This window comes from Gigantopelta aegis, chromosome 6, assembly GCF_016097555.1.
Source record: "Gigantopelta aegis isolate Gae_Host chromosome 6, Gae_host_genome, whole genome shotgun sequence".
Taxonomy (NCBI): domain Eukaryota; kingdom Metazoa; phylum Mollusca; class Gastropoda; order Neomphalida; family Peltospiridae; genus Gigantopelta; species Gigantopelta aegis.
The window spans coordinates 788,280-920,267 of NC_054704.1; the positions used below are offsets into that span (position 1 = coordinate 788,280).

Consider the following 131,988-nt stretch of genomic DNA (forward strand, 5'->3'; position numbering starts at 1 on the left):
TAATGAATAAATTGTAATGAATGTAGTAGGACGAGATGGACAAATTGTAATGAATGTAGTAGGACGAGATGGACAAATTGTAATGAATGTAGTAGGACGAGATGGACAAATTGTAATGAATGTAGTAGGACGAGATGGACAAATTGTAATGAATGTAGTAGGACGAGATGGACAAATTGTAATGAATGTAGTAGGACGAGATGGACAAATTGTAATGAATGTAGTAAGACGAGATGGACAAATTGTAATGAATGTAGTAGGACGAGATGGACAAATTGTAATGAATGTAGTAAGACGAGATGGACAAATTGCAAATTGTAATGAATGTAGTAGGACGAGATGGACAAATTGTAATGAATGTAGTAGGACGAGATGGACAAATTGTAATGAATGTAGTAGGACGAGATGGACAAATTGTAATGAGATGGACAAACAAATTGTAATGAATGTAGTAGGACGAGATGGACAAATGTGAATGAATGTAGTATGAATGGACAAATTGTAATGAATGTAGTAGGACGAGATGGACAAATTGTAATGAATGTAGTAAGACGAGATGGACAAATTGTAATGAATGTAGTAGAAAGACGAGATGGACAAATTGTAATGAATGTAGTAGGACGAGATGGACAAATTGTAATGAATGTAGTAGGACGAGATGGACAAATTGTAATGAATGTAGTAAGACGAGATGGACAAATTGTAATGAATGTAGTAGGACGAGATGGACAAATTGTAATGAATGTAGTAGGACGAGATGGACAAATTGTAATGAATGTAGTAGGACGAGATGGACAAATTGTAATGAATGTAGTAGGACGAGATGGACAAATTGTAATGAATGTAGTAGAACGAGATGGACAAATTGTAATGAATGTAGTAGGACGAGATGGACAAATTGTAATGAATGTAGTAGGACGAGATGGACAAATTGCAAACTGTAATGAATGTAGTAAGACGAGATGGACAAATTGTAATGAATGTAGTAAGACGAGATGGACAAATTGTAATGAATGCAGTAGGACGAGATGGACAAATTGTAATGAATGTAGTAGGACGAGATGGACAAATTGTAATGAATGTAGTAGTAAGACGAGATGGACAAATTGTAATGAATGTAGTAGGACGAGATGGACAAATTGTAATGAATGTAGTAGACGAGATGGACAAATTGTAATGAATGTAGTAGGACGAGATGGACAAATTGTAATGAATGTAGTAGGACGAGATGGACAAATTGCAAATTGTAATGAATGTAGTAAGACGAGATGGACAAATTGTAATGAATGTAGTAGGACGAGATGGACAAATTGTAATGAATGTAGTAAGACGAGATGGACAAATTGTAATGAATGTAGTAGACGAGATGGACAAATTGTAATGAATGTAGTAGTAAGACGAGATGGACAAATTGTAATGAATGTAGTAGTAAGACGAGATGGACAAATTGTAATGAATGTAGTAGGACGAGATGGACAAATTGTAATGAATGTAGTAGGACGAGATGGACAAATTGTAATGAATGTAGTAGACGAGATGGACAAATTGTAATGAATGTAGTAAGACGAGATGGACAAATTGTAATGAATGTAGTGACGAGATGGACAAATTGTAATGAATGTAGTAGACGAGATGGACAAATTGTAATGAATGTAGTAGGACGAGATGGACAAATTGCAAATTGTAATGAATGTAGTAAGACGAGATGGACAAATTGTAATGAATGTAGTAGGACGAGATGGACAAATTGTAATGAATGTAGTAGTGGACAAATTGTAATGAATGTAGTAGGACGAGATGGACAAATTGTAATGAATGTAGTAGGACGAGATGGACAAATTGCAAATGTAATGAATGTAGTAAGACGAGATGGACAAATTGTAATGAATGTAGTAGGACGAGATGGACAAATTGTAATGAATGTAGTAGTGGACAAATTGTAATGAATGTAGTAGACGAGATGGACAAATTGTAATGAATGTAGTATGGACAAATTGTAATGAATGTAGTAAGACGAGATGGACAAATTGTAATGAATGTAGTAAGACGAGATGGACAAATTGTAATGAATGTAGTAGGACGAGATGGACAAATTGTAATGAATGTAGTAGGACGAGATGGACAAATTGCAAATTGTAATGAATGCAGTAGGACGAGATGGACAAATTGTAATGAATGTAGTAGACGAGATGGACAAATGTAATGAATGTAGTAGGACGAGATGGACAAATTGTAATGAATGTAGTAGGACGAGATGGACAAATTGTAATGAATGTAGTACAGAAATTGTAATGAAAGTAGTGTAGTAAGACGAGATGGACAAATTGTAATGAATGTAGTAGGACGAGATGGACAAATTGTAATGAATGTAGTAGGACGAGATGGACAAATTGTAATGAATGTAGTAGTAAGACGAGATGGACAAATTGTAATGAATGTAGTAGGACGAGATGGACAAACTGTAATGAATGTAGTAGTAAGACGAGATGGACAAATTGTAATGAATGTAGTAGGACGAGATGGACAAATTGTAATGAATGTAGTAGGACGAGATGGACAAATTGTAATGAATGTAGTAGGACGAGATGGACAAATTGTAATGAATGTAGTAGACGAGATGGACAAATTGTAATGAATGTAGACAAGATGGACAAATTGTAATGAATGTAGTAGAGACGAGATGGACAAATTGTAATGAATGTAGTAGGACGAGATGGACAAATTGTAATGAATGTAGTAAGACAATGGACAAATTGTAATAATGAATGTGTACAGATGGACAAATTGTAATGAATGTAGTACGAGATGGACAAAAAAAAAAAGAGTAATGAATGTAGTAGGACGAGATGGACAAATTGTAATGTATGTAGTAAGACGAGATGGACAAATTGTAATGAATGTAGTAGATGAATGTAATGTGTAGTAGACGAGATGGACAAATTGTAATGTTTGTAGACTATAACAGTTACAAACTAATCGAGACAATTTGACCGACTTTGCTGATTTCCGTAACCAGTTCATTTGTGTACGCTACAGAAGCCACTATTTAATTAAATTCCTTTTTTTCCGCATAACTATATGAACAGTATAAATGAGTAAGCCTTATCAGACATTGTGATCTATTACCTATCAAAAGTGAACTGTTTCTAATTAATAATAAATTAAATAGGCAAGAGTTTTGATCAGATTGGACAGGTGTCTAAAACTATTGGTGTCACACTATGTGTCACATAATAGAACTGAATGTCAGTGACAGACAAGTGTATAAGACTGGTGTTGTCACACTATGTGCCACATAATACAATTGAATGTCAGTTACAGAAGGGTGTATAAGTGGTGTTGTCACACTATGAGTCACATAATAGAACTGAATGTCAGTTACAGACGGGTGTATAAGACTGGAGTTGTCACACTATGTGCCACATAATACAATTGAATGTCAGTTACAGAAGGGTGTATAAGACTGGCGTTGTCACACTATGTGCCACATAATACAATTGAATGTCAGTTACAGAAGGGTATATAAGACTGGCGTTGTCACACTATGTGCCACATAATACAATTCAATGTCAGTTACAGACGGGTGTATAAGACTGGTGTTGTCACACTATGTACAACATAATACAATTGAATGTCAGTTACAGACGGGTGTATAAGACTGGTGTTGTCACACTATATGCCACATAATAGAACTGAATGTCAGTTACAGACGGGTGTATAAGACTGGTGTTGTCACACTATATGCCACATAATACAATTGGTCAGTTACAGAGACGGGTGTATAAGACTGGTGTTGTCACACTATATGCCACATAATACAATTGAATGTCAGTTACATAGACGGGTGTATAAGTGGTGTTGTCACACTATGTGCCACATAATACAATTGAATGTCAGTTACAAACGGGTGTATAAGACTGGTGTTGTCACTTTATGCCACATAATACAATTGAATGTCAGTTACAGACGGGTGTATAAGACTGGTGTTGTCACACTATGTGTCACATAATACAATTGAATGTCAGTTACAGGCGGGTGTATAAGACTGGTGTTGTCACACTATGTCCCACATAATACAATTGAATGTCAGTTACAGACGGATGTATAAGACTGGTGTTGTCACACTATGTGTCACATATTACAATTGAATGTCAGTTACAGACGAGTGTATAAGACTGGTGTTGTCACACTATATGCCACATAATACAATTGAATGTCAGTTACAGACGGGTGTATAAGACTGGTGTTGTCACACTATGTGTCACATAATACAATTGAATGTCAGTTACAGAGATGGGTGTATAAGACTGGTGTTGTCACACTATGTGTCACATAATACAATTAAATGTCAGTTACAGAGACGGGTGTATAAGACTGGTGTTGTCACACTATGTGCCACATAATACAATTGAATGTCAGTTACAGAGACGGGTGTATAAGACTGGTGTTGTCACACTATGTGCCACATAATACAATTGAATGTCAGTTACAGAGACGGGTGTATAAGACTGGTGTTGTCACACTATGTGCCACATAATACAATTGAATGTCAGTTACAGACGGGTGTATAAGACTGGTGTTGTCACACTATGTGCCACATAATACAATTGAATGTCAGTTACAGAGACGGGTGTATAAGACTGGTGTTGTCACACTATGTGCCACATAATACAATTGAATGTCAGTTACAGAGACGGGTGTATAAGACTGGTGTTGTCACACTATGTGCCACATAATACAATTGAATGTCAGTTACAGACGGGTGTATAAGACTGGTGTTGTCACACTATGTGCCACATAATACAATTGAATGTCAGTTACAGAGACGGGTGTATAAGACTGGTGTTGTCACACTATGTGCCACATAATACAATTGAATGTCAGTTACAGACGGGTGTATAAGACTGGTGTTGTCACACTATGTGCCACATAATACAATTGAATGTCAGTTACAGACGGGTGTATAAGACTGGTGTTGTCACACTATGTGCCACATAATACAATTGAATGTCAGTTACAGACGGGTGTATAAGACTGGTGTTGTCACACTATGTGCCACATAATACAATTGAATGTCAGTTACAGACGGGTGTATAAGACTGGTGTTGTCACACTATGTGCCACATAATACAATTGAATGTCAGTTACAGACGGGTGTATAAGACTGGTGTTGTCACACTATGTGCCACATAATACAATTGAATGTCAGTTACAGAGACGGGTGTATAAGACTGGTGTTGTCACACTATGTGCCACATAATACAATTGAATGTCAGTTACAGACGGGTGTATAAGACTGGTGTTGTCACACTATGTGCCACATAATACAATTGAATGTCAGTTACAGACGGGTGTATAAGACTGGTGTTGTCACACTATGTGCCACATAATACAATTGAATGTCAGTTACAGACGGGTGTATAAGACTGGTGTTGTCACACTATGTGCCACATAATACAATTGAATGTCAGTTACAGGCGGGTGTATAAGACTGGTGTTGTCACACTATGTGTCACATAATACAATTGAATGTCAGTTACAGGCGGGTGTATAAGACTGGTGTTGTCACACTATGTGCCACATAATACAATTGAATGTCAGTTACAGGCGGGTGTATAAGACTGGTGTTGTCACACTATGTGCCACATAATACAATTGAATGTCAGTTACAGACGGGTGTATAAGACTGGTGTTGTCACACTATGTGCCACATAATACAATTGAATGTCAGTTACAGACGGGTGTATAAGACTGGTGTTGTCACACTATGTGCCACATAATACAATTGAATGTCAGTTACAGGCGGGTGTATAAGACTGGTGTTGTCACACTATGTGCCACATAATACAATTGAATGTCAGTTACAGGCGGGTGTATAAGACTGGTGTTGTCACACTATGTGCCACATAATACAATTGAATGTCAGTTACAGGCGGGTGTATAAGACTGGTGTTGTCACACTATGTGCCACATAATACAATTGAATGTCAGTTACAGGCGGGTGTATAAGACTGGTGTTGTCACACTATGTGCCACAGAATATAATTTAATGTAAGGAAGGAAATGTTTTATGTAACAACGCACTCAACACATTTTATTTACGGTTATAATATGGCATCAGACATATGGTTAAGGACCACACAGATATAGAGAGGAAACACACTGTCGCCGCTTCATAGGCTACTCTTTTTGATTTGATTTCAACTTATTTTCGTGGTTATATCCAATTAAGCTTCAAGCATGCTGTTCTGGGCACACACCTCAGCTATCTGGGTTGTCTGTCCAGGACAGTGGGTTAGTTGTTTAGTGGTTAGTGAGAGAGAAGAGGGTGTAGTGGCATTAAGCCCTTAAGAACTCGCTGTACCTACCAGCCTGCAGTCCAATGGCTTAGCCACTGCACCACCGAGGCCAGTACTCTTTTTGATTAGCAGCAAGGGATCTTTTAAATGCACCATCCCACAGACAGGATAGTACATACCATGGCCTTTGTTACACCAGTTAAATGAGTTAACGTAAGGAAAGACAGATATAATACATTACTCACCTTTTTACCAGAAGCCTTCTCAAATGCTGTGATCATTTCTAGAACTGAATATCCTTTACCTGTTCCCAGATTAAAAATCTAAAAAGACAATAAACAACAAAAATATACATACTAAATGGCCCAAAAAGGCATTTATTAGTTGAAACTATTTTTAAATCACTCAGGTACATAATTGTTGATACTTTGGTTTATAACTGAATTATCACTACTCAGCCGTAAATGAGAAGAAAAACAACTTAGTTCAACAGTGGATCCATAACGGGGTCACAAGGTTTGTTTTTTCACCTTGAGAATCAGAGAATCACAAGGTAATGTTACGGTTGTGGGGGTGGGTCGTGTGACTCTCCCCCCCCCCCCCCCCAGCCTGTTTGAAGTGCCTTTTTAATAACCTTTTTACTTAGTTTATCATCCACAAAAAATATAGTAAAGGGAGAAACTCACGAACTGTCAACCAATCACATATAATGTGATTTACCAATTACAACATCTCATATCGGAACACTTCGCTTTATGTCGTTACATGTACTTTGGCATTTGCTGACAAAAGTTACCCAACTCAGTGAAGGCCTGGAACTTAGTAGCGCATACCAGTGGTCTAAGCAACACTGTTGCTAGTCCATAGCAATGACAGGTCAAGTAAGTGGTGCACATACCTAAGTGGGATGGGGTCATAAGCAGATTTTTGTGGTTAATAAATAGAGCACAATGAAAAGTAAACACACACTGTGTGCCTCGAGTGGGAGGGGTTCTGTTGCATGGACAGCAGTGTTGTCACTTAGTGCCCAGCAGCGTGGAGCTTGCATGTATACCACACCACAGAATTAAAACCAATCCATGTGGAGTGCCCAGCAGCGTGGAGTTTGTACACCACACCACAGAATTAAAACCAATCCATGTAGAGTACCCAGCAGCGTGGAGTTTGTACACCACACCACAGAATTAAAACCAATCCATGTGGAGTGCCCAGCAGCGTGGAGTTTGTACACCACACCACAGAATTAAAACCAATCCATGTAGAGTACCCAGCAGCGTGGAGTTTGTACACCACACCACAGAATTAAAACCAATCCATGTGGAATAAGAAAACAAACAGCTTAAATGAAGAAAAGCACTGTAAAATGATTTAATGGTATGCATACATTTCTCATTCCAGCCAGCGTACCACAACTGGTATATCAAAAGGCTGTGGTATGTCTGTGAGATGGTGCATATAAAAGATCCCTTGCTACTAATGGACAAATGTAGTGGGTTTTCTCTCTCAAAATTACCAAATATTTGACATCCAATAGCTGATGATTAATAAATCAATGTGCTCTAGTGGTGTCATTAAACAAAAAAACTTTACAAACTTTGGTATGCATACTAATAGTACTGTATTATCTTTAGTTGCAATGTATATTTGACATTAATATTAACTAAAATGTCCAAGCCACTCAAGTGAACCAAGTAAAGTCAGTCTGAATCTTTATCATCATTTATAAGCACTTTAATAAATTACCGTAACAACTAGTTTGGTTATTTATTCTCATGTAATTTGTTTGAAATTGATATTCTAAATATGCGACAGTCTGGCACATGTATAGTCATGTAAGTTTTATGACACAAAATGTTCCAGAACAGTAGCACACACTCATCCACAATTCCTGCCGTTCTGCACACGGCACTGGTCGGAAATAATAATGGAACAACACTGATCAACACTGATCTTGATAATGGCTGCTTCAGTCTTTTCTTTTATGCATAAAATATACCTGGGAATTTTAAGTTCAAAAAGTGGTTTTCGGCAAGTGTTTTCGATTGACAACAATGGCTGTTTTACCAACAAGTTAAATAAAAAAATATTGGGATATGACTCATAGTTCGTTTCCAAAAAGCAAGTCTGGTCAATAGAACTACTGGACAGCTGGCCACAAATGTGCCTAAGTAAACTTCACTTTATCGATTTATTACCTAATTTTAATCAACATTAACTGATCTAAAATATCATAAAAATTAGAAAACCCCACAAAGATTATACTTACCAATTCACATATGAACAGTATTTTATGATTTATAAAAATTTAAAGTAAAAATATGTGAGTAAAAGTTATAAATTTGTACCCATCTCAACATGATTTTTGTCAAAAATTAATCAAATAATTAGGTTAATAACAGTAAAATGTCTTTAGGATTATGTGTTCAGTGATAACAATATTACAGTACCTTGTATCCACAGTCTTCACTCATCTTTTTAATGGCTGCAACATGACCGTGCGCAAGGTCAACCACATGAATATAATCACGAACTCCTACAAATACAACCATACGAAAATCAAACAAATTATAGGAAGGAAATTGTAACAAAAGTACAGATAAAAGAGAAAATCAAACAAATTATAGGAAGGAAATTGTAACAAAAGTACAGATAAAAGAGAAAATCATGAACATGATGTGTTATTTTTGATAACACATAATTGTTTACACACGTACGCATGTTAACAATTTCAAGACATACAACTGGCTACTTGTAGGTAATGACCAGGTCACCAATGCCATACATCCAATAAGAAAACAGCATGGTGGAAATCGATTACATTGTGGCATAAAGTTAACCTGGCAATCATGTGTCTGTGACTCGTAAGTCAGCTACAAGGAAGCAAGGAAATTATTTAATGATGCACTCAACACATTTTATTTACATTATTTGGCATCAGACATGGTTAAGGACCACACAGATATTGAGAGAGGTAACCCGCTGTCGCCACTTCATGGACGACTCTTTTCAATTAGCAGCAAGGTATCTTTTATATGCACCATCCCACAGACAGGATAGTACATACCACTGCCTTTGTTACACCAGTTGTGGAGCACTGGCTGGAATGAGAAATAGCCCAATAGGTCCACTGATGGGGATCGATCCTAGACGGACCACGCATCAAGCAAACGCTTTACCACTGGGCTACGTCCCTCCCAGTCAGCTACAAGTGCAAAGGGTTGTAAATATCTTTTAGTCGATAAAGATGTTAATATTGGCTTAAAACCTGGTTTCTGAGGATATGTAAGAAATAGAATGATACATTCGTGTTTGTTAGATACCATTTATCTCACAACTCGTTGTTTAAGAGATCGAATGCTGGTATTATTATACTCGTTGTGAGATCAAATGCTGGTATTATTATACTCGTGAGATCGAATGCTGGTTTTATTATACTCGTGAGATCAAATGCTTGTATTATTATACTCGTTGTGACATCGAATGCTGGTATTATTATACTCGTGAGATCGAATGCTGGTATTATTATACTCGTGAGATCGAATGCTGGTATTATTATACTCGTTGTGACATCGAATGCTGGTATTATTATACTTGTGAGATCGAATGCTGGTATTATTATACTCATTGTGAGATCAAATGCTGGTATTATTATACTCGTGAAATCGAATGCTGGTATTATTATACTCGTGAGATCGAATGCTGGTAATATTATACTCGTAAGATCGAATGCTGGTATTATTATACTCGTGAGATCGAATGCTGGTATTATTATACTTGTGAGATCGAATGCTGGTATTATTATACTCGTTGTGAGATCGAATGCTGGTATTATTATACATGTGAGATCAAATGCTGGTATTATTATACTTGTGAGATCGAATGCTGGTATTATTATACTTGTGAGATCAAATGCTGGTATTATTATACTTGTGAGATCGAATGCTGGTATTATTATACTCGTTGTGAGATCGAATGCTGGTATTATTATACTTGTGAGATCGAACGCTGGTATTATTATACTTGTGAGATCGAATGCTGGTATTATTATACTCGTTGTGAGATCGAATGCTGGTATTATTATACTCGTTGTGAGATCGAATGCTGGTATTATTATACTTGTGAGATCGAATGCTGGTATTATTATACTCATTGTGAGATCAAATGCTGGTATTATTATACTCATTGTGAGATCGAATGCTGGTATTATTATACTTGTGAGATCGAATGCTGGTATTATTATACTCGTGAGATCAAATGCTGGTATTATTATATTTATGAGATCAAATGCTGGTATTATTATACTCATTGTGAGATCAAATGCTGGTATTATTATACTCATTGTGAGATCAAATGCTGGTATTATTATACTCGTGAGATCAAATGCTGGCATTATTATACTTGTTGTGAGATCAAATGCTGGTATTATTATACTTGTGAGATCGAATGCTGGTATTATTATACTCATTGTGAGATCAAATGCTGGTATTATTATACTCGTGAGATCAAATGCTGGCATTATTATACTTGTTGTGAGATCAAATGCTGGTATTATTATACTCGTGAGATCAAATGCTGGCATTATTATACTTGTTGTGAGATCAAATGCTGGTATTATTATACTTGTGAGATCGAATGCTGGTATTATTATTATACTCGTGAGATCGAATGCTGGTATTATTATACTTGTGAGATCGAATGCTGGTATTATTATACTCGTGAGATCGAATGCTGGTATTATTATACTCGTGAGATCGAATGCTGGTATTATTATACTCGTTGTGAGATCAAATGCTGGTATTATTATACTCGTTGTGAGATCAAATGCTGGTATTATTATACTTGTGAGATCGAATGCTGGTATTATTATACTTGTGAGATCAAATGCTGGTATTATTATACTCGTTGTGAGATCAAATGCTGGTATTATTATACTTGTGAGATCAAATGATGGTATTATTATACTTGTGAGATCGAATGCTGGTATTATTATACTCGTTGTGAGATCAAATGCTGATATTATTATACTTGTGAGATCGAATGCTGGTATTATTATACTCATGAGATCGAATGCTGGTATTATTATACTCGTGAGATCGAATGCTGGTATTATTATACTCGTGAGATCGAATGCTGGTATTATTATACTCGTGAGATCGAATGCTGGTATTATTATACTCGTTGTGAGATCGAATGCTGGTATTATTATACTCGTGAGATCGAATGCTGGTTTTATTATACTCGTGAGATCGAATACTGGTATTATTATACTCGTTATGAGATCGAATGCTGGTATTATTATATTAAGCACCATTGCTGCTCTTACATTGTGGTGGTATCAGAGGTAGGAACAGTAACCATTGTGGTGGTATCAGAGATAGGAACAGTAACCATTGTGGTGGTATCAGAGGTAGGAACAGTGTCCATTGTGGTGGTATCAGAGGAAGGAACAGTGACCATTGTGATGGTATCAGAGGTAGGAACAGTGACCATTGTGGTGGTATCAGAGGTAGGAACAGTGACCATTGTGATGGTATCAGAGATAGGAACAGTGACCATTGTGATGGTATCAGAGGTAGGAACAGTGACCATGTGTTGGTATCAGAGGTAGGAACAGTGACCCGTGTGGTGGTATCAGAGGAAGGGACAGTGACCATTGTGGTGGTATCAGAGGTAGAAACAGTGACCATGTGGTGGTATCAGAGGTAGGAACAGTGACCATGTGGTGGTATCAGAGGTAGGAACAGTGCCCATGTGGTGGTATCAGAGGTAGGAACAGTGACCATGTGGTCGTATCAGAGGTAGGAACAGTGACCATGTTGTGGTATCAGAGGAAGGAACAATAACTAGTGTGGTGGTATCAGAGCTAGGAACAGTGACCATGTGGTGGTATCAGAGGAAGGAATAGTGACCATTGTGGTGGTATCAGATAAACAGTAACCATTGTGGTGGTATCGGAGGAACAGTGATCATTGTGGTGGTATCAGAGGAACAATAACTATTGTGGTGGTATCAGAGGAAGGAATAGTAACTATTGTGGTGGTATCAGAGGAAGGAACAGTGACCATGTGGTGGTATCAGAGGTAGGAACAGTAACCATTGTGGTGGTATCAGTGGTAGGAACAGTGACTATGTGGTGGTATCAGAGGAAGGAACAGTGACCATGTGGTGGTATCAGAGGTAGGAACAGTAACCATTGTGGTGGTATCAGAGGTTGGAACAGTGACCATGTGGTGGTATCAGAGGAAGGAACAGTGACCATTGTGGTGGTATCAGAGGAAGGGACAGTGACCATGTGGTGGTATCAGAGGTAGGAACAGTGACTATGTGGTGGTATCAGAGGTAGGAACAGTAACAATTGTGGTGGTATCAGAGGTAGGAACAGTAACCATTGTGGTGGTATCAGAGGTAGGAACAGTGACCATGTGGTGGTATCAGAGGAGGAACAGTGACCATTGTGGTGGTATCAGAGGAAGGGACAGTGACCATGTGGTGGTATCAGACGTAGGAACAGTGACCATGTGGTGGTATCAGAGGAAGGAACAGTGACCATTGTGGTGGTATCAGAGGTAGGAACAGTGACCATGTGGTGGTATCAGAGGAGGAACAGTGACCATTGTGGTGGTATCAGAGGAAGGGACAGTGACCATGTGGTGGTATCAGAGGAAGGGACAGTGACCATGTGGTGGTATCAGAGGAAGGAACAGTGACCATGTGGTGGTATTAGAGGAAGGAACAGTGACCATTGTGGTGGTATCAGAGGAAGGAACAGTCACCATTGTGGTGGTATCAGAGGTAGGAACAGTGACCATGTGGTGGTATCAGAGGTGCTATCAAGATATTACCTGTCCCGTCACGCGTGTCGTAATCCGTGCCATACACAATAACTTCCTTCTGCCGTCCAACAGCCACTTGTGAAATATAGGGCATCAGGTTGTTAGGAACACTTTGTGGGTCTTCGCCAATACGACCTGATGAGTGGGCACCCACTGGGTTGAAATAACGCAGGACTACGACGTTCCATGACTGAAATCAACACGTACACAGATCATTGTTAACACAGTGACACAGTAATACACTGATAACAAGTAACAGACGTACACAGATCATTGTTAACACCGTGACACAGTCATACACAGAGAACAAGTGACAGATGTATAGAGATCATTGTTAACAGTGACACAGTAATACACAGAGAACAAGTAACAGACGTACACAGATCATTGTTAACAGTCACACAGTGATACACAGAGAACAAGTATCAGACATACACAGATCATTGTTAACACAGTGACACAGTAATACACAGAGAACAAGTGACAGATGTACACAGATCATTGTTAACACAGTGACACAGTAATACACAGAGAACAAGTATCAGACGTACACAGATCATTGTTAACACAGTGACACAGTAATACACAAAGAACAAGTAACAGATGTACACAGATCATTGTTAACACAGTGACATAGTAATACACAGAGAACAAGTGACAGATGTACACAGATCATTGTTAACACCGTGACATAGTCATACACACAAAACAAGTAACAGACGTACACAGATCATTGTTAACACAGTGACACAGTCATACACAGAGAACAAGTAAGGGCAATTCCACGGTAACGGAATTACGAGTTGGAGAGATATTTCAGGCATTAAACTCAGCTAGTCCACATAAGAAAAATTAGCATAATGGTGTAACTATGTAATACACTAGTACTGCACTAGTGCTTGTCATGGGCAGAAGTGAGACTCCCTACTGCAAGGTGTAGTGCATGAGTACTTAATTAAAGTTTGGTAACGGAATTACGTAAAAACGGACACCATTTTTACGGGCACCGCAAAACATCAACAAACTCTGTGAAGTATGATGAAATAATTATTTATCTTCATGATGGAATGATGACCTAATGACTTGTGATTAACAAAATAGAAATTATATTACATATTATCTTTTCATAATTTTGTTGTACAACATTGAATGCCGGTAACGGAATTACACAGTTCGGTAACGGAATTACCGCTCTGAATTTACTTTTGAAAAACAATATTTATTTACTTTAAATTTGATTTGTAAATATGTTGCATAATTTTATGAGTTAAATAATAATTCAGTATACTTGTTTTAAGCATTCATATTAATATTTCAAATGATAACTAGTTTCAATATCAGTAACATGTACACGTACATGTATATGAGTGGAGATTTAAACTAGCACTAAACATAGTATTACATAGTAAATGTTTAAAATGTTTGACAACAATTGAAAAAAATTCTTGAACATTGACATTGTTAATAACAAAGAGAATGACACCAGGTCAGAGGAACACAGGCCAATTAAAATTATATAATCTGACCGTCAAACATCTAGATTGTATTATGGTAAGTGAAAGATGTTATGCCTAATAATAAAATTCCTCATCTATCTGAGGTTATGGTAACATACATGACAACATTCAAAACACCAGTATTTTCTTTTTTGGCCAACCAAACATGCCATCTTTCCATTTTAAGAATTTTACTCAGATTAGATTTCCTTGTGAAACAGCATTAACACTATAAAACGGTTGCTTTCTTTTTGTCCATTATATACATTTAAAAGCATAATGTTGGTAATTAGAATGATACTTTCCATTTTCTGGATATCCTGTTATTTAAATATAAATTATTAAATACAGTCAATAATTGCCTTTGGATAAAGTAAAATTAAAGTTTGCTTCAAGTAAATATGTTATGTTACATTTCCACTTTCTGGACCCTATATATATGTTTAAAGATATGTATAGAGCTTGAAATAGTGGCCTGTAAAAAGTGAAAAGAAGTCTATTTTTAAATCTTGCAAGTGAAATAAACATTCACCTGCTAAAATTAACTAAAAATTGCGTCATTTTTCAAAAAACAGATGTACATATGATCATCTCATCTTCTATATTTAGTTGAGGTCTAGCTCATAATTCTGTTACATTTTAATTTTATAATGCTCTAAGTAGTTTAAGAGGTCTTAATTTTCCACACATTGTCCCAAACCCTACATTCATGTTGTGTTGTCTTACTTCCAGCAGGCCATTTTTGTTTCACAGCGGGCCATATTTCTTTTAGCCTGCTATTTAAAAAAAATAATAATGGCAGGCCATATTTTACTTCATATTTCGAGCCCCGATATAATTCTAGTAGGTTTCGATTATAACTTGAATTTTGTCATGGATTTGCAGAAGTTTAGTCATCATAATGAAGCTTTTAAGTAGTAGTGTTTGGTTAAAGTGTATCAGATTTCCTTAATTTCTATATTGTTAATGGATGACATTTATATTTGCTATGGGAGTTCCGCAAATGCATTTGGAGCCACTACTAGTACTATTACCATATGGATTTTTAAAAAAGATTTTGTACATCTTCCTATTGTTACATCACTTGATGTACTGGTATATATGGATAAGAGTGTAGCATTTTAGTACTGTGTAGGTATATTAAAGTGTTTCTTAACAATATATACCAAAGACGGTAACGGAATTACAAACCTATGGTAACGGAATTACATATGTTTAGAGCTATATAATTTTACTAATAATGTATGAATTTGAAAGTAAATGTGTCTGATTATGTTAATTAAAATATACTCAGATAATATGAGTCGATTCCTTGATTACATATAAATGAATAATACAATCTAACTTTTTGTTTGTTTTCGGTAACGGAATTACAAACTGATTCTGTTTTCTAATTTCTCCTAAATGTAAAAAAAAAATATTTTTCATTAAAGTGGATTATGAAGTGTAGTACTTTGTTAGTGGTAAAACAAAAACACTAATAAAAATAATATTACCTTCAATTACATGGCTGCTGTACATAAATTCATAGTGTGTATTATGGAAGTGTCATATTTTTAGTGTGACGGTATCCTCATAAAATAGCTAAAGTCAAACACATTCATTTATTTTACAATATTTTACTTATCAGATTTGGATTCTCCAGACATTTTTACATTAAAAACAATCTTAATATATAAGGAATAACATGATTTGATTTTTTCACTCCATGTCCACTTTAGCGTGGAATTGCCCGTAACAGACGTACACAGATCATTGTTAACACCGTGACATAGTAATACACAGAGAACAAGTGACAGATGTACACAGATCATTGTTAACACCGTGACATAGTCATACACAGAGAACAAGTGACAGATGTACACAGATCATTGTCAACACAGTGACACAGTAATACACAGAGAACAAGTGACAGACGTACACAGATCATTGTTAACACCGTGACATAGTCATACACAGAGAACAAGTAACAGACGTACACAGATCATTGTTAACACCGTGACATAGTCATACACAGAGAACAAGTAACAGACGTACACAGATCATTGTTAACACCGTGACACAGTCATACACAGAGAACAAGTAACAGACGTACACAGATCATTGTTAACACCGTGACATAGTCATACACAGAGAACAAGTAACAGATGTACACAGATCATTGTTAACACCGTGACATAGTAATACACAGAGAACAAGTGACAGATGTACACAGATCATTGTTAACACCGTGACATAGTCATACACAGAGAACAAGTAACAGACGTACACAGATCATTGTTAACACAGTGACACAGTAATATACAGAGAACAAGTAACAGACGTACACAGATAATTTTTAACAGTCACACAGTGATACATAGAGAACAAGTATCAGACGTACACAGATCATTGTTAACACCGTTACACAGTGATAAATAGAGAACAAGTATCAGACGTACACAGATCATTGTTAACACAGTGACACAGTAATACACAGAGAACAAGTAACAGATGTACACAGATCATTGTTAACACAGTGACACAGTAATACAGAGAACAAGTATCAGACGTACACAGATCATTGTTAACACCGTGACATAGTAATACACAGAGAACAAGTAACAGACGTACACAGATCATTGTTAACACAGTGACACAGTCATACACAGAGAACAAGTATCAGACGTACACAGATCATTGTTAACACCGTGACATAGTATTACACAGAGAACAAGTAACAGACGTACACAGATCATTGTTAACACCGTGACATAGTCATACACAGAGAACAAGTAACAGACGTACACAGATCATTGTTAACACCGTGACACAGTCATACACAGAGAACAAGTAACAGACGTACACAGATCATTGTTAACACCGTGACATAGTATTACACAGAGAACAAGTAACAGACGTACACAGATCATTGTTAACACCGTGACACAGTCATACACAGAGAACAAGTAACAGACGTACACAGATCATTGTTAACACCGTGACATAGTATTACACAGAGAACAAGTGACAGATGTACACAGATCATTGTTAACACCGTGACATAGTCATACACAGAAAACAAGTAACAGATGTACACAGATCATTGTTAACACAGTGACACAGTAATACAAAGAGAACAAGTAACAGACGTACACAGATCATTGTTAACACCGTGACATAGTCATACACAGAGAACAAGTGACAGACGTACACAGATCATTGTTAACACCGTGACATAGTCATACACAGAGAACAAGTGACAGACGTACACAGATCATTGTTAACACCGTGACATAGTCATACACAGAGAACAAGTAACAGACGTACACAGATCATTGTTAACACCGTGACATAGTCATACACAGAGAACAAGTAACAGACGTACACAGATCATTGTTAACACCGTGACACAGTCATACACAGAGAACAAGTAACAGACGTACACAGATCATTGTTAACACCGTGACATAGTATTACACAGAGAACAAGTGACAGACGTACACAGATCATTGTTAACACCGTGACATAGTATTACACAGAGAACAAGTGACAGACGTACACAGATCATTGTTAACACCGTGACATAGTATTACACAGAGAACAAGTGACAGATGTACACAGATCATTGTTAACACCGTGACATAGTCATACACAGAAAACAAGTAACAGATGTACACAGATCATTGTTAACACAGTGACACAGTAATACAAAGAGAACAAGTAACAGACGTACACAGATCATTGTTAACAGTCACACAGTGATACATAGAGAACAAGTATCAGACATACACAGATCATTGTTAACACAGTGACATAGTAATACACAGAGAACAAGTGACAGATGTACACAGATCATTGTTAACAGTCACATAGTGATACATAGAGAAAAAGTGACACTAACAGACATACACAGATCATTGTTAACACAGTGACACAGTCATACACAGAGAACAAGTAACAGACGTACACAGATCATTGTTAACACAGTGACAGTAATATACAGATAACAAGTAACAGACATACACAGATCATTGTTAAATCAGTGACACAGTATACACAGATAACAAATAACAGACGTACACAGATCATTGTTAACAGTCACACAGTGATACATAGAGAACAAGTAACAGACGTACACAGATCATTGTTAACACAGTGACACAGTAATACACAGATAACAAGTAACAGACGTGCACAGATCATTGTTAACAGTCACACAGTGATACATAGAGAACAAGTGACACAGATCATTTTTAACACCGTGACACAGTCGTACACAGAGAACAAGTAACAGACTACACAGATCATTGTTAATACAGTGACACAGTAATACACAGATAACAAGTAACAGACGTACACAGATCACTGTTAACAGTCACACAGTGATACACAGAGAACAAGTGACACTAATAGACATACACAGATCATTGTTAACACAGTGACACAGTCATACACAGAGAACAAGTAACAGACGTACACAGATCATTGTTAACACTGTGACACAGTCATACACAGAGAACAAGTGACAAACATACACAGATCATTGTTAACAGTTGCACAGTAATACACAGAACAAGTAACAGACATAGTGTTCTCAGCAGGGTGCAAATAAGTAATACCCACACCCGTCCCCCTCCCTGACATTCTAGTAATGTCATTACAATGGAGGTCAGGGGCACGTTTTCCCTCCCTAACATTCTAGTAATGTCATTACAATGGAGGTCAGGGGCACGTTCTCCCTCCCTAACATTTTAGTAATATCAATACAATGGAGGCCATGGGCACGTTCCCCCTCCCTAACATTCTAGTAATGTCATTACAATGGAGGCCATGGGCACGTTCTCCCTCCCTAACATTCTAGTAATGTCATTACAATGGAGGCCATGGGCACGTTCTCCCTCCCTAACATTCTAGTAATGTCATTACAATGGAGGCCAGGGGCACGTTCCCCCTCCCTAACATTCTAGTAATGTCATTACAATGGAGGCCAGGGGCACGTTCTCCCTCCCTAACATTCTAGTAATGTCATTACAATGGAGGCCATGGGCACGTTCCCCCTCCCTAACATTCTAGTAATGTCATTACAATGGAGGCCAGGGGCACGTTCTCCCTCCCTAACATTCTAGTAATGTCATTAAAATGGAGGCCAGGGGCACGTTCTCCCTCCCTAACATTCTAGTAATGTCATTACAATGGAGGCCATGGGCACGTTCCCCCTCCCTAACATTCTAGTAATGTCATTACAATGGAGGCCAGGGGCACGTTCTCCCTCCCTAACATTCTAGTAATGTCATTACAATGGAGGCCATGGGCACGTTCCCCCTCCCTAACATTCTAGTAATGTCATTACAATGGAGGTCAGGGGCACGTTCTCCCTCCCTAACATTCTAGTAATGTCATTACAATGGAGGCCATGGGCACGTTCCCCCTCCCTAACATTCTAGTAATGTCATTACAATGGAGGCCAGGGGCACGTTCTCCCTCCCTAACATTCTAGTAATGTCATTACAATGGAGGTCAGGGGCACGTTCTCCCTCCCTAACATTCTAGTAATGTCATTACAATGGAGTCCATGGGCACGTTCCCCCTCCCTAACATTCTAGTAATGTCATTACAATGGAGGCCATGGGCACGTTCCCCCTCCCTAACATTTTAGTAATGTCATTACAATGGAGGTCAGGGGCACGTTCTCCCTCCCTAACATTCTAGTAATGTCATTACAATGGAGGCCATGGGCACGTTAAACGAAATGACGACTTTGGGAACCAGTCAAATTAGATTGCAAAATGTTCAACGAAAAACAGCTAACTGTAAACAAAATTGCTAAGTCGGGAACCAGTCAAATAATTCGCAAACGTTAGTGAAATGTTTGCTGACTGAATGTGGGGCTTCTATCCTCAAACGAACAGGAAATCACATGATGTTTTTTCACACAAAACAGAATTATATTTAAAGTATTTCATAAGATAAACTGCAGAGAAATATGTATTAGAATTTAGTTACACATCCGGAATGAATAACAACTAAAATTCAATAATAATTATTTTCACTTGAATAAACCGTTGAACAGGTTTTCATTGTGCCACATTACCGATGAAAAACAAGGAAACTATTACATTTATTAATTTAAAATAATAATTAAAAAAATCAACAATCCGATAATGTCGAATAACTAATATGATATACCAATCAAATAAATTATTTTTATCGACCAAAGCATCCCGAGTTGGGCATTCGAAACTCCTCGGTATGGTGAATATTTACGGGATATGAGACCTCCAATTTGGTGAGCCTCTTTCAAAATTTTGACACTTTGATTGCATTCTGAACTACAGACCTAGGGATAGAATTTAGTCCATGGACAGTTTCATAATGATACACACCAAGTCAGACAGAACAATACAGACACACATGACAGTGAAGGCTAACCAAGATACACACCAAGACAGACAGAATAATACAGACACACATAACAGTTAAAACTAACACAGTTACACACCAAGTCAGACAGAATAATACACACACATGACAGTGAAAACTAACAATTACACACCAAGACAGACAGAATAATACAGACACACATAACAGTTAAAACTAACACAGTTACACACCAAGTCAGACAGAATAATACACACACATGACAGTGAAAACTAACACAGTTACACACCAAGACAGACAGAATAATACAGACACACATAACAGTGAAACCTAACACAGATACACACCAAGTCAGACAGAATAATACAGACACACACAAGCCCAAGGTTGTGGGGCTTATTTTGAGGTTGGGTAGTAATGCTAAAGAGTGTACTTCCTGAACTGTGTGTATGTAACACGGGGGCTGGATCTAGCTCAGTGGGTAGAGCTCCCACTTGACGTGCCTGAACTGTGTGTATGTAACGGGGGCTGGATCTAGCTCAGTGGGTAGAGCTCCCACTTGACGTGCCTGAACTGTGTGTATGTAACGGGGGCTGGATCTAGCTCAGTGGGTAGAGCTCCCACTTGACGTGCCTGAACTGTGTGTATGTAACGGGGGCTGGATCTAGCTCAGTGGGTAGAGCTCCCACTTGACGTGCCTGAACTGTGTGTATGTAACGGGGGCTGGATCTAGCTCAGTGGGTAGAGCTCCCACTTGACGTGCCTGAACTGTGTGTATGTAACGGGGGCTGGATCTAGCTCAGTGGGTAGAGCTCCCACTTGACGTGCCTGAACTGTGTGTATGTAACGGGGGCTGGATCTAGCTCAGTGGGTAGAGCTCCCACTTGACGTGCCTGAACTGTGTGTATGTAACGGGGGCTGGATCTAGCTCAGTGGGTAGAGCTCCCACTTGACGTGCCTGAACTGTGTGTATGTAACGGGGGCTGGATCTAGCTCAGTGGGTAGAGCTCCCACTTGACGTGCCTGAACTGTGTGTATGTAACGGGGGCTGGATCTAGCTCAGTGGGTAGAGCTCCCACTTGACGTGCCTGAACTGTGTGTATGTAACGGGGGCTGGATCTAGCTCAGTGGGTAGAGCTCCCACTTGACGTGCCTGAACTGTGTGTATGTAACGGGGGCTGGATCTAGCTCAGTGGGTAGAGCTCCCACTTGACGTGCCTGAACTGTGTGTATGTAACGGGGGCTGGATCTAGCTCAGTGGGTAGAGCTCCCACTTGACGTGCCTGAACTGTGTGTATGTAACGGGGGCTGGATCTAGCTCAGTGGGTAGAGCTCCCACTTGACGTGCCTGAACTGTGTGTATGTAACGGGGGCTGGATCTAGCTCAGTGGGTAGAGCTCCCACTTGACGTGCCTGAACTGTGTGTATGTAACGGGGGCTGGATCTAGCTCAGTGGGTAGAGCTCCCACTTGACGTGCCTGAACTGTGTGTATGTAACGGGGGCTGGATCTAGCTCAGTGGGTAGAGCTCCCACTTGACGTGCCTGAACTGTGTGTATGTAACGGGGGCTGGATCTAGCTCAGTGGGTAGAGCTCCCACTTGACGTGCCTGAACTGTGTGTATGTAACGGGGGCTGGATCTAGCTCAGTGGGTAGAGCTCCCACTTGACGTGCCTGAACTGTGTGTATGTAACACGGGGGCTGGATCTAGCTCAGTGGGTAGAGCTCCCACTTGACGTGCCTGAACTGTGTGTATGTAACGGGGGCTGGATCTAGCTCAGTGGGTAGAGCTCCCACTTGACGTGCCTGAACTGTGTGTATGTAACGGGGGCTGGATCTAGCTCAGTGGGTAGAGCTCCCACTTGACGTGCCTGAACTGTGTGTATGTAACGGGGGCTGGATCTAGCTCAGTGGGTAGAGCTCCCACTTGACGTGCCTGAACTGTGTGTATGTAACACGGGGGCTGGATCTAGCTCAGTGGGTAGAGCTCCCACTTGACGTGCCTGAACTGTGTGTATGTAACACGGGGGCTGGATCTAGCTCAGTGGGTAGAGCTCCCACTTGACGTGCCTGAACTGTGTGTATGTAACGGGGGCTGGATCTAGCTCAGTGGGTAGAGCTCCCACTTGACGTGCCTGAACTGTGTGTATGTAACGGGGGCTGGATCTAGCTCAGTGGGTAGAGCTCCCACTTGACGTGCCTGAACTGTAAGATCAAACCATCTTTCCACCAGTCCCAATCAGAACCCCATGACTGCTATTTCGAAGGCCATGGTATGTGCTGTCCTGTCCGTGGAAAGGTGCATGTGAAAGACTGTTGCTGCTAATGGAAAATTGGGTTTCCTCTAGGACTACTTGTCAAACAGTATCAAATGTTGGATATCCAATAGCCAATAAATTAATGTGCTCTAGTGGTGCTGTTAAACAAAACTTTAAAATAGAAATACAGTACTGCTGTGATTAAGTGTATTTCCAAGGGTTTGAAAATGACTGTGTTATAGCTGGTGGGAGAAAGTCTCACTGGATTTGCTGTGCATATATCTTTAAGGATTTCTTCTATGAAGTGCTTCGTTTTGCCATATGGGTTGCAGCATTTTCCTGTTGGGTGTTTTTCATCATACGGCAGATACTGTGGAGTCCCATACACAGTGGCAGAACTAGAGAAGACCATGTTACAAACACTGTGTTCTTTCATCAACTGCAAAACAATGAGAAAACATGTTACAAACACTGTGCTCTCTCATCAACTGTAAAACAATGAGAAAAACATGTTACAAACACTGTGCTCTTTCATCAACTGTAAAACAATGAGAAAAACATGTTACAAACACTGTGCTCTTTCATCAACTGTAAAACAATGAGAAAAACATGTTACATACACTGTGCTCTTTCATCAACTGTAAAACAATGAGAAAAACATGTTACAAACACTGCTCTTTCATCAACTGAAAACAATGTGAAAACATGTTACAAACACTGTGCTCTTTCATCAACTGTAAAACAATGTGAAAACATGTTACCAACACTGTTCTTTCATCAACTGCAAAACAATGAGAAAAACATGTTAGAAACACTGTGCTCTTTCATCAACTGTAAAACAATGAGAAAAACATGATACAAACACTGTGCTCTTTCATCAACTGTAAAACATTGAGAAAACATGTTACAACGATACTGTCTTTTCCAATTTGCTAACTCATCACCAATGTAACTCAGTTAAACCCACTGGAATTGGTAAAGAAAAAACCCTACTGTCTTTTCCAATTTGCTAACTCATCACCAATGTAACTCAGTTAAAACCTTACTGTCTTTTCCAATTTGCTAACTCATCACCAATGTACCTAAGTTAAAACCATTGAATTAGTAAAAGAAAAACCCTACTGTCTTTTCCAATTTGCTAGCTCATCACCAATGTAACTCAGTTAAAACCAGCTGGAATTAGTAAAGGAAAAATGATACTGTCTTTTCCAATTTTCTAACTCATCACCAATGTAACTAAGTTAAAACCAGATGGAATTAGTAAAGGAAAAACGATACTGTCTTTTCCAATTTGCTAACTCATCACCAATGTAACTCAGTTAAAACCAGCTGGAATTAGTAAAGGAAAAACCCTACTGTCTTTTCCAGTTTGCTAACTCATCAACAATGTAACTCAATTTATACCAGCTGGAATTAGTAAATGAAAAACCCTACTGTCTTTTCCAATTTGCTAACTCATCAACAATGTAACTCAGTTAAAACCAGCTGGAATTAGTAAAGGAAACTCATCAACAATGTAACTCAGTTAAAACCAGCTGGAATTAGTAAAGGAAAAACGATACTGTCTTTTCCAGTTTGCTAACTCATCAACAATGTAACTCAGTTTATACCAGCTGGAATTAGTAAAGGAAAAACCCTACTGTCTTTTCCAATTTGCTAACTCATCAACAATGTAACTTAGTTAAAACCAGCTGGAATTGGTAAAGGAAAAACCATACTGTCTTTTCCAATTTGCTAACTCATCAACAATGTAACTCAGTTAAAACCAGCTGGAATTAGTAACGGAAAACCCTATTGTCTTTTCCAATTTGCTAACTCATCACCAATGTAACTCAGTTAAAACCAGCTGGAATTAGTACTGTAACAGAAAAACCTTACTGTCTTTTCCAATTTGCTAACTCATCAACAATGTAACTCAGTTAAAACCAGCTGGAATTAGTAAAGGAAAAACCCTACTGTCTTTTCCAATTTGCTAACTCATCAACAATGTAACTAAGTTAAAACCAGATGGAATTAGTAAAGGAAAAACCCTACTGTCTTTTCCAATTTGCTAACTCATCACCAATGTAACTCAGTTAAAACCAGCTGGAATTGGTAAAAGAAAAACCCTACTGTCTTTTCCAATTTGCTAACTCATCACCAATGTAACTCAGTTAAAACCAGCTGGAATTAGTAAAGGAAAAACGATACTGTCTTTTCCAATTTGCTAACTCATCAACAATGTACCTAAGTTAAAACCAGCTGGAATTAGTAAAGGAAAACCCCTACTGTCTTTTCCAGTTTGCTAACTCATCAACAACGTAACTCAGTTAAAACCAGCTGGAATTAGTAAAGGAAAAATTATACTGTCTTTTCCAATTTGCTAACTCATCACCAACGTAACTCAGTTAAAACCAGCTGGAATTAGTAAAGGAAAAACGATACTGTCTTTTCCAATTTGCTAACTCATCAACAATGTAACTCAGTTAAAACCATTGAATTAGTACAAGAAAAACCCTACTGTCTTTTCCAATTTGCTAGCTCATCACCAATGTAACTCAGTTAAAACCAGCTGGAATTGGTAAAGGAAAAACCCTACTGTCTTTTCCAATTTGCTAACTCATCAACAATGTAACTCAGTTAAAACCAGCTGGAATTAGTAACAGAAAAACCCTACTGTCTTTTCCAATTTGCTAACTCATTACCAATGTAACTCAGTTAAAACCACCAAATATATATGTCCGTAAACTGGAAAACACAATTTCATTATCCCTTAACCTTCTGACTACTGCATACGAGATATCTTGCCAGATGACATACTGTACACTGTATACAGTACATTCCACAATTCATATTTCCTGCCGTTTTTCACATGACACTTACTGGAAGCTATTTATTAACAGGAAACAAAAGACAACTCAGCTTTCTGTGTCTTTAGATTTATGTTTATCAAAGGAAAATACCTTGGAATTTTGAGTTGAAAAAGTGGTTTTCAGGATCGATAGCTCGAGTAGGTTTACTGTTCTCCAGTATAAGCTATACTGACATACCTCGAGTAGGTTTACTGTTCTCCAGTATAAGCTATACTGACATACTTCGAGTATGTTTACTGTTCTCTAGCATAAGCTACACTGACATACCTCAAGTAGATTTACTGTTCTCTAGTATAAGCTATACTGACATACATAGAGTATGTTTACTGTTCTCTAGCATAAGCTATACTGACATACTTCGAGTACATTTACTGTTCTCTAGCATAAGCTACACTGACATACCTCAAGTAGATTTACTGTTCTCTAGTATAAGCTATACTGACATACATAGAGTATGTTTACTGTTCTCTAGCATAAGCTATACTGACATACCTTGAGTAGGTTCACTGTTCTCTAGTACAAGATATACTGACATACCTCAAATAAGTTTACTGTTCTCTAGTATAAGCTATACTGACATACCTCGAATAGGTTTACTGTTCTCCAGTATAAGCTATACTGACATACCTCAAATAGGTTTACTGTTCTCTCATATAAGTTATACTGACATACGTCGAGTAGGTTTACTATTTTTAGTATAAGCTATACTGACATATCTCGAGTGGGTTTACTGTTCTCTAGTATAAGCTATACTGACATACCTCGAGTAGGTTGATTGTTCCACAGACATTGGTCCTGTAGTAAAGCAAAGGTTCCAGACAGGATTCGCCAACAGCTTTGAGACCCGCGAAGTGCACAACAGCATGAAACTGGTGCTGAGGGTAAAACAGAATCAGATTTAGACAATCAAGATAGCATGTAACGTGGATTATATGATTACTATATAACATAAACACTGTACCTGTCATATCAACACTGTACAGGTAATATGAACACTTACCTGTCATATCAACACTATACAGGTAATATGAACACTTACCTGTCATATCAACACTATACAGGTAATATGAACACTTACCTGTCATATCAACACTATACAGGTAATATGAACACTTACCTGTCATATCAACACTATACAGGTAATATGAACACTTACATATATGAACTGTAAATGTAACATGAACACTGTGCCTGTCATATCAACACTTTACAGGTAATATGAACACTTACCTGTCATATCAACACTATACAGGTAATATGAACACTTACATATATGAACTGTAAATGTAACAAACACTGTACCTGTCATATCAACACTATACAGGTAATATGAACACTGTACCTGTCATATCAACACTATACAGGTAATATGAACACTTACCTGTCATATCAACACTGTACAGGTAATATGAACACTTACATATATGAACTGAATGAATGAATGAATGTTTAACGACACCCCAGCACGAAAAATACATCGGCTATTGGGTGTCAAACTATGGTAAATGTAAACACAATGTGATGATCAACATCAATATAAAAATTCAACAGTTAAATAAAAACACAGTGTAAAGGACTGTGTAAAAATACAAATATCACAGATAGATATAATTAAAATTTAGAATAAAATTCAGTATCGTGTAAAAACTGCAATAAAAGTTCTGGATGGAAACAAAATGATTCCATCACATTTTTTTGTCCAAATAAATCTTTTTGAGTTGCTGACAACTGCTTACACTCCACCAAAATGTGTCGCAGATTCAGAAGACACTGACAGTGCTCACACTGAGGTGGAAAGAAAGAAAGAAATGTTTTATTTAACGACGCACTCAACACATTTTTATTTACGGTTATATGGCATTAGACATATGGTTAAGGACCACACAGATTGTGCGAGGAAACCCGCTGTCGCCACCACATGGGCTACTCTTTCCGATTAGCAGCAAGGGATCTTTTATTTGCGCTTCCCACGGGCAGGATAGCACAAACCATGGCCTTTGTTGAACCAGATATGGATCACTGGTCTGTGCAAGTGGTTTACACCTACCCATTGAGCCTTGCGGAGCACTCACTTAGGGTTTCACACTGAGGTGGAGGATCTTTTTTTAAGATAAATGAATGGGTCAAGTAAGTATGACCGATGCGGGCACGACACAAGACTATTTCATCCTTCCTGCACTGTCTATAGGAGGACTGCCACTCTCCCAAGTCTGGCTTGATAGCATGAAGCTTGTTTGCAATCTCACCGTCCCAATCACGTTGCCAAGTCGAAAAGATAAATTGGTTAATATTAAGTTTAAAATCAGTATAAGGTACACCAACCCTGGCATGAGGCAAATCCAAAGCAGACTTGGCAGCAAAATCTGCCTTTTCATTACCCCTGATGCCAACATGGCTGGGCACCCAACAAAATACAATATGTTTATTGGCAATAGATAAAAAGACACACTTTCGTATCACCATCCCAATTAAGGGATGGTCCAGCTTCATATTTCGTAAAGCTTGAAGACACGAAAGTGAGTCTGTAAAAATAATAAATATGGATGCACTAGAATCCTTTAGTTCTTCCAAGGGTTTAATGACTGCCCAAACTTCAGCACTAAAAATCGATGCTGAGTCAGGCAGTCTCATGGAAAGTATTGTGTCTGATGGAAAAACTGTAGCACAAGCCACAGAATTTCCATCCCGTGATCCATCTGTATACACAGGAATGTAATCACGGTACTTGTCTTGAATTTCCATGAAAAACTGTTTATAAATAACAACATCTGTGCTATCTTTCTTCAGATGCGCCAGATCAAACACAATTTTAGGTGGTGTAATACACCAGGGTGGTAAAACAAACTATGAAGGAGTTTCCAAAGTGTCAGTTAAATCAATGTTGGAAAGCGACAAAAAGCGCTTAATGCAAAGACCAAATGTATGAATAGCATTTAGCCTTGCATCAAACAACTTCATATATTTGTTATCAAACACCGCATCATGTGCTGGATGTTTTGGTAAAGGTTTAATCTTGGCAGCATACTGCAGAGAAAGCTTGGCATGTCTAGCACCCAAACAAGGTTCGTGTCAAGCTGTCTACAGGAGATGTTCTAAACGCACCAAGACAAAGCCTAAGTCCCTGATTGTGTATAGGATCTAGCATCTGCAAGTACGACTTGCATGCCGACCCATACACAATGCATCCATAATCAAGTTTAGACCTCACAAGAGATCTATACAGACGGAGCATAACCTTGCGGTCTGCTCCCCATTCCGTATTACCAATAACTTTTAAAATATTAAGAGCTTTTAAGCCCTTCTTTTTAACATATTTAAGATGGGGCACAAAAGATAATTTCCTGTCAAATATAACCCCCAGAAATTTGGTCTCCTCCACAACTGGAATTGGATTTTTGTCCAGAAACAACTGTGGATTTAAGTGGAGACCTCTTGTCACGGGGATCCTATAATACCCGTAACTGAATGAAACACGATTGTCCAAATATCTCTCCTAACTGTATATCTATTAGATCTCTCTGTAACGGGCGGTTATACCCGCTGGCTCGTCTAGGTGTGATCAGAGATAAGATCTTATATAAAGTATATATTATAATAGCACGTTTAGTTCACTAGAAAACACAACAAAAACACAATACACTTTGGAATCTGTATTAACCTACGCAGACCAATGTACTGCCGCAGTAGTTAGTTAACAACAACAAATAATAACAACCCAGAACTGATCACTTAATTAGTTAATCTCTAGGTGTCTAGTTTACACAATATGCTAATCACTTCACCGTGACACAACACCCACACGTGTGATAATTGAGAAACGCTTCCAGGAGAACTTAATTAATAAGGGAATTACAACTCTATTCCTAACTGGTTAATTTTTAATTAACCCTAACTACTCATTCAATAACCTTGTAATACAGAATTAATACTGGTACCTATCACAATAAAGACAATAACCTACAGTTTACCTAGGTCCTCTAGGATGACTGGTTAAGCTTTTTATAATTATTTAGGACAGTGAGCCTACAGATTACTGCGTCAGATGACCGGCAGCACCGTCTAAATAATATTGGTATAATACAGTATTAAAATATTTAAAGTCACATCAATCACATCAAGGTTATACAACAGAGCAGAAATGATATTTACCAAGTCCTAACGGACTAACGTTCCCACTGGAAGCCTTCCTATGTTTCTCCCCGATATCTCTAAAACCCTAGCTATTTATTCAAAACTCTCAGAGACAGCGAATATCGCCTGGGGGTACAAGGCGGTACCTCACGTATCATGTGGATTTTCCACAGCCACCACGCCGGCATATTTTTCTCTGATCGTCAGACTGGCTGTCGCCATTCCGCGAGCAATCCCCTGGTCATAAACAGCACTAGCGGAGTTATTACGTAACTACTGGCCACATGGCCTCCACACCTGCGCTAGGTGTGTATTAGAGAAGCTCGACGACCGTCGCGCAAAGGTATCACGTAACAAGTTGCCCATCTGGGCTAAGTGCATTTGGAACTGCACACGGCCTTCTAACACAATTAATATCGCCACAGGCGAAAAGAAATTAAGAGCATGTACCGTCACACCTCTTTTCTGGCAGATATGCATACAAACCGTTTTTGCCTTTGAGAATCTAAAGCCATTGTCAGTTGCCCATTGATGACATTTATTCAAACAAAGCTGCAACTTATGTTCAGTGATACTCATATTGGACGATCTATAGCAAATCTGAAAATCATCGACATATAACGAGCAATCGACACCAGGTGTTAAACACTGGGTGATGTTGTTAATTTTCACAGAAAATAGAGTTACAGACAGGATACTACCTTGAGGTACACCCATCTCCTGTGGGTGAATGTCGGACAAAGTCGACCCCACTCGGGACTTTAAAAGATCTATCTCTTAAAAATTGAGATATAAAAACAGGAAGGCGAGCTCTAAGGCCCATGCCATGGAGGTCGTTTAAAATCCCATACTTCCACATGGTATCGTAAGCTTTCTCTAAATCAAAAAACACTGAAAACAAGTGCTGATTGTGGATGAAAGCTTCCCTACAAAACGTTTCAAATTGAACAAGATGATCAACCGTGCTACGTCTAGATCTGAACCCACATTGCACGTTAGTAAGCAATTTGTGGGATTCAAGATACCAGACAAGTCTACGATTGATCATTCGTTCCATGGTTTTACAAATGCAGCTTGTCAAAGCGATAGGGCGATAACTAGTAGGATTGGTTGGATCCTTACCAGGCTTGGCAATAGGAATGATAATAGCTTTCCTCCAATCAGAAGGAAAGTCTCAAAAAATCCAGATGCTATTAAAAATATTCAAAAGAACCATCAAATGCTTTAATAACTGATAATGAATTTCATCTGGTCCTACTGAAGTATCATGGGCTCTACGAACAGCATCCTGCAATTCCTCCACAGAGAAACGCCTGTTGTAAACTTCAGCATTTTCAGATGAGAAATTAATGGACTGCTTTTCAGCTTTGGTTCTGACAGATGTAAAAGCATCTGTACTGAAAGCAGAAGATGAGTTATGAGAAAAATTGTCTGTCAATGCATTGGCAATGTCACGATGAACTGTATTACTGGATTCTTTACCTTTGATTTTACGGATCCTATTCCAGACAGATCTTACTGATGTTTGTGAATTCAACTTGGAGACAAAAGTTCTCCAAGATGATTTCTTACTCTGTCTAATCTCTCTTCTGACCCGTAGCCCTAGCAATACGAAATGCATCCAGGTTGTCTGCTGTAGGTTCACGTTTGAACCGCTCAAGCAACCCGTTTCGCTCTTTGAATGCATCCTTACATGTATCATTAAACCATGGTTTATTGAAACACTTTGGCACTGCCGAAGTCTTAGGAATAGTTTCATCTGCAATGTCCTTCAAGATGGAAGTGAACAAAGACATGGGATCATCAGCATCAGTAATGGCAAATTGTTGCAGACGAGTGCTGCACAGATGCTGAAACTGACCCCAATTGGCTGCTGCACAGATGCTGAAACTGACCCCAATTAGCCTTCGCCAACTTCCACCATTGAACCCTTTCAAGTGATGGTGGTCCATCATTCTCCAAAATAATGGGAAAGTGGTCACTACCACAAGGGTCTGAACCAACTTTCCAGGAGAAATCAAGAAAAAGTGTAGGACTACGAAGGGTTAAATCTATAGAAGTGAAAGAACCGTTTGCAGAATGAAAATATGTATGACTTTTATCATTAATTAAAAGCAAGTCATTTTTGAGAATTAAGTCTTCCAATTGTTTACCTCTAATATTTACATCCTCGCATCCCCGCAAAGTGTGGTGACCATTAAAATCTCCCATAATAATAAAGGGAGTAGGAAGCTGGTTAATGAGATCTTGAAGATTTTGAGGAGGTAAATAAACTGAACACAGAGTTATAGTTTAATGAGCCGTGACCTTTACAGCCACAGCTTGTAAATTTGTAGTTAATGCTACTATACTCCGAGGAATGTTTTTATTAACAAGAATGGAAACACCCCCAGATGCTCTAGTTTCAGTTTCATGAAACTTATGATAGAGGTTAAATCGTCTCATGGTAATATGATCAGTGTCCTTCAAGAAAGTTTCCTGAAGACACACTGCAAGAGGATTATGTTTTTGAATTAAAAGATTTAATTCATTAAAATTGGGCCTAAGCCCACGGCAGTTCCACTGAATGACTGAATTAGTCATTGAGAGGAAGTATGGGAGTTAGTATGGGAGTTAATTTGGACTTTCCCTTGTGTTTTGAAGATGGTACCTGTACTTGTGGAAGATCAATGGACATATAATCCATCCCATCTTCATCATCAGGAACCAAAGCACTAAAGGAGTTGCTGACTGGGATGGCATGCATCTCAATCTTCTTCATACGTCCAGAATATTTAGTTTTGGATGACTTTGCATCTTTGCTTGACTGAGGTCGGCTACTGGTGCCTGGTGCCCCAGAAGTTGACCTACTTGGCAGATCTATTGATCCCAAAGATGCTTGTGTCATTTTATTGGATTCTTTTTGTTTCTGAGCAGCCTTTGCTACCTGCTTTTCAGTTTTCTCAATATCTGACAGCTTTTTATATTTAGTCTCGTCACAGTGCCAGGTAATGTCAGTACTGGTTGCAACACTTGTCATGGAAACCCGTACTGCTGCAGCATATGACTTCCCTGCTGCAACAACTGGCGTGGATGTTTCCACAAATTTCCTGCCCTCCTGGAATGACAAGGACTTTTCAACCTTGACCTGCTGAACCTTCTTTTCTGCTTTCCATTTTGCACATTCTCGCGAATATGCAAAATGGTGTCCCTTACAGTTTATGCACATGATCTCATTTTGACATGTTTTGCTGTCATGGTCTAGCTGACCACAATGCGCGCATGTCAGGTGGTTTCTACATGCAGTCTGACCATGACCAAACTTTTGGCACTTAAAACAGCGCAAAGGGTAAGCGCAAAGGGTTTGGAATGTAAGGTTCAACAGGGATGCTGAGATACCCAGCCCTGATTGACTGAGGAAGTGTTGGCTTGTTAAAAGATAAGATAAAGGTATTTGTAGGAACCAACTCATTATTCCTATGAACCATTATCCTCTTTACAAATGTCATGCCTTGTGATGATAAATTCTCAAGGATCTCATCATCACGAACTCCCTGCAAATCACGAGATCTAATCACTCCCTTAGAAGAATTAAGGGAGGCATGAGCTGTCACTGTGATAGGCACATTACTTAAAATACTTGACTTTAATAAACATTTAGAATGGCTTTCTGTCAAGCATTCAACAAGCAAAGTCCCATTTCTTAATTTTTTAACAGTCTTGGGCTCACCAGCCAAGCCCCTTCTGAACAGCACACGGTGAAAGTTTGCTCAAGGCTCCATCAACAGTTGAACTGATAACCAAGAACCTCGGCCAGGATTCAGAAGATGTAACTCTGGACTTCTTATTAAAACTATTGTTCTTGGATTCTTCATCCGATGATGAAGAATCCGCAACTTCGGTAAGGGTCCCATCAACAGGTTGAGAATGGTTTGTAGCCATATTAAGAGTTCAAATGGTTCATCAACCATGGCCCCACCCACCACGGAGTCCAACAAGGGGACATGATGCTGCGGATAACCAGCAGACACTCATGCCAAGGATACATGGTTGATATACTCAGGCAAGAAAAAATTAATCACCTGATTGACCCTGGCCACCACCCCAAGAGCAACAAATACAAAAAGTAATTAAAACAATGTTTGTTCTTGATTACTATAAACAAAACAAAGGTTGCATGCTCTCAAGCTTGGCATGACCAGCCGATTGATCAGGTCGGGCCTCCCTGACCACCCGTCTATATGAATTCCAGGCCAAAGTGATGTATTGTCAGAAGTCATACCCGCAGATATGCCCCAACTCAACCACCAGGATCCCATCATCCATTTTCACAGGTTGCACCTCACGGCCAACAAGGTGCCCCTAAAGGGGAATTGTGCTGTATTGGCCATGTTACACCCCTGCACCACGGTGAGGTTACAGCATGCGCAGGGGATATATGAACTGTTAATGTCACATGAACACTGTACCTGTCATATCAACACTGTACAGGTAATATGAACACTAACATATATGAACTGTAAATGTAACATGAACACTGTACCTGTCATATCAACACTGTACAGGTAATATGAACACTTACGTATATGAACTGTAAATGTAACATGAACACTGTACCTGTCATATCAACATTGTACAGGTAATATGAACACTTACATATATGAACTGTAAATGTAACATGTACACTGCATGTAGTATGAACACTGTACATATAATATGAACACTGCATGCACTATGAACACTGCATGTACTATGAACGCTGTATGTAATTTGATCACTGTACATATATGATGATCAAAAAATAAATTGCAAGTAAAATATTTCTAACACATGGGAGTTCCACTGTTACATGACACAGCCCTATGTGTAGATGACACCCGTGGCTATTTTTGGAGTGGATAAATGATACAGCTGTGGCTGCTTTTCGAGTGTGTAGATGACAAAAACTGTGGCCAATTTTTTAATGTGTAGATGACACAGGTGTGCTTTTTTTTGAGTATGTAGATGCCACAACCATAGCTGTTTTTCAAGTGTGTAGATGACAAAGCTGTGGCTGTTCTTTTAGTGTAGATGATATAGCCTACCTTGGAGAAGACATCAGCCAGCGCCGGCTTGTCGAGAATATCAATCTGATACGACGTGATCGTCTGCCCCGTGATCTGCTCGGCACGCCGGATACTCTCTGTAACACACAGGTCAACTTGTAGTCAACATTACAACACACGGGTCAACCTGTAGTCAACATTACAACACATGGGTCAACTTGTAGTCAACATTACAACAAATGGGTCAACTTGTAGTCAACATTACAACACATGGGTCAACTTGTAGTCAACATTACAAGACCAGGGTTGAAAATTAACATGAAAACCACGGTCACCAGCAGGGCCAGTTCAAGAAAAATCTTACTGGCCCTTCTCAAATTCAACTAGCCCTCCAATTATCACATTGGAATTTAACTGCACAGGTAAAATTAAAACTAGAGTATTTTTTGTTGAATAATAACCGTTTGCGTTAAAAAAAACCCAATGAATTGACGTTTAACTTTATAATGAATAAAGTAAACATTTATATAAAAACATGTTGTTAAATTTTAAAGCCGCACACCCTAGTTCCATCCAGCGAAAATAAATTATAATTTGGTTAATCTACAAACCTGTAACACACTTAGATCACGTTTTTATTAAATGGGAGTGAAAAAGCAGGTTTTATATCGATAAATACCATGGGAATCCCCATGTCCCAATTGCTTGAAATAATTTTGAAAGTTAGTATTCTGATGTCACCGGTAGAAGCACAACAATGCCTACGTCACGACAAATTTCACAGACTTGGGGTGCGTTCGTTTCACCTCTCCTGGACATGTTCCAACTGTTCTGTCCTGGTTGTATCCCCTCTCCAGATATCGTAAGACTTAGCAAAATTATTGGTTTTAAGGGTTTGTAACGTTTTGTATTGAGACACTTACTTGTCTGAACTTTATTGTTACTGAAAATGTTCACGAACTGTGAAGAAAAATCTCACAAATGAACAACAACAAATCGGATGTTGATTGCACGAACCGTGCACGAGAAAACAAACCGAACCAAAATGATAACAGTCACGTGATATACCAACGTCTGTGACATTAAAAATAGATTGGACCTCGCTTGCTTAATGGTTTTTTCTCGACAACACGTTTTGTGAAAAAATGCAAAAAATGCATTTCGTGGTTTTACAAACATCAGGATTACCAAAAAGCACTTCAGGTGAATGGAAATGTGTATTCTAAATAATAAAATGTAAGTAAAGTGCAATTTTATTTGTGAAAAATGGGGTTTAATAGCGAAAAACAACGCCGTAATGGTTAACAAATAAACGTAACTAGGGTGTGTCCCTTTAAACCCATACCAACTCAAAAAAAAAAAAAAAAAAAAAAAAAAAAAAAAAAAAAAAATCAGTATAAATAAATGTTTCTTTACAAAGTACCATTAAATTAAACATTAAATCTCATTTACAATACAGGGTAAAAGGTAATGCAGTGGAAACAGACTAAATGTAGAAATGTGCATGCTTTAGTAAACTAGTTTGGGAGTGGCAGTCCTCTTTGTGTCAATGCAAGAGGGATGGAATAAACTTTGTGGTGATACAAGAGGGGTGAAATTCCCAGCAAATGATTTCCTCGGGAGTGGCTTTTCTCCTAGAGATCCATGGAATCATCCAGTTTTGCCAAATGCCCATTCGACTCTGCTTTGTGCAGATATATGGCCCTGGTCATGTATTATGGTTGTGTCATTCAGATTATCTTGGATGTTCCATCAATTGCCTTAAAATCTGTATCACAATAAAAAGTTAACCTATGCAGTTTGATGGTAATTTGTAAAGAATTTTTATTTTAATTTACACTGTACTTTTACCCCCAATAAAATGTTATTCAACCCAGCAAGACATGGGTCAACTTGTAGTCAACATTACAACATATGGGTCAACTTGTAGTTGACATTACAATATGTGTACTAAATTAACTCTTACAAAAATAACTTGTTTACTCCATACCACACAGTATCCCAGTTTACTCCATACCACACAGTCTCCCAGTTTATTCCATACCACACAGTTGCCCAGTTTACTCCATACCACACAGTCTCCCAGTTTACTCCATACCACACAGTCTCCCAGCTTACTCCATACCATACAGTCTCCCAGCTTACTCCATACCACACAGTCTCCCAGTGTACTCCATACCAGTCTCCCAGTGTACTCCATACCACAGTCTCCCAGCTTACTCCATACCAGTCTCCCAGTTTACTCCATACCACAGTCTCCCAGTTTACTCTATACCACACAGTCTCCCAGTTTACTCCATACCATAGTCTCCCAGTTTACTCCATACCAGTCTCCCAGTTTACCCCATACCAGTCTCCCAGTTTACTCCATACAAGTCTCCCAGTGTACCCCATACCACACAGTCTCCCAGTTTACTCCATACCACAGTCTCCCAGTTTACTCCATACTACACAGTCTCCCAGTTTACTCCATACCAGTCTCCCAGTTTACCCCATACCACACAGTCTCCCAGTTTACTCCATACAAGTCTCCCAGTTTACCCCATACCAGTCTCCCAGTTTACTCCATACCAGTCTCCTAGTTTACTCCATACTACACAGTCTCCCAGTTTACTCCATACCACAGTCTCCCAGTTTACTCCATACAACACAGTCTCCCAGTTTACTCCATACAACAGTCTCCCAGTTTACCCCATATCACACAGTCTCCCAGTTTACTCCATACCATAGTCTCCCAGTTTTCTCCATACCACACAGTCTCCCAGTTTACTCCATACCAGTCTCCCAGTTTACTCCATACCACAGTATCCCAGTTTATTCCATACCATACAGTGTCCCAGTTTACTCCATACAACAGTCTCCCAGTGTACCCCATACCACACAGTCTCCCAGTTTACTCCATACCAGTCTCCCAGTTTACTCCATACTACAGTCTCCCAGTTTACTCCATACCACAGTCTCCCAGTTTACTCCATACAACAGTCTCCCAGTTTACCCCATACCACAGTCTCCCAGTTTACTCCATACCACAGTCTCCCAGTTTACTCCATACTACACAGTCTCCCAGTTTACTCCATACCACAGTCTCCGAGTTTACTCCATACAACAGTCTCCCAGTTTACCCATACCACACAGTCTCCCAGTTTACTCCATACCAGTCTCCCAGTTTACTCCATACCACAGTATCCCAGTTTATTCCATACCATACAGTGTCCCAGTTTACTCCATACCAGTCTCTCAGTTTACTCTATACCATACAGTATCCCAGTTTACTCCATACCACAGTATCCCAGTTTACTCCATACAACAGTCTCCCAGTTTACTCCATGCCATAGTCTCCCAGTTTTCTCCATACCACACAGTCTCCCAGTTTACTCCATACCAGTCTCCCAGTTTACTCCATACCACAGTATCCCAGTTTATTCCATACCATACAGTGTCCCAGTTTACTCCATACCAGTCTCTCAGTTTACTCTATACCATACAGTATCCCAGTTTACTCCATACCACAGTATCCCAGTTTACTCCATACCATAGTCTCCCAGTTTACTCCATACCACACAGTCTCCCAGTTTACTCCATACCACACAGTCTCCCAGTTTACTCCATACCACACAGTATCCCAGTTTACTCCATACCATACACTGTCCCAGTTTACCCTGTACTGTCCCATACAATATCCCACTTTACCTGTATTATACAACGTCCCAGTTTATGCATATCATAGTGTGCCAGTTTTCCCCATACAATACAGTGTCCCAGTTTACCCTGTACCATAGTGTCCCAGTTTACCCTGTACCATAGTCTCAGTTTACCCCGTACAATAGTGTCCCAGTTCACCCTGTACCATAGTGTCCAAGTTTACCCTGTACCATAGTGTCCCAGTTTACCCAGTACCAGTGTCCCAGTTTTCCCCATACCATACAATGTCCCAGTTTACCCTGTACCATAGTGTCACAGTTTACCCCATCCCATACAGTGTCCCAGTTTACCCCGTACCATACATTGTGACAGGTTACCCCATACCATACAGTGTCCCAGTTTACTCCGTACCATACAGTGTCCCAGTTTACCCCATACCATACAGTGTCCCAGTTTACCATGTACCATAATGTCCCAGTTTTCCCCATACCATACAGTGTCCCAGTTTACCCCGTACCATACAGTGTCCCAGTTTACCCCGTACCATACAGTGTCCCAGTTTACCATGTACCATACAGTGTCCCAGTTTACCCTGTACCATACAGTGTCACAGTTTACCCCATCCCATACAGTGTCCCAGTTTATTCTGTCCGATACAATGTCCCAGTTTATGCGTACCGTACAGTCTCCCAGTTTACCCTGTACTATACCATGTCCCAGTTTACCCCGTACCAGTGTCCCAGTTTACCCCATACCATACAGTGTCCCAGTTTACCCCGTACCATACATTGTGACAGGTTACCCCATACCATACAGTGTCCCAGTTTACCCCGTACTATAGTGTCCCAGTTTACCCCGTACCATACATTGTGACAGGTTACCCCGTACCATACAGTGTCCCAGTTTACCCGGTACCATACAGTGTCCCAGTTTACCCCATTCCATACAGTGTCCCAGTTTATTCTGTCCGATACAATGTCCCAGTTTATGCATACCGTACAATGTCCCAGTTTATGCGTACCGTACAGTCTCCCAGTTTACCCTGTACTATACCATGTCCTAGTTTACCCCGTACCATACATTGTCCCAGTTTACCCCATCCCATACAGTGTCCCAGTTTACCCCATCCCATACAGTGTCCCAGTTTATTCTGTCCCATACAATGTCCCAGTTTATGCGTACCATACAGTGTCCCAGTTTACCCTGTACCATACACTGTGATAGGTTACCCCATACCATACATTGTCCCAGTTTACCCCATACCATAGTTTCCCAGTTTAACCCGTACCATACATTGTGACAGGTTACTCCATACCATACAGTGTCCCAGTTTATCCCGTACCAGTGTCCCAGTTTACCCCGTACCATACAGTGTCCCAGTTTACCCCGTACCATACAGTGTCCCAGTTTTCCCCATACCATAGTGTCCCAGTTTACCCTGTACCATACAGTGTCCCAGTTTACCCTGTACCATAGTGTCACAGTTTACCCCATCCCATACAGTGTCCCAGTTTACCCCGTACCATACATTGTGACAGGTTACCCCATACCATATAGTGTCCCAGTTTACTCCGTACCATACAGTGTCCCAGTTTACCCCATACCATACAGTGTCCCAGTTTACCATGTACCATAATGTCCCAGTTTTCCCCATACCATACAGTGTCCCAGTTTACCCCGTACCATACAGTGTCCCAGTTTACCCCGTACCATACAGTGTCCCAGTTTACCATGTACCATACAGTGTCCCAGTTTACCCTGTACCATACAGTGTCACAGTTTACCCCATCCCATACAGTGTCCCAGTTTATTCTGTCCGATACAATGTCCCAGTTTATGCGTACCGTACAGTCTCCCAGTTTACCCTGTACTATACCATGTCCCAGTTTACCCCGTACCATACATTGTGACAGGTTACCCCATACCATACAGTGTCCCAGTTTACCCCGTACTATAGTGTCCCAGTTTACCCCGTACCATACATTGTGACAGGTTACCCCATACCATACAGTGTCCCAGTTTATCCCGTACCATAGTGTCCCAGTTTACCCTGTACCATACAGTGTCCCAGTTTACCCCGTACTATAGTGTCCCAGTTTACCCCGTACCATACATTGTGACAGGTTACCCCATACCATACAGTGTCCCAGTTTATCCCGTACCATAGTGTCCCAGTTTACCCTGTACCATACAGTGTCCCAGTTTACTCCGTACGATAGTGTCCCAGTTTACCCCGTACCATACAGTGTCCCAGTTTACCATGTACCATAGTGTCCCAGTTTTCCCCATACCATACAGTCCCAGTTTACCCCGTACCATACAGTGTCCCAGTTTACCCGGTACCATACAGTGTCCCAGTTTACCATGTACCATACAGTGTCCCAGTTTACCCTGTACCATACAGTGTCACAGTTTACCCCATCCCATACAGTGTCCCAGTTTATTCTGTCCGATACAATGTCCCAGTTTATGCGTACCGTACAGTCTCCCAGTTTACCCTGTACTATACCATGTCCCAGTTTACCCCGTACCAGTGTCCCAGTTTACCCCATACCATACAGTGTCCCAGTTTACCCCGTACCATACAGTGTCCCAGTTTACCCCGTACCATACAGTGTCCCAGTTTACCCCGTACCATAGTGTCCCAGTTTACCCTGTACCATAGTGTCTCAGTTTACTCCGTACAATAGTGTCCCAGTTTACCCTGTACCATAGTGTCCCAGTTTACCCTGTACCATAGTGTCCCAGTTTACCCCGTACCAGTGTCCCAGTTTTCCCCATACCATAGTGTCCCAGTTTACCCCATCCCATACAGTGTCCCAGTTTATTCTGTTCGATACAATGTCCCAATTTATGTGTACCGTACAGTCTCCCAGTTTACCCTGTACTATACCATGTCCCAGTTTACCCCATCCCATACAGTGTCCCAGTTTACCCCATCCCATAGTGTCCCAGTTTATTCTGTCCCATACAATGTCCCAGTTTATGCGTACCATACAGTGTCCCAGTTTACCCTGTACTATACCATGTCCCAATTTACCCCGTACCAGTGTCCCAGTTTAGCCCGTACCATACAGTGTCCCAGTTTTCGCCATACCAGTGTCCCATTTTACCCCATACCATACAGTGTCCCAGTTTACCCCATCCCATACAGTGTCCCAGTTTACCCCATCCCATACAGTGTCCCAGTTTATTCTGTCCCATACATACAATGTCCCAGTTTATACATACCATACAATGTCCCAGTTTACCCTGTACTATACCATGTCCCAATTTACCCCTTACCATAGTGTCTCAGTTTACCCCGTACCATACAGTGTCCCAGTTTATCCCGTACCATACAGTGTCCCAGTTTACCCCATACCATACAGTGTCCCAATTTACCCCTTACCATAGTGTCTCAGTTTATCCCGTACCATAGTGTCTCAGTTTACCCCATACCATACAGTGTCCCAATTTACCTCTTACCATAGTGTCTCAGTTTACCCCGTACCATACAGTGTCCCAGTTTATCCCATACCATACAGTGTCCCAGTTTACCCGGTACCATACAGTGTCCCAGTTTACCCCATTCCATACAGTGTCCCAGTTTATTCTGTCCGATACAATGTCCCAGTTTATGCATACCGTACAATGTCCCAGTTTATGCGTACCGTACAGTCTCCCAGTTTACCCTGTACTATACCATGTCCTAGTTTACCCCGTACCATACATTGTCCCAGTTTACCCCATCCCATACAGTGTCCCAGTTTACCCCATCCCATACAGTGTCCCACTTTATTCTGTCCCATACAATGTCCCAGTTTATGCGTACCATACAGTGTCCCAGTTTACCCTGTACCATACACTGTGTTAGGTTACCCCATACCATACATTGTCCCAGTTTACCCCATACCATAGTGTCCCAGTTTAACCCGTACCATACATTGTGACAGGTTACCCCATACCATACAGTGTCCCAGTTTATCCCGTACCATAGTGTCCCAGTTTACCCCGTACCATACAGTGTCCCAGTTTACCCCGTACCATATAGTGTCCCAGTTTACCATGTACCATACAGTGTCCCAGTTTACCCTGTACCATACAGTGTCCCAGTTTACCCTGTACCATAGTGTCACAGTTTACCCCATCCCATACAGTGTCCCAGTTTATTCTGTCCTATACAATGTCCCAGTTTATGCGTACCGTACAGTCTCCCAGTTTACCCTGTACTATACCATGTCCCAGTTTACCCCGTACCATACAGTGTCCCAGTTTACACCATCCCATAGTGTCCCAGTTTACCCCATCCCATACAGTGTCCCAATTTATTGTCCCATACAATGTCCCAGTTTATGCGTACCATACAATGTCCCAGTTTACCCTGTACTATACGATGTCCCAGTTTACCCCGTACCATACAGTGTCCCAGTTTACCCTGTACCATACAGTGTCCCAGTTTACCCCGTACCATACATTGTGACAGTTTATCACGTACCATACAGTGTCCCAGTACCATACACTGACAGGTTACCTCATATATTAATCTTACCCATGCTGGCATTGACCAGATTGTCAACAACCACAATGGAGAAACCTGCGTTTATTAGTTCCACAACGGAGTGACTGCCGACATAGCCCGAGCCTCCTGTGACCAGAATACACTTCTCACCCGGCATCTCAGACATTCTGTAAAACAGTGGTAATGTTTTAAACATCACTTACACAGAACACATATACTACATAGACTGAGCCTCCTGTGACCAGACTACACTTCTCACCATAGGTGGGTCAATATACCACCTAAATTAATGTTTTTTTTATTAATTTTAATGAGGAATTCCTGGTCCAGCAAAGGACACCTGGCCATGTGCGAGGCTTAACTGTTGAAAATGAGGTCAAGTACACATGGCAAGTACGCTAACTGATGCAGGGCCTCGTTCCATGAAGCGATCTTAGCGTTAAGATCATTAAGATCTGTACTTAAGTACAGAATACATAATGTTACATTTAAAACCTCAAGGTAACACACTGGAAACAGTGAAATATAGCAAAATAAGGCAGTGGCGGCTATTTCTTTTAATATTACAATTTTTTGCTTGCCTGCGCTCCATTTATGTCCAACTTTTAATATGTTGTTCAGTATGTCTGAAAGTACAAAAAATAATAATAAAACGTTTTGTTACAATTTTTTGGATGTATGGGTATGGGTATTTTGGCACTATACTGACCTGCCTACCAGGCATCTCGGAAAATCTGTAAAACAGTGGTTATGTTTTAAACATCACTTACACAGAACACATATACTACATAGACTGAGCCTCCTGTGAATATAATGTACTACCTTTTAGGCATCCAAGACATTCTATACCGATGGAAAAAACAAACACTTTTTTTTTTTCTGTGGTAAATATTTCAAATGTTTTATTGATGATTATTTCATTGTTTGGATTTTTAGGTTATATCTTCATTACTGAATACATTTTGACAAGTTTCAATGTTATCACAGTCGGTGTCTGCATGGATAACATTGAAATGTGGGTAGCCTTTACCATTTCCTGATTCAAATCAATAACGTGCTGCAGTCGCTGCTCTAACTCTCCTTACCATTGACCCAATCAAGTTTCATGTTGTTTATGGTCCTTTGTGGGATGTTATTCCACTCATGAAGAAGGGCCCGCGTGAGCTGAGCGACGTTGTTTAGGACGTTGACGCACTTCCTGACCCTCCTGTCCAGTTCAAATGCTCGATTGGGTTCAAATCTGCACTGTATGGTAGCCAATCGAGAACTGGGACATTGTTTTGGTTGAGGAAGTTAAGACAAACCCTCGCAATGTGCGGCCTCACATTATCCTGCTGCAACCTAAGGTTACAAGCATGGATAAGTGGTAGGACATGAGGCCTGATGACTTGATCCCAATATCTTACGGTTGTAAGATTGCTCTGGATGACCACGAGACGTGTTTTCATGCCATGAGATATCCCCCCCCCTGCCAACCATAATACACCCTCCCCCAAATCTGTTGTTGTCCATCTGACCTGAAAAGCGAAAACTGAGACTTGTCAGTGAATAACACACGACGTCTCCAGTGGACCAAGTAAAACTGATTTGGTGCATGTGCACGCAGCCATTGCAATTGATGTTGATGTCGCCTTGGTGCAAGTTGTAGATCAATGTAGGGACATTGTGGCCTTGAGTTGAACTCCCACAACCGATTGCTAACCGTTCATGGACACACTGGGCGACCATGAGTTGAACTCCCACAACCGATTGCTAACCGTTCATGGACACACTGGGCGACCATGAGTTGAACTCCCACAACCGATTGCTAATCGTTCATGGACACACTGGGCGACCATGAGTTGAACTCCCACAACCAATTGCTAACCGTTCATGGACACACTGGGCTACCATGAGCTGAACTCCCACAACCGATTGCTAACCGTTCCTGGACACCCTGGGCGACCATGAGTTGAACTCCTACAACCGATTGCTAACCGTTCCTGGACACACTGGGCGACCATGAGTTGAACTCCCACAACCCGATTGCTAACCATTCCTGGACACACTGGGCGACCACGAGTTGAACTCGCACAACCCGATTGCTAACCATTCCTGGACACACTGGGCGACCATGAGTTGAACTCCCACAACCGATTGCTAACCGTTCCTGGACACCCTGGGCGACCATGAGTTGAACTCGCACAACCCGATTGCTACAACACACTGGGCGATGAGTTGAACTACAACCGATTGCTAACCGTTCCTGGACACACTGGGCGACCATGAGTTGAACTCCCACAACCGATTGCTAACCGTTCCTGGACACCCTGGGCGACCATGAGTTGAACTCCCACAACCCGATTGCTAACCGTTCCTGGACACACTGGGCGACCATGAGTTGAACTCCCACAACCGATTGCTAACCGTTCCTGGACACCCTGGGCGACCATGAGTTGAACTCCCACAACCGATTGCTAACCGTTCATGGACACACTGGGAGACCATGAGTTGAACTCCCACAACCGATTGCTAACCGTTCCTGGACACACTGGGAGACCATGAGTTGAACTCCCACAACCGATTGCTAACCGTTCCTGGACACACTGGGCGACCATGAGTTGAACTCCCACAAAACCGATTGCTAACCGTTCCTGGACACCCTGGGCGACCATGAGTTGAACTCCTACAACCGATTGCTAACCGTTCCTGGACACACTGGGCGACCATGAGTTGAACTCCCACAACCCGATTGCTAACCATTCCTGGACACACTGGGCGACCATGAGTTGAACTCGCACAACCCGATTGCTAACCATTCCTGGACACACTGGGCGACCATGAGTTGAACTCCCACAACCGATTGCTAACCGTTCCTGGACACCCTGGGCGACCATGAGTTGAACTCCCACAACCGATTGCTAACCGTTCCTGGACACACTGGGCGACCATGAGTTGAACTCCCACAACCGATTGCTAACCGTTCATGGACACCCTGGGCGACCATGAGTTGAACTCCCACAACCGATTGCTAACCGTTCATGGACACCCTGGGCGACCATGAGTGCCTACAACCTGACTGTGGCTCTGAGACGCACAAATGAACAAGCTATCATTAACTCATGTACCCCAAATTGCTGTGTGACGTGATGTTGCGATTGCCCCTGTATAATTAGAGCAATAGCCGTACCCCTATCAACTTGTAACAATCGCAGCGTTTTGCTTTTCAATCATGTTGAATTGAAATAATGTGCACTCGATGCACGCTTTCTTGACTAATTGGTAAAAAGCATCGCACATGCTCACGATTGACCCAATTTTCTTTAGACAGTACAATGAGATAACTATGTGTCAAATGTTACTACATTTGGTATACAGATAAAAAAGTTCCGTCAGTATATAAAGCTGGGTCATGTTTAAAATGGTCAACTGTAAATAAACAGCACGAATTTGTCGTTGCACCCGCACCATGTTTTTTTTATTTTTTATTACTGATGCATTCCATCCTAGCTAACTAAGGTAAGTCAACTAGGGTTCCAGAAGCAAAGACATGCAGGAAAACCGATACCCAACTATCCAGATAGCCTGAAGACAAACCATGTAAGCCTACTAAAATCCTATAGTTAGGGGGCGGGAATCAAAATTCTTCAAACTAAGTACTTAGATCGGTGCATATATGTATACAATTGCTACTTGCCACTGTTAGTTTCGTTTGATTGCATTGGTAATAAAGTTAAGTATGCCAAGCACTAGGCTTTTAAACCAATACCTACACTATAAGGGTTTAACCCTTCAAATTAGATAGCTAGGCTAGTTTAACTCCCCCTCCGTCATTGTATTCAATGCTATACAAGGACGGAGGGGGATGGGTGGTCATGAATGACCGTTGAACTCACTAGAATAGGTACAACCTTAACACAAAACTAGGATTCACACACAGACTACACGCTCACTGCATCAGTACATAGGGTGCACTGACTAATGATAACAATGCACCCGCCCCCATTTAATGGTCCAGCACATACTCTAATAAGGAACCGGACAAAAGAATACCGTTCCGAGTACACAATTGCAATGCACCCGGGGGAAGCTGAACAAAAGAATATCGGCCTCCCACCCAAACCCCCAATACTTGCTGCTGGTAATAACTTGGTACTCGGTGATGCCTCGACCAGAAGCAGTCAGGCCCTTTATAAGGGCCCTATGGGCAACCTAAGGAGACACCACAGCATCATAAAGGTTTAAAATTAACGAGCTACTCCGATTCACTAATATCAAAACCTATATTAGCTCGGCCATTTACCTTTCGACCGACCGTTCAAAATTGCGCTAAATTCCCTCAATCAAAATTGCGCACCCTTTTCTCTGGCATTTAACTGCTCCATTCAAATTCCATAGCACCACCACCACCCCCACCCGCAGGCGGTCCCTCCTCTCCCCTCCCCCCACCTTTCCTGTCATGGACGGAGGAGCCGGCCAAGGCCGGCTTTTGTGCCCATGACAGGCGTGCGCTACAACAGCTTGTTCTGAATGTGCACGTAAAACCCTATGACATGACATGACATAAAATGGTCACCTACCCAAAACAACAGTACTACATAGACTGAGCTCTTTGTTTCCAGCAGAGATGGGACTAATCCACACAACATTCAGTAAAAATGTGTTCTCTTTAATAACTGTGTGTTTTATACAGCAGTAGGCCCACTAGTCTATGTGTTATACAGTAGACCCACTAGTCAGTGTGTTTTATACAGCAGTAGACCCACTAGTCTGTGTTTTATACAGCAGTAGGCCCACTAGTCAGTGTGTTTTATACAGCGGTAGGCCCACTAGTCAGTGTGTTTTATACAACAGTAGGCCCACTAGTCAGTGTGTTTTATACAGCAGTAGGCCCACTAGTCAGTGGGTTTTATACAGCAGTAGGCCCAGTAGTCGGTGCGTTTTATACAGCAGTAGACCCACTAGTCGGTGCGTTTTATACAGCAGTAGGCCCACTAGTCGGTGCGTTTTATACAGCAGTAGACCCACTAGTCAGTGTGTTTTATACAGCAGTAGGCCCACTAGTCAGTGTGTTTTATACAACAGTAGGTCCACTAGTCAGTGCGTTTATACAGCAGTAGACCCACTAGTCAGTGGGTTTTATACAGCAGTAGACCCAGTAGTCAGTGGGTTTTATACAGCAGTAGACCCACTAGTCAGTGTGTTTTATACAGCAGTAGACCCACTAGTCAGTGTGTTTTATACAGCAGTAGACCCACTAGTCAGTGCGTTTATACAGCAGTTCACCCACTAGTCAGTGCGTTTATACAGCAGTTCACCCACTAGTCAGTGTGTTTTATACAGCAGTAGACCCACTAGTCGGTGCGTTTATACAGCAGAAGACCCACTAGTCAGTGTGTTTATACAGCAGTAGGCCCACTAGTCAGTGTGTTTTATACAGCAGTTCACCCACTAGTCAGTGCGTTTATACAGCAGTAGGCTGACTAGTTAGTGTATTTTATACAGCAGTAGGCCCACTAGTCAGTGTGTTTTATACAGCAGTAGACCCACTAGTCAGTGCGTTTTATACAGCAGTAGGCCCACTAGTCAGTGTGTTTTATACAGCAGTAGACCCACTAGTCAGTGTGTTTTATACAGCAGTAGGCCCACTAGTCAGTGTGTTTTATACAGCAGTAGACCCACTAGTCAGTGTGTTTTATACAGCAGTAGGCCCACTAGTCAGTGTGTTTTATACAGCAGTAGGCCCACTAGTCAGTGTGTTTTATACAGCATTAGACCCACTAGTCGGTGAGTTTTATACAGCAGTAGACCCACTAGTCGGTGCGTTTTATACAGCAGTAGACCCACTAGTCAGTGTGTTTTATACAGCAGTAGACCCACTAGTTAGCATGTTTTATACAGCAGTAGACCCACTAGTCAGTGCATTTTATACAACAGTAGGCCCACTAGTCGGTGTGTTTTATACAGCAGTAGACCCACTAGTCGGTGTGTTTTATACAGCAGTAGACCCACTAGTTAGCGTGTTTTATACAGCAGTAGGCCCACTAGTCAGTGCATTTTATACAACAGTAGGCCCGCTAGTCAGTGCGTTTATACAGCAGTAGGCCCACTAGTCTGTGCGTTTTATACAGCAGTAGACCCACTAGTCTGTGCATTTTACACAGCAGTAGACCCACTAGTCTGTGCGTTTTACACAGCAGTAGACCCACTAGTCAGTGCGTTTTATATAGCAGTAGGCCCACTTGTCAGTGCGTTTTATACAGAAGTAGACCCACTAGTCAGTGTGTTTTATACAGCAGTAGGCTGACTAGTGAGTGTATTTTATACAGCAGTGGGCCCACTAGTCAGTGTGTTTTATACAGCAGTAGACCCACTAGTCGGTGCATTTTATACAGCAGTTCACCCACTAGTCGGTGAGTTTTATACAGCAGTAGGCCCACTAGTCGGTGAGTTTTATACAGCAGTAGACCCACTAGTCAGTGTGTTTTATACAGCAGTAGACCCACTAGTCAGTGCATTTTATACAGCAGTAGACCCACTAGTCAGTGTGTTTTATAGAGCAGTAGACCCACTAGTCAGTGTGTTTTATACAGCAGTAGACCCACTAGTCAGTGCGTTTTATACAGCAGTAGACCCACTAGTCAGTGCATTTTATACAGCAGTAGACCCACTAGTCAGTGTGTTTTATAGAGCAGTAGACCCACTAGTTTGTGTGTTTTATACAGCAGAAGACCCACTAGTTAGTAAATATTTGTATTGCTTTTCTGTTATACGTTTTTACTTTATTGTTTGTCCTAATGTGCACAACTATTGATTACTCCAGGATACACAGGCCTCACGCCAGCGGGCCAAGTGAGCCAAAACTTCGCCTTCATCAACTTGACTTCGCCATGACATTAACTTTAAAGTGACATCAGTGTCGCCTTGTAAAAACAGTGACCACTGGCATTGTACACAGTTGCGAATGAATGGTGAAGGACTTTAGAAATATCTATCATAGATACTAATTAAGTGTTGAGTGTGTAAGCATTCGAAGGAACACTGACATCACGAAATCATATTCATCTAGACCGGACCACATCTGTGACCGACACTAAAAGTAAACTGCACTACTGACTGTTGAAGCGTATAACATCTAGTAATTCTATTGTTTATTTGTATAATGTTGTATCTAATTCTTAAAAAAAGTTTAATATGCTCAATGAAAACTTATTCATAAGCCACTCATTTTGCAATAGTAATGTTAATACTGTCTCTTGATCACAACATTTTCGTGACCCATAGCTACATTGTAAATGCCCGGCTATAAGCTTTGATTTTTGGTTTCACTTAAAGAGTTACTTATTAGTGCCATTTTATTAATGCTGGTTGTTTGTTTGTTATTAATAAGTATTATACTAGGTAAATACCAGTGGGTCATTTTGTTTTGATTGTAACCTTTCTTAGAGAACAACTGTTATGACTGTGCTTTATTAGGTCTAATACAATTTTGTTAGGATACTAAATAACTTTAAAAAATCACTAAAAAACCAAACAACAACAACAACAACAACATTCATACAATCTTTACTCTGCATGACAATGGAAATCACTATTGGCCAACAGGAGGAGGGATTTGTCTGTTTCACACGAGGGCGCCACACAAAAACAACAGAGTAATATTAACCCACATTAGGGCGTCCCTATAAGAAATATAACAATGTCGTAATTGTTATTAAAATACACTTATAGTCTGTGAGCAAGATATTTGCAGATTGACCTGTTCATCAAAATATACGCCTTTGGCTCGATCATTCGACTGGAAGAAAAAATATTTTCTAAAGTGCCTTTTTGTTTGGGTATTAATTCTGTTCATTTCTAATGTGTATTACATTTTCATTGATTACACATTATTTGTTGGTGACTAGTTCTACATACTTTCTCATAACAAGTAAATGCAACACACAAATAAAGATGGCGAAATTATTTGTATTGCATTAATTTTTTTAAAAATGAAAAACATCGTCTCCCTTCTTCTAACAACTTCTCCCTCTCTAAATAAGTGAGGAGAAATAAAAATCTTTAAACAAGAAGAATCAAAGACATGTCCTTTGTTAATTGACATAATATATAACAGAAATATTTATCTTTCAAGCCAACTTTTATCCATAATATTTACATATGTTACTCGTGTGTACGTCCAACACCAAAATATAACATTTTTTTAATCTCTACTTCTAACTGGTTGTAAATTGTTACTAACTGAAATGCAATGTTAATTTTATATGGTTGATTAAAAAATTTAAAAACAATTACTGAATATGTAACAATTGCCATTCTACTGTGGTGCTGTTATAGTGTATGTCTGACACCATAAAGCATGTTTATTTTTTCCAAGTTTGAAGCAAAGTACCGGTATTGATATTTATGCAATACCAGTGTGATATTAGGGGACAATTTTTATAACTAGAGCCAATCAGTATGCTGGTCTACTTGATAACTTGCTTCGCATTTATGATGGTGTCTAAAATTATGGGGGTTTTAGATTATCTTTATTATTGCATCCCACATTTGGAATAAAATCCTTTGTAATGACAGATTTTGTCAGAGTTTGTATATTTTTTTTCAACAACATTGAGACCGTTCTAGATCAATAAGGTAATGCTGATTTGACATAGATGTCAGAGTTGTTTGTAACTGGTAGTGGTAGGTCAAATGACATGCTACAAAATGTTGAGGGAGGGAGACTGGTTGGGTAATTGTTGAATTACAAATGCCACATGAATGTCAATACCCCAACCAACACTGTCGTTTGAACTAATTGTAGGCCTATGTTTAACAAGTTATTTAAAACATAATAATAATAATATGAGGGATCTAATTCTGTCAGTAGTGCACACGTGCGATGCTTGGGTCATAGTTCTAATTAAACCACCTCCTCAGAACCAGTGGGTTTTCCCCATCCCAACTATCCTAATGCTCTTGTTGTACATAATAATGAAATTCAAGACAAGCCGATTCCTACACATTCATCAAACCATATAACACTGAAAAGGTATCTATAATTGTGTGCATCAAATTATCTGAATAGTACATACTGAAATTAAAAAATCAAATGGTTAATTTTTGCAACATATGTCTCTACATTTACATGTACCAATTACTTCATAAATTAATAATGCTAAGTTTTCACTTGCTTAAGCATTTTGAGGTGTGCAATTTTGCACTCGCCATTTTTTTTCAAAAAGCCAAGAACTGAAAGTTGACCAACCAACACACAATGATATATGGTAACCAAGCTTTTCCTTCTTGTTTTCTTTCTTTCTTTCTTTCTTTCCTTTTTTTTTTTTTTTTTTTTGCTTTTTTGGTTTTTAAAGGTAGGGTCAGCTCCAACAAGAGCCTTATGTGTTGGAAAGATGCATACCCGGACCACCAACACATACTGACACTTTAGCAAATTAAAAACGCGTAATTTTAGAGTTAATAAAAAAACATGATTATTCCTGCTAACTGGGGGCAGCCATTTTGTTTCGTTTTTGTGACGTCCGGTGGGATAGCTTGGGGCGAAGTGACGTCAGCTCCTGACCATCTCCTATATGTACAGTGTAAACAAAAGCAGTAATTTTCGACACGGCGCTTCTCTTTGATCAACCTGACTTGTAAAACAGCATAAATGACGCAATAATATAATAAACTATTTAACTAAATATATTTATATGAATATTGTATGGGAACAATTTGTTTATTTTTTTTCACAACATTTGACAATTCAATAAATTAGGATTTTTATGCATTTATTAAATTTTAATGATAAAAACACTTAATTTAATTAAAACAAATAAATGTAATTGGTTTCATAAACAAGCAGTGTTTCATTAGTAGTATTTGGTTGTATAGGCCTACATGTCATTTATTAGTAGTTGAAGTGAACTGGACAAAAAGTCATGTCCTGGCTCATACTGAAATTTTAAAAAGTAAATATTACATCATAAAGAATAATTGTTTAGTAAATTGTTATATGACATTCAGAAATAGACTGGATATTATGTTAAACAGTGTATTTCAACAAGCAAACATTCTACCAGGAGAGCAGAGTTTTGGAATCGAATGCAGTGTTAAAAAGGTTATGTCCATTTTCGTCACGTCCTGGCTAATTTGACTGTTTACTTTTTAAGTCAAATGATACGCCTTGGCTTAAAACATTACCATGGAATGGCCCTTTCTGTCATCTGTACTTATTTTCAAAAGCTTTACAAGTCTACAAATAAGGGGGGGGGGGGGGGGGGGTCAACTCAGTACGAATAAGATTTAGGACGAACCAACCCCGAGTGAACGGGACTAAGGGCGAAACAATGTACGTTACGTAGGGTTCGAAATGGTTTCAGGGCGAAACGACACGGATTGTTTTTCACACCCCAACTCTCAATCTAACCCATAATCCTGGCCCAATACTTTAAAGTAGAGGGGACCGTTTTTGTTTAATTATTTTTTATTAATAAATGTTGTTTATACCAACCTGTGGTCAGTGTAGATATCGAGAGAGAATTAATAATAAAAAAAACGTGTTAAGATTTTCAGGGAGGAAGTAGCATAACTTGGTTACTAGTCGTTTCGTACCCAAACCCGTTCGTACCATACCGTTTCGTAACCACTAGCATACCAGTTCCTAATGTCATACATTACACCTAACATTAATATATTTTTTAAATACACAATTATAATTTTATATTACAAACATATTGTAACATTTAGCAAAAAATGTGTTGTAATAATCACTCAGTATCTTTTATAAGCATTAAATGAGCAATTATGTGTTGTGCTTATTTGTATGATCAAATTTGTATGATCAAATTTTATGATCATACAAAAAGGGAAAAGCCCCACAACTACTAAACTCTACCTAGATAACAATACAATTTCTCAAACAAATGCATACACGTATCTGGGTTGCACTATAAACTCCGCTGGAAACTTTACTGAAACTAAAACTGTACTCGGTAATAAGGGATCAAAAGCACTGTTCAGATTACACCAAGCTTTCTCGGGTGTCAATCCACCCCCACATATATATAATCAACTGTTTGATACACTAATTAAACCTATTCTACTCTATAACTCGGAAGTATGGGGCACGGAACTGCATGGCAAACTAAAGAAACACAACCAATACAAATTCTTTGACATATTAGAGTCTGAACCCTTCGAAAAATTACATATAAAATTCTGTAAAATTAATCTTCAAGTCCCACGAAACAGTGTTAACATTGCCTGCAGGAGTGAACTGGGGCGCTACCCACTTATAAATAGCATACATACAAATATTTGTAAATATTTTATGTACCTAGAAAATGTAGAAGAATCAAGATCTATATTATATGATGCAGTATCCTGTAGCAAAGAGCTACAAACACAACACAACATAGGCTGGCATGCCTGTTTACAAGATATGCTTGATAATAACAACATTGACATAAGTCTATTAACTAACGCTAAAATTCACCCAAAATCAAACTCTAGCTACGCTAACAAAATCCTTGATGACAGATATTACGAACACTTTAAAATCAAGCTACAGAACTCTGAAAAGCTGCAAATATTTAAACATATTAAAAACAAATATGAAATGGCAAATTACTTGAAATATATAAAAAAAAAATACCAATTTTAGACAAGCTCTCACAAAACTACGTTTATGTGCTCACAGACTGGAAATCGAGGTAGGACGTTATAGGAATATCCATAGAAATGACCGTATATGCCGGCTGTGCCAAAAAGAACCAGAAGATGAGATTCATTTTTTGACTCGGTGTCCAATAAATATGCATTTAAGAAAAATACTATACTATAAAGTCGGTCAAATATGTTCTGAGTTCACATTTCTGTCTGAACTGGAAAAATGTGTTTTCCTTCTTGACGGCCCAGAACAAGTAACTCCAACTGTTGGACAATTCTGTTATGAAATGTTCAACCATAGGCAAAATGAACTTACCAGACCCTCTACTACAACTTGAATATACACGTATACTCACTCAGTGACACTGCACACATTTACGTGTACATGTCGTATAACTATTACACGTATATACTCATTGTCATCATTATTATTACTATGTGTCTGATCTTACCATTTTATATTCTAATTATGTATGTTGTCCAATGTATACCATGCCATGTTTATATGATTCATATATAAATAAATGATTTGATTTGATTTGGCATCACTGAAGCATGCCGTTTCGTAACCAAAAAGCATACCTTTTCGTAGCCAAAGAGCAATTCTTTTGTCATAAACCCATTTAATATTTGATTGTATTAACCCGTGTAATAACGGTATGCAAATTTCATGTCATATGCAAAGTTAAAAGTTCATAATGCTACTTTCACCTGTCAATAATTGAAGGACTCGGTGCTAAATAGGGAATAAGTCACATTTTGAAAGTTTTGAGAAATATACCAACATATAAGTTTTTATTAATTTCACATTTACCTTTACCATAAATACAATTGTATGAATGTACTGGGTTTCAATATCTCTATATATAATTATATAATTATGTTAATATTACTATGTTTGTAATTATTAAAATGCAGTTGGCTTGGATTTTTGTTGTTTTGTTTTTCATTAAGTAACATGTACAAATGTGGATACGAACTGGTATGCCGATGTTCCTCTGGTTACGAACTGGTATGCTTTTGGGTACGAACTGGTATGCTTTTGGGTACGAACCGGTATGGTACGAAACGGTATGGTTACGAAACGACCTGATACCGCATAACTTGACTGTTACTCATCAATATTCAATATAAAAATACAGTCTATTAAGAACGACTAACTTCCGGTAAAATTCTGTGGTTTGGTTTTTTTTTTTACTTGAAAAAACAAATAAGTTTAAGTGTTGTCGAAATGGGATGCGATGGAGGGACAATCCCAACAAGAGATGAGTTAGTGAGGACTAGAAAAAAGCCAGAAAAAGTAAGTTGCTGTTAAGAAGGGGAGCAGGTCAACGTCCCTAACTGCTTTGCTTTATCATAGTTTATGTTTCAAACTCCGTTCGGTTTGTCTGATGCGCATTTTGCGCAGTAATTTTCTGTTAATATGTGAGGTTTTTCTTCACCGTTTGGGGGGGAAATATGCCCCCGGTCCCCCTAGCACATTTAAAAAAATATTTGTTAGAATTAAAAGTCCGAACCAAATTCAAGAAATTGTTAACAACGAAAGTCCAAACCAAATTGTTAACAACTACAATATGAATAAATTGCTCTCCTACCTCTTTATTTTTCGTTAGATTTTACCCACATTTTGTGCAGACAGAAATCTTGAAAAAACCATTACAATGACACAGATTCCACTTACTAGACCTATGATAACTATGTCACCTATATCAACTTCGGCTTGCGGTGAACTCCAGGGCTCGAAATGCAGTGTTAGTACATGCACCGGTGCATGCTGATTTTTGCGTGTGCATGTAACTTTTAAAACTGGGTGCACGCGGTGCATGCTAATATTTTTCAAGTACTGTGTATTGCGTATACTAGTATCCTGTTGTCTACCAGATTAAGTTGTTGAATTTTTCGTATGCATTTCGTAATCTGTTCGCCACATTAAAACGATAACTTTTATCTTATGGGCGCATCCATTTCGTATCCCATAATCCTACTTACAACAATGGTTGTTCGGTCATTTCCGTGAAATATATTTGCGAAAATTGCCGGCAATATCTCGGTTATATCCGTGAACAGTATTAGGGAAGGTGGTCGAGACCGACTTTGGGGTATCCACGCGCATAACACAGTTGTCGTCACTGACAAATTGAACTCCGCCAGATCTGTGATCAATACAAAGTACCGTAACTGCCTTGAACATTTTCGACCTCAGATATGAGCACTTGATCAGATGATTGCGAATGTGCAGTGCGTTATTCGCGTAGTTGACTCGAAGTCAGCCAGTGATTATTTCAATCGCAACTTCTCGTCGAATTCCGTAGGCTAATTTATATTATACCAACAGATCTTATCGAGTGAAAAAAGTTGATAACTTGCTTAATACAAAACACAACTATTCGTACGTTTTTGTAATAGGCCTATCATAGATTTCTGTAAGGCGTTTACGATGGGTAAAATTTTCAAATTTGATCAAGAATCAGTAATAAATGCAGTTGTATAACGTTCCGGTACTGTTAATAAATACATATAGGTATTGCCGAATAATTCTGAATACGGAATAGCTTCGTATAAAAAAAAATCAACACTCTAATCAAGGTAATTAAAATAGTATTTTCCTCATTGTTAACAGGATTTACCATATTTTTGGAGCATGCAGAATTTTAATGGTGCATGTAACTTTTTTTTCAGCATGCACCTGGTGCATGTAGATTTTTTTCTTTCATTTCTAGCCCTGAACTCGTATGGAAAACGTACTCGTATGGGGGATAATGCAGTGTAGTCGTATGGAAATCCACAAGTGAACTCGTATGGAAGATAAACTTGTATGTGGGAAAATGAAGTGAACTCGTATGGAAATTACAAACTGATATATATCCATAACTGTATAACAACTTGTTTGTAGTTGTTATGCAGAATTCGACAAATCCGCTAGCCCAACGTCCATGGCTAGTGGTTTTTAAGTTCGGGCTGGTAAGAAACGCAAAACATGCATGCATTGTTTACGGTTTCTGTTGCAGGAAATAAGTCTAATGACATGCGTGTTTTAATTATAGGTGACTGCCGTTGACGCACAAACTGCGGTTAACACGCAAATAGTTGACTGATGGGGACATAAATAAGAAGCATGTATACAAAACAAGTGTCAAAATACACATTTAAGAGAAATATCAAAGTTAGTATATCTGCATATCCATACATCCCCATACAAGTTCACCGTTATTTTTTCCATACGAGTTCGTTTTCCATACAAGTTTTCCGTTCATACAAGTTAGTTTCCATACGAGTTCACCGCATCCCTCAACTTCGCTGAGATCGCATAGGGTAAAAAGCATGTAATTTTGTGCCGGCTGCCATTTTGACTTTTTATGGAATACTCTCCAAGAGGAGTGAAAGGATATGACTTAATCTAACAATGTCATAACATGTTACGATATTAAAGCAAACATGATGACGTCATATCATTTTTAAAATTTGTTTTATTTAAAGATACCACTAGAGAACATTAATGTTATATTAATTATGTCACATACTTTGGAAGCTTTCACCCATCTTGAAGAGTATGCCATAAAATAGCAAAATGGCAAACAGCAGAAAACTGCATGTATTTTGGCCTATGCGATCTCAGCGAGGTCGATACTGGTGACATTGTTACAGTCTCACATGTGGAATCGGTGTCACTGTAATGGGTTTTTTCACAACTAGTGTCTGGACAAAATTTGGGGGAAATGTAATTGTAATTAAAGGTACGATAGTAATTTATTGTAGTTTTTAACAATTTGGTTCGGACTTTAAGGCAACGGCCACAGCACTGTCGTAGGAAGGTGCTAAAAGGTTGTTGAGCATTGTGGTGGGGGCGCACACATATATCTAAATACATATATAAATGTATAAAAAAACATCGCTGCTGCTACAAAGTGTGTGTGTGGGGGCTATAAAGATTAACCTCGAATGCATGTGCAAGCACAAGCCAAGCTTAATCGGGCTAATGCATTACGCCTATAGTGAGCTCTGAACGGTTCCGAGCAATTTTGCTCGGAACGGAATTGCTGTCAAAATAACGACTACCATCATGTTTTCCCACCCTATTCATGTATTGTCATCTATTTCGAGCTCATGGAGACCAAGAAAAACGATCTTCACTTTGAATTAAAGGAAAATGGTCAGACTGTGTGGGTTTTTTTTTAAAACATGCGGTTATTCAGGCCTTTCCCCAGGATTTGTTTTAAGGCACTTACATATTTAGCATCATTATAACACAAAAATCAAGCCAAAAGAAGTGGGGTAGCGAGTTGAAAACAGTTAAGTGATTGCCTTCAATCCATCAAATCATGTTGGGGTTGTTTTGGGGGGGGGGGGGGGGGGGGGGGGGGGGGGATTTTTTCTAAAAACCCCATCAATTCCCCACCCCCAACAACTTCATAATTTTCGTCATGTTGTTGTTGATTTCAGCGTCGTGTTAAATGCTAGTTGTGATTTCTGCTTGTAAAATACCTAAGCTAAGAATGCTGACTTCACAGTATATTCCATTTATAAAAAAAACTACCAAAAACCCCCAAAAACGTTAATAAAATAAAATTTTACTTTTTTTAAAAAATCCAGCTAACTTATTAAATGTCATCTCACAGTTTAACAAATATATATCTAGCATTATCTAACAAATATGATTATTGTAAACTAATTCAGTGTACGTTTAACTGCAATTTGTATAAATACTGCATATGTACATTTCCCGCGATCGCGATCTCAGTGCGTGCTCTCGACCATAGGTACAAAATTAACAAAGACAAAGGAAATAACGAAACTGCAGTTCACTGATGCAAACAACTATTGTTTTTCTACACATTTACATCAGGATTTACTCCTGTGTAATCGTATTGTTCATGTCCGCAACGATATCTCTTGACACGTGGGTGTCAGCTGACTCTGAAGCGTGATGTATATTACGCTGAGAGCTTTCCTCAGTTCAGCCAACGAACGTTCTTCCTAACGTTCGCGAACTACTTGATTGGTGTCCGTCGTGTCCATTTGGTTTAACGTGAAGTGCACAAAACGGTGTAGCGAACGTTTTGTTTCCGCTCAGTCTGGTTGAACTCAGCCCTTGGGATAGCCGACATGTCGTTCGGCCCTGAACTGGCATGTGTATTCAAATTGACATGCATTGTCGGTTTGTTTTTATTACTTTGGTTCAAAGACTTTACAAAATTAAAATAGCAAGTTACATATCTACCAGACATTGAATTGCTGTCATACATGTCGAATGCATGCCGTTAAAATTAATAACCTTGATTATTAAAATTAGCAAACATAAGCCATACGCTGTATTCTGGATAACACTGTTTCTCGTTGCCGGTCGCGAGATCGCTATTATGCTAATTGAATATTTGGTATTATTATGTTTGAGGTGTCGAATAGATTATGTAACCGTTTGTTCACATCAGAAGATAGAAAATGGCTCAGCCAAAATTTTAGCCACTTGCAAATTTTATTAGCCATTTTTTTGGTCAATCCGTGACCGTTCATTTTAGCAAATAACAACGTAGTTACGGTTTCGATATGGTAAATATATACCAGGATTAATGGTGACATGTTTTACTCAAGAATTTCACCTTCAAAGATGTTTATTCAATTAATAGGTATTTTCTTTGATTTGTCTTGATGCGTAATTCCCAAGCATACAGACATTACAACAAGCAGTTATCTGGCGGATTAGTAGTAGCCAATCACCTGTACCACATGACCAGCACAAGCCCGCCGACAATTAAAACGGTGCAATTAATGGACCTCAAAGTGAACATCTAAAGAATTGCAGAGATACCAAATGGAAGTGTGATAATGTGTGGTGAATGACGTTACGGATCACAGCTCCATTGTTTTGTATACATGTTACAAATTAAGCCGACACGGTCCTGCAGTTAAGGCGCTTACCAGACATGAAGGCGCTTACTTGGCTGGCTAAGGGAGCACTGGCCGTGTCGGCTTATCGCTCTAGGGAAACCCCTGGTTATTGTTATCTGCCTTATTGGAGGGAAATAAAACTCGGAACACACTTGTATGTGGAAAAGGATTGGTGAAGCAAAATTGTTCGAAACCATTGAGAGCTCACTATAGGCGTAATGCGTTAGCCCGATAAACCTTGGCTTGTGCTTGCACATGCATTCAAGGTTAATCTTGATGAACTAGTAGGGGGGTATATGCCCCCCTTGCCCCGCACCTTCCCACTTCCTGTGTCAGTGTATTCGACCACTTAAGCAACAAAGGATCATAACATTTGTTTTTCTTCGTACATACTTACTGGCAATGTTATTCATGAAATATGCCATCTAGAGTAGATTTGAGTGCCATAACGAACAGTATCAGGGCATAAAATTTGGCACGAACGATTTTGTCGTTCGTCTGTCAGTTATGCAAAACCAATATCGACACGAACGACAGATCGTTCGTGCAAAAACTATAATCGCTTGTCAGAAAATGTAAACTGACGTGTTTTGGCTAATATATATAACTAATTTTGGAATAAAATAATAAGAGAATGGGCCTAGCATTACAGGTGTGAGAAAAAAACAATGTATCCATTTGGACTCGACATCGCGGTCAATTACAAAGTCGGCACTGTCATTAGGAGTGTCAGTAACATTTAGTAACATAGTCACACGTTCCCTTTGATCATTTCGCTACGTGCGGAAAACAATATGCGGTTTGGAAATTAAAGCGGTTTATGAGTATTTATTAAACGTTACGCTAAAACTGAGCTCATGAAAGGAGCATTGAACAGCGGTTTAAGATACATTGTTGATTATATATATATATATATATATTTTAAAGGTATGTACAGAACCTCACATGTATACGTTATTTTCGCTTCCTATTTATTGCACATGTTTATTGTGAGCAAGAACATACCTTGTAAATATTCTTGCGCACAATAAACTCGTGCAATAAATAGGAAGCGAAAAAAACGTATGTGAAGTTCTCTATATTTATTTACTTTTTAACACCTGTGTAGTTACGTTGAAATATATGCATTAATTCTGAAACATGTATTGTAATGAAAACAAGTACAACCCTTGCTAAATCATTTTATTAAAATATGACATACAGGCTGGCGGGGGTGGGGTATTGGGGTCGGACGAACTGGTGGTGCAAAAACAAAATAAAAAAAGGTCCACTTGGTTCATATATGAAACACACACACACACACACACACACACACACACCCCCCCCCCCCCCAGGTCCAGATCACGCTATGCCCCTGACATACACAGCGAAGAAAATAGTACGTTTAATAAGGGACTTTAAAATAACGAAGTGGAAATTAGAACATGATGAAACACTGAACTTCGCAGAACTTCGGGTCTTTCCGTTCAGATCCGGGAAATCCCCGTTTCGTTCAGACTATTGTTTTGGCGCCAACAAGTACTCTGTAACAGAACCGATGGGGTAGTGTGCAGAAATGTAAATGGCAGCTTTCAAGTTAGTCCCAGCATACCAAATAATAATAATAATTTAGTATTTATGATAAGAATTTGGAGAAAAGCTACGGAAGTCGCCCATCTTAGATTCTCATTTGATTACCGTCGCTGGTTAACTTTTTCATTTGTATCTGAACCACTGGAAAAAATCATTCGTGCAAACACTAAAACCACACGAACGACATATCGGTTGTCTGAATTGTATGCCCTGAGTATGCAGTATTCGACTAGATGACCCAGTATTCGACCACTTTCTAATTAACTAATAAAACTACAGTTTGAAGTTTAGTTTATAATAAATACAACATATATATAGGGTGTATACTACCAAATCAAATCCCATAGACGACAATAGTAACATATGTGGCTAAAACTCCTACCTGCAACGTATCAACCGACATAAACGCCACGGATATAAATACTACCACCCCTCACACTTAAAGTGAATCAGAAAAAAATGGGGGTCAAGCTGCTCATTTCTGAGATAACGGGTAGCGTCTATGACTACCCTAGATCCGCACAAAATTCGAGTTCTTTTTTTTACAGGTACCCCATACATGTTTCAAGCACAAGGCTACTTGACACATTGGTACTAGATGAAATAAAATTGCATTTTTTTTTAACCCAGATAAAACTATTATTTTTCACAACCAACACACTCACATTTATAACCAATCACAGGACTTGTGGTGTTCACTTCTCTATCAAAAGTTGGGTGCACCTCGAACTTTGACCCAGCCGGAAGTTATTTGGTCTAGTACTACCTATATATCAAACAACTAAATCCAAAAACTGTTTTTAACAACTGTAACACATGTTCATGCATTTACGGACACACATGCATGCTTGTATATACACACACACACACACACACACACACACACACACACACACACACACACACACACACACACACACACTTTCTGATGAACAGTCTCTTTGGTCCTATCTCAATTTACAGATAATATATTAAACTGAAAATAAAGAAAATCTAATTTAATTTGCCATTTTTAACAGCACCAAAAGACATAAAAGTAGTACATTTGTGGTTCCTGGGAGTTTATTTTGCAAATGTATACTGAAACTTTTCTATTGTTCGAATACTGGGGCAATTCTCTCAGTCAGATGTCTTTATTTGAGCATGTGGTCTCGTGAACAAAATTATAATGACTGAGGTCACATTACATTGCCAGCTCTGATTATAAATAAAAATATTAAATACATTTTCAAGGATTTCCAATGGATTAAAAATATTGCAAATTCTCACGGAATTTTGGATGGTGTAACAGCATGCTATAAAGATGGCCGATGTTCATATTATCTCTATAGCCGATGAAAATATACTTACGTTCATTTACATGGTTATCGTCTGCTATTGCATTTCCGGAAGTAAGAATGTTTATCCTGTTGCATATATTCAGAATACTCTGAAAAAATCTATATACTGTTCAGTGTAAACGAGCATAGAAATTAACTAAACATATTGGTCGAATACTGGGATCAATGCCCTACGATAAATTACTCTTCTACCTTTAATTACTGTTAGATTTCCCCCACTTTTTGTCCAAACATAAATTGTGAAAAAACATTTACAGTGACATTGATTCCACACACAAGACTTTAACGATGTCACCAATCAGGGCTCACACTGGAAAGAATGTTTGGTTTAGCCAATTTTCAGATATAGTATAGACTATAGTACATGTATCTCCTTGAAGATTATTAAAATGTGGTTGATTTAAGGAATATTTTATGAGCCAAAGACTAAATGTTGTAGGCACTTTGTATAAAAATTAGCAATTGGCTAATTTGTCCATGTACAGGAGCCCTGACCAATATCGACTTCAGTGAGATTGCATAGGGCAAAATACATGCAATTTTTCAACGTCAACTATAATCGTATAGTTAATTAATAAAACAGTTAAATGTGACGGCTATTATATATAATGGGCGCAGCCATTTTGTATCATCCCAGTGAATACGCCATCCGGTGAGCTGGTGGTTACGTAATTTACCTAACGTGTCACGTCAGGAATTAATCGTCAAACTGAAGAAACAAAACATGCCTGATTTTTGCGGATGCATCACAATATTCTGTAATAATAGTCATCCCAGTAAGCCAGCAACAATTATATATTATTTTTAATACAAAATAAACCACCATTGTCTAAGTGTTGTAATAACTGTATTATGTTTTGTACATAAATTAACCCACGTACTGAAATAATAATCAGTGTTTTCTTAATTAATTGGTCTTTTCTTTCCGTGGCATGTACCTGTAGTTCCTGATTGGCAGGACACACTAAAAAGACGTACCTCTTTTATTAAGATCACAGGGTATTGTGTGTTAACCACACGGACACCCCTCTAATTGTAATCGATCAGCCGTCCTGCTCTATTACTGTAAGTAATTCTGTAAAACCCACCGGACGTCACAAAAACGGAACAAAATGGCTGCCCCCAGCTAGCAGGAATAATCAATGTTTTTTTATTAACTCTAAAATTACGCGTTTTTCATTTGTTAAAGTGTCAGTATGTGTTGGTGGTCCAGGTATGCATCTTTCCAACACATAAATCTCTTTTTTGAGTTTACTCTACCTTTAATATGGAATTTATCGACAACCACACATCATTTCCAGTTGTTTGGAGTTATTTTTCTTGAATATTGGTCATTCAGAAATTATCTGGATGTTCCGCTTCAAAACCTATACCGCATCAAAAGGTTAGAATAGTTTACACAAATAAACTAATGGAAAAAAAAAGAAGCTTGAACAGAGGTGCAGAAAGGCCACTTAATTTGACTAATGATGTTTGTTATTTGTGGTTTCAGAAAGACAGGACTGCGGAATTGGACGCCAAATGGAAACACTGTGCTCTGAGTCAGGAGCCTCTTGTGCCTCCCATCATGGCTTGTGAACTCGGCAGGTGAGTTTCACATACAACTTACCGTCATTGTGCCTCCCATCATGGCTTGTGAACTCGGCAGGTGAGTTTCACATACAACTTACTGTCATTGTGCCCCCCATCATGGCTTGTGAACTCGGCAGGTGAGTTTCACATACAACTTACCGTCATTGTGCCTCCCATCATGGCTTGTGAACTCGGCAGGTGAGTTTCACATACAACTTACTGTCATTGTGCCGCTCATCATGGCTTCTGAACTCGGCAGGGGGGTTTCACATACAACTTACCGTCATTGTGCCGCCCATCATGGCTTGTGAACTCGGCAGATGAGTTTCACATACAACTTACCGTCATTGTGCCGCCCATCATGGCTTGTGAACTCGGCAGGTGAGTTTCACATACAACTTACCGTCATTGTGCCGCCCATCATGGCTTGTGAACTCGGCAGATGAGTTTCACATACAACTTACCGTCATTGTGCCGCTCATCATGGCTTGTGAACTCGGCAGGTGAGTTTCACATACAACTTACTGTCATTGTGCCGCCCATCATGGCTTGTGAACTCGGCAGGTGAGTTTCACATACAACTTACCGTCATTGTGCCGCCCATCATGGCTTGTGAACTCGGCAGATGAGTTTCACATACAACTTACCGTCATTGTGCCGCCCATCATGGCTTGTGAACTCGGCAGGTGAGTTTCACATACAACTTACTGTCATTGTGCCGCTCATCATGGCTTGTGAACTCAGCAGGTGAGTTTCACATACAACTTACCATCAACATCGGAGAGTAAAGACCAATATGTGTTCTTTTGAACTTTAGAAAATTCATAATTCTTAAAAGTGTCCAAATATTTTTTTTTATTTAAAGTCAAAGGCTCAGGTGACCTATTGTGATCCAGTTTCACTTTCTTCTCCAAAACTTCAAAATTCACTTGCCCAATTTTAACTGTTGATAAAATGAAAAGCAGTAAATAAAATAATTTTAATTGTAGTTTGCGAAACTGATATAACTGAGATTGTGTCTGATCCTTTTGTCAGTTTACACCACTGATGGGTTAATTAGGCATGCTTTATTGTTTGTCTAGAAAAACATGTACGCTAAAAATATTTATCAGTTTACAGTAAAGTTACCTGTATTTATTACATGTGAATGGGAACTCTTTCCCCCCCCCCCCCCCCCGCGATATAAACATAATTGTTAGCAAAAATTGTATTACAGCTTATACTGTCACTCACAGATTACTAATAAAATTGTATTATAGCTTATACTGTTGCTCACAGATGACTAATAAAATTGTATTATAGCTTATACTGTCGCTCACAGATTACTAATAAAATTGTATTGTTGCTTATACTCACAGATTACTAATAAAATTGTATTACAGCTTATACTCACAGATTACTAATAAAATTGTATTGTAGCTTATACTCACAGATTACTAATAAAATTGTATTACAGCTTATACTCACAGATTACTAATAAAATTGTATTGTAGCTTATACTCACAGATTACTAATAAAATTGTATTACAGCTTATACTGTCGCTCACAGATTACTAATAAAATTGTATTACAGCTTATACTGTCGCTCACAGATTACTAATAAAATTGTATTATGGCTTATACTGTCACTCACAGATTACTAATAAAATTGTATTACAGCTTATACTCACAGATTACTAATAAAATTGTATTACAGCTTATACTGTCGCTCACAGATTACTAATAAAATTGTATTATAGCTTATACTGTCACTCACAGATTACTAATAAAATTGTATTACAGCTTATACTGTCGCTCACAGATTACTAATAAAATTGTATTATGGCTTATACTGTCGCTCACAGATTACTAATAAAATTGTATTATGGCTTATACTGTCACTCACAGATTACTAATAAAATTGTATTACAGCTTATACTGTCACTCACAGATTACTAATAAAATTGTATTATAGCTTATACTGTTGCTCACAGATGACTAATAAAATTGTATTATAGCTTATACTGTCACTCACAGATTACTAATAAAATTGTATTACAGCTTATACTCACAGATTACTAATAAAATTGTATTACAGCTTATACTGTCACTCACAGATTACTAATAAAATTGTATTATAGCTTATACTGTCACTCACAGATTACTAATAAAATTGTATTATAGCTTATACTTACAGATTACTAATAAAATTGTATTACAGCTTATACTGTCACTCACAGATTACTAATACAATTGTATTATGGCTTATATTGTCACTCACAGATTACTAATAAAATTGTATTATAGCTTATACTCACAGATTACTAATAAAATTGTATTACAGCTTATACTGTCACTCACATATTACTAATAAAATTGTATTGTAGCTTATACTCACAGATTACTAATAAAATTGTATTACAACTTATACTGTCACTCACAGATTACTAATAAAATTGTGTTACAGCTTATACTCACAGAGTACTACTACTACTAAAATTGTATTACAGCTTATACTCACAGAGTACTAATACAATTGTATTACAGCTTATACTCACAGAGTACTAATAAAATTGTATTACAGCTTATACTCACAGAGTAGTACTACTACTAAAATTGTATTACAGCTTATACTCACAGAGTACTAATACAATTGTATTACAGCTTATACTCACAGAGTACTACTACTACTAAAATTTTATTACAGTACTAATAAAATTTTATTACAGCTTATACTCACAGAGTACTAATACAATTGTATTACAGCTTATACTCACAGATTACTAATAAAATTGTATTACAGCTTATACTGTCACTCACAGATTACTAATAAAATTGTATTACAGCTTATACTGTCACTCACAGATTACTAATAAAATTGTATTATAGCTTATACTGTCACTCACAGATTACTAATAAAATTGTATTACAGCTTATACTCACAGATTACTAATAAAATTGTATTACAGCTTATACTGTCACAGATTACTAATAAAATTGTATTACAGCTTATACTGTCACTCACAGATTACTAATAAAATTGTATTACAGCTTATACTCACAGATTACTAATAAAATTGTATTATAGCTTATACTGTCACTCACAGATTACAAATAAAATTGTATTACAGCTTATACTCACAGATTACTAATAAAATTGTATTACAGCTTATACTGTCACAGATTACTAATAAAATTGTATTACAGCTTATACTGTCACTCACAGATTACTAATAAAATTGTATTACAGCTTATACTCACAGATTACTAATAAAATTGTATTACAGCTTATACTGTCGCTCACAGATTACTAATGAAATTGTATTATAGCTTATACTGTCACTCACAGATTACTAATAAAATTGTATTACAGCTTATACTGTCGCTCACAGATTACTAATAAAATTGTATTATAGCTTATACTGTCGCTCACAGATTACTAATAAAATTGTATTACAGCTTATACTGTCGCTCACAGATTACTAATAAAATTGTATTACAGCTTATACTGTCGCTCACAGATTACTAATAAAATTGTATTACAGCTTATACTGTCGCTCACAGATTACTAATAAAATTGTATTATAGCTTATACTGTCGCTCACAGATTACTAATAAAATTGTATTATAGCTTATACTGTCACTCACAGATTACTAATAAAATTGTATTACAGCTTATACTCACAGATTACTAATAAAATTGTATTACAGCTTATACTGTCACAGATTACTAATAAAATTGTATTACAGCTTATACTCACAGATTACTAATAAAATTATATTACAGCTTATACTGTCACTCACAGATTACTAATACAATTGTATTATGGCTTATACTGTCAGTCACAGATTACTAATAAAATTGTATTATAGCTTATACTCACAGATTACTAATAAAATTGTATTACAGCTTATACTGTCACTCACATATTACTAATAAAATTGTATTGTAGCTTATACTCACAGATTACTAATAAAATTGTATTACAACTTATACTGTCACTCACAGATTACTAATAAAATTGTGTTACAGCTTATACTCACAGAGTACTACTACTACTAAAATTGTATTACAGCTTATACTCACAGAGTACTAATACAATTGTATTACAGCTTATACTCACAGAGTACTACTACTACTAAAATTGTATTACAGTACTAATAAAATTGTATTACAGCTTATACTCACAGAGTACTAACAAAATTGTATTACGGCTTATAATCTCACTCACAGAGTACTAATAAAATTGTATTACAGCTTATACTCACAGAGTACTACTACTACTAAAATTTTATTACAGTACTAATAAAATTGTATTACAGCTTATACTCACAGAGTACTACTACTACTAAAATTGTATTACAGCTTATACTCACAGAGTACTAATACAATTGTATTACAGCTTATACTCACAGAGTACTACTACTACTAAAATTTTATTACAGTACTAATAAAATTGTATTACAGCTTATACTCACAGAGTACTAATACAATTGTATTACAGCTTATACTCAGAGTACTACTACTACTAAAATTGTATTACAGTACTAATACAATTGTATTACAGCTTATACTCACAGAGTACTAACAAAATTGTATTACGGCTTATAATCTCACTCACAGAGTACTAATAAAATTGTATTACAGCTTATATGAGTAGTTCATAGATTACTAATAAAATTGTATTATAGCTTATGCTCATAGATTAATATTATATACTGAGTCAAATTAAAAACTTTACAAACGTTACATCTTGGCTAATTGGCAAATATGACAGAAAAACGAGTTAAATAAGGTATTTCTTTTATTGTATGACGTCCAAAGAAAGAATAGGAATAAATGTTGAGTGAAAAATCTGTTTGATGCGCCCACAGCATTTGTCAAAACCACAAACAGTCAAAATGGTCATTCACTAGCAGGATCATCTGATGAAATCACAGGTTCAGTAGTGCACATGCCCTCCATGCGTACCTACAACTGCAAGGCAATGCCTCCTCATTGACTGCCTGATGCATGTAAAGACTGCATTAGGGATAAGATGCCATTGTTCCACTAATGCAGCATCAAGTTCCTGCAGGGTCTGTGGAGGGTTCCCGAGAGTGCGCAAGCATTTTCTCAGCACATCCCAGACGTGCTTGATGGGATTCAGGTCGGACATTGATGTCCGCGTTCCTCAGGTAATCTCTTACAAGTCAAGATGGTCATGTGGGGTCTGGCTTTGTCATGCTGAAAGGTCAGGCCTGGACCATGAGCTGCCATGAAGGGCACAAGTTCCTGGGCCAGCACTTGGTCGTGGTATGCAGCAGCGTTGAGGTTGCCATGGATGACAAGAGGTCGAGACTGTCCATTTCCACAGAAAGCGCCCCAAACCATTACACTTCTGCCTCCGAATCTGTCAACTTCGCTGACACAACACTGAGCATGACATTCACCATGTCATCTCCAAACCCTCTGCCTGCCATCGGCAAATCGCAGTGTGAATCTTGATTCATCGCTAAACACGACTATTCCATTCCCACTGAGTCCATCGCAAGTGGCGTTGTGTCCACCGTTGACATCGATGAAATTGGGTCAAAATGGGTCTTAACATATGAGCGCTGTGTGTGGAGGTGAGTGCTTCGCAGCCGATTTCGGATCGTTTGCAAAACAGTGGCACGTGCAAAACCACTTTTGCCTCAATGGTGCTGTGCACATGCTATGGATCGGGTCACGTGGGCTGTGATGGGCTTCAAATGGAGTGTAGACATTGCCATTACAATATTTATTCCTGAAAAATACCTGCTTTCAACACTCATTAACTTTATTCAAATTTTAAATTGTGAAGTTTTTAATTTGAATCAGTATAGTAATAAAATGAGAAACAGAATTGGAGCCAGTGTTTTTAATATATTAAAATTTTATTTGAAATGAAGTATCATTCAGGGTACAAAGATAAAAATGTTTTTAAACAGCCCATTGTGGGTTTCTTAACAGGCCCTTTAATGATTTTAGCAGGCCCAACCAAGATGTAACATGCCCCGGTATCAAAACAGCCACATATTACAGGGTGTGTTTGTATATATAGTCTACACACCTGCAAACAGTCTTCACAATCATATCCCATTTTATAAGTTTCAAATAAATAAAATATATAGCAGGTCAAGATCGTGCCTAATGTTTATTTCAAAAAGCCATGATAAAATGCAGTCATGATCATCTATAATAGTCTGTCCCAGTACATCATTTCTATTTGGCTTGGCATAAGAAGAAACAGAATGTGTTTTGAGATTTAAAAACAAACAAAAACAAAACAGAAAAAACCCTGGTATTTTTGTGGTTAAAAAAAAAAAAAAATGTTTTCATTAGCTTGGAATACTTTATAGTTATTTCCTGTTGTTAGGATATTTTCGTACCAAAATGTTGTGTTTATTACAATTTTATTTATTTGAAAATCGATTATTATTAAAAAAAATTACTGCACACAAAAATAGTTGTTTTTTTATTTATTTATTTTCTCTCTGTTTCCTCCCCCCCCCCCCCCCCCCCCCAAACTTTAATTATTTACTAAAAAACTTTAACCCCAAAACAATGTTAATGGAGGATGGGAAAGATTATAAATAATAAGCCTTTGAATGACTGGTTGTTACCAGTCGACATCATCATCATCAATATCGACCTCACTGCAATTGTCCACTTCCCTGTGGTAAGACTTGATTTGGACGCCTCATTTTTTAACCATAATTCCATGGCAGGTATTGGCTCAAATCCACAGTTGTCATCAGGTCAGACAGAGATGAGGATTTATGATTGATTTGCCAATCTATCAGCAGAGAATGCAGGCAGAGTGAGTCATAGATCTATCAGTGTCGATCGATTCACACACTGGATGCAGGCAGAGTGAGTCATAGATTTATCAGTGTCGATCGATTCACATAGGATGCAGGCTGGAAGGCATAGATCTATCAGTGTCACTCGATTCACACAGAAGATGCAGGCAGAGTGAGGTGTAGATCTATTAGTGTCAATCGATTCACACAGAAGATGCAGGCAGTGAGGCATAGATCTATCAGTGTCGATAGATTCACACACAGGATGCAGGCAGAGTGACGCATAGATCTATCAGTGTCGATTGATTCACACAGAAGATGCAGGCAGAGGGAGGCATAGATCTATCAGTGTCGATAGATTCACACAGGATGCAGGCTGGAAGGCATAGATCTATCAGTGTCACTCGATTCACACAGAAGATGCAGGCAGAGTGAGGTGTAGATCTATTAGTGTCAATCGATTCACACAGAAGATGCAGGCAGTGAGGCATAGATCTATCAGTGTCGATAGATTCACACACAGTATGCAGGCAGAGTGAGGCATAGATCTATCAGTGTCGATAGATTCACACACAGTATGCAGGTAGAGTAAGGCATAGATCTGTCTGTCTCAATTCACACACAGGATGCAGGCATAGCGTGGCATAGATCTATCACTGATAATCAGTGTCACTCGATTCACACAGAAGGTGCAGGCAGAGTGAGGCATAGATATATCAGTGTCGATAGATTCACATGCAGGATGCAGGCAGAGTGAGGCATAGATCTATCAGTGTCGATAGATTCACATGCAGGATGCAGGCAGAGTGAGTCATAGATCTATCAGTGTCGATAGATTCACACACAGGATGCAGGCAGAGTGAGGCATAGATCTATCAGTGTCGATAGATTCACATGCAGGATGCAGGCAGAGTGAGGCATAGATCTATCAGTGTCGATAGATTCACATGCAGGATGCAGGCAGAGTGAGTCATAGATCTATCAGTGTCGATAGATTCACATGCAGGATGCAGGCAGAGTGAGTCATAGATCTATCAGTGTCGATAGATTCACACACAGGATGCAGGCAGAGTGAGGCATAGATCTATCAGTGTCGATAGATTCACACGCAGGATGCAGGCAGAGTGAGTCATAGATCTATCAGTGTCGATAGATTCACACACAGGATGCAGGCAGAGTGAGGCATAGATCTATCAGTGTCGATCGATTCACACAGAAGATGCAGGCAGAGCGTGGCATATATCTATCACTGATAATCAGTGTCACTCGATTCACACAGGTGCAGGCAGAGTGAGGCATAGATATATCAGTGTCAATCAATTCAAACGCAGGATGCAGGCAGAGCGTGGCATAGATCTATCGGTGTTGATCGATTCACACAGAAGATGCAGGCAGAGTGAGGCATAGATCTATCAGTGTCGATCAATTCACACACAGGATGCAGGCAGAGCAAGGTATAGATCTATGTGTCGATAGATTCACACACAGGATGCAGGCAGAGCGAGGCATAGATCTATCAGTGTCGATCGATTCACACAGAAGATGCAGGCAGAGTGAGTCATAGATCTATCAGTGTCGATAGATTCACACATGTGATGCAGGCAGAGCGTGGCATAGATCTATTGATGTTGATCGATTCACACAGAAGATGCAGGCAGAGTGAGGCATAGATCTATTGATGTTGATCGATTCACACAGAAGATGCAGGCAGAGTGAGGCATAGATCTATCAGTGTCGCTCGATTCATACAGAAGATATAGGCAAAGTGAGTCATAGATCTATCGGTGTCACTCGATTCACACAGAAGATGCAGGCAGAGTTAGGCATAGATCTATCAGTGTCGATCGATTCACACACAAGATGCAGGCAGAGTGAGGCATAGATCTGTCCGTATCGATAGATTCACTTCAGAATACTATATAAATCAGTCATCTGTGTTTCACTTCAGACTATAATATAATCAGTCATCTGTGTTTCACTTGAGACTATAATATAATCAATGATCTGTGTTTCACTTCAGACTATAATATAATCAGTGATCTGTGTTTCACTTGAGACTATAATATAATCAATGAACTGTGTTTCACTTCAGACTATAATATAATCAATGAACTGTGTTTCACTTCAGACTATAATATACTGATGGAAAGAAATAAGGGAACACATCAAATTGTAGACCAAATTTAATTCACAACTAGCGTAGTAATGTCTGTATTTCATACCAAGTTGTAATGTGGGATTGAATGTATGTAGTGTTGAATGTGCTGCCCATATCTTCCTAGTCAACTTCTGACAATATGAATTGATTTTTGATGTAGTCATTATTTTTTGTTGCTATCTGTGTGATCCTTTATTTCTTTCCATCAGTATATAATCAGTGATCTGTGTTTCACTTCAGACTATAATATAATCAGTGATCTGTGTTTCACCTCAGAATATAATATAATCAATGAAATGTGTTTCACTTCAGACTATAATATAATCATTGAACTTTCACTTCAGACTATAATATAATCAATGATCTGTGTTTTACTTCAGACTATAATATAATCAATGATCTGTGTTTTACTTCAGACTATAATATAATCAGTGATCTGTGTTTCACTTCAGACTATAATATAATCAGTGATCTGTGTTTCACCTCAGAATATAATATAATCAATGAAATGTGTTTCACTTCAGACTATAATATAATCATTGAACTGTTTCACTTCAGACTATAATATAATCAATGATCTGTGTTTTACTTCAGACTATAATATAATCAGTGATCTGTGTTTCACTTCAGACTATAATATAATCAGTGATCTGTGTTTCACCTCAGAATATAATATAATCAATGAAATGTGTTTCACTTCAGACTATAATATAATCATTGAACTGTTTCACTTCAGACTATAATATAATCAATGATCTGTGTTTTACTTCAGACTATAATATAATCAGTGATCTGTGTTTCACTTCAGACTATAATATAATCAGTGATCTGTGTTTCACCTCAGAATATAATATAATCAATGAAATGTGTTTCACTTCAGACTATAATATAATCATTGAACTGTTTCACTTCAGACTATAATATAATCAATGATCTGTGTTTTACTTCAGACTATAATATAATCAGTGATCTGTGTTTCACTTCAGACTATAATATAATCAATGATCTGTGTTTTACTTCAGACTATAATATAATCAGTGATCTGTGTTTCACTTCAGACTATAATATAATCATTGAACTGTTTCACTTCAGACTATAATATAATCAATGATCTGTGTTTCACTTCAGACTATAATATAATCAGTGATCTGAGTTTTACTTCAGACTATAATATAATCAATGATCTGAGTTTCACTTCAGACTATAATATAATCAGTGATCTGTGTTTTACTTCAGACTATAATATAATCAGTGATCTGAGTTTTACTTCAGACTATAATATAATCAGTGATCTGAGTTTCAGACTATACAACAAGGAGTCAACTCTTGAGTTGCTGTTGGACAGAACTAAATTTGACTGTGCTGCGAGTTTCGACCATCTCAAAAGTCTAAAGGTTTGAACAATCTTTCATTTTCTATTAAATACAATACTTCCCAATGATTTTATAATGATTAACCAATCATTAAAAGATGATTTTATGTTATCAATCAGTTGTGATCATTTGTATTTCAATATCATTGTGATAGAGCAGTCACCATATTGCCATATTGCCCTGCTAACACGTTTGATTGTCTGGTGTGCACAGCTTGCCCTGTATATATATATCTATTTATCATATAATATCTTACATTTTCAGTGCAATCAAAGTATGTGATATTTTTCAGATCACATACTTTAAGAATTTGATAACTTTGCAAATTAGATGTAAATTAGTCGAGGTCTCGACACTAGGTTTATTGACATTTAAACAAACGTACTTGGGTGACACTCCATGATTGAAGTATGCATTCATAGTCATCAAATAAAAACATTTCAATGGCAATTTGACCCTGAAAGCTGTCCAGCATTCAGAAAACAAAAAACGTTAGACATAACTTTATTTTGATGTAAGGACATCCAAAATGCCAGAGGCTCGCATAATACAATTTTTATTCCTAATATATGATATTGACGATACCGAAAAACACTCTGGTAATAACCTCTATATATCGATGTCACAGTTTTGATATTTTGAAATCATTGAATTTTACAACTCTGTAGTAATACAATCATGAAATATTTATACCTAATTAAGTGTGTTTTACCAGCAAGCCTTAATGGCCTATCATTATTATATATTTGCATATACAGTGGTATTATCATTAATTTGACCGAATGTGAGGTATATAACTATTATATGATGAAAGTTCGCCTGTTGGACCTAGTGTGACATTTGACCGATTTCCACATAGCTAATATGTCATTTCCTATTAAATGCATTTTACATATGTTTATATTCAAGCTAATTAAAATTAGCTCCACTGGTTAATAACTAGTTATGATTAGTTATTACTGGAACTCATACTCAGATATCTCATCTTGTACCAAGGTGATAGTCTGATTAGTTATTACTGGAACTCATGCTCAGATATCTAGTACCAGGCTGATAGTTTGATTAGTTATTACTGGAACTCATGCTCAGATATCTCATCTTGTACCAGGCTCATAGTTATGATTAGTTATTACTGGAACTCATTCTCAGATATCTCATCTTGTACCAGGCTGATAGTTATGATTAGTTATTACTGGAACTCATGCTCAGATATCTCATCTTGTATCAGGCTGATAGTTATGATTAGTTATTACTGGAACTCATGCTCAGATATCTCATCTTGTACCAGGCTCATAGTTTGATTTGTTATTACTGGAACTGATGCTCAGATATCTCATCTTGTACCAGACTGATAGTTTGATTAGTTATTACTGGAACTCATGCTCAGATATCTCATCTTGTACCAGGCTAATAGTTATGATTAGTTATTACTGGAACTCATTCTCAGATATCTCATCTTGTACCAGGCTCATAGTTTGATTAGTTATTACTGGAACTCATGCTCAGATATCTCATCTTGTATCAGGCTGATAGTTATGATTAGTTATTACTGGAACTCATGCTCAGATATCTCATCTTGTACCAGGCTCATAGTTTGATTTGTTATTACTGGAACTGATGCTCAGATATCTCATCTTGTACCAGACTGATAGTTTGATTAGTTATTACTGGAACTCATGCTCAGATATCTCATCTTGTACCAGGCTCATAGTTTGATTAGTTATTACTGGAACTCATTCTCAGATATCTCATCTTGTACCAGGCTGATAGTTTGATTAGTTATTACTGGAACTCATTCTCAGATATGTCATCTTGTACCAGGCTGATAGTTTTATTGCTGGAACTCATGCTCAGATATCTCGTCATGTACCAGTCTCATAGTTTGGTTAGTTATTACTGGAACTCATGTTCAGATATCTAGTACCAGGCTGATAGTTTTATTAGTTATTACTGGAACTCATGCTCAGATATCTCATCTTGTACCAGACTGATAGTTTGATTAGTTATTACTGGAACTCGTGCGCAGATATCTCATCTTGTACCAGACTGATAGTTTGATTAGTTATTACTGGAACTCGTGCGCAGATATCTCATCTTGTACCAGGCTCATAGTTTGATTAGTTATTACTGGAACTCATACTCAGATATCTCATCTTGAACCAGGCTCATAGTTTGATTAGTTTTTACTGGAACTCATGCTCAGATATCTTATCTTGTACCAGACTGACAGTTTGATTAGTTATTACTGGAACTCATGCTCAGATATCTTGTGCCAGGCTGATAGTTTGAATAGTTATTACTGGAACTCATGCTCATAGTTTGATTAGTTATTACTGGAACTCATGCTCAGATATCTCATCTTGTACCAGGCTGATAGTTTGATTAGTTATTAATTCTGGAACTCACGCTCAGATATCTTATCTTGTACCAGACTGATAGTTTGATTAGTTATTAATACTGGAACTCATGCTCAGATATCTCATCTTGTATCAGGCTGATAGTTTGATTAGTTATTACTTGAACTCATGCTCAGATATCTCATCTTGTACCAGACTGATCGTTTGATTAGTTATTACTGGAACTCATGCTCAGATGTCTCATATTGTACCAGGCTGATAGTTTGATTAGTTATTAATACTGGAACTCACGCTCAGATATCTTATCTTGTACCAGACTGATAGTTTGATTAGTTATTAATACTGGAACTCATGCTCAGATATCTCATGTTGTACCAGGCTCATAGTTTGATTAGTTATTACTGGAACTCATGCTCAGATATCTCATCTTGTACCAGACTGATAGTTTGATTAGTTATTACTGGAACTCGTTCTCAGATATCTCATCTTGTACCAGGCTCATAGTTTGATTAGTTATTAATTGAACTCATGCTCATCTAGTACCAGACTGATAGTTTGATTAGTTATTACTGGAACTCATGCTCAGATATCTCATCTTGTACCAGGCTCATAGTTTGATTAGTTATTACTGGAACTCATGCTCAGATATCTCATCTTGTACCAGGCTCATAGTTTGATTAAGTGCTCTTTTCTGTAGGATCTTCGACAACTGAATTTGACTACTAACCGTGGATACACAGGAGGAAAAGCAGAAATGGGGAATTGCTACATCGATACTCAGACTTCTGTGTATATTTGTCCAGTTGCTGGTCTTGAAATGAACGGTACATACAAGTGAGTAATAACCATCAAGCTCGGCATCTGCCAGGTTTTAAGCTGCAAATCACCATAGAAGTCATTTGAGATCTCAAAGTAGACAAAATCAAACCTAATCACAATTTAAAACCATTTAAAGCAGTAAACGTTAACTCATGGTAATTTTTCCTTGCAGTGAAAAAGCAATTTTAACCGTATAACTACTGCAGGTGGTATAGCAGTGCATTTACTAATTCACATTTCCCGCTGTTTTACACATTTGATTGGCCAGAAATAACATTCATGAAATAGCCTTGATTGACACTAAATTAGCCATTCTATTTTTTCTGTGAGAAACACATGGGATTTTTTATTTATTTTTTATTATTATTATATACATGTATATATATTTATAGGATATTAAACAAGCTTCCATTTCATATCATGTTTATGTCCCAAGTGAAATAATTTTCAGTTGTCACCAGCTTTAGTGAGTAAACGAAAATTATTTCACGAGGGACATAAACATGATACGAAATGGTAGCGAGTTTAATATCCTATTTATTACCCATAATCGATCTTAATTTATATCACTCGTTTGAATGACGTTCCTTTAAGGTTGTATGTAGTGCACCAATTGATGACGTCATCATGTGACGTTTTAGTATGACTGATATGTACCAAGATATTTTTAACCACACGGGTAATAAATGTGTTTGTGTGTGTGTGTATGTATGTATTTATTTTATACACACACACACACACACACACACACACACACACACACACACACACACACACACACACACACACACACACACACAGACACACACACACACACACACACACACACACACACACACAGATACAGACACACACATACACACACACAGACACACACACAGACAGACACACACACACACACACACACAGAGACACACACAGAGAGACACACACAGACACACACACACACACACACACATTTATATACAAGGCTGGCTCTGGCACTTGCCAAATTCAAAAAGAACAATTGGCAAATTTTATTTTAATTTGGCAAAATAATTTCATGAAATAATTGATATTTTGTTAAAAAATAACTGGGTTTCTGCAATTTTTTAAGTTTAGAAAAAAAAGAAATGTTTTTTTTAACAACACACTCAACACATTTTATTTACGGTTATATGGCGTCAAACATATGGTTAAGGACTACACAGATAATGAGAAAGGAAACCCGCTGTCACCACTTCATGGGCTACTCTTTTCGATTAGCAGCAAGGGATCTTTTATATGCACCATCGCACAGACAGGTTAGTACATACCACAACCTTTTATATACCAGTCGTGGTGCACTGGCTGGAACTAATGGGCCCACAGACGGGGATCGATCCTAGATCGATCGCACAGTGAGTGAGCGCTGTACCACTGGGCTACAGTTAAGCAAAATTTTCTACTGACCCAGAGCTAGCCCTTCGTTTTTGGTTCTAGGGTTGCAGTGTATTTGATTCTTCCGAGTTCAAGCCAACACGATTCTGCTGTGTGTGTGTGTGTATATATATATATACTCTTCAAAAGAAGAAACGCAAAACCACATTGTCGTAACATTTGGAGAATTTATTTAATTATTGAATGGTGAGTCCGATAATTACCAAATGTTGCAGGATTGTTCACAATTCACTCTAGTCCATTGTGAGTAAGTGATAGGACACACCACCAAGGTCAAGGTCATCTGGAGTCAATACCGGGTGTGGCCTCCGCGTGTGTTGACAACTGCCTGGCACCGCCTGCCCATTGAAGCAACCAGAGTATGGATGACGTCCCGGGGGATGGTGGCCCACTCGGCCTGCAAGGCTGCTGCCAGCTCGGGCAGGGTCTGGGGCTGTGGTTGTCGCTGTCGGAGGCGTCGGTCCAACTCGTCCCATAGATGCTCAATTGGGTTCAAATCCGGTGATATCGATGGCCAAGGAAGGACATTAATGTTGTTGTTCTGTAGGAAAGCCGTTGTGAGACGTGCTGTGTGAGGCCTGGCGTTGTCATGTTGGAACACTGCGTTGGCGTTGGCCATAACTGGAACGATGTGTGGCCGGAGGATCTGGTCAATGTAGCCCTGTGCATTCAGGTTGCCCTGCACGTGGACCAGGTCAGTTCTGCCAGTGTGTGAGATGGCTGCCCACACCATGACACTACCCCCGCCAAATCTGTCCACTTCCTGCACGCAGTTTGCCGCATAACGTTCACCACGACGCCTATACACGCGACATCTTCCATCATGACGTCGGAGCAGAAATCGGGACTCGTCACTGAACCACACCTGTCTCCATCGCAGTTGAGGCCATTGTCGATGAATCTGGCACCACTGCAGTCGGAGTCGACGGTGTTGTGGTGTTAAGATGACACCTCGAACTGGACGTCTGGCACGAATTCCTACCTCACGTAGGCGGTTCCGTACGGTCTGGTCGGATATCCTGCGCAAACCTGGTATTGCTGCGGCTGTGGAGGTGGCAGTAGTCAATCGTTCCCGAAGGTGGCGTACCCGGATGTAGCGGTCCTGCCCGGGGGTAGTGACCCGTGGTCGACCGGATCTAGGGAGGTCACGTGTTGATCCATGTTGCTGGTAACAGTCCCACAGTCTGGAGATGGTGCTTGGGGACACATGGAATGCCCTGGCAACGGCCGTTCTGGATTCGCCTGCGTCTAGTCGGCCGATGGCATTGTTTCTCTGCGGTTCACTGAGACGTGGCATGTCCTGGATTGTCAACTGTCGGCCAGATACAGAGGCCAGGCAAGCGAACACCCTGCACTTTTATACTGTCGGTGTTCATGTTGCACGTGCAGACAACGCACGTGCAGTGTGACATGGTTTGCACGTGGCTGCGTTTTTGCGAATATTCACATTTTGGAACTTTATTGTACAGTAGCTGCGTTTTATCGAATGTAACCGTGGGAATGTGTTTGGGACATGCAATGACCTTATATTCACAAAGCATGAACCGGTAGGAAACATAAAATCGGAGTTATAACCCATTTGTACCCTTTTGCATTTCTTTTTTTGAAGAGTATATATAGTCTAAGCAGGGTTGTCAAAAATCACAGACTCTGTTTGTGTGTGTGTATATAGAGGTTATTACCAGAGTGTTTTTCGGTATCGTCAATATCATATATTAGGAATAAAAATTGTATTATGCGAGCCTTATTTGATGACTATGAATGCATATTTCAATCATGGAGTGTCACACAAGTACGTTTGCTTAAATGTCAATAAACCTAGTGCCGAGACCTCGACTAATTTACATCTAATTTGCAAAGTTATCAAATTCTTAAAGTATGTGATCTGAAAAATATCACATACTTTGAAAATGTAAGATATTATATGATAAATATATATATTTATATAGTGTGATATATCACAGATAGGGTAATCATAATGAGTAATATGTTTTCATGTTATCCTAATCGATTACATCGCTAATATAATCGTAATCAGCGATTACTTTCATGATTAGTCATAATTATTTACTAAACTTAGATATTTTTAGCATCAACTCCAGTAACAGTGCCTGTAGTTAGAAGCAGTACACGTCTATCAGTAGAACTGATCTCCCACTGTCTACTACTCTCATAGTAGAACTATCATTTGCCTTGAGAAACAGGAGATAATAATGACTGGATTATCAAATAAATGTAAACCAGGGGATGAAGCCACACATTCACATAGTGGCATCTGTCTTGTTTACTTTTACTATAAAACCACTTGATACAATACATTGTTCTAGCTAGCTACCCCATTTTTGATTCCTAATTCATTGCCGTAAAAATAAAAAATATTTTTTAATAATAAAACGTTTTTCTCAATGTATATACAGCATTATCACGAGTCTGAATTCAACTAGGAAATACTTGACAATACCTCTTTTTGTCACAGTTGTGAAAGTTCACCAATAGTACCATGACAAGATTTCTTTTCTTTTGTTAAACCCTGTTCTCACTTGAACGATTTTCTACGCGAATTCCGTGCGACCACCAAATCGTACAGGGCGTGCGGGAGTCGCACGGCAGTATGTTGATGATTCGCACACGTTGTAGGAGTGTCGTGTGTATTTCAGACATGTCGCATGCCGGTGAGACATTTTTCAAATGTTTAAAATTATTGTACGGCTGTCTCTAGGTTCGCACAGTTCGCATTGGTTGCATAGAGGTTGCAAAGCAGTCGCATGGCAGTATGATAGGTCGCACGGGAGTCGTAAGTGAGTCTTAAGGGAGCCGAGATGTGCGACTCCCAGCGGACCCCCTGCGACTCCCGTGCGACATCCATCAGACTTCCGTGCAACTGTCGTGAAACCTGTGCAAATCTCATGCGAGCGTATGCGAGCCCGGTGCAGAAAGGCAGTCGCATGGCAGTTGCACAAGTGAGACTGCGCGGGGGGGGGGAACCCTAGGTAATTCGTATGGGAATCGCACGGCTGTACAATCTTTTAGTCACACCGCAGTTGTACGAAAAATCGTTCAAGTGAGAACTGGGCTTTAGTGGTTACGAATGCAGACAGGCAGCCAGCCAGCCAGTCGTATTAAGCTTGATTCTATGGGCAATCATCCTCCCACTGTCACAGACACAACCACAAATAACATTAACTAATTAAGCAAACACCCAGTTGAAAGTAGTCCATCAACATAAACCTTTGTTTATTTTCCCTTAAAATAATTTACAATATAAACACTTTTGATAAAAATTCCCGGAAGCTGATTTTAATGGATGTTCTATGAAATGTGGCGCTTCTAATGACACCAAATTGAACACCCAGACCATGATACTTGTAATATTCACCGATACAAGTGGATCATTATAATATGACACAAAGCAAACTAGCAGCACTGTTTAATTGATGGATGGATGGATGGATGGATGGATGTGTAATTTAATAAAAGCATGACTGCTAAAACTTGTTAAAGGAGACCGGACACCAAAAGACATGTAGTGTGTAATGGATTAAGTTAGCGTCAAAGACCGCATTACTCTAACGCCTGGCTCGCTGCGAGGCACCGGTCAGCTGCGCATCTTAGGTTTGGGGTAAAAACAGAAGTGGGCGGGATTATGCATAGATCTGAACGAAAACGAGGCAATATGTCATCGGTGAGAGTTACCAAGCAATACCGGTACACGTGTTGATTCTTTGGTTGTGCCTTTTAGTCGTCTTTTTTTTTTTGTCTCCAGGTTTATCGGAAATTTAATTTACAAGATAATTAGTGTTATTATATACTGTCGACGTAATTATATAATGGTTAACTGCGCAGTGTTTAACTGAAACAGTAACAGCAATGCATCCCAAGAAACGGCCAACATCATGGTTTCGATTTCCAAAAAACCCCGAAAGTTGTTTTAAAACATGGACGCATTTTTGTCGTCGAACAGGCTTTACACCAACTAAATACAGCAGGTTATGGTACATTTACAATGTGAAAATTAAAACAAGTATGTACTTAAGATATACATTAAATAAAGGTATTGCAATTTGTTCACATACGAATATTTAAACTTCACATTTATTTACCTATAATTACCAAATTAATTTTCACCGACAGCCCATAACGACTCCATACTAACGTCTCTTGATCTAGTTGGTTTGTTAACTTCATAACGAAACACCTTCAAAACGTGAATTATTACATTAGTTAACAATGTTTATCGTCAGTTCAGTATATTGTCATTAAAATTAAAATTCTAAAACTTTGGCAGGAACAACATATGTACTCTGGCCAGAAGGAATGATGGTTAAATAATTTTAAAGCTAGTGTCGATTATTAAAGCATAATAAAATTATACTTTTCAATGCTTTCTGTATGTCATATTAAAAATACTCTACACCAAATAATTATTTTAATACCTACCATTTCAAACCTATAACCACCCAATATATTCCTTTGAATATATTTAGTTTTTACAAGCCCGTGGGGGGGGGGGGAGGGAGTGGGCATTGACGGACTGAGTATAAACTCTACATCAGATTTTGGTTACAATGGCAAAAATTAATGTGATAAAGAAAAGCTCACAAGTGGGGGGGCACACCCCCCCCCCCCCCCCCCCAGTTCCTACAGGCCTGTTTTATTACGTACCCTCAAATTATTTTCTGGCAGAAAACCTGGTACCTTTGGCAGAGGTTGAAACAATTGGTCGTCTAATTTTCGACTGTTACCATAAAATAATATAATTAATCACTTTTGGCATCTAGCAATTTAAAGCAAAATTAACAATAGTTACCACATGGAATAAGCATCATATATTATTATGTTTTACCTGTAATATATTTTCATCAGGACTTCCTTCTTCTTCCATGAATGATTAAAGAAAATAACACTGGACATATTGTAATTATTTTTATTTTATTCCAATATATAACAAATATGTTTTATGTTGGTTTGAAATCATGATTAGAAAATCCTAAAGATAAAAGGAACTGGTTCCTAACTGCACCCTCTACATATTATTTACATTTGTATAGACCTGTAGGAACGATATTTGAAGTGGGGGGGGGGGGGGGGGTGAGAGGGGAATACAGTCTCTAGTGAGGGATACAAACTAGATTTTTTTATGTTTATATCATTTTTATTTATGCAAAGTAGTGAAAATGTAAAACATACATTTTTATCCTAGAGTGTGTGATGGAGAACGACCCCCTAGGCCCGCCCCTCCCCAGTTCCTACGGGCCTGTTGTATTTTATATTAATAAATGCAGACTACATAATAATATTGTCGATAAGACATATTAGTTGTAAAGTGATTGTCAGTATGTGGCAACAGTATATTTTCCAACATTTCTGTGTTTCTGTACCCGGCTGTGGAAAATTTCTGCAGTCTGGTAACACATTTTCTTAATAATAAAAAATACACGGTTTAACCAAACACATTAAAACTTGGAGGGTAACTAGTTAAGAGAACAAAGTTTTTTGTTAAATTATTATATCTTGATTTGCGAAATCAGCCTCTGGAATATCCACTGACGTGTCATATTTACATGTATGCTGAACAAGATTTATGATGAAATATTACATTTTGTGTGCTTTTCTTCTAATTAGGTCCATTTGCTTCAGTTTACATTAAAAATGTCATAAAAAATGATGTTTTAAAAAATGCTTGTATGCTAGTCTATGTGTGGCTTCCTCGTCTCCGTCGGCAGTTGATTCATCCGAATTTTCGTCTAAGACATTTCCAGGATTAGGGACAAAGTCTCTGATACGTGGTTCAAACTGATACGGTTTGATGCCATTAGCACAAACTGGACACAATTCTTCGTCACTCGAATCGCTAAGTTCGTCCATGCTGCTTGGATAGTTTCTTCAGTTTTCCTCTCATCGATGACGTCACGGGTCTAGATCATCAGTTGTCGACAGTTTCCGGCAAACATCGAAGATCGGCGAAAAAAAAAACCCAACCAAGACTGGCACGCTTAACTTAGTCAATAAGGGCAGCGCTGTAGTTGCGTGTTGTGGTTTATGACGGCAAACAATTCATTACGCCGTATATATGATTTGGTGTCCGGTCTCCTTTAATAAAATCGATTGATTAATAAGTCATTTTTTAAAGTATCAACAATTAAATTCAATCAGCAACATAAGCGCGACTCGTGAGATATGATTGCAAACTTCACTCGATGAGATATAAATCCTATTTGACAAAAACCATGAAATATCTTCTATTTATTGATCATGATGTGATATAAATCCTATTTGACAAAATCCATGAAATATCCTCTATTTATTGATCATGATGAGATATAAATCCTATTTGACAAAAACCATGAAATATCCTCTATTTATTGATCATGATGTGATATAAATCCTATTTGACAAAAAAATGAAATATCCTCTATTTATTGATCATGATGTGAAATAAATCCTATTTGACAAAAACCATGAAATATCCTCTATTTATTGATCATGATGTGATATAAATCCTATTTGACAAAAACCATGAAATATCCTCTATTTATTGATCATGATGTGATATAAATCCTATTTGACAAAAAACATGAAATATCCTCTATTTATTTATAATGAAATATCCTCCATTTATTTACCATGAAATATCCTCTATTTATTTACCATGAAATATCCTCCCATTTATTTACCATGAAATATCCTCCATTTATTTACCATGAAATATCCTCTATTTATTTACCATGAAATATCCTCCATTTATTTACCATGAAATATCCTCCATTTATTTACCATGAAATATCCTCCATTTATTTACCATGAAATATCCTCCATTTATTTACCATGAAATATCCTCTATTTATTTACCATGAAATATCCTCTATTTATTTACCATGAAATATCCTCCATTTATTTACCATGAAATATCCTCCATTTATTTACCATGAAATATCCTCTATTTATTTACCATGAAATATCCTCCATTTATTTACCATGAAATATCCTCTATTTATTTATGATGTGATGCAGGGCTGCAGAAATGGAAATGTTTCACTAGCCCGCCCGATCAGAACCAACTAAATTTTACTAGGCCACCAGCCTATAGAACAATATATTATTGGTTATCAAATTCCAATATACATATACATATACATATACATATACATATACACAGTCAGACCTCGTTACAACAACCATATTCGCCCCTTGGTCACTTTGTCGTTGTATTGAAATTGCCAGTGTATTGAATTGTCATGAGTTTAATATCTCCATTGCCAAAATAACAAAAAATACTAATTAATATTAACTGATGACTGAATAGCATTTAAATAAGTAATGCATTGCAATTATTATTAAAAACAACAAATACACATACATACATTAAATATGTTTTAAAAAACATCATTAAATATATTAAGCAAGGCGCATTCACTGTCAGTCTAATCAAGACATCTACGATTGGTACCTGTTTCGTTTACAAAATATCATGAAAATAGAAGATTTTATTGTTCGCAGTTAATCCTTTAATTGATTAACTAAAGGCTTATTTGCAAAAGCAATATATGTCTACAGATTTCGCAGACATTGGTAGTTCGGACAGCATGTGACACAGTCAGCTCACTACAAAATCACGGATTCTAAGTGGCTGTGTGTGTACTGCCAACGTGCTACGGTATCTGTGATTATGGTATCTGTGATTATGTAATGTCGTTGTAAAGAGGTGTTTTCAGACATCGGATGCACGTTTGTTCCTAATTTGCTCTGTCGGTGTTGGAAGGTGTGGATTCCGATGTAATAAACAGAATAACACTGCTGTACATTTGTTTCCGACAATTTATGGTCAGATGGTGTAAATGTCGTAGTAACGACAGTCGTTGACTGTATGTGTGTGTGTATATAAGAATTGTTTCTCATTTTTTTGGAATTTATCGATGTATAAAAGTCACAAATGGTATAAAATCGCGTAGCGTAGCGAAGCAAAGCAATTTTATACTACATTTGTGACTTTTATACATCGATAAATTCCTAAAAAAAATGAGAAACAATTTTTATAATTACAAACAGTACAAGAAGTGTACCTTAAAAATAATTTCTTTCGTTCTTACCGTCAACCATGTTCTGTAAATAAGTGTAGGAATACATGTATACATACTATTGGATGTTTTGGGGGTATTATATATTGTAATTTTTTTTTTTTTATAACAGAATATCTCATCCAGTTTCCCTTATTTTTTTAATCGAGAAAACAGGTCACTTCCTTGTTCTATTTTTAAAACGAACACCGAACTGGGTCATTGGGCTTCTTGCCCATCCAGCTAAAAATAGTTCCAATCGATCTTGGTCTTCCGTGATGACGTATTTTTATGAGGTTTATGGAAGGATAACGCTTGGTTTTTTAGTGACGTCAGCCAATCAGAATACAGTAAATCGTATAAATTCGGAAAGTTTGTAATTATATATATATATATATATACACACACTACTCAAAAGAAGTTAAGGGTCAAAGGAACTTTTTGATAATTTTTGGAAGTATGTTTTTTTTTAGGCCAGATAGGGTTAGAATATTAACCTTTGTGTTGTCATTTGGACTAAAGACATCACATTATTAAGGGGCATGCAATCATTGCCCTTATCTTTAGAAACTTTTTAAGTTAACCCAGATTTCCTTTTCATGGATTTGAAGCAAAAACATAGTCAGACTAAACTGACAACCTGCCTCGATACACACACTGTGGCACCTAATGCACCATTTGTACGTGCTTAGCATGAGTGTAATTCAATGCATGCCAATTTTAGCAATAAAAGGGATGAGCATTTTCCTTTCATCATCACTTTAAATTTGAAGATGGTTTGACGACAACTCAGTTTGCAAGACAGGGGAAGGGCCATTGGCTGGCTACAAGATGGACACACTCAAAGATCTGTGGCTCACCGTCTAAATGTAAGCCAAAGTGTTATCGGTAGACTCGGGCAGAGGTTCAGGATGACTAATTCTATTCAGAATCGCTCCCGTTCTGGAAGACCACGATCAATAACAGCACGAGAAGACCGTTTCCTGATGATAACGGCATTGCGACAGCGTTTTGTGACCCCACGGCGTCTTCATGATCAACCCAGAGCTGCTACAGGCAACAATGTGTCTGACCAGACCATTAGGAATCGTTTGTGAGACCAAGGTTTGCGATGTCGGCGTCCTGTAGTCCGACCACAGCTACTTGCCCGTCACAGAAGGGCTCGCCTTGATTGGTGCAGACGTCATATCCGGTGGAACCGTGGGCAATGGGCAGAGACATTATTCACAGATGAGTCACGGTACTTGCTCCAGTTCAATGATGGCCGGGCTCGTGTTTACCGTTGTCAAGGAGAAAGATTTGCTGATGTTAACATTGTTCAACATCTACCATTTGGAGGAGGAAGTGTAATGGTGTGGGCGGGCATATCCATGAATCACAGAACCCCTCTGCAGTGTTTCTGCCAGAAAGAAATTTTTGGGTATGGCGCTATGAAATTGAATGCAGCCTCAGTCAACAGGGGGTAAGGGGGGCCTCCCCAACAAAGAAAATGGGTTACATTTAGGGTTAGGGTTAAGAAAATCATACAATAATGAATAAGAATCATTAATTTTGTCAAAATGTTAACTTTAAAAAATTATAATTCGGGTATGGCACCATACCCGTTTTTCCCTCTGGCAGAAACCCTGCTCTGTACATCATTAATAGAAATTTGACTGGTCAGCGTTATCTCAACGAGATTGTTCAACCTTTTGTAATTCCACTTCTGCAGCGGATTGGACTAGGAGCTTGGTTCCAGGACGACAACGCAAGACCTCATCGTACCAGGGTGGTGACCGACTTCCTGCAGCAGCAGAACGTTCAGCACATGGATTGGCCTGCATATTCACCAGACTTGTCACCCACTGAGTTGCGTGGGATGAACTAGGGTGGCGAGTTCGATCACATCACGTCCCTGCTGTCAACCTCCAGCAACTGGCTCAGTAATTAGTTGCAGAATGGCAAGCGATTCCTCAACGTTATTTCCAACGCCTGGTTAACAGCATCAGGCCTTTCCCCAGGATTTTTTTAAGGCGCTTACATATTTAGCATCATTATAACACAAAAATCAAGCCAAAAGAAGTGGGGTAGTGAGTTGAAAACAGTTAAGTGTTTGTCTTCAATCCATCAAATCATGTTGGGGTTGTTTTTGTGTGGGAGGAGGGGGGGGGGGGGGGGCTTTTTTCTAAAAAAAAACCCATCAATTCCCCACCCCCAACAACTTAATAATTTGCGTCATGTTGTTGTTGATTTCAGCGTCGTGTTAAATGCTTGTTGTGATTTCTGCTTGTAAAATACCTAAGCTAAGAATGCTGACTTCACAGTATATTTCATTTATAAAAAAAACTACCAAAAAACCCCCAAAACGTTAATAAAATAAAATTTTACTTTAAAAACAAAATCCAGCTAACTTATTAAATGTCATCTCACAGTTTAACAAATATATATCTAGCATTATCTAACAAATATGATTATTGTAAACTAATTCAGTGTACGTTTAACTGCAATTTGTATAAATACTGCATGCACATTTCCCGCGATCGCGATCTCAGTGCGTGCTCTCGACCATAGGTACAAAATTAACAAAGACAAAGGAAATAACGAAACTGCAGTTAGGTATTCATTGATGCAAACAACTATTGTTTTTCTACACATTTACATCAAGATTTACTCCTGTGTAATCGTATTGTTCATGTCCGCAACGATATCTCTTGACACGTGGGTGTCAGCTGACTCTGAGGCGTGACGTATATTACGCCGAGAGCTTTCCTCAGTTCAGCCAACAAACGTTTTTCCTAACGTTCGCGAACTACTTGATTGGTGTCCGTCGTGTCCATTTGGTTTAACGTGAAGCGCACAAAACAGTGTAGCGAACGTTTTGTTTCCGCTAGGTCTGGCCCTTGGGATAGCCGACATGTCATTCAGCCCTGAACTGGCATGTGTATTCAAATTGACATGCATTGTCGGTTTGTTTTTATTACTTTGGTTCAAAGACTTTACAAAATTAAAATAGCAAGTTACATATCTTCCAGACATTGAATCGCCGTCACATTGCTGTCATACATGTCGAATGCATGCGTTAAAATTAATAACCATGATTATTAAAATTAGCAAACATAAGGCATACGCTGTATTCTGGATAACACCGTTTCTCGTTACCGGTCGCCAGATCGCTATTATGCTAATTGAATATTTGGTATTATTATGTTTGAGGTGTCGAATAGATTATGTAACCGTTTGTTCACATCAGAAGATAGAAAATGACGTTACGGATCACAGCTCCATTGTTTTGTATACATGTTACAAATTAAGCCGACATGGTCCTGCAGTTAAGGCGCTTACCAGACATGAAGGCGCTTACTTGGCTGGCTAAGGGAGCACGGGCCGTGTCGGCTTATCGCTCTAGGGAAACCCCTGAGCATGTGCCAGCGTTGTCAAGAATGTGTGAATGCTAATGGTGGCTACACCAGTTACTGATGCTTCTACTACATGTGTGAACATCATTTTTGGGGGTGCATGACTTTCTCCATCTGGGTAGTAAACTAGTTTCCAAGCAAAGGTTTTTTGTTTTGTGTTTTCTGTTCTTGAGACATCAAATAAATAATTTGTCATTAGTCGTCACAATTTTAGCATAAATATTATTAGCTTATTTTTATTTGCACAAATATTTTTGACCCTTAACTTCTTTTGAGTAGTATATATAATTTTGTATGTATATATATATATATAATTTATGTACAGTCAATCTTCAATAACTCCGCCTTCGATCTCTCGAAAACTTTGATCTCTCAATCAGAAGCGACGGTGCCGGCCGAGGTTGCTATACAAACTAGTAATAATGGCCTTCGAAAACTCAAACTTCGAAAACTCTATAAACTCAATCTCTCAACCTAATTGTTTGGTCCCACCATAAAGATTTAATAGAGTATGCACCTCTAAAACTCGACTCATGTGGATTGATCAAACTGTCGTTGCTGATTTTAAAGACGAATGTATTGTCAATCATGTCAGTCAGGCGAAGCGGACATGTCTCTGGTGGTCTTGGCTGTCGAGGATTAAGATGCAGAATAACAGATCGCCGACTAAACGGAACGAAATGATCCTGTTTGGTTGTCAGTGTTCGTACATGGCAGAGATGCCAACAGCTGGGGTGGTGGGATGTGATGGGGTGGGATAGGATGTGATGGGGTGTGGTGGGATGGGATAGGGTGTGGTGGGATGGGATGGGGTGGTGGGGTGGCATGGGATGGGGTGTGGTGGGATGGGATGGGGTGGCATAGGATGGGATGGGGTGTGGTGGGATGGGATGGGGTGGGATGGGATGGGGTGTGGTGGGATGGGGTGGCATGGGATGGGGTGTGGTGGGATGGGATGGGGTGGCATAGGATGGATGGGGTGGCATAGGATGAGGTGTGATGGGATGGGGTGGCGTGGGATGGGATGAGGTGGCATAGGATGAGGTGTGGTGGTGTTTTGAAAAGCACAAATGTGTGAATATTGTGAAGCATCCTGTCGCCATGTTTGTACTGAAAACCCCAATCTGTGTTTGTTGTCAAAATGATGTGTTACACAGTTTGTTTGTTTTTGCAGGTTTTGCTTTCCGTGGTCATGTGGATGTGTTATATCAGAACGGGCTTTGAAAGAAGTTCCCACTGAAGTTTGTCACACGGTATTTCTTTATAGTAAACACATCTCAATAGCACATAGATTTAAGGAATATGTTGGCTGAGTTTTAAAAAATATTTAAAAAAAATTGAAGGTAAATTTGGGAATTAACTATTCTTAATGTTGATTTAACGTTTTGGCATTCAAATAGTGCCTACAAGATAAGGAATGATGGGATCTTTTATTACAGTGCACTATAAAACAGGATTACATGGGTTGTTGTGTTACAGTGCACTATAAAACAGGATTACATGGGTTGTTTTGTTACAGTGCACTATAAAACAGGATGTCATTTGTTGTTTTGGTCCAGTGCGCTATAAAACAGGATTACATGGGTTGTTTTGTTACAGTGCACTATAAAACAGGATGTCATGGGTCGTTTTGGTTCAGTGCACTATAAAACAGGATCTTATGGGTTGTTTTGTTCCAGTGCTCTACAAAACAGGATCTTATGGGTTGTTTTGGTTCAGTGCACTATAAAACAGGATCTTATGGCTTGTTTTGGTTCAGTGCACTATAAAACAGGATTACATGGGTTGTTTTGGTTCAGTGCACTATAAAACAGGATTACATGGGTTGTTTTGTTACAGTGCACTATAAAACAGGATGTCATGGGTTGTTTTGTTACAGTGCACTATAAAACAGGATGTCATGGGTTGTTTGTTACTGTTCACTATAAAACAGGATTACATGGGTTGTTTTGTTACAGTGCACTATAAAACAGGATTACATAGGTTGTTTTGTTACAGTGCACTATAAAACAGGATCTTGTGGGTTGTTTTGGTTCAGTGCACTATAAAACAAGATGTCATGGGTTGTTTTGGTTCAGTGCACTATAAAACAGGATTACATGGGTCGTTTTGGTTCAGTGCACAATAAAACAGGATCTTATGGGTTGTTTTGGTTCAGTGCACTATAAAACAGGATCTTATGGGTTGTTTTGGTTCAGTGCACTATAAAACAGGATTACATGGGTTGTTTTGGTTCAGTGCACTATAAAACAGGATTACATGAGTTGTTTTGTTAGTGCACTATAAAACAGGATGTCATGGGTTTTGTTACGTGCAATATAAAACAGGATTACATGGGTTTTGTTACAGTCCACTATAAAACAGGATGTCATGGGTTGTTTTGTTACAGTGCACTATAAAACAGGATTACATGGATTGTTTTGTTTCAGTGAACTATAAAACAGGATGTCATGGGTCGTTTTGTTACAGTGCACTATAAAACAGGATTTTATGGGTTGTTTTGTTACAGTGCACTATAAAACAGGATGACATGGGTTGTTTTGTTACAGTGCACTATAAAACAGGATGGCATGGGTTGTTTTGTTACAGTGCACTATAAAACAGGATTGCATGGGTTGTTTTGTTACAGTGCACTATAAAACAGGATTACATGGGTTGTTTGGTTACAGTGCACTATGAAACAGGATGTCATGGGTTGTTTTGTTACAGTGCACTATAAAACAAGATGACATGGGTTGTTTTATTACAGTACACTATAAAACAGGATCTTATGGGTTGTTTTGTTACAGTGCACTATAAAACAGGATGACATTGGTTGTTTTGTTACAGTGGTGAAAAATTCATACAGGATGACATTGGTTGTTTTGTTACAGTGTGGTGAAAAATTCATACAGGATGACATTGCTTGTTTTACAGTGTGGTGAAAAATTCATGCAGGATGACATTATCGTTCTGAATCCCCCAGAGGAAGATCTCGACACTGTGAGACTCCAGATGGAGGCCAGAAGACTCCGACTTAAGCGTGACAAGGTTGGTATTATTTTACTTGTTTACAAACACAACTACTCTGGTGTTATTTTACTTGTTTACAAACCCAACACAACTACTCTGGTGTTATTTTACTTGTTTACAAACACAACACAACTACTCTGGTATTATTTTACTTGTTTACAAACACAACACATCTACTCTGGTGTTATTTTACTTGTTTACAAACACAACTACTCTGGTGTTATTTTACTTGTTTACAAACACAACACAACTACTCTGGTGTTATTTTACTTGTTTACAAACACAACACAACTACTCTGGTGTTATTTTACTTGTTTACAAACACAACCAAACTACTCTGGTGTCATTTTACTTGTTTACAAACACAACACAACTACTCTGGTGTCATTTTACTTGTTTACAAACACAACACAACTACTCTGGTGTTATTTTACTTGTTTACAAACACAACACAACTACTCTGGTGTTATTTTACTTGTTTACAAACACAACACATCTACTCTGGTATTATTTTACTTGTTTACAAACACAACTACTCTGGTGTTATTTTACTTGTTTACAAACACAACACAACTACTCTGATATTATTTTACTTGTTTACAAACACAACTACTCTGGTATCATTTTACTTGTTTACAAACACAACACAACTACTCTGGTGTTAATTTTACTTGTTTACAAACACAACACAACTACTCTGGTGTTATTTTACTTGTTTACAAACACAACACAACTACTCTGGTATTATTTTACTTGTTTACAAACACAACTACTCTGGTATCATTTTACTTGTTTACAAACACAACACAACTACTCTGGTGTTATTTTACTTGTTTACAAACACAACACAACTACTCTGGTGTTATTTTACTTGTTTACAAACACAACTACTCTGGTATCATTTTACTTGTTTACAAACACAACACAACTACTCTAGTGTTATTTTACTTGTTTACAAACACAACACAACTACTCTGGTATTATTTTACTTGTTTACAAACACAACACAACTACTCTGGTATTATTTTACTTGTTTACAAACACAACACAACTACTCTGGTATTATTTTACTTGTTTACAAACACAACTACTCTGTTATCATTTTACTTGTTTACAAACACAACACAACTACTCTGGTGTTATTTTACTTGTTTACAAACACAACACAACTACTCTGGTGTTATTTTACTTGTTTACAAACACAACACAACTACTCTGGTGTTATTTTACTTGTTTACAAACACAACACATCTACTCTGGTATTATTTTACTTGTTTACAAACACAACTACTCTGGTGTTATTTTACTTGTTTACAAACACAACACAACTACTCTGGTGTCATTTTACTTGTTTACAAACACAACACAACTACTCTGTTGTCATTTTACTTGTTTACAAACACAACTACTCTGGTATCATTTTACTTGTTTACAAACACAACACAACTATTCTGGTGTCATTTTACTTGTTTACAAACACAACTACTCTGGTGTCATTTTACTTGTTTATAAACACAACTACTTCAGTATTATTTTAGTTGTTTACCAAAATATTATAGACCACTAACATTGCTATGTTGCATCTCTAAACTATTCACCACAATTTTAAATAACCAATTAAATGCTTTTATTGAAGAAAATAATATAGTGAATGAATCTCAGACTGCTTTCTGAAAAGGCTACTCTGCCACCGACCATCTATTTAATATACATTCCCTTATCGAAATTTTAAAGACAAGGAAAAAAAATAATTATGTTGTGCTTTTGTACATTTCTAAAAAGCTTTTGATCTAATTTCTAGAACTTGTCTCTGGCAGAAATTGTTAGAAAATAAAATAAAAGGAAAATTCTTTAAAATAATTTATCAAATATTTCAAGGAATAAAGTAATGTATTTGTACAAAAAACAAAACCTAAGACCTATTTCCATGCAACATGGGTGTCCGACAAGGAGACACTTTGTCGCCAGTCCTGTTTTCTCTTTATTTAAGTGATCTACATAATTACTTAAAAAGCCGAGCTTGTACTGGGGTATCCCTGGATACAGATGAAACGTTCTCTGAAACAGCTCGTCACTTTTTATGTTTATTATATGCTAACGATACTACTCTTGTCGCATCAAACACCTCTGACTTACAACAATTCCTAAATGTCTTTTCACAATGCATCAAACACCTCTGACTTAAACAATTCCTAAATGTCTTTTCACAATACATCAAACACCTCTGACTTACAACAATTCCTAAATGTCTTTTCACAATATTGCATCAAACACCTCTGACTTACAACAATTCCTAAATGTCTTTTCACAATACATCAAACACCTCTGACTTACAACAATTCCTAAATGTCTTTTCACAATATTGCATCAAACACCTCTGACTTACAACAATTCCTAAATGTCTTTTCACAATATTGCATCAAACACCTCTGACTTAAACAATTCCTCTGACTTACAACAATTCCTGAATGTCTTTTCACAATATTGCATCAAACACCTCTGACTTACAACAATTCCTGAATGTCTTTTCACAATATTGCATCAAACACCTCTGACTTACAACAATTCCTGAATGTCTTTTCACAATATTGCATCAAACACCTCTGACTTACAACAATTCCTGAATGTCTTTTCACAATATTGCATCAAACACCTCTGACTTACAACAATTCCTGAATGTCTTTTCACAATATTGCATCAAACACCTCTGACTTACAACAATTCCTGAATGTCTTTTCACAATATTGCATCAAACACCTCTGACTTACAACAATTCCTGAATGTCTTTTCACAATACTGCATCAAACACCTCTGACTTACAACAATTCCTGAATGTCTTTTCACAATACTGCATCAAACACCTCTGACTTACAACAATTCCTGAATGTCTTTTCACAATACATCAAACACCTCTGACTTACAACAATTCCTGAATGTCTTTTCACAATATTGCATCAAACACCTCTGACTTACAACAATTCCTGAATGTCTTTTCACAATACTGCATCAAACACCTCTGACTTACAACAATTCCTGAATGTCTTTTCACAATACTGCATCAAACACCTCTGACTTACAACAATTCCTGAATGTCTTTTCACAATATTGCATCAAACACCTCTGACAACAATTCCTGAATGTTTTTTCACAATATTGCAATAAACTACTCTGATGTTATTTGGGGACACAGCCCAGTGGTACAGCGCTCGCTTGGTGCACAGTCGGTTTGGGATCGATCCCCGTCAGTGGGCCCATTGGGCTATTTCTCGCTCCAGCCAGTGCACCACGATGGTACATCAAAGGCCGTGGTATGTGCTATCCTGTCTATGGGATGGTGCATATAAAAGATCCCTTGCTGCTAATCGAAAAGAGTAGCCCATGAAGTGGCGACAGCAGGTTTCCTCCCTCTATATCTTTGTGGTCCTTAACCATATGTCCGACGCCATATAACTGTAAATAAAATGTGTCGAGTTCGTCGTTAAATAAAACATTTCCTTCCTGATGTTATTTTATTTATTTATTAACACAATCACGGTGATGTTATCAGCAAAACCACTAACATAATTTAACAAACACTACCCAGTATAATGAATAAAGCTAACCAGTATAATGAATAATCACTACCCAGTATAATGAATAAAGCTAACCAGTATAATGAGTTACTCAGTAACTTCAAGTTAGTATTTTCTCGTATATGTATAACGGCCAGAGTATCGATCAGATTTAAACAGACCTAGATCAGCTGAAGAAGGTAAAATTCATACAGAAAACTACTGACCAGCTTCTGTTCTTCCATTACTCTCAAAACATAGAGCTAAGTGAAAGCTAGGGTTACATTATAGTAAAATTGTTAACTTTGAGCTATACTGTTTAAATATATTATTTTGTATTCCTGATAAAAAGTGTGCTTTCATGTTAGCGCCACAAAGCCACTTACAAAATACCTGCGCCAAATGTTCCAAACTTTATTAAAAAACAAGGATAACCATGTTATTCATATATGACATCATTCTGGATCATTTTCAATATACATATACTTCACAGCCAGGGGTAGGGGAAAATAAAATTGTCAATCGGTCCCACTTGATGTCATCATTACATAATGGAATAAATAATATAAAAAAAGGAATAAAAGTTATGAATTTTAATTCCCATATATGTATAAAAAGTACGAGTATTCAGTACTTTGTCCTGAAAATTAATAAAAGATGGCATCGTTGAAGCATTTGACAGCCTGAGCTAGCACGTTTAGACAAAGAGATTAATAACGTCATCGCTGATTGGATGAAATTTTACCTCTACTGGCCCCAGAGATAACCAGTACATGTAGCTGTTCTGCTTACTCCCACTTGTTAACAAAAAAGGTGGAAACCTTTTGTTAATTCTAAAATCCTTTATAATTATTGGATACACTACATTGAACAGTCAACAATAAATACATTTATAGATTATTTCAGTATATTTTATGCTATTTCAAGCAGTTTGTATTGCACAAAAGCCTCTTGCTTTGGACTAGGACACTCAACCCGACAGAGCTCCGTACACAGGTGTTGACAGGTATTGATTTTAACTAGCTGCAAACTCTGGGTCCTTTGTTTTTAATTGGAATGTAATACCTTGATGGCTCTCTTACCAAGAATGGTGTTATTGTTAACATCTGTTTAATCTCTTGACTGGCTCAGCGACTTTGACAAATGTCTAGCCTAGTGGCAGTGGATTGACACTACTGTAGGTCCGACTTCAGTGACTGGCGATATATACTTAGGCAGACTTTAAAATCACAGATGTCTGAAACACCAGCCATATTGACCACTATTTATTTATTATTTTAAATCATGTACAAGATACCGATGTCAAGGCAGGCTAGTCCACTTGACGGATAGGAATTTGTTCCAGTAATAGAAATGGACAAGTGCTTCGGTCTGACAAGAATGACAAAAGTGGGACCAGCAAACACACAATTTAAAAAAAAAAAAATTGGTCTCAGAGATCGAGAATCAGTCCCAGACCGTGAAAAAAGGGCGTTTCCCCACCCATGTTCACAGCTGCATTGGGTGAAAAATCACAAAAAGTTTCATCACAATTCAAGGGAGTTAACTCTGTGGTCCTTATAACATGACCATGTAACATAATTACTTTGTTAAACTTCACTAGGAAGTAATGTTTATGTTTTTCTTTTAGAAATTGCGAAAAGCTCAAAAACACACGATAGCAGACATCATCATTGACAGTGTGGCTGAAGGTAGGAAACAACGTTCATACAGTTCTTTTCTGAAGTATCACGTACCTGATATATGTAGTATCACATATCTAAGATATATAGTATCACATACCTAATATATGTAGTATCATATATTTAATATATGTAGTATCACATACCTAATATATGAAGTATCACATACCTAATATATGTAGTATCAAATATCTAATATATGTAGTATCACATATCTAATATATGTAGTATCACATACCTAATATATGTAATATTACATAACTAATATATGTAGTAGCAAATACCTAATATATGTAGTATCACATACCTAATATATGTAGTATCAAATATCTAATATATGTAGTAGCACATACCTAATATATGTAGTAGCACATACCTAATATATGAAGTATCAAATATCTAATATATGTAGTAGCACATACCTAATATATGTAGTAGCACATACCTAATATATGAAGTATCAAATATCTAATATATGTAGTATCACATACCTAATATATGTAGTATCAAATACCTAATATATGTAGTATCACATAACTAATATATCTAGTAGCAAATACCTAATATATGTAGTAGCACATACCTAATATATGTAGTAGCACATACCTAATATATGAAGTAACAAATATGTAGGCGCATATACATGATATATGTAGTATCACATACCTAATATATGTAGTATCAAATATCTAATATATGTAGTATCACAAATATCTAATATATGTAGTATCACATACCTAATATATGTAGTATCAAATACCTAATATATGTAGTATGACATACCTAATATATGTAGTAGCACATACCTAATATATGAAGTATCAAATATTTAATATATGTAGTAGCACATTCCTGTCACAGGGATCCTATAATACCCGTAACTGAATAAAACACGATTATCCAAATATCTCTCCTAACTGTATATCTGTTAGATCTCTCTGTAATGGGCAGTTCAATACCCGCGTGTGGCTCGTCTAGGTATGATCAGAGATACGATCTATATAAAGTATATGTAATATAGCACGTTTAGTTCACTAGAAAACACAACAAAAACAATACACTTTGGAATCTGTATTAACCTACGCTAACAAATGTACTGCTGCAGTAGTTAATTAACAACAACAAATAATAACAACCCAGAACTGATCACTTAATTAGTTAATCTCTAGGTGTCTAGTTTACACAATATGCTAATCACTTCACCGTGACACAACACCCACACGTGTGATAATTGAGAAACGCTTCCAGGGGAACTTAATTAATAAAGGAATTACAACTCTATTCCTAACTGGTTAATTTTTAATTAACCCTTACTACTCGTTCAGTAACGTGTGATAATTGAGAAACGCTGCCAGGGGAACTTAATTAATAAAGGAATTACAACTCTATTCCTAACTGGTTAATTTTTAATTAACCCTTACTACTCCTTCAGTAACGTGTGATAATTGAGAAACGCTGCCAGGGGAACTTAATTAATAAAGGAATTACAACTCTGTTCCTAACTGGTTAATTTTTAATTAACCCTTAACTACTCATTCAGTAACCTTGTAACACAGAATTAATACTGGTACCTATCACAATAAAGACAATAACCTACAGTTTACCTAGGTCCTCTAGGATGACTGGCTAAGCTTTAATAATTATTTAGACAGTGAGCCTACAGTTTACTGCGTCAGATGACCGGCAGCACCGTCTAAATAATATTGGTATAATACAGTATTAAAATATTTAAAGTCACATAAATCACATCAAGGTTATACACAGAGCAGAAAATATATAATTACCAGTCCGGACGGACAGCGATCCCTGGAAGCCTTCCTATGTTTCTCCCCGATATCTCTAAAACCCTAGCTATTTATTATAAAATCCCAGACTGGTCCAGAGACAGCACGCAAAACCGAATCTTATGATGTGTATATTTCCATAGTAACCAGGCGGTATTTTTTTTTACAAGCCTAGACTTACTGTCGCCTAGTTCGCCAAATATACCCCGATCGTACCGAACTAGCTGAGGTATTACGTAACTACTGGCCACATGGCCTGCGCATCTGGTCCGGGTGTGTATTGGAAAGTACAGCTCGACGACCGTCACGCAGAGGTATTACGTAACAAGGTCCACCTGGGCTTAAGTGCATATTGAGACTGCACACGGCCCTCAAAAACAATTAATATCGCCACAGGCGAAAACAAAATTAAGAGCATGTTCCGTCACACATACCTAATATATGAAGTATCAAATATCTAATATATGTAGTATCACATACCTAATATATGTAGTATCAAATATCTAATATATGTAGTATCACATATTTAATATATGTAGTAGCACATACCTAATATATGAAGTATCACATACCTAATATATGTTGTATCAAATATCTAATATATGTAGTATCGCATATCTAATATATGTAGTAGCACATACCTAATATATGTAGTATCTAATATATCACATACCTAATATAATATGTAGTATCACATACCTACCGTATTTTCCCGTGTATTATGCACACTTTTTTTCCAGAAAATACAGGTTGAAAATGGGGGTGCGCACTGTACATAGCAATAGAAAAAAATTCTTTTGAAAATGTCCAGCGATCACCCATGAAAAATCGTCGATCGGTAGTTTACGGTACTTTACAGGTTATTGACAGTGTTCATTACAATGAAACGCCAAAACCCTCTTAAAAATCGCTTTTCACTTGTGATGGTTGTAATAAATGCAAAATAAATCTACAAAAGTATCCATGCCTCTCCAAAAAGTGCACAAAAATGACAAAACTGGACCGTAAATATTTTTAATTTCCATGAGATTTAATTCGCCATTTCCGGCAAACCGGAAATATACCACACTATTATAAATTTAGAAATCTCGCGTATTCACGTTAGCCACGAGAACGAAATGTAATATGCTATATTTTTGTTTTCATATATTTATTAGTCATTTACAGTGTACGGGGTATATAACTTTGTTTTGATTTATGCATGTGTGAGTCTGTGACATGTAAGTACGCAAGTACTAGCCTTTGTTTAATGTGACATGTAGGTCTATGTACTCAAATACCTAACTTGAGTTTTGTTTCTTGGTTTCTTGAATATACCGCTTCTTTCGCTTTTCCGAAGTTTTCGTTAATTTTGGTGACGGGGAAAGTGGTACATCTTGCATTCACTGTCGATTTTGTGGTTTGAAAAAACGGTGCGCATTATATTTTGGTTCATGTTTTTTTTCTTGGAATAAACGTTCAAAGTGGGGGGTGCGCATTATACACCGGTGCGCATAATACATGGGAAAATACGGTAATATAATATATAGTATCAAATACCTAATATATGTAGTATCAAATATCTAATATATCACATACCTAATATAATATGTAGTATCACATACCTAATATAATATGTAGTATCAAATGCCTAATATATGTAGTATCACATACCTAATATATGTAATATCACATATCTAATATATGTAGTATCCATACCTAATATATGTAGTATCCATACCTAATATATGTAGTATCACATGTCTAATATATGTAGTATTTAATATATGTAGTATCACATATCTAATATATGTAGTATCACATACCTAATATATGTAGTATCAAATGCCTAATATATGTAGTATCACATACCTAATATATGTAATATCACATATCTAATATATGTAGTATCCATACCTAATATATGTAGTATCACATGTCTAATATATGTAGTATTTAATATATGTAGTATCACATATCTAATATATGTAGTATCACATACCTAATATATGTAATATCACATATCTAATATATGTAGTATCCATACCTAATATATGTAGTATCACATGTCTAATATATGTAGTATTTAATATATGTAGTATCACATATCTAATATATGTAGTATCACATACCTAATATATGTAGTATCAAATATCTAATATATCACATACATAATATAATATGTAGTATCACATGATTAATATATGTAGTATCAAATATCTAATATATCACATACGTAATATAATATGTAGTATCACATGATTAATATATGTAGTATCACATGATTAATATATGTAGTATCACATACCTAATATATCACATACGTAATATAATATGTAGTATCACATGATTAATATATGTAGTATCACATGATTAATATATGTAGTATCACATACCTAATATATCACATACGTAATATAATATGTAGTATCACATGATTAATATATGTAGTATCACATGATTAATATATGTAGTATCACATACCTAATATATCACATACGTAATATAATATGTAGTATCACATGATTAATATATGTAGTATCACATGATTAATATATGTAGTATCACATGATTAATATATGTAGTATCACATACCTAATATATCACATACGTAATATAATATGTAGTATCACATGATTAATATATGTAGTATCAAATATCTAATATATCACATACGTAATATAATATGTAGTATCACATGATTAATATATGTAGTATCACATGATTAATATATGTAGTATCAAATATCTAATATATCACATACGTAATATAATATGTAGTATCACATGATTAATATATGTAGTATCAAATATCTAATATATCACATACGTAATATAATATGTAGTATCACATGATTAATATATGTAGTATCACATGATTAATATATGTAGTATCAAATATCTAATATATCACATACGTAATATAATATGTAGTATCACATGATTAATATATGTAGTATCACATGATTAATATATGTAGTATCACATGATTAATATATGTAGTATCACATGATTAATATATGTAGTATCACATGATTAATATATGTAGTATCAAATATCTAAGGGCTCTTTTCACAAAAAGGGGCAAATAATGGTAAAGAATTTTTAAAAATATAAAATATTGTTGTTCATGTCTTCAATAGTAAAACCGGCCTCGGTGATGTCATGGTTAGGCCATCGGTCTACAGGCTGGTAGGTACTGGGTTCGGATCCCAGTCGAGGCATGGGATTTTTAATCCAGATACCGACTCCAAACCCTGAGTGAGTGCTCCGCAAGGCTCAATGGGTAGGTGTAAACCACTTGCACCGACCAGTGCTCCATAACTGGTTCAACAAAGGCCATGGTTTGTGCTATCCTGCCTGTGGGAAGTGCAATTAAAAGATCCTTTGCTGTTAATTGGAAAGAGTAGCCCATGAAGTGGCGACAGCAGGTCTCCTCTCAAAATCTGTGTGGTCTTTAACCATATGTCTGACGTCATATAACCGTAAATAAAATGTGTTGAGTGCGTCGTTAAATAAAACATTTCTTTCTTTCTTTCAATAGTAAAATCTAAAGCAAATATGTTCAATGGTACATAATTTCAAGTACCAAAATTAGAGATGTGTAAATTTTTTAAATCGCTATGGAAGTTAAACTTGATCTGTAACAGTACATGATATAGCTATATACAAAATTCGATCTCAATATCTTCAGGCATTGAAAAACAAAGTCTGGAAAGCAAATTTTTATATCTCCTAAGTTCGAAAGGGCCATAACTCTGTAAAACAAATTAACAAATTGCCATGAAAGTGAACACATTTTTGTAACAGAACGTGATAAAGATACACACACAATTTTAACTCAATATCTTGAGGCATTGGGAGATAAGTCCGGAAAACAAATTTCTGTATCTCCTAAGTTCAAGGGCCATAACTCTGTCCAAATTGGATAAATCGTCATGAAAGTCAAACTTGATCGGTAATAGTATATGGTAAAGCTATATACCAAACTGTAGCGCAATAAATCGAGGCATTGTGAAAAAAGCCATCTGAAAAACTATGTGGGATGGACAGGCACACACAGACAGAGGGACGGACAAGGTTGGACTGGTAGGGGACTAATAAATCAATGTGCTCTAGTGGTGTCACTAAACAAACAAACGTTAATTTTTTATGGCTTGAAAAGTACCCGTTGGGTTGGGGGAATATCTGCAAAACGTTGTCTTTCTTGAAAGAGATATTTTTATTGATTGTTGTCAAGCTTAGAGTATGTTAGTCAGAATATCTGCAAAACATTGTCTTTCTTGAAATATATTTTTATTGATTGTTGTGAAGCTTAGAGGATGTTAGTCAGAATATCTGCAAAATGTTGTCTTTCTTGAAATATATATTTTTTCATTGTTGTCAAGCTTAGAGGATGTTAGTCAGAATATCTGCAAAACATTGTCTTTCTTGAAATATATTTTTATTGATTGTTGTCAAGCTTAGAGGATGTTAGTCAGAATATCTGCAAAATGTTGTCTTTCTTGAAATATATTTTTATTGATTGTTGTCAAGCTTAGAGGATGTTAGTCAGAATATCTGCAAAACGTTGTCTTTCTTGAAAGAGATATTTTTATTGATTGTTGTCAAGCTTAGAGGATGTTAGTCAGAATATCTGCAAAACGTTGTCTTTCTTGAAATATATTTTTATTGATTGTTGTGAAGCTTAGAGGATGTTAGTCAGAATATCTGCAAAATGTTGTCTTTCTTGAAATATATTTTTATTGATTGTTGTCAAGCTTAGAGGATGTTAGTCAGAATATCTGCAAAATGTTGTCTTTCTTGAAATATATTTTTATTGATTGTTGTCAAGCTTAGAGGATGTTAGAATATCTGCAAAACATTGTCTTTCTTGAAATATATTTTTTTTCATTGTTGTCAAGCTTAGAGGATGTTAGTCAGAATATCTGCAAAACATTGTCTTTCTTGAAATATATTTTTATTGATTGTTGTCAAGCTTAGAGGATGTTAGTCAGAATATCTGCAAAATGTTGTCTTTCTTGAAATATATTTTTATTGATTGTTGTCAAGCTTAGAGGATGTTAGTCAGAATATCTGCAAAACGTTGTCTTTCTTGAAAGAGATATTTTTATTGATTGTTGTCAAGCTTAGAGGATGTTAGTCAGAATATCTGCAAAATGTTGTCTTTCTTGAAATATATTTTTATTGATTGTTGTCAAGCTTAGAGGATGTTAGTCAGAATATCTGCAAAATGTTGTCTTTCTTGAAATATATTTTTATTGATTGTTGTCAAGCTTAGAGGATGTTAGAATATCTGCAAAACATTGTCTTTCTTGAAATATATTTTTATTGATTGTTGTCTTCCCTATTAGAGATATTCCATTTTAGATATTCAAGCATTTGAAGGATTCATCCTTAAACAGTCATCCATTAACTGATCTTGTTCACCTGTTTTACTATTCATTAAAAAGTCCCCATTTGATGCATTTAAAAACTATAAATATAATGGAACCAGGAAACAGTTTGTGTTTTAAAAACTTTGATGAGTGATAGTGATCAGTTGAAAATTGAGTAGCAACTACTATTTATTAACATTTTAGAATTGTATAGTATCTCTGGAATTCCCTGAAAACATTGTTTTAAAGTAAAAAAAAAAATTAGTTTGAGATTACTTTGAATGTCTTTTTTCAGTGATTCTGGTGACAGTTTGGGACACTGTCACGTGTGTTATTTTCTGTCACATGTGTTACTTTCTGTCACGTGTGTTACCACCAACTCAGACTCGATTCCAGTGAGACTGAATAATTATCTTTTATTTTAGACTGGTGCAGGTAGACCATCTTTCCATCTATGAACACATTTTGACATCAACTTGTTATCTGCACACTTCACAGAGATTTTTTAATGAAATCCATGACCCTTCAAAACTTTATCCAATTTAACGTCACGTGTGTTACTGACGCTTTTGGGACTTTCCTGCCCAACCCGTCACCAGTGTCTAATATGTTGAGGATATTTAACAAGTTTAGCCAGTATACGTTATCATAAAGCACACAAGAGCACCTTGATATATCACAGTTATTCAGTAGAGGCTGATAGATATGTCTGAATGTCACGTGATACTGTGGAATTGCACAAACGTGGGCATAACATGTTTTACTCTTTAATGGAAATACAAAGTATATATAAAATAAATTTAAAACGTATAACTTATATTTAACAATTTTGTTACAAAGTTAATCTTTCTGAGTGGCATTAAACTTAAAGCAATGTTTGTCTGGATTGTGTTTTAGATGGACCTACGACCAGCAAACGAGTTCGATTCACACAATCAGCAGGGCAGAAAAACAAGCTTGTTACCGGAACATCAGCAAGTCGGCCAAATGGAATGGACACAAGACTGGAGCATAAGTCAAAACCAACTAATGGGAAGGCGGAGGACAAATCTACAAAGTCAACAGGAATCCAAGAAGATCCTACAACAAGTACAGTGTACAAATCACTGTTCACTTCATCCGATAAGGCGAAGAACCAGCAAAAAGCTCACTGGGTGACATTCAACCCAATGTATTACTGAGGTTATTTACAACTCAACCCAGTGTATTACTGAGGTTATTTACAACTCAACCCTGTGTATTACTGAGGTTATTTACAACTCAACCCAGTGTATTACTGAGGTTATTTACAACTAAACCCTGTGTGTTACTGAGGTTATTTACAACTCAACCCTGTGTTACTGAGGTTGATTACAACTCAACCCACTGTTACTGAGGTTATTTGTAACAGTATGTAATGTAATTAAACCTCACTGTAATCCACTGTTACTGAGGTTATTTGTAACAGTATGTAATATAATTAAACCTCACTGTAATCCACTGTGTTACTGAGGTTATTTGTAACAGTATGTAATATAATTAAACCTCACTATAATCCAGTTACTACTGAGGTTATTTGTAACAGTATGTAATATAATTAAACCTCACTGGATAACTGAGGTTATTTGTAACGGTATGTAATATAATTAAACTTCACTAATTCACTGTTACTACTGAGGTTATTTGTAACGGTATGTAATATAATTAAACCTCACTAATCCACTGTTACTACTGAGGTTATTTGTAACGGTATGTAATATAATTAAACTTTACTAATCCACTTTTACTACTGAGGTTATTTGTAACAGTATGTAATATAATTAAACCTCACTAATCCACTGTTTCTACTGAGGTTATTTGTAACAGTATGTAATATAATTAAACCTCACTAATTCACTGTTACTACTGAGGTTATTTGTAACAGTATGTAATAATTTGTAACAGTATGTAATATAATTAAACCTCACTAATCCACTGTTTCTACTGAGGTTATTTGTAATAGTATGTAATATAATTAAACCTCACTAATTCCGTGTTACTACTGAGGTTATTTGTAACAGTATATATTATAATTAAACCTCACTAATTCACTGTTACTACTGAGGTTATTTGTAACAGTATATATTATAATTAAACCTCACTAATTGACTGTTACTACTGAGGTTATTTGTAACAGTATATATTATAATTAAACTTCAATGGATAGCTCTGTGTTGCAGACACTCAGTACATGCTTAATTTTTCATGTGATTTTAATTTTCCATTTGGAAGAAAATAATAAGAATGGGCCTACATTTCTGGTGTGAGAAAGATACAATGTATCTGTTTGAAATCATCATCACAGTCGATACAAAGTCTGCACCGCAGTGATACAAACAAAGTCAGCACCGCAGTGATACAAAGTCAGCATCACAGTCGATACAAAGTCAGCATCACAGTCGATACAAAGTCAGCATCACAGTTGATACAAAGTCTACACCGCAGTGATACAAAGTCTGCACCGCAGTGATACTAAGTCAGCATCACAGTCGATACAGAGTCTGCACCGCAATGATACAAAGTCTGCACCGCAGTAATACAAAGTCAGCATCGCAGTGATACAAAGTCTGCACCGCAGTGATACAAAGTCGGTGCTGTCTATTAGAAGTTCCCTTTGATCATTTTGCTGCATGTACAAAATCACATGCTGTTCGCAAATTAAAGCAACTGTCCTGAGTTTCCGGTTTTTCTCCCTCTAAAAAGTAAACACATCCTACTTTTTCAAGTTTCTAATTGCATTTCCAATAGACAACTGCCTCTATCCCCACCCATTATACATTTCGAAATCACAGTGAAAAGCATAACTGCATCTATTAATCTTTAATTGCTTTTTGGTATCTGTGTGGTTACATTGCAGTAGGCTTATACATGTAAGTTATATATGCAGTATTCTGAAACTTCAATTTTTTTGTAATAAAAACAAACACAAGCCTTGCTTAATCAGTTTATTAAAATATTACATACACAGCCAGAAAAATAGTACATTTAATAAGATATTTTAAAATGCCAAAATAGAAATTAAAATGTTGAAATACTGAGGTGCAGCATCAATTGGATAGATGTAGGATTCACATAATTTTGGTACTTTCTGTTGGACCCGGAAGCATTAAGCTCAATGCTTCCAGGAAATCCCTGTTTATTATCATTTCATTCAGACTATTATTTGGCACCAACCAGTACTCTCCTGTAAGAGAACCGATGGAGTAGTGTGCTCAAATGTAATTGGCAGCTTTCAAGTTGATCCTAGCATACAATTTTGTAAAACAACATTTTTATTTATGATAGAAAAGTTGATGGAGAAAAGCTATGAAAATCCTTCGAATTAGATTCTCGTTTGATTTCCGTGGCCCATTAACATTTTCATTTGTATTAGAACTACTGAAGAAAATTGTTCGTGTAAACATTAAAACCACACTAACAATATATCGGTGGTCTGAAAAATTCTAATTTTATGCCCTGGTATGGTATGACAATATGGCTTCCCAAGGCCTCGAACTTCACCATGGCAGGGATAAATCAGCAGTGCTGCAATACAAAATATCTTTGATGGTATTTTTTGTTATTATCACATATTTGTCTGTACTATCAAAATGTATGACCTGAACGTAAAGCTATATAGTAACATTATGATTTTTAGATCAAACTGGGAAAATTAAACCAAATAATTAACAAATATTTTTCTCTACATCCACAAATGCTATAACCAACTTTATTACCCCAGTGGTCACTTATAATTGGGAAAATATTGTTTCATATTTTCTCATTGAGAAATATTCTGCATTGGTATAATGTACACTAAAATTGGACAATTTGAGGCTTACAAACCAGTGATATTGTCAGTACTAAATATGACTTCACGATGATTTGGCAAGCTAACAAAATGATGTCATCTAGTTTAAAGAGTTTGCCTTTATGATTTTGTTTTAAATGTTAAACTTGTAATAAAATGTTATTTTAATGCAATTCATTATAAAAAGATTTTTAAACAGAATATATAGAACTTTTGTTTTTGAAAATTATCTGTGAACATGGTTGAAATACAGAGTTTTACTCAGAGCAGTGTGTCAAGTGGTTTTCATGGAACTATATGGTAGATGTACGTGTAGGCTATGTTTATCAAAAATAAAGGATTTTAGAGAGAAATGCAGTTAAACTGTAATGTCTTCACAACTACAAGACCTTTTCCAACTAAATATGGTAGGAAGCTTCCTTGATCCATGGAGAATCAAAATCATTGGATTAACAAAACATATAACAATTTGAAGACGGTAAGTTTTGTTTCTGTAACACCACTTAAGCATATTGGGTTTTTTAGTCATCGACTATTGGATGTCAAATGTTTGGTAATTTTGACATAGTCTTTGAGGAAAGACAATACTTTCCCATTAGAAGCAATGGACCTTTTATATACACTTTCCCAGAGACAGGATAGCACATACCATTCTTTCGTATACCAGCTGTGGGGTGTGTGTGGTTGGGATGGGAATACAGCCAATCGGAGAATAGCTCCACCAAGGGATTCAATCCATCGACCCATGCAGCTTCTGGGAGCGCTCTACCAACTAAGCTAGATCTCACTAGGCTACTTTACAGGTCTATGCCTCTAACTAATATCCAGGGTCTATGCCTCTAACTAATAACCAGGGTCTATGCCTCTAACTAATACCCAGGGTCTATGCCTCTAACTAATATCCAGGGTCCATGCCTCTAACTAATATCCAGGGTTAAAGCATCTAACTAATAACCAGGGTCCATGCCTCTAACTAATAACCAGGGTCCATGCCTATAACTAATATCCAGGGTCTATGCCTCTAACTAATAACCAGGGTCCATGCCTCTAACTAATATCCAGGGTCAAAGCATCTAACTAATAACCAGGGTCCATGCCTCTAACTAATAACCAGGGTCCATGCCTCTTAACTAATATCCAGGGTCAATGCCTCAAATAACCAGGGTCCATGCCTCTAACTGATATCCAAGGTCAATGCCACAAATAAACAGGGTCCATGCCTCTAACTAATAACCAGGGTCCATGCCTCTAACTAATATCCAGGGGCCATGCCTCTAACTGATATCCAGGGTCCTTTGAGAACGATTGTTGGGTTACCTTGAGGTTGCCACATAATGAAGTTGAGAACGATTGTTGGGTTACCGCCGCCACACACAATGAAGTTGTGATCAGCCATTAGATGACGAGATGGCTCAACTGATTGAGTTGTATCAACATTTCACGAATATCTCAAGCGAGACAAAGTGAGTCGCACACTTCTTGTTAAATTTTTGTATAAAAACTATATACAGTATAGCACCGTTGTGTCAAAAACTATATACAGAGAAGCACCGTTGTGTCAAAAACTATATACAGTCGAGCACCGTTGTGTCAAAAACTATATACAGAGAAGCACCGTTGTGTCAAAAACTATATACAGTCGAGCACCGTTGTGTCAAAAAAGTACATACAGTCGAGCACCGTTGTGTCAATGTCTTGAGACGCCCATAGAACTGTTTATTGAATAGTGCTAGAAGAAGCGCAATGTGTTTGACGGGTGGGGGTGTCGTTAATTTCTTAAAACTACATTCTCTGGAATATTTTTATTATTTAAGCATATAGAACCGAAAATCCAATTACGTTTGGTGCATATATGACGCCGCACTCCGCATTGGTTTCACTACGCTGGCTTACCCAGGTCAAAAACAAAGCCATGATTTTGAAAGTGGAACACTTTTGACGGGCTCGTACCGATCTCGGTTTCCATTGGCTTATTACAAGTATAGAATTCTCCAACAAGAGATCACGTGAGATTTCGCAATTTTTTTAACACATTTAACTGTCTTGATTGAGGGGTCGTCTCATATCTCCAAAACATATTTATATCCATAGAGGTATGGTACAACGCCTTTCCAGGGGTCGGTGAGTGGGGGATTTGCCTTGAAATTTTGACAGTGGCCAGCTGTTGGCATACGCGTTACATGTAAGGGAGTGTTACTAATTACGTAACGCTCTAGGGGTAGAGGAAGAGGGTACTGTGTTCGATTTACGTAACCTTTTTCAAGACTATGTGTTATTTTTATTCGTTACTTAGACCTAAAAAGGTTTTTTGGAAATGCGCGGTCAGTCTAGGATCGATCCCCATCGGCGGGTATACAAAAAGACCATAGTATGTGATATCCTGTCTGTGGGATGGTACATATAAACAATCCCTTGCTAAAAAAAAAATGTAGCAGGTTTCCAAGGCGCGTGTGCAGGGATTTCAGCGGGGTTGGGGTTATAGACTGTTAAGCGAAGTTTATATGGGGCCATGCTCCCCCAAAAAATACATTTCAATTTTTTTAAGCTTGGGCAAGTAAGGGTTTCGACCTCCTATACCCTCCCCCTGCACATGCATCCGATTCCTTTCTAAGATTATATGTCAAAATTACCAAATGTTAGACATCCAACAGCAGATGGAAGGAAGGATAGGATATGTTTTATTTAACGACGCACTCAACACATTTTATTTACAGTTGTATGGGTCGAATGATTATTAAATCAATATGCTTTATCTTTGATGTCGTTAACCCCCCCCCCCTCTAACTTTACCCTTTCTATACGAAATAATATTTATTTGAATTTGTCGATTTTAACACGTAAAATTAAGAAGTGAAAACGTTCATTGTCTACTTTAGTATATTTTATTTTAAAAATATATACATTATTAATGTGTTACTTGTATACAAACTAAACTTTGAAAGTTCTACTAACACTTTATAAAATATCAATTCTGAAATAGGAAGGTACGACTGTCGATAATACGTTGTCAAGATCAAACCGGTTTTAACTAAAGACTAGTACCGTATCCTCAACCAAACGTTCTTCGTACAACGCAAGATTTCTATTTTAATTTTTTGAGACGAACCCTACAATTTGAAATCGGCAAACGCACGTGTTAACTGAAACTGACAACAGGCTGTCGTTTGTGCTTTGCCGAGCTATGGCGGCACAGGCGACGAATCGAGCGTATACGTTTGACGATATCCGTTCATAGCGAACACACACGACTTTTTTAAAAGTGCATTTGAGCTTGTATTTCACATTTGTACATGATGTTATAATATGGTAACTATGTATTGACTTCAAAGCACGGTTTGCTTTCATTTGTAATGTGTCAAATGTTGGGTATGAATTGTATATAATACACCGACTTTTGCATTCATTTTTATGGCATTAGCCAGTGTACAGCGATTGACAACTAGCACAAGTTGCGGTCTGGGACCAAATTGTTTATTCACACCTACATATTAGACCTATCACATTCCATTTGCTGTGTCTGAGTTCCTAGCAAGTGGTAGACGTTACCAAGACACTTGCGTAATATTACGCAACACATATCCCATTGTTAATTATTCTATAAGTAGGGTACCCAAACTTTCTGTCAACATGCAACACATATGTAGTGTCCACAAATGTCGCAACGACCACAGGTGTCGCAATGTTACTGTCACAAATGTCCTAATCGACCACAAATGTCACACGATCGACCACAAATGTCACACGATCGACAATTATTGCCCGTTATTGATGCGTGGTTGTTAAATAAAGGTGGCCTTTATAGCAGTTAAGACTGAACATGACAGTCTTGTTCACACTAACATTACTTACATGGTGCTGAACATGGTACGAGAGTCATTTTATTTAACAGTGCTTTTTCACGGTGTAATATTGATTTGATATCGAGTTTTCAGACCACTAAGTTGTTGCTAATAATGAAACATTTTAGCGGATGCTACAGTGGGAATAGATCCTGTAATCCTGCCGAGCAAGGGACACTATATTTGAGCTAAGGGTATAACCCCAAAAGGACAAAACAAGAAAACATTTTTAAAACGTCAATGTAAATTATGACATTTGTGGTTGGTGAGTTGCGTCATTTGTCGTTGTGACATTTGTGACGTTCAGCGTTGTGGCATTTGTCGTTGAGACCTTTGTGACATTTGTGGTCGGTCGTGTGACATTGTGGTCGATTAGGACATTTGTGGTAATAACATTGCGACATTTGTGGTCGTTGCGACATTTGTGGGCACTACACACATACTTGTCAGAAATGTTTTGTTGTTCACATTCGAGAAACCATCTTTTCGGCTTCATAAACAATAAATATCAGACATTTGATGAAATAATAACACGGGTCTCGGTGGTGTCATGGTTAAGCCATCGGAAATAAGGATGGTAGCTACTGGGTTCGCAGCCTAGTACCGGCTCCCACCCAGAGCGAGTTGTAACGACTCAATGGGTAGGTGTAAGACCACAACACCCTCTTCTCAGTCACTAACCACTAACATCTAACCCATTTTCCTGGACAGACAGCCCAGATAGCTGACGTGTGTGCCCAGGATAGCGTGCTTGAACCAGGATATTGGGGGGGGGGGGGGACTAAGAAAACGGGGGCATAATGGCTCATTAAAAGGGCATCTTAATAAACGTTTTAATATTTGCAGTTAATATGAATGCGGTTATTTACAGTATATATCACAATGTACGAACAGAAGTGTGTACTAAATGACTAGCTGCAGTTATCTGTAGCGTTAGCTGCATTAATAAAGATTATTATATGAGTTTTGAAGCCCGTCGAAGCATTTTTTTTAAAGTGGGGTGGGCACGAGATGTGTAAGGGGTCCGGGGCCATGCACTCCTGGGGATAATTTTAAAACTGGATGGCTTTAAACGCCTGTTCTTGGCATCTGAATCGCAAAATTAGCCATTTTTAAACAATAATTTTAAAACTATTTTAAGCATTATTTTGCATAGTATTATAACCCAAGAATGTGGGGTTTTTTCCCTTGGCATCTTGATAGCATTTTTAGACCGTGATCACTTCCTCTTTTGGAGTTTTATAACCAAAAAATTATTATTTAGAAGAGTTCAAAGTCGTTACTCTTAGATCTCAATCACTAAATTGTGAATTTTAGCGTTGACCCGGGGCGGGAGAACGGGAAGGGGGACCTGGGGAAAAAGCCATAGAATCAACTTTGCTTCGTATATAAGTATGACTATAATATATTTCATTGTAGTTTGCCTTTCACTTTTTTAAAGGGCACTATTCTACAGACGGATCTCTCTACGTAGGGCAGATATAGCCTACAAATAAAAAATAATAATAATAAATAAAAAATAAAAAACGCCCACCGATACAAAGGGGCACTTGTAAGCACTTGAAAATTATAACTTTAAAGGGCACTATTCTAGGGACGGCTCTGTCTAGGTAGGGCAGTTATACATTTAAAAAAACGATACAAAGGTGCATTTGCAAATTATAGCTGCTGTAAAGGGCACTATTCTGGAGACAGCTGTTTAGGTAAAGCAGGTATACATTAAAAAAATGACAGAGCCTATAGTTCATTAGTAATTTTTAAAATCTATACAATTTCAAAGCAAAACCTATTAGGCTATCATTATGCAACTTTGATCACGCAACTTTAAGGCGCTCATTACTCGCGTTAGACAATGTGGTGAACCCCATTGAGACTCGGTAACAGACATACATCTGCAAGCTTGTGCATACACGCACAACTTAACTTCATGAAGCTAAAAATGCTTACGTGCAAAACACTTTTTAGACAAACAAAAAGGGCACTTGAACATTTTGAGGGCACTTGAACATTTGGGGGGGGGGGGGGGGGGGACTGGTCCACCTGGTCCCCCGCCAGGATCCGCCTCTGTATAAGCACGGAAATAAGTTTAAATGAATTAATAATATTGTGTCTATGCATGATTTAAACATGATTTAAATATATAACATTATACCGATAAATAGTACATGGAGAATACTAAACGAGTTCCCGTGTGAGACCATTTATATTACGAGTGTGTTTTCAGTGGCACATCACAATTAAAAACACACGAGTTGTAATATAAACAGTCTCACACGGGATAGAGTATAACACCATACATCAATGGACATATATCGCACAGAACGACTTCCGAAATAACTAAATAAAGCATGAAAATGCACAGATTAAATAACTATTTTTTATATTATTTGTATTTCATAAAAACATAAATCCATTGTTGGCATTTTCCCCCATCTTTATGGTACAGCTTGACATATTCCACACAGTCTGTTCATATGTGGGAGCTCTTGGTAAAATGCTGTGTGGCAGCGGTTTAGCTGACATTGTGACTGAGTCTGGTGGATGTACACGGGTATTTCTCAAGTGAGGTCACATGACAAGAAAATCGCGAGAAGCTTCAGGTAGATACACTTCATTTGTAGGCCTATTTATTTCTGGGTGATGGGTAAATGGCACAAACTCACTGGAAGCTTTAGAAAGACTGCTGTTTGATGCTTTCAAAAGAACAAGCGAAGTACAGACTGATCCAGAAGGTCAAAGCAGAACTAAACCCATTAAAGGGAAGATCTCTTTCTGAAGTGATGCAAGAGATTACTATTAGTGACCAATGTCTACGTTTGCACAACATGTACTGAATACAAGGGTGAAGTGATGAGCTAGCACTATCAGCACCGTTTTAGATTCAATACATGGACATAACATGGTTGGTCTTAAAGATTCATTCAAGCTACACACCTTTGATTAACACCTGGCATGTGTCCAAGACGTGTCCTTTCAAGCTTAGTGTAGGTCATCACAACTGCTCGATACGTGTCTGTGTACTTTGTTACTTGTCAACCTCATCAACGAGCAGACACTTTACTGAGGAACTGCGGGATAAGTGCATCCAGATCACACATACTGGCATAAAAAAATCCTAATGCCTATGCAAAATCCGGGAGGGCATCAATGGATTCAGTAGAAACTATCCAGCATACTATCGATGGTGCATTTTACGTAGACGCCACACTGGATATGGCAGGTATGATGTTTTAAAGACAATGCATACAAAAACAGTCGGCCACCAGAGATCAGACGTGGCGAGATTTGCAGAGACGGATAAGTGTTTCCCAAAATTGTATCAATCCATATGAAGTTGACATAAAAGAAGGTTTGTTTTCGTCTGATGCACAAGCCCCAGCTGAAGTTGCAAACGATCTCTTGAAGGCTGAACGGCTGGATAAAAGCTTTTGAACATTTGGTCAGAAAAGGCATGTTGGCAAATCTTCGATGTTTCATACACCTGTAAGGCGGTAGTAATTATATGTCCAGGGGGAGTAGATTGATTTCCTTCACCCACAAATATGAATATAGTAAATAAGTATAACTATAAATAACAAAGACGAGGTTCAGGATCTGAAGGGCTTTAATAATAGGGTTAAAGAATATAAGTAAATCAGAACACTGGGGTTTCCAATTAGGATAATTTATCCCCAGGATCTATAAATCACTATACAAGATCCGGTAGTTGTAGCCCACAGGTATAGCCCTAATATTTAGAAAATAGAAAACAGTTATATAAATACATGTTCAACAAAAGTTTAGGCTAATGAAATAAATAGCATTAGTAGCCAAGCTTTAGCTATCAAACCAAATACACATAATCATCAATATCAACACTCTTCCACAATATCATTAAATCATGGCTTCAAGAAGAAGTAACATGAATAAGACATTTGTAATCATCCTCAACCCGCATTTTGACTGTAATATTATCCTGATAATCCTTTTTTGCTATGCTAATTATGTTGAGTTGTGTAAGTTCTACGAGAGAGAGAGAGAGAGAGAGAGAGAGAGAGAGAGAGAGAGAGAGAGGGAGGGAGGGAGGGAGGGAGAGAGATACAGGCTAATTGCCAACTAGTCCCTTGCAGTAATCGTTTACATGTTTGATCATTTGGTGATAAAATATATTTTATCCCAAAATAAAATATTTATAGTAATCAAACCATTAACCTCGTTGATGAATACATATGTATGCAATATCCCAATATTAATTATTCCAGTAAGTACAGAGATGAGCCTTTTACTAAAAATAAAAATAAAAAAAGCATCTCTATTTAAAGGCATACTAAATATATTATGGTCTAAATACAGGTTTTGACTGATCATTTTAAGTACAAATTATGAAAATTCTAATATCTACAAAAATATATGAATGAACAAACTAATATTTAATGATGGCAGTATCACTTATCCCACACGATCAGAGTCCAAACCTGAACAAAAACAAGCAATTATCAGTCACGTTTTACAGAGAAATAAAGGAAAGCAATTAGGCATTATTTAGATCTTTTTAAGATTCCCTCTCAATAAGAGTTAATATAAATTGCTATTTTAATATTAATCTAAAGAAAATGTCGATAATTATGATCATGATATGAAACCTTATGACATCTTTGTTTTCCCTTTCTTAAATATTATGGCAACAAACAGGAAATAAAATGATCACTTAATAATCGTTAATAAAACTTTGGGGAGACAAACCAACGTTATAAAATACTATAACTATGCATTCAATCTTATAAAAATTATCAATAACTTGATTCATAAATAGCAAATATACTTCATTGTAACTAAATGCTTACCATAAGTGCTTGTTCCCTCTAACGACAACAGTTTCAGTCTTCAGAAGATACTGACCCATCAATTAGGTTCTGTTTCATGTACATTAGCTACACCAGAAGATACTGACCCAGCAATTAGGTTCTGACCCATGTACTTCAGCTACACCAGAAGTTACTGACCCATCAATTAGGTTCTGTTTCATGTACATTAGCTACACCAGATGATACTGTCCCAGCAATTAGGTTCTGACCCATGTACTTCAGCTACATCAGAAGATACTGACCCATCAATTAGGTTCTGTTTCATGTACATTAGCTACACCAGATGATACTGTCCCAGCAATTAGGTTCTGACCCATGTACTTCAGCTACACCAGAAGATACTGACCCATCAATTAGGTTCTGACCCATGTACTCCAGCTACACCAGAAGATACTGACCCAGCAATTGGGTTCTGACCCATGTACTTCAACTACACCAGAAGATACTGACCCAGCAATTAGGTTCTGACCCATGTACTTCAGCTACACCAGAAGATACTGACCCATCAATTAGGTTCTGTTTCATGTACATTAGCTACACCAGAAGATACTGACCCAGCAATTAGGTTCTGACCCATGTACTTCAGCTACACCAGAAGATACTGACCCATCAGTTAGGTTCTGACCCATGTACTTCAGCTACACCAGAAGATACTGACCCAGCAATTGGGTTCTGACCCGTGTACTTCAGCTACACCAGAAGATACTGACCCAGCAATTAGGTTCTGACCCATGTACTTCATCTACACCAGAAGATACTGACCCATCAATTAGGTTCTGTTTCATGTACATTAGCTACACCAGAAGATACTGACCCAGCAATTAGGTTCTGACCCATGTACTTCAGCTACACCAGAAGATACTGACCCATCAATTAGGTTCTGACCCATGTACTTAAGCTCAACCAAGATACTGACCCAGCAATTAGGTTCTGACCCATGTACTTCAGCTACACCAGAAGATACTGACCCATCAGTTAGGTTCTGACCCATGTACTTCAGCTACACCAGAAGATACTGACCCAGCAATTAGGTTCTGACCCATGTACTTCAGCTACACCAGAAGATACTGACCCATCAATTAGGTTCTGTTCCATGTACATTAGCTCAACCAGATGACACTGACCCAGCAATTAGATTCTGTCCTATGTACATTAGCTACACCAGAAGATACTGACCCAGCAATTAGGTTCTGTCTTGTGTACATTAGCTACACCAGATGACACTGACCCATCAATCAGGTTCTGTTCCATGTACATTAGCTACACCAGATGATACTGACCCATCAATCAGGTTCTGCTCCATGTACATCAGCTACACCAGAAGATACTGACCCAGCAATTAGGTTCTGTCTCATGTACATTAGCTACTCCAGATGATACTGACCCAGCAATTAGGTTCTGTGCCATGTACATCAGCTACACCAGATGACACTGACCCATCAATCAGGTTCTGCTCCATGTACATCAGCTACACCAGATGATACTGACCCAGCAATTAGGTTCTGTCTCATGTACATTAGCTACACCAGAAGATACTGACCCAGCAATTAGGTTCTGTGCCATGTACATTAGCTACACCAGATGACACTGACCCAGCAATTAGGTTCTGTTCCATGTACATTAGCTACACCAGATGATACTAACCCAGCAATTAGGTTCTGTTCCATGTACATTAGCTACACCAGATGATACTAACCCAGCAATTAGGTTCTGTTCCATGTACATTAGCTACACCAGATGATACTGACCCAGCAATTAGGTTCTGTCCTGTGTACATTAGCTACACCAGATGACACTGACCCATCAATCAGGTTCTGTTCCATGTACATTAGCTACACCAGATGATACTGACCCATCAATCAGGTTCTGCTCCATGTACATCAGCTACACCAGAAGATACTGACCCAGCAATTAGGTTCTGTCTCATGTACATTAGCTACTCCAGATGATACTGACCCAGCAATTAGGTTCTGTGCCATGTACATCAGCTACACCAGATGACACTGACCCATCAATCAGGTTCTGCTCCATGTACATCAGCTACACCAGAAGATACTGACCCAGCAATTAGGTTCTGTCTCATGTACATTAGCTACACCAGAAGATACTGACCCAGCAATTAGGTTCTGTGCCATGTACATTAGCTACACCAGATGACACTGACCCAGCAATTAGGTTCTGTTCCATGTACATTAGCTACACCAGATGATACTAACCCAGCAATTAGGTTCTGTTCCATGTACATTAGCTACACCAGATGATACTAACCCAGCAATTAGGTTCTGTTCCATGTACATTAGCTACACCAGATGATACTGACCCAGCAATTAGGTTCTGTCCTGTGTACATTAGCTACACCAGATGATACTGATCCAGCAATTAGGTTCTGTCCCATGTACATTAGCTACACCAGATGGACTGCTAATGAAGACTAATACGGCCGAACTTATGAATCAGCTTGCACATGAGACAGCACTTGTTACTCATCCTAACCTTAATGACTTGGGTTCAGACATAGTTTGAAGATGAGACAGCACTTGTTACTCATCTTAACCTTGATGGCTTGGGTTCAGACATAGTTTGAAGATGAGACGGCACTTGTCACTCATCCTAACCTTGATGGCTTGGGTTCAGACATAGTTTGAAGATGAGACGGCACTTGTCACTCATCCTAACCTTGATGGCTTGGGTTCAGACATAGTTTGAAGATGAGACGGCACTTGTCACTCATCCTAACCACGGAATTTATTCGATAACACGAATAGCATGTTCTATATCTGGAAAAGACGTAAACATGTTGGGAAACCCATCCAAAAGACTATACCCACAGAGGAGAATTTTAAAGCCTTCGACCCCATAATTTTGGCAGAAAATGTAAATCTTACTGAAGAACAAATTTCTATTTGTCGTTTACCTAATTGCTTTGCCTCGACATCCAAGATTCCTATAGGTGTCAGTGATCAGATGTTGAGTACCTATGCTTGGGCAGAGAAATTACTTTGGCATAGATTCTTCGCCGTAAAATAAATTAACAAGAGTGTGAATTTCGTGCTGACTTTTTGGCTACTGAAAAAAGGAAACCGATTAGGGCGAATCTTACAGTACAACAACGTAAAGCACTCTTTGATTTAAAAAGATTTCCTATTACCCATAATGCAGCATGTAGATGTGTAGATAAATCAGGCAATACTGTTATTACATCTCTTTCATGTACTGATGATACAATTACAGCAGAACTTTCTGATTCTAACTATTTCGATGTAATTGCTCAGGATCCATGCACCCAAATTTACTCTGAACTTTGGGATAACAAGTGGTTAACATCAGGTGCTATCAGTGTTGTTAAGTATGTTACTGATTTCGGAGGAACACAAGAATCCTCCTTTTCCAACCCACCTTTATATGTGTACAGGTGGCTGTTAGCCTTACGTCTTCCCTGCCACATCAAGTACTGGATACAAAGGAATTTCGTGCAAAAATTCTTAAAATCAATGATAACTGTACACCATTACCCGAGAAAACATGTTTTTTTCTGTTTGTGATGTGATAGCTTTGTTTCCTAATGTTGACAACAAAATGGGAGTATGTGCGACCAAAAGAATGCTTACTGACATCTAATGTGTGTCAGTATCAGGATGGTGAAGGAGTCATCTTATATGCTTCACCTAATCATGGAACAGCTATGGGACCAGCACACTCGTGTGATTATGTTGACATTTACCTCTTGAACAACGCAAACATTGGCAATATCTCGAATGAAGCAGATTTCTTTTGGATTCAGACCACATTGGAATGTTTGAAAACCACTTACAAAGAGCTACATTCACCCAACTACAAATGGACTGTCACTCATGGTAGGGAAGTACATTATCTGGATACCAAATTCATAATAACGAAAGACAAAATCATCAATGATATACTCGTATATTTAAACAGCTGCCATTCGTATCTACCCCCTCAAGCAGTCATTCACCTGCGGTATTCAAAGGCCTTATAGCGGGAGTAGGTACACGTCTTTTGAGAAAAGTATTGAAGAATATGCCAAGTATTTTGTCATGGCCGGTTGGGATTATTCCAAGGTTGTTACAGAATTAAAGAGAGGTGCTAACACAAACAGAAAAGAGCTGCTTACAAAATCAATAACTAAGAAAAAGAAAAAATAGCATGATTCACGTCTAATACACCTCCATAACCGATTTCAGACGGCTACGGAGACGGCGAGTCAGGTTGTAGGCACCCATGGTCGCCCAGTGTGTCCACGAACGGTTAGAAATCGGTTACGAGAATTAAATTTAAGGCCACGACGTCCCTACGTTGGTCCGCAACTTACACCCAGGCGATGTCAACGTCGATTGCAATGGCTGCGTGCATATGCACCAAATCGGTTTCACTTGGCTCACTGGAAACGTGTGTTATTCACTAACGAGTCTCTGTTCTCGCTTTACAGGTCAGATGGACGACGATGTGTCTATGAACGTCGAGGTGAGCGATATTCAGACGCGTGCGTGAAGGAAAACAACAGATTTGGGGAAGGGTTTGTTATGGTTTGGGGGGGGGGATTTCCCATGGCGTGAAAACACCTCTCGTGGTCATCCAGGGCAATCTCACAGCCGTAAGATTGCGGGATCAAGTCATCATGCCCCACGTCCTTCCACTTATCCATGTGCGTAACCTTACGTTGCAGCAGGATAATGCGAGGCCGCACGTTGCGAGGGTTTGTTTTAACTTCCTCAACTAAACAATGTCCCAGTGCTCGATTGGCAACCTACAGTCCAGATTTGAATCCGATCCAGCATTTATGGGACCAGCTGGACAGGAAGTGCGTCAACGTCCTAAAGAACGTCGCTCAGCTCACGCAGGCCCTTCTTCATCAGTGGAATAACATCCCACACAGGACCATAAACAACTTGATTGGGTCAATGGTAAGGAGAGTTAGAGCAGCAACTGCAGCCTGGGGTGCCACATACGTTATTTATTTGGATCAGGAAATGACGTAGGGTACCCACATTTCAACGTTATCCATGCAGACGCCGTCTGTGACAACACAACAAAACTTGTGAAAATGTATTCAGTAATGAAGACATAACATAAAAATCCAAAGAATGAAATAATCAAAGAAAGAAAGAAATGTTTTATTTAACGACGCACTCAACACATTTTATTTATATGGCGTCACACATATGGTTAAGGACCACACAGATTTTGAAAGGAAACCCGCTGTCGCCACTACATGGGCTACTCTTTCCGATTAGCAGCAAGGGATCTTTTATTTGCGCTTCCCACAGGCAGGATAGCACAAACCATGGCTCGACTGGGATCCGAAACCAGTACCTACCAGCCTGTAGACCGATGGCCTAACCACGACGTCACCGAGGCCGGTTGAAATAATCATCAGTAACACATTTGAAATATTTACCACCAAAAACCCCCACTTTTTTTCATTTTTTCAGGTCGGTCGTTTTGTATGGGCTTGAGAGTGTATTGAATATACACATATTCGAAGCAAGAATATGTGAATATGTAGCCTAAGAAACTTGTAAGTTTAATTTTTCAGAGATTACACTGGCCGACAACTTGTTAAGATGGCTACAAACTTAGGATGGTATCTTTAATATAAACTCACAAGGGTATATTGTGTGCACGCCCGGACACGAAGGACTATTTAAGGGCAAATATAAACAATTCCTTATACCCATCATCATCACTCGCAGTCACAGTAAGGAGCAGTACTTGTACTACGGACTAAGGTAGGAAAGTAGATATTTGATAGTTAGATAGCCAAGTTAGTTACTTTAGTTATTGTATGTTGATATTTCGCTGATATTTTGTTGGAAAATTATATTAGCACTTTGTATTTTTGTAAGCTCTGCTTTAGAATTAACCTATAATTATTTATATTACATACTCTAGTCACTTACCGATTACTCGCAAGTACCAGTACCTTAGTTAAACAAAAGAGAACTAAAATAGAAATGAATACCCAAAAAGGGCCTAACCCGCAAACTGTGGAAAACATAATCAAAGTTGACGTAATAGTAGAAAGCCCTGATAAAAACGAAACCCAATCCCCCCGGTCCCCCCCCCCCCCCCGACCCCTCGACCCCTCGCCACCCCGCGCACCAACCGGAAACCACCAGCGCCCAAAGCCAGAATAGATAGCGATGTGGAATTTGTCTCAGCAAACCCCAAAAGAACGGGTATTGAAAAAGCCATTAAGCTAGCCCACAACTCAACAACAGTGGATAACGCCCCTAATACACCCCCCCCCCGCAATGCCTCCAAAAGGAAGTGCGAACTAAACCTAAGTAGGGAGGACTCGGACGCAGAGGGCATGGAGGAAAAAACTAGCGAGTTAGACTCAATCTACCCCGAGGTGCCAATAGATTTCAAATCCTAACAAACACGCGGGTACACACAAAAAAACCAAAATAAAAAACCCAGGCTCACAAGCAAATACCACATACAGGAATCAGACAAGTGTTAATCAAGGGCCAGAACATTTTATGAGTTTATATACTGGCAAAAAACAATCACTAACATGACAAACACAAAAGCCATCTACTACCACACACACACGAGCACAGGTGAAACAATCATTAAAGGAGACGAGACCGCTCTTAAAACACTCGGCACCGTTTTTCACATCTACACGAGCCCGAGCTCAGACACAATATCAGTAGTTCAGCTTGTATCAGTCACCGCTGCACCAGGCACGCAAACGATGTTTGCAAGCACGAGAGCGGAACCACAGACCAAACCAGGCAAGCCAGATTATAAACAGACCAAAGCGGCTAGCGCAACAGTGCTTCACAACATTAAAAACGCCGTAACAAACAATTCAGAAAAAGTAGCGGACCTAAAAGAAGGGCCCAAATCCACGACGTCCGCCGTAGAAAAAAACACTCCGGAGTCAGACGTTTTTTCTCCAGCTGTCTCTCGATGAAGGTAGACGTGTCTACGTGCGCTGTCGAGCTACCCCCCTCCCCCACCTGGGGGGACTGATAGCCAGCTTTGGCTCTTTGTTGGAGTTTCGGGTCACCTATACCCGGTCACGGGCAACCGTGACTTTGGTATATGGTGACCCGCCTACACAGAAGAGGAGAGGAGGGACTGGAAGAGGAAGGAGGAAGAAGAAACCCGTGCTAGGGACGGCCCAGGGGGGGGGACAAAGCTGGCGGCTCAACCGCCAGTGGCGGTCCCTTCTGTGTCGCCGCCCCCACCGAGTTCTCCGGAGAGGACGCCAACGCTAACGGCTCCCGCACCCCCGGAACGGCCCTACTCCACTCAGGACATCGAGATGTTCAAGCGGACAAGTGTGCCACCACCGACCTCCACCTCCACCCCAAAGACGACGACTCCGGTGCAGTGGTCAACTATACCGACCGCTCCCGTTGAGTCGCCACATGGACTTGTTGTTCCGGCGACGAAAAGGAAGGCGACATCACCGACCATCCAGCCAGCCAAGACAAAGCCGCCGCCGGAAGCCGCCCCCCCCCCCCCCGAAGACGACGAATGCAGCCTGGCCATCAGTGGACTTCGTCGCGTACTACATCAGTACATGCAGGGGGACACGCTCGATCCACACCTACTTCGGGGAGGTTTTCTCAACGTCAACTGGAAAACACTGGATGACGGCAGCAGTTAAGAGCTCCACTCCAAGATCTTCAGTGGAACTAAGGGAATAGTCGTCATGCACCGAAGGGACCGGACCTACAGGCAGTGCATCCTGTTTTGGAAGCTCGACAACAGATCTATCCACAGGATGCTCCAAGCGGTCTGCGGCCCCGACTACTCCCTGGTAATCAAGAACCTGCGCCAAATCAAAGAACAGCTGTCGTCACTCCAAGATACTCCAGGCTCCCCGAAGTAGACCAACCTTACCTAGGACAGGTATCCTCCTTTTTGGGCTTAATTGGACTTTAAAAAAATTTCGATCGAGCTTCAAAATTCTTAAGTTTATTTTTTTATAAATAGTCCAACGCATTTTACTTTGGCGCCCGTTCAATTGCTCAAATCACCTTAAAACCTTTTCGGCCGAGCAGTCAAACTTATTTTTGGGTTTAAATTCTTAGTCCGGACATGATGTTAGGCGCAGTTATTCTCTGTAGACTTAGGTTTTTCTAGTTAGATCCGAAGGAATCGAAATTCAGCCAATTAGAACATGGCCCATTTTCGGTGTCTACTAGTCGGTCCGCGCAGTCGCTGGACGCTACTAAATACTTATTCCAAATTCCGACCATTTCAAACTCAATCCCCCCCCCCCCTTGTCCTGGACTTAGTCACTGGCAAAGGCCAGAGATTAAGCCCAGGACAGGCGTGTGTGAAACCTTCGTGGTATATACGCACGTGGTAACGTGCCCATATACCACTAGGGTTTTGAACACGCCCATCCCGAGTCCGACCTCCGATAAGATCGGTGGCCTGACTCTGGATGGAGGGGGGGGGGGGGGGGGGGGGGGGGTAAAGTTGAAAATGTAAAGAATTTTGAAAATAGCAATTAGTAAAAAAGTTAATAGAATAAAAAAAAAAAAAAAAAAAAAATTACAAGCCAAAAATAAAAAGAATTGACTGCTCAGCCGAATATTTATATAATTTGGAGCATTTTAGTAGGATAGTCCAAAATTAAATAAGAGAAAGAAGAGAGGATCGGATTATTTAATAATATTTAAAAAAAAAAAAAAGTAATTTCGACATAAAATTTTGAACGAAGGTCTAAAAGTTTAAAGTCCGATCAATATGGTCTGGGCCGGAGGGGAGGGGGTAAGTTTGAGGTGGGCGGAATTTGGAATACGAATTTAGTAGTCGAAAACCAAAACCAAATTGAGCTACACAAATTTAAGTCCAAACAAAAAAATTAGACTGCTCGACCGAAAAGGTTTTAAGGTGATTTGAGCAATTTAGACGGGCTTCCAAAATAAACTGCGTCAGACTGTTTACAAAAAAATAAACATAAAATTTTGAATGGGGGCCACAAATTTTGAAGTCCGACTAAGCCCTTGGAAGGTTGGTGACTACGAAGGCTGAGAGGGGCAGCCTTGTCCAGGTTGGGGAGCAGATGTTTCTTGTGAAGCAGGGTCCGTATCACGTGCAGGTACACAGCATCGCCGCAGACTGCCTTGACCATCCGGTATATGGTGTGGCTATCCATTTCCGGGATGAGTATCGCCTGTCTGTAGACGTCCTGACGGCGCTGTGTAACCACAAGTCCTGGTTCTCCTTCCAACCTAATGCTGTGAAGTTCAAAATGCGTGTCGTCGGGCAGCTTGGTCCATGCCACGTTGAGGAACTTTCCTCTCAGCTTCTTCGGATCAGCAGTGTCCCCCTGCAGAAGTTTCCGGTACTGTGGCTTGATCTTATCCACGGCTAAGTGCCAGCCTCCTGCCGGTTCTGCTGTGTGTGTGTGGGGGGGGGGGGGGGGGGGGGGGGGTAGCCATACGAATACACCGGACGTCGGAGAAGATACCCAAATGGAAGTACGTCAAGCATCGCCCACCAACAGCGCCAAGCAGCTGGGTACATCAGGTAACCTTGAGGTCAAAAACAACTCAACAACAAACGAATGCTACCAAACCCATAAAAACTAAGCAACCCCCCAAAACCCCAACGATTAGCAAAGTAGGAAAAAAAACCTCCAATCATTCAAAAACCTAAGCAAATATCAAGGTAGGAGCCCAGCAAAAACGCTTACTCGCCATCTCTTCTTAAAGACCAAAAAGATAGTAGCACCAATCAAAACTAGACAACAAAAGCCAAACAAAACGCCAGCCACAGTGCCCAAAGATAGTGTAGGCCCACCCACCCGTCCCTCCACCACCCCCACCCCCACCCCACCCCTACCCCCACTACTAACACCGTCCCAAGCCCCTTCTACAAGGAAGTACCAACAAAAACCGCTGGCAATTTGAAAAGCCAAACTTACCCCCCCCCCGCCCCCACCGCCAAAACCACCACCCCCACACCCACCCACCCACCCCCGCCCCCACTAACAAATGGTTGCCAAACTCCACCCACTGCCAGCCCACGCCACCTCACTTCAAACTCTTAGAGAGGATAACCCCAACCTGTCTATCAGCGAGGTAACAACCTGGACAAACGGTTACCTCCTTATAACATCCACCCAACCAGGCAATCACTCCATCATAGTGCAAGGGCGCAGACACTCGCTCCTCCCATACGAGAAGAAACCAAGTAAGTGCCACCACTGTCAGCAGTGGGGACACGGCGCCGCTAAATGCCGCCACCCCAACAGTCTACCCACGTGCCACCGCTGCGGCCAAAAACATCCCAGAGCCTCCATCAACTCACCTTGCACCAACCCCATCCAATGTCCCAATTGCCTGGACAGACACATGGCCCACGATGCCACTACTACCAAAGGGCACTGCGGCAAATGAATCTTATGGATAAAAAAGAAAAAGTCACAATTAAACCAAAACCAACCAGCAGAGACATCTGCCTAGTAACAAAAATAATCTCTTATGCAGAAAACGTCAAAATAACAGACCAGACGCAAGTCAGCGAACTTAAAGCCATAATTGAAAAATTAGCCCTAGAAATATCCTCCATCAAAGCCAACATAAGACAAAAAATTAACAAGTTAGAAAATAAAGAATAAAAGTTAAAATAAAAAAAGAAAAAAAAAGTCCTAGGACTTGCTATACTAAATGATAACATGCCTATAGACGTTATTAACGTATATAGCCCACCAGGAACAGCCCATAAGCAACTAACTATAAATGATTACAATAAACTTATAAAACCAAACCATAACTTAATACTAGTAGGAGACTTCAACAGCCATAACCCACTGTGGGGAGGTCAGCACTCCGACGCACAGGGAGACATACTGGAAGAATTCATCAACATACATAACCTAGTATGCCTCAACGATGGCAGTAATACCTTCTATCACGATCTATCGCCAGGCTCATCTGCCATCGACCTCACCATAACATCTACTAGTATAGGCGCAAACGCCCAATGGGAAGTACTCGATGCCCTTAACAGCGACCACCTCCCCATCTTAATCAATTATAAACGTAATGTAGAATACGCAGAAATAGAAAAATTCATACCTAAATTCAAATTTAGTAAAGCCAACTGGGCAGGCTTCACAAGCGAATGTAGCAAAATTAAACTAGAAGACAACATAAGTATCGACGATACTACTACTAAGCTCACCAACGAAATAATTAAAATAGCTGCAAAAAATATACCTAAAACTAAACAACCTAGTAAAAATAAACATGTTAGTTGGTGGACGGACGAAATTAAAACAAAATGCGGCTTCAGAAACAGGATGCGCAAACTCTTTAAAAAAACCCCAGGTAAACAGGAATACCACTCTAAATATAAAATAGCAAAAAATGAAATAGGTAAATTAATTATTGAAGCTAAACAGGCCAGCTGGCAGACATTCTGCGGCGAAATAAATAACAGAACATCCATTAGAGAAATGTGGAAAAAAGTTCAAGCTATACAAGGACAACGCACGACCACCACAATCCTTCAAAAACATAAAACAGCAACCACTAATAAACAAAAAGCTGATCTTCTAAGTAAAACCTTTAGCAAAAACAGTAGTAACGAAAACTTCCCTAAACAATTCCTTGATAAACTTAAAAAGGATAACTCCTTACCAAAAACTAATACTAGTACGGCCAAGCATCCAAACACCGATAACCTAGAATTTAATAAACCACTAACACTGATAGAACTAAAAACTGCACTTAAAGCTAAAAAAAAAGTACCGCCACCGGGCCCGACCAAATTAGTTACACCCTGCTCAAGCACATGCCGGACGTAGCCCTAGAGGTTGTGTTATCGCTCTTTAACCGAATCTGGAAGGAGGGCCAAATGCCCACTGCGTGGAAACATGCAGAATGCTTTAGTCTCCCTAAAGCGGGAAAAGACCACTCCCTCCCGGGGAGTTACAGACCGATAACACTTACGTCACACATGTGCAAAACGCTAGAAACCATCGTTAATAAAAGACTAAATAACTACTTACTAGAAAATAACCTAATTACAAATGTACAAAGTGGATTTAGATCCAAACATTCAACAATAGACCAAATAGTCAGACTTCAAAATAGTATAAACGATGCCTTCCGCAAATCTAATAAAGTATTAGCAATATTCATAGACATCGAAAAAGCATTTGATATGGTATGGAGACAAGGCCTACTCAATAAACTACAAACTAACGGAATTAAAGGCAATATGTTTAACTTCATTCATAATAGATCAATTTCAGTCAGAGTCAACGGCCACAACTCAGATAAAACCGAAATAATTAATGGAATACCACAAGGCTAAGTCCTATCACCAACCTTATTTAACATATTCATTAATG

The 131,988-nt window shown here is 38.3% G+C and overlaps 2 protein-coding genes across 8 annotated transcripts; one reads left to right on the forward strand and one right to left on the reverse strand.

Moving 5' to 3' along the window:
• Window positions 1-4,285: 4,285 nt before the first annotated feature.
• LOC121376388 (UDP-glucose 4-epimerase-like) lies at window positions 4,286-53,943 on the reverse strand. Its single transcript, XM_041504239.1, has 9 exons — window positions 53,870-53,943; window positions 43,426-43,562; window positions 35,292-35,389; window positions 26,859-26,972; window positions 23,508-23,684; window positions 13,142-13,322; window positions 8,747-8,832; window positions 6,536-6,622; window positions 4,286-4,321 (listed from the first exon to the last, which is right to left on the reverse strand). The coding sequence occupies exons 2-9, from the start codon at window positions 43,559-43,561 to the stop codon at window positions 4,286-4,288; spliced, it is 915 nt and encodes a 304-aa protein (XP_041360173.1). The 5' UTR covers window position 43,562; window positions 53,870-53,943.
• A 2,241-nt stretch (window positions 53,944-56,184) lies between these two features.
• On the forward strand, window positions 56,185-111,216 carry LOC121374233 (replication termination factor 2-like). Of its 7 annotated transcripts, XR_005958211.1 has the most exons (9): window positions 56,185-56,326; window positions 65,317-65,411; window positions 75,629-75,734; window positions 78,768-78,904; window positions 92,932-93,010; window positions 94,674-94,787; window positions 99,951-100,011; window positions 108,040-108,575; window positions 108,635-111,216. XR_005958211.1 is itself a non-coding variant. In XM_041501237.1 (8 exons), exons 1-8 carry the CDS (start codon window positions 56,258-56,260, stop codon window positions 108,321-108,323), a joined length of 945 nt encoding a protein of 314 aa, XP_041357171.1. In that variant the 5' UTR covers window positions 56,185-56,257; the 3' UTR covers window positions 108,324-111,216. The 7 variants fall into 7 exon arrangements, 6 of the variants coding, with proteins under 6 accessions (XP_041357171.1, XP_041357172.1, XP_041357173.1 ...); XM_041501237.1 differs by having other exon boundaries at window positions 108,040-111,216; XM_041501238.1 differs by having other exon boundaries at window positions 75,644-75,734; window positions 108,040-111,216.
• The last annotated feature ends 20,772 nt before the right edge of the window (window positions 111,217-131,988 follow it).

Excerpts from the sequence above, each read along its gene's own strand:
- LOC121374233 (XM_041501237.1), top strand. The coding sequence starts at position 56,258 with ATGGGATGCGATGGAGGGACAATCCCAACAAGAGATGAGTTAGTGAGG. Across the intron at positions 78,905-92,931 it reads GAAATGAACGGTACATACAA|GTTTTGCTTTCCGTGGTCAT; the intron begins GTGAGTAATAAC and ends TTGTTTTTGCAG. Across the intron at positions 94,788-99,950 it reads TCCGACTTAAGCGTGACAAG|AAATTGCGAAAAGCTCAAAA; the intron begins GTTGGTATTATT and ends TTTTTCTTTTAG.
- LOC121376388 (XM_041504239.1), bottom strand. The coding sequence starts at position 43,561 with ATGTCTGAGATGCCGGGTGAGAAGTGTATTCTGGTCACAGGAGGCTCG. Across the intron at positions 35,390-43,425 it reads TCTGGTCAATGCCAGCATGG|AGAGTATCCGGCGTGCCGAG; the intron begins GTAAGATTAATA and ends TGTGTGTTACAG. Across the intron at positions 4,322-6,535 it reads CTGGTAAAAAGGTGAGTAAT|TGTGACAACACCAGTCTTAT; the intron begins GTATTATATCTG and ends TGTGACACATAG.